This window comes from Ovis aries, chromosome 1, assembly GCF_016772045.2.
Source record: "Ovis aries strain OAR_USU_Benz2616 breed Rambouillet chromosome 1, ARS-UI_Ramb_v3.0, whole genome shotgun sequence".
Taxonomy (NCBI): domain Eukaryota; kingdom Metazoa; phylum Chordata; class Mammalia; order Artiodactyla; family Bovidae; genus Ovis; species Ovis aries.
This window is the reverse complement of record NC_056054.1, coordinates 179,723,478-179,841,375: the sequence shown is the minus strand read 5'-3', so window position 1 is coordinate 179,841,375 and position 117,898 is coordinate 179,723,478. Positions and strand designations below refer to the sequence as shown.

General features: G+C 43.0%; 1 protein-coding gene and 1 non-coding gene across 2 annotated transcripts; both read left to right on the top strand.

The window, feature by feature from the left end:
- Window positions 1–21,550: 21,550 nt before the first annotated feature.
- On the top strand, window positions 21,551–117,691 carry DRD3 (dopamine receptor D3). The gene is made up of 8 exons (XM_004002934.6): window positions 21,551–54,432; window positions 65,809–66,113; window positions 77,265–77,377; window positions 90,781–90,923; window positions 102,054–102,250; window positions 103,315–103,392; window positions 109,311–109,656; window positions 111,478–117,691. The coding sequence occupies exons 2-8, from the start codon at window positions 65,844–65,846 to the stop codon at window positions 111,672–111,674; spliced, it is 1,344 nt and encodes a 447-aa protein (XP_004002983.2). The 5' UTR covers window positions 21,551–54,432; window positions 65,809–65,843; the 3' UTR covers window positions 111,675–117,691.
- On the top strand, window positions 40,844–40,945 carry LOC114111144 (U6 spliceosomal RNA). The gene has a single exon (XR_003587248.1). It is a non-coding gene; the product is annotated as a U6 spliceosomal RNA (small nuclear RNA).
- Window positions 117,692–117,898: the final 207 nt, after the last annotated feature.

The following is a 117,898-nucleotide window of genomic DNA, read 5'->3' as shown; positions in this document are numbered from 1 at the left end:
TTTAATTGGCAACTTCAGGCAACAGTATAGAGCAGACAAGAAAACAAGAAACTAGGACATGGCAACCCACTCCAGTATTCTTGCCAGGAGAATCCCATGGACAGAGAAGCCTGGTGGGCTTTGGTCCATGGGGCCGCAGAGCTGGACATGACTGAAGCGACTAAGCATATCAACAACATGAGCAAAGGCTAGCATAGCCCAAGATGGGAAGGCACTATTTAGGGATCCTCTACTAGACTTTAGCATGGATTGTATTCAGGGTCCCTCCTTCCTCACCTTAGCTCACGTGCTGTGGTTGGGAGTGGCTTGTTGGGAAAAATGGGAATGGAAGAAGTTAGTTAAGGAGTTCTTAGGGATAGCATGATCATCCATCCAAAGGCTTAGAGACTGCCAAGACTGGACCAGACTTTTTGGCAAAGGATTTTGAGAGTTTTGGCATGGGAAACCATGAGATATATTGAGTTAAAAGGGAATGTGGTGGTCCATCTGGAGTTACAAACGTAATTATGATTCTATTAATTCACGAATTCTGCTTCTGACATTTTCAATATTCCCTTTCTAGTATGGGTATGTGTGTGTGAGTGTGTGTGAGTGTGTGTGTGTGTGTGTGTGTGTGTGTGTGAGTTGCTCAGTCGTGTCCGACTCTTTGTGACCCCTTGAGCTATAACCCACCAGACTCCTCTGTCCATAGGATTCTCAGGCAAGAATACTGGAGTAGGTTGCCATTCCCTTCTCCAGAGGATCTTCCCGATCCAGGGATTGAACCTGAATCTCCCACATTGACCCATGTCCTACAGTCTCAGTGAAAACCAACTGAGGTAGCCTAAATGTGGTGAGGGAAAAAATTCACAGATCAGAATAATCTGATATAATCCACTCTTTCTGTGAAGAAACCAATAAATCTGGGTCTCACCACATGAGTTGTCAAACCCTCCTAGACCTAGAAGCAATGAAGCTTTCCCTGTTTCCAATTTCTGAATCTTTTTAGTGTGATGTGATAGAGTGAGACTTTGACATCTTATAACAACCTCTGAAGGATTTGCTGTTTGTGTGGTAATGGGAAATATGCCAATAAACAAATATTTATTTCATTACTTACTTATTTATTTATTTATATGAAAAACTGAGGAGTCAAGCACCCTGTCGGCAAATGACAGACAAGTAGAACAGATAAGAAGCACAAGGGAAACCTCCCGTCAGAAAGAATATCTTCTGAGGGAAACAGAAACTCATCATTCCCTACAGCAACCACCATGGGGAAGAGCTTCCAAATCTACTGGGCGTCCAAGAGGCAGGTGTGGCGCTCCTGAAGCAGCCCCAGTTGCCCAGAGGCAACTCCCACGTGCAGAAAAAGGAAGAGGAGCCGGTCCCACGCTGTGGCAGGAGGAACGCTTTGCTTCTGCCTGGGAAGTGGACCGGCTCCCTTGCGACGCAGAAAGAGAGAAGTTGGCTCCCCAAACAGATAACCAACGGATACGCTTTACTGACTTTGACATTTCAGGGGTTTTGTTGATTGTTTGTTAGGCTTTATATTGTTTAAGGGCTTCCCTGCTGGCTTAGGTGGTAAAGAATCCACCTGCAATGAGGGAGACATGGGTTCGCTCCCTGGGTTGGGATGATCTCCTAGAGAAGGGAACGGCTACCCACTCCAAGATTCTGGCCTGGAGAATTCCATGGACAGAGGAGCCTGGTGGGGGCTACAGTCCACAGGGTTGCAAAGAGTCAGACATGACAACAACAACAATAAAAGGAATTAACTTGGACAGGATACGTATTTGCTCATGGTCCCCATGCAAGGCAGTGTTTCTTACTCCAGGAGACATAAAGGTGACTTTACAGGAATCCTGCTCCTGTGAACTGTGGGGAAAGTGAGGATGTGCACACAATCAGCCTCATTGCCAGGCAGACAAGAAGAGTAATGATGTGAGATTAAGGACAAAGGACTAGGGAAACACAAAGAGAGTTTATTCCTAGCCTGGAGAATCAAGGAGAATCCGCATTTTGGGGGTAAAAGGACACTGTCATTGGGCCTGGGACATTTAGAGAGGGAATGAAAACATTCCAGGTTGGGGCAAGGCACAGACAAGGAGGTGAAGGCAGGCGCTCGTGAGTCTAGAAAGGATGAGCGCTTCAAGAGGCCTGATTCACAGGAGGAAAGAGCTAACTGAGTTAATCACTTTCTAGAATCTGGCAGACCACCAAAAGTGCCTAAGGAGATTTACTTGTTTCTTTGTTTCCTTTTGCTTTAAATACTGTCCTAAGCTTGGGCTTCCTTTCTCCATAAACTGGGATCAGGGAAAGAAGCAATCAAAAGACCATCAGCGCTTGAAGCTGTTTTATCTCACCTCTAAAAATACTACTGAGTGAAATGTCAGAAAGAGAAAAGCAAATACCATATATTACACATATATATGTAATTGGGGGGGCTTCCCCAGTGGCTCAACGGTAAGGTATCCACCTGCAATGCAGGAGCCACAGGAGATGCGGGTTCGATCCCTGGCTCGAGAGGATCCCCTGGAGGAGGGCATGGCAACCCACTCCAGTAATCTTGCCTGGAGGATCCCATTCACAGAGGAGCCTGGTGGGCTGCTGTCCACAGGTTCGCAAAGAGTCGGACAAGAATGAAGCTACTTAGCAAACGTGCATGTGGAATCTAGAAAAAAATGGTACAGATGAACTTCTTTGCAAAGCAGAAATAGCAACAGAAACATAGAGAACAAACCTATGAATACCCAGGAGGGAAAGTGTGGGTAGGATGAGTTGGGAGATTAGATTTGACATAAACACACTACCATATATAAAATAGCTAGCTAGTGGGAACCTACTGTTTAGCACAGGGAGTTCAGTTTGGTGCTCTGTGATGACCTTCTAGGAGGGTGGGATTGGAGGAGAGGTGGTAGGAGGAAAGTTCAAGAGGGAGGGGATATATGTATATGCATATGTGATAAAACACAGCTGATTCACACTGGTGCACAGCAGAAACTAACACAACACTGTAAAACAATTACGCTCCAGTTTAAAAAAATAAGAGAGAGAACTAACGAGAACCCACTGTATAGCATAGGGTGTGTGCTTGCATGCTCAGGCATGTACAGCTCTGTTTGACCCCATGGAGTGCAGCCCGTCAGGCTCCTCTGTCCATGGAATTTTCCAGGCAAGAACACTGGAGTGAGTTGCAATTTCCTACTCCAGAGGATCTTCCAGACCCAGGGATCAAAGCTGAGGCAGCTGGATTCTTTACCTGCACCACCTGAGAAGGCCCATAGCACAGGGACCTAAATGGAAAGGACCTAAATGGAAAGGAAATCCAAAAAAGAGGGGATATATGAATATGTATAGCTAATTCACTTTGCTGTACAGCAGAAACTGACACAACATTGTAAGCAACTCCAATACTCCAAGAAAAAACAATTTTTAATAGCCAAAAAAATTTCAAGACATTTCCTTTTCATTAGACTTTCTTTTCTTTTTTTTTCTCTTTCTTCTAAAGGCAGAAAATGTGTCAGAATAAAAATATATCACTCATGTCACTCTCTTCAAAAGTTACTATTTTGATTTTCATTTTCCTGCCTAACAGTCAGGGGACCCTGTTGCTAAGAGCCCAGGGCCCATCCGCATTCTTGTTTCTCTTCCACAGTCTCCTTACTGAAGCTTTTCAAGGGCCAGCTTCGCAGATCTGCTCTGCTGGAAGGAGTGGGAGTTGGCTGCTTTCAGGATACCTGTTGGATGTGGCTGAGGGCAGGAGCCCCACAGGCCAAAGGAGAGTATCTCCACAGGTCTGGGTACCACCTAGTCCTCTTCCATTTCCCAGACCTGCCCTTGACCCCTCTACTCGCCTCCTCTTTCCCAGCAGCCAGCAAAGGGAAAGGAGGGCTCAGTTCCACAGTTCAGCCCTGGATGTGCTCACACTGTTACGTTCCTATTCCTCCCCGTCTCTGTGCTTTAAAATGCCAAGTCTGGGAGACATGGCTTCCCTGATAGCTCAGTTGGTAAAGAATCTGCCTGCAATGCAGGAGACCCCGGTTCGATTTCTGGCTCAGGAAGATCTGCTGGAGAAAGGAGAGGCTACCATTCCAGTATTCTTGAGCTTCCCCTGTGGCTCAGCTGGTAAAGAATTCGCCTGCAACCCGGGAGACCTGAGTTCGGTCCCAGAGTTGGGAAGATCCCCGGGAGAAGGGAAAGGCTACATATTCCAGTATCCTGGCCTGAAGAATGGGATCTCTAAGAGTCAGACACGACTGAGCGACTTTCACTTTGATAGACATACCTGACACAGTGAGAGAGGAGCTCTCTGGCTGGGAATGTTTGAAGAGGAGAAATTGGCGGAGACCCCAGGCCTGTCAGTGCAGATAGACCCAAGAAGGACCTAGCGCCAGGTGGGAAAGAAGTCCAAGGGCCATGCTCAGGGACGTCCCAGGTGGAAAAGACCTGCTCCAGGTCTTCTCAGTGCCAGAACTGGGATCTTTACTGCTAGAGCTGGACTTGGGGTCCAGAAGAAGTGATGATGGAAGTTTTCTGTTTCTTCTAACTGGCAACTGAGCAGATCTGGAAAATAAAGAGCATACTTTTCTAGAATACAGGGAACACAGGGTTCACCAGTGGGACACTAACCATATTGAAACACCTCCTTAAAGAACTGGAGACCATGGAAAAGTAGAGGCAACAGAGCAGCTGCCGTTCAAGAAGCTAAATTCCTTTCTTATCCTGGAGCTCGTAGGCAGAAATATCCTCTCTTCTCTCTGGGCTTCTGGAAAAAGATCCCCACAAGGTTGGTGGAAATCCAGCCTGAATTACTCTGTGGATATCCTATAAAAGATATTGCTTAAAACTGAATAGCCTAACCTTCAGAAAAGTTAAAAATAAAAAGGGTTATATATGAATATCAGTATTATATAAAGTTTATGAATACATACATGCTTTCATATATATACTTAAATACAAATGTAGCAAAAGGATAAAAAAAAAACTCAAGAAATGACAACAAATGATAAATATCAAATTCACCTCTAGCAAACAAGCTAGTTACTTCTAGAGGTGGTACGAGGTTAATTGAATCAGTCTGTAGGATTTTCTTTATTAAGCTGTGTGGTAAGTAAATGAGTGGTCATTATATTATTATCTCTATGCCTGAAATGAAATATTCTTTGAACATTTGAATATGGTTCTCATGTAAAAACAAAAATCTTATTGAGAACTAGGGTTCACATACATAAAATTTACCCAAAGTACACAATTCAATGGTTTTTAGTATATTCAGAGTTGTCCAAACTATCACAATATAACTTTAGAACATATTTCTCACCCTTCCCCCAGAAAACCCCATACCCCTTCGCAATCAATCCTCATCCCTTCCTCCCACCCCCACTCTAGTTTGTTTCTATAAATTTACCTATTCCAGACAACTCATATAGATAGAATCATATAGTATGTGTTCTTCTGTGGGTTGATTCTTTCACATAGAATAATGTTTTTAAAATTTAGTGATATTGTAGCATCTACCAGTACTTCACTCTTCGTGGCTGAGTAATATTCCAGCATTCACATAAATCACCTTTTGCTTATCCACTCATCCATTGATTGACATTTGGATTGTTTCCACTTTTTTGCTTATATATCATGCTTCTATTAACATTTATATATAGATTTTTGTGTAAACACATTTTTTTTTCATTTCTCTTAGGTATTTCTCTAGGAATATAATTTTGGGGTCCTGTTGTAGCTTTATTTTTGTGGAACTACAGGCTGCTTTCCAAAATGGCTGCACCATTTTACATTCCCACCAGTGACGTATAAGGTTTCCAATTTCTGCTTATTTCATCAAAACTCATTCCTGTGTTCTCAATTTTAGTCATCCTGGTAGGTGTGAAGTGGTTTTCTCATTGTGGGTGTGATTTTCACTTCCCTGACGCCTAAAGATGCTAGTGCATCTTCTCATGTGCTATTTGCTGTTTGCTTATCCTTTATGGAGAAGGAGCTCTTCTAATCCTTTGCTCATTTTAATTAAGCTTTTGTCTCTTGATTAATTTAGTTGTAAGAGTTATTTATATATTTTGGATACAAACCCCTCATCAAAAAAGCAATTAGCAAATATTTTCTCCTAATCTGTGGACTGTCTTTTTACTTTATCCGTGGTGTCCTTTGAAGCAGAAATGTTTTTAATTTTGATGAAGCCAAACTCAATTGTCCTTTTGTTGCTCATGTTTGCTGTGCCATGTCTAAGAAACCATTACCTAATCCAAGATCACAGAAATTCACTCCTATGTTTTCTTCTAAGAGTTTTATAGTTTTAGTTCTTATATCTGACAATAATGGGTCATGTCACTGCGTGTCAAAACCTTCAAATTTGCATCTCCTTCTCTAGTTCCAAGAAGAACCAGCTCCAGCATGAGCAGGGGAGGGCAGTGGGTCAAGGTGAAACTGCTCAAAATGCTGTCACCATCCTCCACATGACAGACAGTCTCCCCTCCTCACCAGTTCTAGAAGGACTTGGCACTGATGGGATCTTAGGTTTTTTTGAAGATTCTGCAACATAATTTGGGTCCCCACCACAGTAGCAGCAGCAGCAGCTGCTGCTGCTGCTGCTGCTGCTGCTGCTGCTGCTAATTCGCTTCAGTCGTGTCTGACTCTGTGCGACCCCATAGACAGCAGCCCAACAGGCTCTGCTGTCCCTGGGATTCTCCAGGCAAGAGCACTGGAGTGGGTTGCCATTTCCTTCTCCAATGCATGAAAGTGAAAATGAAAGTGAAGTTGCTCAGTCGTGTCTGACTCTCAGCAACCATGGACTGCAGCCCACCAAGCTCCTCTGTCCATGGGATTTTCCAGGCAAGAGCACTGGAGTGGGGTTGCCATCACCTCCGCCACAGTAGCAGACTAGCTGCTAAATATATTCCATTCCTGAGAGAAGTCCTCTATCCATCCCCTTTCCTGGACTCTCTCCAGGTGCCTGCTACAGTGAACCTTCTGATACATGTCTCCTGGAACCTGTGTGGGAAAGCTTTTCTTTGAAAAGGGCTTTAGGAGATGAGGCCAAAACTTTTCAGTGTGGTTTGACTCATGACAGAAGCATCAGCAATGTAGAAGAGGTCCTGAGTGTTCAGCCTTTTCCAACTATGTAGTTGATTTGAACTGAATTTAACACCCATCCCCTGAATATGATGTGTGTCAGCAGATAAACTAAAGCAGTAAGCAGGGTTCTTTCTTTCCCTACGCCCTGCTGGACCAAATTCGTTGCATGCATGTTTGGAGTTTCTCCCTGCCGCAACTGGCAGGGATGAACTTCCAACCATACTTGTGAACTTCCTTCCAGAGTAACTGAAAATTCAATTCCCAGAGAAGCCTCTGGGACTTGTAGCCCCACGGCCTACCGTGCTGAGCACATGGCTCCCTGGTATCCGTAGTTGGATGTGTGCTCTGCACAGAGAGAAGCCCTACCTGGGAAAAGCCCCACAAGTGCTGCAGCTGTGGAAAGACCTTCACCTACTACTTTTTTTTTTTCCCACATGGCATGACCCAAATTACACCGTGAGGGTAGAGACTGTGGAAACGGTTTTGACTACAGCTGTTCTCTCATCCACACTATAGGAGTTACAGCGGAGAGAAGCCCTATGAGCACAGGAAATGGGGAAAGGCCTTTGCCCGACACTCCGCGTTTGTCAGGTGTAATAAAAAGACCCATACTAGAGAAGAAACGGAGAAGGCGATGGCACCCCACTCCAGTACTCTTGCCTGGAAAATCCCATGGATGGAGGAGCCTGGTGGGCTGCAGTCCATGGTTGCTGAGAGTCAGACACGACTGAGCGACTTCACTTTCATTTTCACTTTCATGCATTGGAGAAGGAAATGGCAACCCACTCCAGAATTCTTGCCTGGAGAATCCCAGGGACGGGGGAGCCTGTTGGGCTGCCGTCTATGGGGTCGCACAGAGTCGGACATGACTGAAGCGACTTAGCAGCAGCAGCAGAGAAGAAAACCTCTGAGTGCAAGTAATGTGGGAGGGAAACCTTTCGTGACAGCTTTTCTCTCCCTTGGCATTTGCATGAGTACCCAGTCACTTCATTCATGTGTAACTCGTAGCCCTCCAGGCTCCTCTGTCCATGGGATTCTCGGGCAACAGTACTGGAGTGGGTTGCCATGCCTTTCTCCAGGGGATCTTCCCGACCCAGGGATTGAACCTGTGTCTTTTAAGTTTCTTTACCACTAGTGCCGCCTGGGAAGCCCAGCTACGTCTTGAGCTACTGTTACATCCTGTCAACGAGGAACCAAGAGTTTTGGTTCCAGGAGCTGAAATACGTATATATATGTATTCATATCTGTCTAGTGACAGGAGAGTTGGGCAGTTGAAGGCAGCTGCATAAAAATGTATTGAAAGCACTTTTGGTCCTAAAACAGTATCTCTAGTCTTGAGGAGCACAGGTCTTTGTGAGAAATAGAGCTTAAGTCACGACATCCTTGAAACTTTGAAGTATAGAATTCCCACGTTTATTAGTAAGAAATTAGAATATTAAAATACTGCCACATTTAATTATTTTACGTTTAAGAAGATAAGTATCCGCATATGAATGGGCACATTTTACTGCATCATTCAAGACTACTGACATCCTTAAAGGATTTTTTTAAATTTCTTTCTTCTTGTGGTTTTGAACACCTAGCACTTTCATTTTTCTTTTGATTCCGTATACTTGATGTGCTTTCTCAGGGATGTGGGGCTGCTCGTGGAGCTGTGTGTCTTTCCCAGGTGAGCCCTAACTCTTTCCTCCGTAGTTTCCCAGCTTCTTCAGTCCTCTGCAAAGGGGTTTCTCCAAACCATGTCAGCAGTTTTCTAGAGGTTAACCTAAAACCACAACAAACTTAATAAAATCCAGCTAACTTTTAAGTAACAGGAAATTCAGAAAAAAAATTTTAATTTTCAAAAATGCATACAATGCATTAAGATGTAAAACATGTAGACCCTTTGACATTTAATCCAATTTCTAGAAACCTAGCCTAGAGGACTATTCTCACAAATGTGCAGATATGTGTGCAAAAATATAACTACTGTGACCGTGATTTTATATATGAAACACATTTTATATGGTTTTATTTTGAATATATTGAAAAAGTTTTATATTGAGAAAAATATAAATGTCCATCAATAGGGTAATTATGGTACATCCAGTCTATGAAATAGTAAAGTGTCTCTGTATGTAGTGATGTTTAAACATCTCCCAGATCCAGAGTTAGAAGAGCAAGTTGCAGGAAAGTTAGATCTGGAAGGATGAGCATAACATTGGTAACAGTGACTGTCTGTTGGGAATGAGATGAACCAGGCTTGTAGGGAGCTTTCAGTTTTTACTTTATATACTTCAGTATTGTTTTAATCTTTAAAAATAAAGAACAAATATTTTTCAATAAATATTTTAAGTATTTTAATAAAAATGATACCTTAGAATAAAAGTGACTCCTATTATTTCTTATAAAACATAAATTTTATTACAGAATTTTTGTAAGTCCCTGTGTTATTTCCTTAAAAGAATAAAAACAGCTTAGATCAAGGATTCAGAGCAGCTTGGCCACACTTAATAAATAAAGTAGTCTAAAAATAGAGTCAACATACAACAATACATGTAAAAAATGAGGGTTCAGCTTAGGAACTCTTCAAGGAACATTTATTTCCTTTAAAATCTTGGAGGTTATAAATGCCTTTTAGCAAGTGGTTAGGTTTAAGGTATCAGGTTTTTATCTCCTTGGAACTGATCACAAGGAAAGTACTTTGCTTGGTGTTACTGTATGTTGCGTACAGACACACATACACGAACACGATTGCTGGTATGGACTGATTTCTAAATGTTTCTTGCTGAATGAATGTGGTTTGGTGATACTGGATTTACTTTCAGACTTTGGATGTCTGTTAGTGTTCTGAATGAAGAGAAGGCTAGCTGCTTTTTTCCAACATAATGCAAAGTAATCAGATATATTTTGAATGTACATCTCTTATTTTCATTGATGCTGTTGAGAAGTCAGCTATCAGCTTATCATCATTCCTTTATAGGTTATTTTTCTTTTCCTGCTTCTTCCAAGGCCTATTTATCTTTGATATTCTATAATAGGATTAAATAAGATTAAAGTACCTAGGTGTGGGTTTCTAATTTATCAGGCTTGGTATTCATAAGGATTTCTGAATCTGAGGATTCCCGTATTTCACCAGTTCTGGAAACTTTTCCTTCGTTATAACCTGGGATATGCCTTTCTGACATTATCTCTATTATTATTCCCATAATTCCAATTAGACATATATTCTACCTTCTCACATATCTTCTCTTTCTCTTTAAGTTACCTCCCATATTTTCAGTCTCTTTGTTCCTCCCTGCTTTCAAAGTAATCTGAAAATATCTATTCTCACATCCATTATCTCTCTTTTCACATGTATAACAGAAACTTCTAAATGCCAGTGGTTGCATTTTTCATTTATCAAGTTCTAATTGATTCTTTTCAATAAATATTCTTGATAATTTCTTGTCTTTTCAAGACTTCTATTTACACATTATATTTATTTCTAATACCTGAAGTTTTCAAAGCTCTGATTCTGCTTCTTGATGTTTCTTTTGGTTTCTTCTCCTGACATCTTATTTCCTCATTTATTTTGTGATTTGTAAATTTTGAGCCAATGTTAATCAGAATCATAACTTTCAGGCCTGAAATCAAACTGCATGCCTTCAGAGAACATTTGTGTTTGTTCCCATCTGGCACCTACAGGCACTACCCAACTCAGATTATTTTGAATTCTCAGTTTGGAAGTCTTCAGCTCATATTAATGATGAGATTTTTAGACTTATATCCAATGAGAGTGACTCATGGTTACTAAGTTCTCAGGAGAAATTTACCCTTTCTCAAATCCCAAGGGTGAGTCAGGCAGTTGTATTTACTGGGCCTCCTTTGAGGGGGACTTCTTTTTTTCTAGTTTGTCTTTCCACCAAGGATGTCATCTTTGGGGAACACTAGCTTTAGGCAACAGTATTTGATCCTATTTTCCACCTCACTAACACCTTGAGATTTATTTCTTCTCTCCCAAATGTAGTTTTCTCCGATTTCTGCTTTCTTGTCATTTTTGGCCTCTAGGAATTTTCCTTTCTTGCCAATACAACTATGCATTTTTTAAAATATATAATTTTTCCAATTTTACATTCTTTTTTAGGTACTCTGCACCAGAAGGATTTTTTTAATATCTAGTATTCCATATTGCCAGAAACAGAACTTCTATTTTTCATTTAGTTAGCTATATCAGGTTTCCTCAGCCTTTTGAATTTACCAAACAGTAAATTTTAACAAAAAAAGAATTGACAGACATAGACTGGCCAACTTTTTATTTTGTAAAGTAACACTTTAAAACAAACAAACAAACAAAAACCTAACTACCTCCTACTAACACGATCATTTCATAGTGGAAATTTGGGCAGACAGATTATGAAAGAGACAGCATTTAACTTAACTTTATTTTGCATTTTGCTAAGATTGATGACAACTCTGCCATACACCATCATTGGCCCATGGACTAGCATTTGGGAACCACTAAGCTATGTCACATTCCTTAAAGATGAATATCTGAAAGTATAAAATTTATCAACCAGAAGCTCCAACCACCAACATCAAGTCAATGGCCAACTGAACTAATGCCACTAAATGTATTTGCAATTGAGCAAGTAATTCCCAATTTATAAAAGAAAGAAATAAAGCAAAGGATGTGAAGTTTAAATCTTGAGTCCCACCTAAACTGGAAAACCACTTAACCTCTTAGCATCAGGTTCTTTATCTGTGACAATAATTCATTATGCATTTGTATATTCTGATGACTAATAGGAGAAGGGGTTATTGACTTTTCTGTTATTCCCCTCTCTTAGAAAATACAAATGAATTCCCCCAAGAGGAGGAACTCCAAATTCCACTCAACACAACTCTCTTTTCAATATGGATCTAGAATAGGCAATGTTTTCCATGGGTTCCTTTTATTCCTATCATGGAGGAACAAGTCTGGGCCAGCTAAAGACTTTCAGGAGAATAAAATATGTTAATAAGAGAGAACCCAACCAAAATGTAAGCTCCACAGAAGCTGGGCCTTTGTTTATGGCTATTTTTCCAGTACCTATAACAATGCCTGGCATGTTGCAATTGTTCACTAAATGAATGGGGAATAAGAAAACAAACCAGAGCCCTATTTTAAAAAAAAATGAGCCATAATAAAATTACTGCTAAGATGGGCCAACAGAAGCAGAAGACCTATATTCCACTTCATAGTCTTGCCTTCCTTCAACTCTCTTGCCCCTTCTCTGCCCTATCCTCCCCAGCAGGCAGTGCTTCTCCAAAGAGTTCTGCACAGGATCAGAGGCAGAACCTGACTTGAGAGAAAACAGGCAGAATTAGATTCAATATGTTGAACCACCTTTTCAGAGTCCTTGCAATCTGTGCATAAGTCTGTCATACAATAACTGTTGGTACCATGCTCAGCGCTGGCTCTGAAGGCCTGCAAGAGCATCCATCAACCGCATTATGGATGGTCAGCTAAAAGCTATGAATAATAATACTAGTTAACATTCACTGAGCAATTTCATTATGCCAGGCTCCATACTAATAGCCGTATATGCATTATCTCATTTAATTCTCAGAGCAACCCATCAAGTTAGGCACTATTTTTTCCCTGTTTTATAGATGATGAATCTAAAGCTTAGAAAGGTGCAATAGCTCACCTGGGGTCACATAGCTAATATTCTGTCTGTGAAATCCATGCTCTTCACTATGGCCCTAAAAAAATACAGATTTTTATACCACTTCTGAGTCTTCATTATGGGTCCCATGTAAGCATATCCATATTGTGATATAACTTTTATTAAACAAATCTATTTCATTTGCTTTTTCCTACACTAGGATATAAGATAAAAGAAATATGAAAACAAAACCAAGTCAAAAGTGAAAACAGAGTTTGAAGTGACTAGAGAGAAAGAACAAAACTGCTTTTCTTTCTTATACTTTCATCTTCCTCCTCTAAATAGTTCTGCCTCATCTCTTTCTCTCCTCTTCTTTATCACTATTACCCTCTTATTTATTATCAATTTTTAAAAACCTTGACTGGATAACTTCTTAGCCCTGCCAGTTTTATTTATTTATTTGGCTGTGTCAAGTCCTAGTTGAAGAACGCAGGATCTGTCACTGTGTCACGTGGGCCCTCTAGTTGTGGCAGTGCAGGCTTATTTGCCCCAGGGGAAGTGGGACCTTAGTTCCAAGGCCAGGGAGCAGACTTGTGTTCCCTACAATGCAAGGCAGATTTTTAATCACTGACCCACCACAGAAGTCCCTATTATTATTTTTAAACTTCACTATCACTGCAAAGTCTTCCTACCTGCTTTTGTCCCTTCCCATTCAATCGAGAAAGAAAGAAAACATGAGATTGTTTTTTTAAAAAAAAAAAAAGCACAATCTGATTGTGTCCATCCTCCCACCTTAAACCCTTTTCGTGGCTTCCTTCCTTTCGCCCTTAGGAGAAGGTAAAACTCCCTAATGGGGCCAGGAAGACCCTACCATCCCTCATGCTACCTCTCATTATTCCCACGTCCATCACTTCTCCACCTAGGGGCCTCTGACTCATCTTCCAGGCTTCTTGCCAGTATATCACCATGCAGAGCACACACACGCCTACTGCACGACAGGGTCTGAACAGATGTGGTTGAGTGAGAGAATAAAGGAATGGCTCTAGGATGGTTCACATCCCAGGTCTGTTGGCACCAAGTTTTCATTTCGAATCCTCCTGAATGATGAGTCTGGAGCTCTTTCAGCTTCTGTCTCTACCATGATTGTCTCAGGATCCAGGTCAGACTGAGCCTCCAGGTGGGGGCTCATGACCCAATCTCACCAGGGAAGATAAACGCAAGGCCTATCTCAGCAGGCAAGCTGCTCAGTGAGGTAATCAAAGTGAGTGATCTGTCTCTCGGGAAATCTCGAGGCTAAAATCAACCAACGAGCAGTCAGGAAGCTGGGAAGACACTGGCATGTGCTTAGTTCAGCAATGGCTCAACATCACGACTTCTAGCAGGTCAGTGAGAATAACCAGTTGGCCATTCCTGGCTTCCTGCTCTTGAAATCTCAACAGCTTTGTCTTCTGCTGAGACTCTGCGCCCTCTCTGAATTCTGTATACTTGTTACCCATTTCACATCTCCCTAATACCCTGTTGGCTGTACCTGGCCCTTCCCAGCACATCCTCATCAACTCCAGCTCCCTCAGCCTCCTAAGTTCCCCCACATCCTTGACCCTTCAGGGCCAGAAGGATCCAATGTCCCATCCCCAAGTCCCTCATCTTATTAATTAACACAGTGAGAGCTGGATATGTTCTTTGGGCTTTCTGTCTCCTCATAGCACCTGGTTAGCCCTAGGAGAGATATTTTCCTGCAGCAGATACTAGAATTAGCTTGCTCCAGATTTATTCTAAGCTCCTCTGAGTGTGCTGAAGAATCCAGAAAGCCAAAAACTACATTTCCAGATTCTCTTGCAACTAGGATTCTGGGGAGACTCAAGTCTCACTGAAGAAATTTGAAAGGAGGGAGACAGAGCATCCATTCATTTGCTGGCATGAAATAAGACAGGGGTAGCATATTCTAGAATCAGCAGCTTCCTAATTAAGCAGTCTCCTGCAACAGAAATGCAACTATTATGATTATAATGAAGGTTTATATGACTTCCAGGACTGGAATTACTTTTGAGTCTCACCTTCGAACCCCAGTTCCTATTAGCCTCTAAATGCAACTGGATTATAATGATTTATTTTTTGTTCAGTTGCTAAGTCATGTCTGACTCTTTGCAACACTGCATGTGTGGACTGCAGCATGCTACGCTTCTCTTCACTATCTCCCAGAATTTGCTCAAACTCATGTCCATTGACTCAGTGATGCCATCCAACCGTCGCATCCTCTGTCACCTCCTTCTCCTCCTGCCTTCAATCATTCCCAGCATAAGGGTCTTTTCCAGTGAGTCTGCTCTTCAAATCAGGTGGCCAAAATATTGGAGCTTCAGCTTCATCATCAGTCCTTCCAAGGAATATTTAGGGTTGATTTCCTTTAGGATTGACTGGTTTGATTTCCTTGCATATTAGTATCTGATAATATTTCTGCTTAAATTAATAAATTTAATAGAATGGTTTTTGTTCTACGAAAATGAAATCACCGATACAATGCTTTAAGAATGAATTGTAGGGACTTAAATGGTGGTCCACTGGTGGGGAGGCCACCTGTCAATGCGGGGAATGCAGGTTTGATCCATGCTCTGGGAACTAGGATCCCACATTCACAAGGAGGCTGGGGCCATGTGCCACAACTATTGAATCTGCACACTCCGACTAGAGAGTAACGCTCATGCAACTAGAGAAAGCTCACATACAGTAACAAAGACTCAGCACAGACAAAAAATATATATTTTAATAAAAAGGAAACAAACAAAAAAAAAGAACAAATTGTAAGCCTCTGGGGAACTAGGCAGAGACATGTTCTATCAATCTGGAGGCTTTGTTCCAGGCTCAGGCCATTTCACATCTGTGACCATTAGTCCCTGGGCAGCATCCTTGAGACACGACGTAACACATTACCCTGTGCCCAGCTTTTAGAAACTGAAGGATCATTCCCAGGAATGCTCACCCACAGGCAGTTCTTACACTGTTGCTTCTAACTGCCTTTTTGCAATCCCTTGACAACAGCTTTGCACTTCCTCCCTTGTCTGCCCTATGAGTCAGCTCAAGTACTCTCCCAAAGAATTACTCATTTCCCCTACTTCTGAGCCCTGAAATAGTCTTAGCCACTTTTACCCATCACTTCTAATGTAAACAGAGACCCCTCTTCTGTGCCCCACAGCACTCTGCACACACTCTAACACAGACTTTGCCACATTGGCTTATATTACCTGCTGACTTTTCTATAACTCCCACCACACTGGACCTGCACGGGAGAGAGGTCGGCGCCTGTTCCGCACAGTACTGACTCCCGGTGCTGAGCACTTGCTTTCCATCCAATAGGGGCTCAGCAAGGGCTTCCCAGGTGGCTCAGTGGTGAAGAACCCACCTGCCAACACATGAGATGTGGGTTTGATCCCTGGGTTTGGAAGATCCCCTGGAGAAGGAAATGGCAATCTGCTTTAGTATTCTTGTCTGGAGAATCCCATGGACAGAGATGCCTGGCAGGCTACAGTCCATGGAGTGGCAAAAGAGTTGGACACGACTTAGCAGCTAAACAACAACAACAAAAACAGAGGTGCTCAACAAACAGTTCTATAATTTGTTAACAAATGCATAAATGTCTGGTTTAATGTGATTGTTTCTTGCTAAATCCCAGGGTCTTTCCCTGACTCCTCTGACTAAATCCTCAGCTGGACAACAAAGCACTGCTACAGGGAGAGAAAAAAACTGCCAAAAGTTCACTGTTTAGGCAAATAGACTATTCTGAAATTGATCAATCATATAAAAAGTGCATAATTTCCCTTTTCCTCGGGGGAATATCAAAATTCTTTAAACGTAAGTTATCTGTAATGCTTGCAAAGCCTTTTCCCCAAGTTATGATTTTCTTGAGCTTGGAATTGAATATATCTCAATGTTGTCTATTCAGGTATAATTATAGTGAGATTTCTGAAATGCAAAATAAAATTCTTTGACCACATCAAAATCCTCCCTGGCAGCTCCTTGTCTTGAAGATTGGCATTCACAGATCTCCAGTTGCGCCCATGTTCCTGCTCATAGCAAGAAACACACAAACGAATAGCAAATGGTGTCAGAAAAACAATCCTGAACACCTGTGTGTGTTTGTTTGCTTTTGGCATTTCATTCAACTGCTAGCTATAAATTAATTATCCCAGTCAAAATTAATTTCTCCCTCTTCTGTTGCCCAATAGTACTTTCTTTATGCTGCAGTTATAGCACCTAGCAAATTTCTCCATGTCTTACAGAACCGAGTTTCTCAGTATACCTATTAGGGAACTACTACACCATTTATTCAAAGACTGGAAGAGAAAAACCAACATCTGGAAGAGAACAACAAACCATCATCGAGACGAGGGTCCTAGATGGTTAGTTTCACTCACTAGTTAATGATTAGTTCTCACGTACCAGGCTCAAAACACTTGAATTCAAATTTATACTATAGCAATATTATAAATGATATTTATTATCCCGATGGCTCAGCAGGTAAAGAATCTGCCTGCAGTGCAGGAGATAGAGGAGGACATGGGTTTGATCCCTGGGTCAGGCAGATCCCCAGAGAAGGAAAATGGCAGCTCACACTGGTATTCTTACCTGAAAAATCCCATAGTAAGAAGAGCCTGGGGGCTACAGTCCAAAGGGTCACAAAGAGTCGAACATGACTGAGCAATTAAGCACAGCACATTCATATAAGCTGTAACTTTACCACACTGTTACCCAAAGAGTGTGTCTCTAACCACTTGAGTCAGAATCAAGTGGGGTTAAAATTAATTAACATATGCAGATTCCCAGGCTCCGTGGTCAAGGTACCTAATCAGAAGTCCCACTGGGGAGAGAGGACAGGATATCCTAAGATACATGCTGGGTCCCATCTATCTGACAGGCCACTATTTTTTCAGTCCTAGGCCTGTGCCTCATAGTTGTTCCGTAGATTGTTTCTGCAGCTCCTTCTTTTAAATCCTTTTGCCCACTGATATTTGAAGACTGCTGATTAACTATATAACACACCACAATAAAATAAATAAGTGTAGGTAATAAAATCATATAATAAATAAGTAAACAAAATATTAATAAAGCTAAAAAAGAAAATAAGAGAGATAAGTATGAACGAAGTGTTAGGGAACACCAAAGTGGAGACAATCAATTCTGCATAGAAGGCTCTAGAAAGGCATCATAAAGCAGATTATAGCTGAATTGGTTGCACCAGAAGTAGTCAATCAGAGAAGCAACACAAAAACCCTGTGGGTGGAAGCGCATGAGCTGGCTTTGAGAGGGAAATGTGTCTTGGGTGTCAGAGAGCAGCTGGTCTCGTGATAGCTTGGAAGGCAGAGGGGCGGAGTGCTATGGAGGGAAATTGGTAGGAGGTGAGGCTGTCATAACTGGGTCCACACCACGAGGCATCTGGGCCATGTGTGCCTTCCTCCGTGTTCTCAGAGCTGTAAGGGATCTCAAGAGGCAAACTGGCACAGCTACAGTCTAATCCAGCGAGAGGCAGAACTGCCCTCAGACCCAGAGCTGCCACATGCGAGTTAGCTCCTCAATGTGTAGTTGTCCCTGGACAGCATCCAGGTGACCATTTTCAGTGATTTGGAGGCCTTTACGTTACATTAACCAGTCAAAGCATGGACTTATGCTTGTCTGGCTTATGACTTATCTGAAAAGGAATCCCAAATGGGGCCACGAATTGCTTTCAGTGTCCACAGCTTTAGAACCCAATGGGAAATTCTGAGAAGCCAATTTCCACCATGGGCAGAATTCAGCTCCCGGTATCTGATCATTTGTTCAAGCTTCAGAATGAAGAAAGTTGAGGGAAGACTGGCCACATTTGCTAAACAGATTGCAGATCTTAGGGAAAGGGTAGACTGTCTTTGTCCCTCCTTCCCAGAGTAGGGTAAGGGCCCCTCCTCTTCAGAAACATTTAGACTTCATTTGCAAAAAGTTTGGCAGGAGTGAAGCCTGCAAGAGGAAGGAAAAACCTTACTGGACCACAAGAAATGTGGGAAAGAACCCACAGGAAAGGGTTCCTCTGGACCTTTTCCCTGTGGCTTTACTGAGTGAGGAAAGCACGATGATCAAGATCCCACCACTACATTCATCTTCTCAACAGCAAGTTTCTGCCTCCAGTTGGGTCCTATCCTTCCAATATCAAATAAAACAGCAAACCATAGCCTTTGCTCAACATCATCCCTGAGCTTGATATTTCTTGTAGAGAGGTCCACACTCAAACAGTCCAAACCAACACTTGCCCAATCCTGACCACACTCTTTACACAAAGGGTCTCACTTAATCCTCCCAACAGTCTCATAGGGTTCACACTCTTGTTATCTTCACATTACAAATTAGGAAGCTATGTCCCAGAGAGGTGATGTCATCCACCATGGTTATCATACATGGCAGAGCAGCAGAGCTGGGGTGTGAAGCCAGGTAATCTGACTCCAGACTTGTATGCTTAGCCTCTACAACAAGCAGGTAGAAATGAAGCTTGATCATGAAAGCAACACAGGGTCACTATAGGAAATTTGGAAAAACAGAAAAATCACAAAAAGGGAAGAAAAATCACCTACTATCCTAAAATTTCTGCCTTTGAGGAAAAGGGATAAAGTAAAAACCAAAAATCTCCTTCTTATTTCTGACTTCAGCTCTGAAAGCTATCCACTGTCCTTCTAGACTTTTTTCTTTAACATTTACAGAAATATGTATAGGCATAAACATCCACGTACAGTGGTTTTTTAAATATAAGACTGTGTTTGCATGTGGTACATGATTATTTTGCATATTGCTTTTTTTTACTAAATATAAAATCTATTCAAACCTTTTAAAATAATTGCATGTTTATCTACTGTCTGCTGAACCATAATTTATTCAACCAACACTGTAATAAATATCTCTGTCCATATAGCTTTATGGGTCTGGGCTAGTATTCCATAAGACCCATTGCAACAAGTGGCTCAGAGAGTGTGCGTATTTTTCAACACTAATTGTCAAATTACCCAGTGGATCTTTAGGATGACAAAAAAAAAAAAAAGGGGGTTGTTGATAATAAATCTACATTATGTAATGAAAAGTACATGTGGCTTATTTAAGCATAATTGTATACAACACTGAATGAGTGACTTAAAGGGGTTTACACATTTCAAAGTCTTCCCCACTAAGAAACTGAAGAAATACCTTTGCTTGTTGTGGGTAAGAAAATGTGGCCCTTTTCGGGTTCTCCGGAATTCTCCTCTCGGTTGGGCATTGCCTTTGTCCCACCTGAGTGCATGCTGGGGTGTATCTTTCTTGTGTATGTGCCGTGTTCACTGTTTCCCAAAAATGTACATTCTTGAATCCCTCACATGTTCAACGTGTACTCCAAACACCAAGTCTTTACCGACAACTCTCCTCAAACAGCTGTTCCCTCCAACACCCTTGCAAGATGCCGGTTGCTGGTTCTCTTGTTTGCCTGGCCTGCCCCTCTGCTCCAGAGTTGGCCAGGCTGATGGCTTCATGCATTCTGGTCATCACAAGAAGGGTAACGTTACTGTTCTGTTTTGTTTTTCGTTTCAGAAAGAGTAACTTCCCGATTGAGTTGGATCTGGTCCAACTCTTCAGCTTCCCTCGGACTACTGCCCACGGTCCCACTTAGCCAAGTCTGCCCTTCACTTGACCTGTGCCTCCTGATATTAAATATTCCTCCTGCCTGAGAAGCAGTGTCACCAAATGCAGAGCATGTGAGGCTTTGGAAGCAGAAATATGGGGATTTGGATCCTGACTCTTAACCCTGTTGGCTCTGTGAACCTCAGCAAAGCATTCAAGCTCTCTGGACTTCAATCCTCAATCATAAAGTAAGTAGTAATGAACTCACAGGACTGTTGAAAGCACTTGGTCTGGCACACACATGCACACAGACTGGTGATGATTGCAGCTATTCTTAATAACAGCCAACCTTCTCGAATGAGAGTGCTCAAGCACTCAGTTGGTCTGTCGTGTCCGACTCTGTGCGACCCTATGGACTGTACCCCTCCAGGCTCCTCTGTCCATGGGATTCTCCAGGCAAGAATACTGGAGTGGGTTGCCATGCCCTCCTCCAAGGGATCTTCCTGACCCAGGGATCAAACCTGTGTCTCCTGCCTCTCCTGCATTGACAGGTGGATTCTTTACCACTGAGCCACCGGGGAAGCCCCCAAATGAGAGCAACATCATATAAAATGTTAGAAGGGTTTCAAATCTGGGGATTTTACCGAGTGCCTTTCATACATCAGAGGCTCCAGCCTTGGAGTCCGTCCTCCCTCTGCTGGTGGCATGTGACCTAGTGGGACACTTAAGCATGGCTGGAGGTAACGTGACTCACACAGCCTGTTCAGGGTCACACCCCCAGGGAGGAGACAGTCAGCATTTGCATTCTTTAAATACTTGATCAACCAAGAGAACTCATGTTGCCAGCCACCACCGTTTGAGAACCAGGAACAGGAAGGGGCCCCACTGAGGTCAGGCGGCTGGTGTGCAGGTTGATTTGCAGGGAGGACATTCTAAGCATGTTGCTGCTCATACTGGGGATCCAAGCCTGGGGAGGTTAAGATGTGTGGGGGGTTTTCAGTCACTCCAGCACCTGTGATGTGAGAGGCTCTCCTGACAGTAGTGGGTAGATCCACAGGCACCATATATCCTGCATTGCTTGGATTGTGCCACCCAGAGAAGACTACCCTTCCCAAAATGCCAATAATACTTCTTTTGAGAACCATCTGTAGACTTTAGACATCAAAAAGCCTTTACTATTGTTTCCCAACCTGGTAAAGTAGGCTTTGTCCTTTCGCCTGGAGGCTGGGTTGCAGTGACAGGCATTGGTCCCTGTGCCTCCTTGCCTGGGCACCACATCACCCTTACTTGGCCGCCAGTGTAGAGGGGGCAGGAGGCTCGTGCATGCTCTCTGATCAATAAAGCACTGACTTCAGACCGCTATGTGGTACCCTTGCTGTTAACTGGCATTTGGCATCTTGCCTACAGGTCGATGCCCCAAAAAAGCCTGCTCAAGTAAAAACTCCTTGGGCTTTCCAAGGGGAATACAACCCACTATCTTTGAGGCCCAATAACGCCATTGTCCCTCTCCCAACTCTTTCCACATCCCCAGCGCTTGGAGAATGCCAAGTACGAAAGGCCCCTAAGTCTTGTCAGAAAAACAAAAGAAAATAAAATTAATGAGTCAACACTATCTGTGTTCTTGCTATGGGCTAGGCTCTGTGCTAAGCTTTGTATATACCTTATCTCACTTCATGCCAAGTGACATAAAATAAAGGTCACCTTAGAAAAAGGCATTGCCAGTCATGCCAATCACACCCCTCAGTCTTTGTGGGTGAGTCTCTGTTAGACTGAAGCTGCACTTGGGCCACCTGAGTCCCCAGAATCCCTCAGGTCTCAGCAGCTGGGGAGGCAATGTGGCTAAATTCACATTTATTCCAGGGCCCACACAGGGATGACTTCTCTCTCACGTGTCTTCTGCCATTAACAGAGATAAATCCAGGGATTGTCATTACAGTAATGGCCTCTGTGTCTAAGAGGAGTTAAATAGAAAGTCAGCGAATGTCAAATATCTTGAAAAATCTATTCACCATGAAGTCACCTTCTAATGTGTTCCAAGGAAACAATAACATCCATTTTCACTCCAGACACTACTCTCCATGGTAAATAATATCACGAGGTGACTCTATCCTATAAGTCCCCAGAAATTGTTTCTAATTATTGTCAGAGGCACATCAATTACCAGTAGAGCCTCCAGGCAGCCCTCGTCATGGCTCTGATTAGAAACATGCTTTACTTCCATTTTTCCTGTCAAGCCTCTCAGCCCTCTACATATTTAATTGCTCCATCTTGGCAGTGGGCCTGCTTTCTTCACTCTCCAGAGCTTCACTCTGAAGCTCTCATGGCGAAGTCGGCGTCTCGTCCAGTCCCAGCCTGCACCTCACCCTCCTTGAGAAGTGCCTCAGCACCTGCCAAGGGCTTGCTCAGTCCTTTTAAAAACACTGGGCTCTAGTGACCCAGATAACTGATAAAACTGCTTCAATCATTAAAAACATACCACTCTGGGCCATGTACTGTGTCTTAAGCACATTTCATACATATTATCTCACTGAATCTTCAGAATGACCCTGTGAAAGAGATATGATGATTTGCTCCATTTTCCATTTGGGAAAACTGAGACACAAAGAGGTTAAATAATTCTCCCAGAGTCACTTAACACACAAACAATGGAGGACCTGCAGCCACCATGATGGAGGCTATCTGTCTGTCTGCTTCTGTTCTTCCAGAGGCCCTGTGTTGGGGGTGAGTTGGGCCTCCTCCCTACGTCCCCTCCTGATTGCTAACCTCTGCATCCCTCCCACTTACTACCTGAAGATTTTAATTAGTCAGACTCTTTCCAAAGCTATTTCTTCTATCATAATTCTTGGTGCCTTCCACATCCAACTAGACTTCAGGGAGTTGGGCTCCAGAAGACACCACCTATGTAAACCACAACAGGAAGTGGAGGTACCCAAGGGTAGCTGTCTGGTAGGGAGATGCTCCTCCCAAGGGCTGCCCCCCACCACGTTATTTCGGCTCCTCTCCTCCAGTGACTTTGCTGTTACCATCTTGGCCAGCCAGCCCATGTTTAGGCCCCTACCTGGACATTACCAGCTGCAATGCAATCCACTCTCTATTCTAGCATCTCCCTCTGAGACCATTGCCTCCTCTCTTTTCAGCTTATCTTTTCTAGACTCCCAGCTCCAACAGTTCTTGTACCACACCAGGACCAATGAACCATTGTTCTTGGCATCTTATTATTTCCCCTCACCCTTTCCCTACCTTCTGCCCTCTTACCCAACTTAGATTCCATCACTGGGTAGCTCTGTGTAGCTCAACAGCCTCAACCTGCTCCTTCTTTGTTGTACCAGTTTAAGACAACTGTCCCTTTACTCCATACCTGCATCTGAGCAGTTGAGCATGACTGAAGGGAGCAGCCTTGCTGACTGATCTCACTTTGGTCTTATCACAAGCCTCAAGGGGGGCCCCAGTGCTGCCTGGCAACCTGCTGTATTTCCCTCATCCACTGACTTTCCCAGAATCATTTCACCTGTTTGTCTTTCTCTTCAAACCTCCAGCACCCTCTCTTCCTCCTCAAGAATGCTCAGCTGATAACTTCACTTCCCGTTTCACTCAGAGAAAATCTGAGCAACCAGAAGAATCTGCACAAGCTTCTACTGTCACTTCTACATCTTTCCACACTTATGTCCATGTATTACCCTTAACCTTCCCATCTGCTGCTATGAACTGTCCGTCTTCCTCCTAACGCCAGTCTCTCCTCTTTGCACTATATCCCCTCTCCTCATGCCTGCTCAATGGCATCGCTTTTGTACCAGTTTTCTTCTCCACTGAATCCGTGTACCAACATGACGCAATTTCTCCAACCAGAAACACAAACAGCTCCCTTTGATCCCACATCTAAATCAAACTAAAGCTCTATTTCTGTTCCCCTTCACAGCAAAACTCCTTAAAGTCTCTTGACTCACTCTCTCCCATTCTTCTTTTCTGTCTTTTCTTGAACACATCACAAGTAGAGGTTTTTCCCTCCGTGCAACTAAAACAGCTCTCACCAAGGTCACCCATGACCACTCAATCTTAAATGCAGTGGCAAATTCTAACTTGACCTTCCAGCAGCAGATGACTCAGATGCTCACCCCTTCCTTCTTAAATGCTTGGTCCCCTTCCCTTCCAGAGCTCCACCCTCTCACCTGCTGGTCATCTCAGTCTCCTTGACTGGTTCCTCCTCATCTCCCTCATCATTTAGATGTTGGAATCTCTTAGGGTTTTAGTCTTCAGGTTTTTTCCCTTCTCTGGCTACAGCCACACCTTGGGTGACAGCTCCAGCCTCTACCTCCCCTTTGACATCCAGACTCTTGTGGTCAATCAGCTTCCTCTCCATTCCTGGAACATGCTGAGCATACCTGCCCCCTGGGTCCGTGCCTGCTGCCCTCTCCTCTGAGATTCTCTCCCCTAGATGATTTGTTCCTTTCAGTCTCTACTAAAGACTCACTTCAGAAGTAAGCCCCTCACACCTAGCTGAGCTAACATGAAACTATCATCACCCTCCACTCCCATCCTCCCTGCCCACCACCCAAATGTATTTTTCTCTGTAGCATCAATCTCTACCTGGAATATTACAGGCTCAGTTGCTTATTTAGATGTGTCTCCCTTCCCTGGAAACTAAATTCCACAAGAACGCTTTCCTATAGTGTTTGATTCATACCAGGCACTCCTTTAAAATGCCCTTCTAAAAAAAAATATTTATTGGACTGCTCCAGGTCTTAGATGTGGCATGCAGGGTCTTACTCAATTATGCCATGTAGGATCTAGTTCCCTGACCAGGGATCAAACCTGGGCCCCTTGCACTGGAAGTGTGGAGTCTTGGCCACTAGACCACCAGTGTTAGTCTCTCAGCTATATCCGACTCTTTGCTACTCCATGTAGCCCACTAGGCTCCTCTGTCCACGGAATTCTCCAGGCAAATAACACTGGAGTAGGTAGCCATTCCCTTCTCCAGGGGATCTTCCTAACCCAAGGAGCAAACCTGGGTTTCCCGCATTGCAGGCAGATCACTTTACTGAGTGAGCCACCAGGGAAGCCCCTTAAATGTACTTTGACTGAATGAATGAATTTGGCATTTGAACCCGTATCATCTGAATGTGGTGGCATTAGTCAGAACAGCAGAAGAGGGACATCCTTGTCATGGAGGACTCCAAAAACTATTTGAGAATTTGAAAGCTAGGAAGTCTCATCTTGTAAGGACAGAGCCAGAAAAGCAAAAGCTGTTTATTATAACTTTATTTTTGCTGCCTCTCTGGTGGGCTGAGAAGTCCGAGTTACACATCTGTGTCACTACAAGAGATGCAAAACACCCCTGAATCCCGAGAACGTGTAATATCATGTGACAAACTGCACCCAGAGATCATATGGGCTTCTTACGAATCTTTTTTTGTAAACTCACCAATTTCAACTGACATATGCTCACCCTACCTCCTACTCCTGCCCTGAAGTATTTTCCCCATCTGAACACACCTGTGCCCATCCATGAGCAAATCTGGGCCCATACAGACAATACCATCTTGCCCTGCTTAGCTGGGAAATGTGTCCATAACACTATAATCACAACTGCCATCTGAGCAGAGCTAGATGGAATCAGTGCACTCATTGGTCTATTAAAGTAAGGATGGGTTTTTCAGCCCTGCTGCTCTCAAAAAAAAAAAAAAAAAAAAAAGAGCTAATCCTTTTTTTTTTTCCCCACTTTGCTTTGCATTCACCTAGATATTCGTGCCAGGACTTGCATGAGAAAAACACTTCTTTCTGACCCCTGTAGTGATCAACTGATGCCTTGAAGCAGGAAATTTGATTGCCCCCATCTCAGGCTGAGTCTCTGTTTTACCAATCACAGAATGACTCAACCCCTTTTTAAAAGCCAGCTGTGACCATTGACTCAGTGACCTCCTGTGGTGGTGAATTCCGTTTAAAAAATAATAATGAAGAAATCAGCAAGGTTATCAAAGCCATTAGGCTTCAATTCTCAATCCTTTGGGGGCTGGAGGAAATAAAGCAAGTTGGCCAGACCTGAGGAGTTGATGACAAACATCTCCCTCCTCCAGAAGCATCTTGTAACTCGTCCTACCCCCAGCAGTGACTTCCCAGGGCGGCTCTTCTCCCCGCTGCTCCCCATCAGCAAGAACGTGCTGACACACAGGCTGATGAGCGGCACCAAAGCTCAGCCAGTGTGCTCTTCCAGGCTCGAACCCCACAGCTTGTCATCTCCTGCGGTCACATGGCTCCTGAACATTCACTCACTGCTCACACGAATCGAAAAGATAATCAAAGGAAAAACTCCGCTGACTCACCCCTGCCTAGACCAGCACGGGGAGTGGTCAAGTGTGCGTGTGAAATATTAGCAGATTCTAATCTATTCTTTGCACCCAGCTCGCGCACTCGTGCTCTCACCCTCTCTCTCTTTTCCTCTCTTTCATTTTTCAAAATAAATAAATAGGTAAATGAATTTGGGGTTGGCTGAAGATTTCAGCTCAGTGACTGCTGTGCAGATGGATCCTGCTGAAGCTGGTGCTGGCTCTCTGGGGAGTAGCATGAAATGCTGGTTTTCAAAACCTGAGCAGCGTGTAAATGGCAGCTAAAAAGGAAATGCAGATTGGTGCTGAGTGTTAATTGTCTCTTCCTCTCTCCTTCACACACTTCAGAGGCTGTGTGCTGGCAGAAGACAGGAAAGCAGGCCTGCCCCCTCGTGGGGTGGTTTTTTTTTTTTTTCTTTCAAGCTGGACTGAGAGAATAACACCTAGAATCCAAGTCAAAACATGGAACGGGTTTTTTTGTTTTGTTTTGTTTTTTCTTTTTTTTTTTTTTCAAGTTCTCATCTGATGAAAGTCAGAGAGGTGGCACCAAGCTCGTCATGAAAGTAAGATTCTGCTGGGAAGGAACTGATGAGATGTGACATAGAACGGGGAAGCAGAATGTCTTTGTTTTGAAATGACAGGCGATAAGCTACGGGGGTGCCTGGTGAGATTTTAGTCCATAACTAGGTAGCAACCTGTCAAATGCAGGCCCCTTAAATGCATCACAAGAATTCTCACTTGAGATGATTTCAATTCCAGCTCTGCGTGTGTGAGTGTGTGAGCACATGCACGCACACACAGCAAACATAATTGAATGCCCAAGCCCCAGGTACGTCTGTAAAGGGTGCAACGGTAATCACACTGGGGCCAGAGTTCTCATTCCTTCCCTCAGCTTCCTCGCTTAGGCATTGACAGGTCAGCTTCAGGACCACAGCCCAGGCTCAGCACCATTTATTTTCATCCCTGAAGATTTCTATAAGCTTTCTCCCAAGATTTTCACCAGGCAGAACCTCGATGATCTATCTTTTCTAGATGAAGTGGGGTTATTTAAAGCTATGCAGCTCCAAAAAACATGAGGGCAAGGGCTTCCCTGGTGGCACAGCTGGTAAAGAATCCACCTGCAATGGAGACCTGGGTTCAATCCCTGGGTTGAGAAGGGAACGGCTACCCACGCCAGTATTCTGGCCTGGAGAATTTCATGGTCTCTATAATCCATGGAGTCACAAAGAGTCGGACACGACTGAGTGACTTTCACTTTCACTTCCCTTTTCAACAGAGAAGCAATGGGGAAAATCAGTTAGCAAAGAGAAAAGAAGAATCTGGAACCTTCTCTTAAAAATCATAAAATCCCCAGGCCCCACCTGAGCCATGGTCCCTGTGTCTCCATGCATTAATGAAAAGGCTGTTTCTCCCTGCTGCTGTTGCCAGAGTGCCAACCCCACTCTGGCTTGCCAGTTGGAGGCAAAGATAAGCAATCATGAGTGAAAACAAGTTATTATCTGTATCCATTGTCCCCTGCATGACCAGGGATGTGCAGGTGAACTGCTCCCCACCCATGCTCTTCACTGGCAGGACCAAGAAGAGCATGTAACAGGCAGTTTCCAAAGACAAGGGTCCCTCCCGTTGCTGCCTTCAGCTTGGCTGAGCGGTGTGCTCCACACTCCAGCCTCTCCTAGCACCTTTCCTAACCAGGCAGAGAATGGTCTCTGCCGAGAATGGGAAAACGAAGAGACGGATCTTGCTCCAAGTACAAAGTGACCTCACTCAAGCTGTGTGTGTGAAGGAAGCAGATAAAGAATGTACTTTCAAGGAATTGGCAAGGACAGTTCTTATACTGCTGCTGCTAAGTCGCTTCAGTCATGTCCGACTCTATGAGACCCCGTAGACGGCAGCCCACCAGGCTCCCCCGTCCCTGGGATTCTCCAGGCAAGAACACTGGAGTGGGGTGCCATTCCTTCTCCAGGTTCTTATTCTAGCACCCCAGAAAGAGCTTCCCAGGCTAGAAATGGAGCTCAGGTATGGGACATGGGACTAGACCACTGGTCATCTCTCCTTAGAAGCACCTCTTAAATCCGAGTCCAATCAGTTACCTGCCATCTTCTGGATAAAGTCCAATTTCCCAAACCTATTTCCCTCCCTCAAAGGGAATGGCCACCATATACAGGTCACCTGGACAGAATGACCACAGTCACCACAATAAATGGGAGGCGTGATGGGTCGGAGAAGGCAATGGCACCTCACTCCAGTACTCTTGCCTGGAAAACCCCACTGATGGAGGAGCCTGGTAGGCTGCAGTCCATGGGGTCACTAAGAGTCGGACACGACTGAGCGACTTAGCAGCAGCAGCAGCAGCAGTGATGGCTGCCACTGTAGACCACGATGTTAGCTAAAGGGTTGTCGGGCAGGACTCAGTCTCCCTGGGAGACTCTGTCCCTGGAGGGGGAGCCCCAGCATAGATGTCTATGAGCTTATAACTCACTGTCCCCGGAGTAGGGGAATAGAATGGGGTGGATGTTTTATTTTGTCTCAACATTTTCTTGATTACAGTGGTTTGTTAAGAGCCTCAAGCAAGGTCGGGAAGCTGCTTGAATGCCCCTCACTGCCTAGTGAGTGCAGAAGTGAGCTGCTGTCACAGAGACACTGCTTCTGGTTAGTGACACGAGCTGGCGGCTCCATGTGTGTAGCCTGGTGCCCGGATGACCGCAACAACCAAAAGAAGAGACATGGTCCCTGCTGCCAATCCAGCCCCTCCCTTAGGTGACCAAAACAGAACCATTGTAAAGCCGTTTTCTGAAGCTAGGGGACAAAAATCAAAACTGAGTATTTTGGGCAGGAAGACCTGCTTTTTGGGGGTGGGTGTTGATTGAAACAGGACATGGAGTGATGGAGATGCTCTCCATCTTGATCCTACGTGGGTTACATGAGTGTCTGTATTTGTCGAAAGTGATCAAACTGGGATTTCCTTGGTGCTCCAGTGGTTAAGACTTTGCCTTCCAGTGCAGGGGGTGCAGGTTTGATCCCTGATCAGGTAACTAAGATCCCACATGCCTCAAGGCCAAAAGCCCAAAACATAAAGCAGAAGCAATACTGTAACAGATTCAATAAAGTCTTTAAAAATGGTCCACATCAAAAAAACAAAAAAATCTTTAAGAAAAAGGTGATCCAACTGTATATTCTGTTTGTTTCACTATAAAGTGAAGTGCAGTGTTAGTTGCAAAGTCATGTCCAACTCTTTGTGACCCCATGGACTGTAGCCCACCAAGCTCCTCTGTCTATGGAAGTCTCCAGGCAAGAATACTGGAGTAGGCTGCCATTCCCTTCCCAAGGGGATCTTCTCAATCCAAGGATCAAATCCGGGTTTCCTGCATTGCAGGGAGATTCTTTACAGTCTGAGCCTCTGAACATAAATTATAATTTTATTATAAAAAAGCTATTCTACTCCTAGAGGAGGCCACATGTGGGATAATTTTGATAGTCCTCAGCTTCAACCTACCTTTCTGGTACCAACTGGAAAAGGGCAGCCCAGAGGTTCCATTCCCGGCTCCCTGTGCCTTGCTCTGTGCAGTAGGTCACATCTAGGACTTGGAATCCAAAGCCTGCATCTGAAGCCCTGCATCACCCTCATCATGCCTGTGACTTCTGGATTGTCCCTCCATCTCTCTGAGGCTATATCTCGTCATCTTTCTAATGGAAGGGAATGATTCCTGCCTATAATATTATTGGAGGAAACAAAAAATAGTGTTTCATAAACTGGGAAGAGCTATAGGAATACAGATTGTACTCCACCTCAAAAAGATCATCACTATTTAGACACTTGCCTAAAATGGACAAGCTCCTTGGTATAGTGTTAAAAACTCCCACTGGACAGTCTGCTGTGAAAACCTCTACAAACAAGATATAACTAAATAATCAGAAGCAGTATGGGAGTATAAATGGTGTATCTGCCTTGGAGAAAAGTTCGTTCCTCAAAAAGTTAAACACTGAATTATCATATGACCCAGCAATGCTACCACCGGGCATACACAAAAATAATTGAAATGAGAACTAAGACAAATACCAGTATGTGAATGTTCATAACAGCATTGTTCGCAATAGGCAGAAACAACCTAAGCGTCCATCAACAGATGAATGGGTAAGCAAATTGTGATACACAGTATACATATAATGGAATATTACTCAGCCCCAGAAAAGAATGGTGTTCTGAAACATACTACAACGTGGATGAACCTTGAACTTTAGGTGAAATGAGCTAGACATAAATTTTTTTAAAAATTGTATAATGTCACTTACATGAAATATCTAGCATGGGTAAATTCATGGAGACAGAAAGTCATTAGAGGTTGCCAGTGACTAGGGGAAGGGAGGAATGACCAGTTGTTCCTTAATGGGTACAGAGTTTCTGAGATGATGAAAAGGTTTTAGAAATACATAGAAGAGCTGATTGAATAACACTGCAAATGTAAATAATGTCATTAAATCACACATTTTTTAATTATTAAAATGGAAAATTTTTTATGTTATGCATATTTTACCACAACTTTTAAAATAATGACTGTCTTATAGTATGGTAGATACTCAATAAATTGTAATAGTAAATAACCATCAGCAGAGACTCACGTAGAAAATAACTTAAATGCCTTGGCCTATAGCCCTTTGGATCTGGGATGTGAAAAAGGTTATGGAGAGGGTGAGGCAGGTCAAATTTGCTTTTATCTACAGCTGCTTTCAAGACCGCCATTTCTGAGGTGCTACATTATCCAAAAACTCATAGCACTACAATCAGAGAAAGAATGTAGGAAGACATTAATCTTTTCCTTATGATAGTTTGGGGGACAGACATAAGCTCAGGGTCTCAGGCAAAACTTATGCAAAAGTACAATTTGCCTTTATTAGATCATCTTCTTTCATTTTAGTTCCCTTCAGGATGTGAAGTGTTCCCAAATCCCTCAGGTGTCTTTTGCTAATGGCTACTTTCCCAAGACAATCGAGACCAGCGGTTAAGGGCTCAGGGCTTGAACCCAAGCCCTCTGGGATTTGAACCCCAGCCCTGCCATTCCTTCAGTAAGTGACCGTGAGCTGGTTACTCAACCTCTCTAATGCTTCGACTTCTTCCTCTGTAAAAAGAGGAGAACAACGCCCAGCTCATAAGGTAGTGTAAGCTATAAACCCAAGAATGCACATAAAGGATTTAGGAAGGAGCCTGGCAAATATAAAAGAGTGCAATAAATGGCAGCTAATGTTATTTTAGAGCACTATTACTCTCCTACCAAGGCTTATAAACACCTGTCTGTGTAACTTTAAATGAGGGAAGAATGATTTAACTTTAGTTTCCAGGTATCTGATGAACAAAATAGGCCATTTATTTCTCCATTCAAACATTTAATGGACACTTGCTATGTGAATGCTGTTCTATTGTATGACTATACAATCTTGCTTTATTCAGCTGTTGAAGTAGGGTAGAGAAAGGAGGTGTGAACTGGATAATAGTCAGGGCTACCATCACTGTAAGAATTAGATGAAGTTCCTCAAGCAATTAAAATCTTCCTGGTAGCTTCTAGTATCCAGGTCACCTTATGTCACAAACGTTTTTGAAAAGTCAATATGACTGTGCCAAAATCTTTAAATAGAGCATAATGAAATGCTTCCTGGGTGTGAGTAATTATGAAGACCAAGTCTGTTCTAACCTTCTTGGTAGGAAATAAGACTTATTTTGGTACTGTTCATGATGATTATTCAACAGCTGGACCAGAAGGCAAAGTAACCGCTGTGTGAGTGTTCAAATTCTGTAACAGTCCAACAGACAGCTTTTCCTTCAAGAATAGAAAGAAATAGCAAGAAAGGGCAACTACAGATCTTTCTCAACTTGTGATGGGGTTATATCTCAATAAACTCATCATAAGTTGGAAAGTATCCCAAGTCAAAAATGCCTTTAACTACACCTAACCTACCAGTCAGAGCTTCACAGGTGGCTCAGTGGTAAAGAATCTGTCTGCCAATGCAGGAGATGTAGGTTCGACCCCTGGGTCGGGAAGATCCCCTTAGAGAAGGAAATGGGAATCCATTCCAGTATTCTTTCCTGGGAAACCCCATGGACAGAGGAGCCTGGCAGGCTACAGTCCATGGGGTCTCATAAGAGTTGGACGTGACTTAGTAACTAAACAACAACAACAGCCTACCAAACATCACAGCTGAGCCTAGCCTGCCTGAAACCCACTCAAAACACGTTAGCCTACAGTTGGGCAAAATCATCTAACCCATAGCCTACTTTATAATAAAATGTTTAATATCTCATATAATTTATTGACTACGGTACTGAAAGCTCCCCCTTGCCCAAGTTCAGGGCTGGCGGCCGAGAGGAGCAACCCCATGTCCAAGGAGCAGCAGCTGTGCAGGCGCAGAAGGGCTGAGAGGAGCTACTCCACGTTCAAGGTCAGGAGGGGTGGCCATGAGGAGATACCCCTCATCCAAGGTAAGGAGCAGCGGCTGCTCTTTGCTGGAGCGGCGGTGAAGAGATAGCCCATGTCCAAGGTGAGAGAAACCCAAGTAAGACAGTAGGTGTTGCAAGAGGGCATCAGAGGGCAGACACACTGAAACCATAATCACAGAAAACTAGTCAATCTGATCACACGGACCACAGCCTTATCTAACTCAATGAAACTAAGCCATGCCATGTGGAGCCACCCAGGATGGGCAGGTCATGGTGGAGAGGTCTGACAGAATGTGGTCCACTGGAGAAGGGAATGGCAAGCCACTTCAGTATTCTTGCCTTGAGAACCCCATGAACAGTATGGAAAGGCAAAAGGTTAGGATACTGAAAGAGGAACTCCCCAGGTCAGTAGGTGCCCAATATGCTACTGGAGATCAGTGGAGAAATAACTCCAGAAAGAATGAAGGGATGGAGCCAAAGCAAAAACAATACCCAGTTGTGGATGGGACTGGTGATAGAAGCAAGGTCCGATGCTATAAAGAGTAATATTGCATAGGAACCTGGAATGTTAGGTCCATGAATCAAGGCAAATAGGAATTGGTCAAACAGGAGATGGCAAGAGTGAATGTCGACATTCTAGGAATCAGCGAACTAAATTGGACTGGAATGGGTGAATTTAACTCAGATGACCATTATATCTACTACTGTGGGCAGGAATCCCTTAGAAGAAATGGAGTAGCCATCATGGTCAACAAAAGAGTCCAAAAGGCAGGGAAACTGAAAGTGAAGTCGCTCAGTCGTGTCCAACTCCAGAATACTGGAGTGGGCTACCATTTCCTTCTCCAGGGTTTCTTCCCAACCCAGGGATTGAACCCATCTCTCTTGCATTGCAGACAGATGCTTTACCCTCTGAGCCACCAGGGAAGACATGCAGTACTTGAATGCAATCTCAAAAATGACAGAATGATCTCTGTTAGTTTCCAAGGCAAACCATTCAATATCATGGTAATCCAAGCCTATGCCCCAACCAGTAACACTGAAGAGGCTGAAGCTGAATGGTTCTATGAAGACCTACAAGACCTTTTAGAACTAACACCCAAAAAAGATGTTCTTTTCATTATAGGGGACTGGAAAGCAAAAGTAGGAAGTCAAGAAACACCTGGAGTAACAGGCAGATTTGGCCTTGGAATGCGGAATGAAGCAGGGCAAAGGCTAATAGAGTTTTGCCAAGAGAACACACTGGTCATAGCAACCACTGTCTTCCAACAACACAAGAGAAGACTCTACACATGAACATCACCAGATGGTCAACACTGAAATCAGATTGATTATATTCTTTGCAGCCAAAGATGGAGAAGCTCTATACAGTCAGCAAAAAACAAGACTTGGAGCTAACTGTGGTTCAGATCATGAACTCTTTACTGCCAAATTCAGACTTAAATTGAAGAAAGTAGGGAAAACCACTAGACCATTCAAGTACGACATAAATCAAATCCCTTATGATTATACAGTGGAAGTTAGAAATAGATTTAAGGGACTAGATCTGACAGACAGAGTGCCTGATGAACTATGGACAGAGGTTGATGACAGTGTACATGAGACAGGGATCAAGACCATCCCCATGGAAAAGAAATGCAAAAAAGCGAAATGGCTGTCTGAGGAGGCCTTACAAATAGCTGTGAAAAGAAGAGAAGCAAAAAGCAAAGGAGAAAAGGAAAGATATACTCATTTGAATGCAGAGTTCCAAAGAATAGTAAGGAGAGATAAGAAAGCCTTCATCAGGGATTAGTGCAAAGAAATAGAGGAAAACAACAGAATGGGAAAGACTAGAGATCTCTTCAAGAAAATTAGAGATACCATTGGAATATTTCATGCAAAGATGGGCTCGATGAAGAACAGAAATGGTATGGACCTAACAGAAGCAGAAGATATTCAGAAGAGGTGGCAAGAATACACAGAAGAACTGTACAAAAAAGATCTTCATGACCCAGATAATCATGATGGTGTGATCACTCACCTAGAGCCAGACATCCTGGAATCTGAAGTCGAGCGGGCCTTAAAAAGCATCACTACGAACAAAGCTAGTGGAGGTGATGGCATTCCAGTGGAGCTATTTCAAACCTGAAAGATGATGCTGTGAAAGTGCTGTACTCAATATGCCAGCAAATTTGGAAAACGCAGCAGTGGCCACAGGACTGGAAAAGGTCAGTTTTCATTCCAATCCCAAAGAAAGGCAATGCCAAAGAAGGCTCAAACTACCACACAATTGCACTCATCTCACACGCTAGTAAAGTACTGCTCAAAATTCTCCAAGCCAGGCTTCAGCAATACCTGAACCATGAACTTCCAGATGTTCAAGCTGGTTTTAGAAAAGGCAGAGGAACCAGAGATCAAATTGCCCACATCCGCTGGATCATGGCAAAAGCAAGAGAGTTCCAGAAAAACATCTATTTCTGCTTTATTGACTATTCCTAAGCCTTTGACTGTGTGGATGACAATACACTGTGGAAAATTCTGAAAGAGATGGTAATACCAGACCACCTGACCTGCCTCTTGAGAAACCTGTATGCAGGTCAGGAAGCAACAGATAGAACTGGATATGGAACAACAGACTGGTTCCAAATAGGAAAAGGAGTACATCAAGGCTGTACATTGTCACCCTGCTTATTTATCTTATATGCAGAGTACATCATGAGAAACGCTGGGCTGGAAGAAGCACAAGCTGGAATTAAGATTGTTGGGAGAAATATCAATAACCTCAGATATGCAGATGACACCACCCTTATGGCAGAAAGTGAAGAGGAGCTAAAGAGCCTCTTGAAGAAAGTGAAAGAGGAGAGTGAAAAAGTTGGCTTATAGCTCAACAATCAGGAAACTAAGATCATGGCATCTGGTCCCATCACTTCATGGGAAGTAGATGGGGAGACAGTGGAAACAGTGTCAGACTTTATTTTTTTGGGCTCCAAAATCACCGCAGATGGTGACTGCAGCCATGAAATTAAAAGATGCTTACTCCTTGGAAGAAAAGTTATGAGCAACCTAGATAGCATATTCAAAAGCAGAGACATTACTTTGCCAACAAAGATCCATCTAGTCAAGGCTATGATTTTTCCTGTGGTCATGTATGGATATGAGAGTTGGACTGTGAAGAAAGCTGAGCACCAAAGAATTGATGCTTTTGAACTGTGGTGTTGGAGAAGACTCTTGAGAGTCCCTTGGTCTGCAAGGAGATCCAACCAGTCCATTCTAAAGGAGATCAGTCCTGGGTGTTCTTTGGAAGGACTGATGCTAAAGCTGAAACTCCAGTACTATGGCCACCTCATGTGAAGAGTTGACTCATTGGAAAAGACCCTGATGCTGGGAGAGACTGAGGGCAGGAGGAGAAGAGGACGACAGAGGATGAGATGGCTGGATGGCATCACCGACTCGATGGACATGAGTTTGAGTGAAGTCTGGGAGCTGGTGATGGACAGGGAGGCCTGGCATGCTGCGATTCATGGGGTCGCAAAGAGTCGGACACGACTGAGCGACTGAACTGAACTGAACTGAAGGTTAAGCAGCAAGAACAAAACTATTTTTTTATTTAAAAGAAAGAACAAAGATTGAAACTTTGGAGGAAATTAATAGGGACAGGATGCTCTGAAAGGAAGAAAAATTAGTTTCAAGAGAGGAAAACTAAATCCGTCCCAGAAACAAAATTAAATCTAGTAATTAGGAAAGCTCAAAGAAACAACACAGGAATGCAAAACATTTTCACTTCATTTTCCTGAACTGTCTAATATTTTGCCTCATTATTTCAGAAAATGCTGCCTTTTCATTTCCATCTATTGTTCTAATCATGCAATGTCATTTACTTCATGTTTATAACATGACTTTATTATATGCGCTTAGTTTTCTCTGAATTTCTAATTGCATTTCTCTGTAGTTGCTGCTCTTACTATTTTTCATTCATAGAGATTTTTCTCCTTCATCTTATCAATGGCATACTTTCCACTTTCAGGTTCTTAACAATCAATTCATAATATATAGGACTCTCTTTATAGACATTTTTCATGGATCTTCTGATATTATAATTTAGACTTTAATTTTAGGCCTGCTAGTCAGATGTTAAATCAGAAGTTTTAAAAATCTTATTCAGGAGTTATTTCCAATAGCTATTAACATTTCATAATTACAGGGAAAAAAATCAATCAAAGTGACCTAGACTAATACAGATATTAAATATGGCAGATGAGTGCATTAAAACCATTATTACAACTGTATTCTTTATATTCAAAAGAGTAAGTAGAGATATGCAAAAGTAAAGCAGGTAAATTGAATTTCTAGTAATGAAAACTACAATATGGGAGATGAAAACTTTATTGAATGAGGTTAATGGCAGGTTAGACATCACAGAAGAAAATATTAGTGAACTTGAAATAAAAACAAACTATCAAAAATGAAACCCAAGAAGAATTTTTAAATATACGTATATTTATAGAAAGACAGACAGAGAGCCAGAAGGAGAGACACAGAGACAGAGAGGCAAAGGGGAAGAGGGAAATAAAATTTAGCCAGATTGGAAAGAAATAAAACTGTTATTATTTTCAAATGACATAATTATCTGTGTATAAAATCCAAAGAATCTACCAAAAAAAAAAAAAAATACCCCAAAACAAAGAAAAAATACTAGAACACCACCATTTGACACCACCAAATTTCAAGATTTCAGTTCAGTTCAGTTCAGTCACTCAGTCGTGTCCGACTCTTTGCGACCCCATGAATCGCAGAATGCCAGGCCTCCCTGTCCGTAACCAACTCCCAGAGTTCACTCAGACTCACGTCCATCGAGTCAGTGATGCATCCAGCCATCTCATCCCCTGTCGTCCCCTTCTCCTCCTGCCTTCAATCTTTCCCAGCATCAGGGTCTTTTCAAATGAGTCTGCTCTTCGTATCAAGTGACCAAAGTATTGGAGTTTCAGCTTCAAGATCAGTCCTTCCAATGAACACCCAGGACTGATCTCATTTAGGATGGACTGGTTTCAAGATTTAGCTAGAGTAATCAAAAGTGTGTAGTTTTGGCAGAGAGAAGTAAGTCAGAAAGAGAAACACCAATACAGTATATTAATGCATATATACAGAATTTAGAAAGACGGTAACAATGATCCTATATGCAAGGCAGCAAAAGAGACACAGATGTAAAGAACAGACTTTTGGACTCTGTGGGAGAAGGCGAGGGTGGGATGATTTGAGAGAATAGCATTGAAACATGTATATTACCATATGCAAAATAGATGACCAGTGCAAGTTCATGCATTGAACTTGGGGAGGGAAGAGGGAGGTGTTCATTATGGGGGGAACACATATACACCCATGGTTGATTCATGTCTATGTATGGCAAAAATCCCCACAATATTGTAAAGTAATTATCCTCCAATTAAAATAAACTTTAGAAAAAGACTGTGTAGTATCGGTATCATGAAAGCTTTAATTGATAACAGATCAATGGAAAGCTAGAGGGAAGCCAGAAATATACCTACACATACATGAACACTCATTTTTGACAAAGGAGCAAAGGCAATTCAGTGTTGAAAGATTAGACTCCTCAACAGACAAAGGTATGGAAAAAGTAGACATTTTGTGCCCAGGTGCTCAGTCATGTTGGACTCTCAACTTCATGGACTGTAGCCCACCAGGCTCTTCTGTCTGTGGAATTTTCCAGGCAAGAATATTGGAGTGTGTTGCCATCTCCTTCTCCAGGGAATCTTCCCAACCCAGGGACTGAACCCGCGCCTCTTGGGTATCCTGCATTGACAGATTCTCTACCACTGAGCCATGTGGGAAGCCCTTATGTAAAAATATGAACTTCAATCCATGCCTTGTGCCATAGACAAAAACTAACCCCAAATATAATATAGACCTAAATGTAAACTAAATACTATGAAACCTCTAGGGGAAAATAAAGAATATCTCTGTGACCTTGGGTTAGGCAAAATTTCTTATGTAAGAAACCAAAACACACTCCATTAAGAAGTGTTGACAAATTGGACTTCATCAGAATATTAAACCTTTAAATATTAAAACTAACCCTTCAAAAGACACTATTAAAAGAATGAAAAGACAGACATAGACTGGAAAGAATATATTTGCAAAGTTTATATCAGATAAAGAGCTTGTATCCAGAATGTATAATGAACTCTCACAACTAAACAATAAGAAAATAAATGTCCAATACAAAATGGAAAAAAGATTTGAATAGACACTTCACCAACACAAAAATATAGAGGTGGTAAATAAGCGCATTAAAAAATATGCTCAACACCATTGTTCATCAGGGAAACACAACTTAAAACCTCAATGAGCTATTGCTTCATATCTATCAGTATGACTTAAAAATTTAAAAGGCTGCACATACATTGTCAATAAGGATGAGCAGGAACTGGAACTTTCATACAGCTTTGGTGGGAACGTAAAATAACAGCCACTTGCGTGGTACTGCTTTACACCTATCACATGATCCAACCAGTCCACCCCTAGGAATGTATCCAAAGGAAAAGCACACATCTATACAAAGACATGTACACATATGTTCATAGCTGCCTTATTTCTAATATCCAAAAACCAGATATGGATAAACAGCAGAATAAGACTCAGCATTGAAAAGCAGTCAATTATTGCTACAAACAACACCATGAACAGATAGAAAATAACTATGCCAAGTGATAGGCAAAAAAGAATGCATACTGTATGATTCTATTTAAGTAAAAACCCTTCACAATGTAAGCTAGTTTATACAGACAGAAAGAAGAGCAGTGGTCGCCTAGGGAAGGAGGTTGGAAGCAGAGAAGACAGTTGGGCAGGATTACAGACAGGCCCAAGGAGACTTTGGGGGTGATGAACACGCTGACTATCTCGATCACAGTCAAGGGTGTAAACTTACATTAAAATGTATCACATTGCATACCAGTTTAAAAGACAAAACTCTAGGGGTGATCACGAAGCATAGTTAGCATGAGAGAGAGAGAGTTAGCATTAGTTCATAGATACAACGTGGCCATCCTGCTCAAATTATGCTCCTGTCCCACAGCAACACTGCAAAGGTTACAGGGACTGTCTGGGGGACAAAGGGAATATTCCCTCCCTGGTTTTGAGGACTTTTGTTTAGACTGCCTAAGGTTGCACAGTTTTGAAGTTTTGTGAACATTTCCTTTACTTTAATCAGACTGCTAAATCTTTTTAAACTTATAATCCAATAATTTCCCCCAAAGACCATGAAGTGTGAAGGTAGTGTTAGTCACTCAGTCATGTCCAACTCTTTGTGACCATAAGTTTTGTCAAGTCAGATCTCCCCATCCTTTGCTTTTAGATCAATTGATATTTTACATGTGACAAGCATGTTTCATAATTTTAAACTGTTTCCTAGTATTATAAATAGAAATGCTTTCTATTTCAACCTTTTGAATCCTAGTTGAACTATCCAGCATTGCAATATACTAGCTATCCCTCCTCACTTTGAATTAACTTCAAACTTGAAAGTTAAACTTTCTAGATTTTCCAGCCACAAAATCAATAACTGTTAAAAGTCGCTTGAAGTCTTAAATCATATCAATGCTTTCTTAGGTCAGTCTACCAAGGCAATAGAAACAAAAGTGAAAATAGACAAATGGAATCTAATCAAGCTTATAAACTTTTGCACAGCAAAGGGAAGCATAAACAAAACGAAAAGACGACCTACAGACTAGAAGGAAATATTTGCAAATGATGTAAACAACAAGGGCTTAATTTCAAAAATATACAAACAGCTCATAGAACTCAATAACAACAACAACAGAAAAAACCAATGCTTGCTTCAGTGGCACATATAATAAATTGGAATGATACAGGGAAGATCAGCAGGGCCCTTGCACAAGGATGACATGCAAATTTGTGAAGCATTCCATATTTTTATTCATGTTGAGGTTTGACAGAAAACAACAAAATTCTGTAAAGCAATTATCCATTAATAAAAAAAAAATTTTAAAAATCAATCAAAAAAAGGGCAGAAGGCCTAAATAAATATTTCTCCAAAGAAGACATATAGATGGCTAATAGGCACAAGAAAAGATGTTTAGTATCACTAATTATTAGAGAAAAACAAATAAAAATCACAACTGTGAGGTACACTTGTCAGAATGGCCATCAATTAAAGTCTACAAATAATGTATGCTGGAGAGGGTGTGGACAAGAGGGAGCCCTCCTACATTCGGGAATGTAAACTGATGCAGCCACCATGGAGAACAGTATGGAGTTTCTTTAAAAAAAAACTAAAAATAGAGTTTCCATACAATCAACAATCCCACTCCTAGGTATATATCTGGAGGAAAAAAAAAAAAAAACTGTAACTCAAAAGCATACATGCATCACAACGTTCATAGAAGTACTATTTACAATAGCCAAGACACAGAAGCATCCTAAATGTCCACTGACAGAAGAATGGATAAAGAAGATGGAAATACCTATACACAGTGGGATATTACTCAGCCAGAAAAAAGAATGAAATCGTCATTTGCAGCTATATGTATGGACCTAAATGTTATCATACTAAGTGCAGTAAATCAGAAAGAAAGCTATAAATACCATGTCACTTATAGTGAAATCTAAAATATGACACAAATGAATTTATCTATGAAGCAGAAACAGACTCTCAGGTATAGAAAACAGACTTGTGGTTGCCAAGGGATGCAAGGGGTGGGGGAAATGACAGGATGGCAGGGGAGAGAGGGATTGGGAGTTTGGGACTAGAAGATGCAAAGTGCTGTATATAGAATGGATAAACCATAAGGTTCTACTGTATAGCACAGGGAACAATATTCAGTATCCTGTGATAAGCCATAATGGAGAAGAAAATAAAGCCACTTGACGTCTTACTGTGTCTTGCTGCCAGTCTTGGTTATTACACAAGTAATGAAGATGGTTATGGAACTCACTTTGCTTAGTGAACGTATAATTGAGGTATTTTCATAATGCTACACATTTTATTGACTATGTGATCACAGATATTTAAGCTCACCTCATTTCAATGTTCTGGAGAAGGCAAAGGCACCCCACTCCAGTACTCTTGCCTGGAAAACCCCATGGACGGAGGAGCCTGGTAGGCTGCAATCCATGGGGCTGCGAAGAGTTGGACACGACTAAATGACTTCGCTTTCACTTTTCACTTTCATGCGTTGGAGAAGGAAATGTCAACCCACTCCAGTGTTCTTGCCTGGAAAATCCCAGGGACGGGGCAGCCTGGTGGGCTGCCGTCTATGGGGTCACACAGAGTCGGGCACAACTGAAGCGACTTTGCAGCAGCAGCAGCAGCAGCATTTCGATGTTCACACTTTTGCTAGGGTTTGTCATCATCCTTGGATGTGTCTGGTGACCCAGTACAATGTCATCTGACACCCTTTAACTAGCCTAGGACATACTGCTAACTAGGCCAGGTCATACTGGCCTTTATTTTACAGAGAATTCTGAAAGTATCTCCCAGTTACCGCAAATAATGACAAAAGCAAAACAAAAGGGACTATGCGCAATAACATTCTCCCCCTAGTATTCAGGGAGTCATCCTCCAGAAGAGGTTTCCTGTTATTTAGCAGCAGATTCATAAGCTCCCTTATTGCCCCCCTTCCTCACCCACACTTCTTCCCTTCCTCCCTGCCCCCCCCCATAAGGACTAAGGCACTTGACAAGCCTCTGGCTCAGCCTCAAGTGGTTTCTTTTGAAAGAAAATCACTGATGAGTAGATTACAGCTGATTGGAGATACCTGCCTGAGGGAATTTCCTAAGAACTGAGCGCAGACAAGCCTCCCCCAAGTCTTAGGAAAGTTGCTACTTCTTCATTGTGGATGACTACATGAAGCAGATTTTGCTCTGAACATTAGTGATAAATGACTTGGAAGCAAGAGGAGACTTTCTTTTACTTGCATGATTTCAAAAGGAAAAAAAAAAAATTCTTTACAATACACTCCAAGACTAAGTCTGTCTTTCCAGTGGAAGGAGGAAACGTAGGAAGTGACTTTTCTGAAACAAGACAGCATGCCTCCCTTCAAAGGAACAGAGAAATCCGGGTAGTAAGTCCAAGTTCACGGAAAACTGATGACATGGTTTTATAAGATCAGAAATTTTGGCATTCTCAACACGTCTGTAGAGATGTGAAGGGCAGAAAGAATAATGAATTCAGGATTCAGAGGGGACCTGGCAGGGAGTGTTATCTGAAACACAACTAGGTGTAAAACTACCAGTTAGATGGAAACAAAAAGAGGAAACCGAGCCTAACACACTGACTTGGAGATGGAGAAAAGTCACATTGGCTGTGTCATTTGGGGATACCATTTAGGATATACTATCTCAGTCACTCGGATGAACAGGGACAGCAGCTTCTTGTTCCTCCTCACCCCCTCCACATTGCACCAAGCCATATAGGTCCTTACATGCAGTAGGGATGCTCTGCGTCAGCAGGGCTGGAGAAAGAGAAGTCCGGTGTAGGCCCAGTTAACTCGGGAACCCCTCTGAGAGGTAGGCAGCAGGAGCCTTCCAGGTGGAGAAGCAGCCCTTCTTCAGTGAGGGCTGCCACTGCCTCTGATGGCACATGTAAGCATCAACTGTCTGCTACCCTCTTCATTTCCCTTCTCAATCCAAGCATTCTAGTGCTGGCTGCTGCAAGAAATCCAGCGCCGTGCTTCTCCAATTCTATGTTAAGAAAGTTCGGGGTTTTTCAGGGTTTCTTTTAAATTTCCAACCCATACCTTGAACTGGTGAAATGAAAAAAAAAAAAAAAAAGTCTAAAATTTAAGTATTAAGTTTAACAAAGATAAAATTATTTTGTCAAATTGTTACAAAGGTTTCTGAATGCTTACTCTCAATTTCTGTATCTATCTTGTCTCAAACCGGTAACAAAGTTCACCAAGTGGCCCCACTTGGTAAACCACGCCTTGAGCCCTAGAGCATGTTCTTTTGACAATTAGAATAGACGGACATAAAAATGTCATTAGACAGCCCTAGGTTAGAACTGGAACATCAGCTAATATCTGTCATAAAATAGTCACCCAGGAGAGGTGAGAGCCATATGAGACACTGAAGGAAAGCTTAATCTCTAGAAGAAAACTGATGTTGAAACAGAGAAAGAAACGATGAACAGGTGAAATAGATATGCAGGAGCGTGGACAAAGAAATATATAGACATTTATGCCTGCTTCAAAAATAAAAATAAGTTTAACCAAGATACTGAAAGACTGAATATACAATCAGACTGTGGCCAGACCATATATAAAAATAGAACCTTTTTTATATATGGAACTTGCCCACAAGTTCCATATATAAAAAACAGGCAGCAACCTGCCCACAAAGTCAACCAATTATTTACAATAAATAACCCCAGAAGACAGTTGGCTCTAAGTTAGACTTGTAGGAAGCCAGACTGCCATCTCTGGAGATAATCAAAGCTAAACAATAACTTAAATAACGTTCACTCAGAAACAGACAGGACTTGATTAATAACTGACAGATTCCCTAATTTTTGTCCCTTCTTCATCTCAGAATCAACCAGAAGTCAGACATGCATCTCTAAATGATCACACAGGAGGCCCTGCTTCCCAGTAGCCCACTTATTGCTTCCCCAGGACAACAGCCACCAATCAGGGCATTCCAGAAGCCTTCCCTTTGTTCACTATAAAGCTGCCTGCCTCTGGGTCTCAGCCTAACTTAAGAGTCTCTACCAAAATGCAAATGTCCGTGGCTGACTCCCTTGCCATAGCACGCTCTGAACAGTCTTTGGTTTTCTCATTTAGTTGGCCTTCATTTATTTCCACAAAATGCTTATTTTTGTTTGGAGACCTCAGGGCTGTTCATAATGGATAAGCATTTCATAGAAATCTGCACATTCTTAATAACGAAGTCCTATCAGGAAGTCCTGTCAAGCCTGATTCTAAAATGTAACCCAAATGGATTCACTACTCCCCTATCCCCAGTCCCACCGCTGGAGTCCAAGAGACCAGCCATGTGCTTTGGATCGCCACAATGACCTCTTCACTGCTCACCGCTTCCTCTCTTGCTCATAAAGCAGCCAGAGAGATCTGCAAATCCAGTACATCATTTCTCCTCCGCTTAAGCCTTCAAATGGCTTCTATCCCACTCAGAAAAAAATTCAAACTCCGATAACATATGGCATACTCCCTCTCCGGCCTCACCTTGTTCCACCCCTCCTGTCATCCACAGCACTCCAGTTACACTGGCCTCCTCAAATGTGCCAAACGTGTACCCATCTCAGGGCCTCTGTGCCAGCTGTTCCCTCTGCAAGGAATACTCTTCCCCTTGACCTCAGCATGGCTGGCTGCTTTCTGTTTAGATCTGAGCTTAGCAATCACCTTTGCAGGGAAGCAAAGAAAACAGCTGCTCTACCGTAGTCACCCAGCCACTGTCACGTCACCTGATTCTACCTCTCTGGATAATGCTCACCACTACCTGAGACTGTGAATTGTTAGTCCGTTTGATTCTCTGTTTCCCTCTACCAGAGCAGGAATCTATCTGTCATGATTATCCACTGTATCCCCAAGCCCAAAAAAGGCCTAGAAGCAAACTGATGCTCAATAAGTATTTGTTGAACAAATAAATGAAGGAATTAAAAATTGAACTGCCTGAGACTTTGGACTCTGGTAGGTGAAACAAATTCTCCTTCATCACATCCCAGCTCAAATCTAACTCCCATTAACTGAAGCACCCAAATCAATTTCCAGCTTCTCTGGAAAGTCTTCCAGTTCCACTCAAAGGCTGTGCTTTTTTGCTTCCTCACATATAGCTCTGTTTGAAAGATTCGTTTGAATTTGGTCACATCCACCTTGAAGCCTGCTGCCTAGTCCTGTTAAACTCTTCCCTTGCTTCTTTTTTCAAAATTACTTGTTTATTTATTTGTTATTTTGGCTGCACTGGGTCTTTGTTGCTGGGTGCAGTTTTCTCTGGTTTCAGAGAGTCGGGGTTACTGTCTAGTTGTAATGTGCAGGCTTCTCTTGTTGCAGAGCATGGGCTTTAGGTACATGGACTTCCGTAGTTGTGGCGCACAGGTAGAGTTGCCCTGTGGCATGTGGGATCTTCCTGAACCAGGGATCGAACCCTGTTCATTGGTAGGTGGATTCTTAACCACTGGACAGTACACGCACAAGTCCTACTCAGCAAACACACACTGCATTCCATAAAACAGTGCAGTGAGCATAGTGAGAACTCAGTGACCAGATGTTGGATAGATTTTCTCAGATGCATATCAGGTAAAACTACGATAACATAAGGCTAAGTTGTAAAGGACAGAGCTGGTGATGAATGAGGCCAAAGCAGAGATCTCAGAGCACTTCCTCAAATCCACATGGATTCCTTCTTGGGGTGATGGCCTGTGTTACCCATTGCCTGTTCACTGGTTTGTTCTGTGCAAAGTTATCTCATCTCTTTTCCTAAGATGCATTCTGTGCTCCAAAGGCAATGCCATGCATGGCTTAGGATAACATTATTAAGGACAGGCTTATATGCCCAGTGGGCAGCCAGCCAGAAATTGCAGCTTGAATGACATTTTTTTTTGTTTGTTTGGCAAAAAAAAAGCATTGCTTCACCACCCTGGAGCTCAAACACCAGTTCACCCAGTTGGTGAAAGCTTTTTGCTATTTTATTGAAATTATATTCCTGAAAACTCATATAGTGGTTGCTCCCATAGAGTCTGGTTTGTAATACCACTCTTTCTGAAGTATGTAAAAGAGCTAAAATAATGTTTTTAGGAGCGAATTTTCAAAAAAGATCAGCAATTCCACAGGTTACTCCGGCTTTTTTTCCCATCTGCTGTGACAGCAGGTGTGATTTCACAAGCCCACTCCCATCAATCATCCTCCCCAACCTGTCTCTGGTGCCTGACAAGGTGTTTATGTGCATAACATGGAAACCATCACTAGATCCTGCAAACGAGCAAGGCTGCCTTTCACAATCCTCTAAAGGAAGACTTCCATGGAAACCTCAGTGCTGGGCTCAGGTGGGTGATTTACTGAATCTCCACAGTGTCACCTGCTTCCAGGAGTTGCAAACTCAAAACCCTTCAGGGGCAAGTGGGTACTATGAAATTCGGAAGCATCCTAGTATAAGACAACAGAGTGGAGAAAAAAGTGGCCAAAATGCATAGTGCATGCTCCATCTTAAAAAAAAAAAATGCATTCACTTTACAGAAAAATGTGCTGGCTAAACCCAAGTTTAATATGGCCAGGCATCACCAGTTTTCAATCTCTATGCTTCTATTCAGTCAGTATCCTAGCCTGAGGCCCAAGCACAGATGCTTTCCACAGAATTTGAGAATTTATAAAATTATGGACAATGGAAACTGGAAATGATCTTAGAATTTACTTATTTCAACTTCATCTTTTCAAGTAAGGGAACTGAAACCCAAAGGTTGATAAACCAATCAAAGTGTGCATAGCAAGCATGTAGCAGTGTCAAGATAAAACTCTAGTCTCCAACTCCAAGTCTGATGATTTTTCAGCTACTTGCCATCACTTTTCCTATGTGTTAGTAACAACCTTAGGCTTCACGTTAGCATGCTTAAAGTGAATATTACTTTAAAGCTATTACAACATTAATAACAGTAAAAGATATCACTTTAAAGCTATAACAACAGTAATATTAATAACAGTGATAGTAACATCTGAATAGTAAAAGTTCAGATGACAGAGACTGGATTAAAATGTTATCGCATCCCTAGTGGCTCAGATGGTAAAATATCTGACTACAAGGTGGGACACCTGGGTTCTATCCCTGGGTTGGGAAGATCTTCTGGAGAAGGGAATGGCAACCCACTCCAGTATTCTTGCCTGGAGAATCCCATGGACAGAGAAGCCTGGTGGGATACAGTCCATGGGGGTCACAAAGTGTCAGATACAACTGAGCACTAACACTTTCAGTAATTTTGTCATTTAAGATAACAATAATGTTTAAGATGTGTTTCACAGTTATTTTACATGATAAACAATGACTATGAAATTAAAATTTCAACTATGCAAGAGTATGTGTGCACGTGGACAAAGACAAGAATGAAATTTGCAAAATGAAGTTAGAGTAGCATGATGATACTGTCATTCTTTTAAAAAAACATTTTAATGTGTAGTAATATTCCCCATGGCATTTTAGATTATTCTCTTTAACATGAGAATTCATTTTAATCTCAAGGGTAGTCATTTACCACTTCCTGTCTTTTTCCTTATTAGCAAAACCTCATATTTGGTTCAGCTATCTAGGAAAGGCCCAAGGAGAATGTCCTAATAGATCTGTCAAAAGCAATGTTTCCATTCCCTTTGCTACTGATTGGCTGAAGCATGGACATATGATAGAAATCTGGAAAGTGAAACACAAAAAGAATTTGTGTAGAACTACTTGGAATAGGTTTCCTAATCTTAGTAACAGGCCTCTTTCTCCACTTCTGGATGTTGTTTGAGAATACGAACACCTCTAGCTGCTGCAGCCATTTTGTGACCACGAGGCAAGCCAAACTAAGATCAAGACCTATAAACTGAGGCTGGCAGAGCAGAAAGATAGAAATGACCCCTAAAGAGTTAGTGTAAAGTCACCTACCTCTTGTACATATTTTCTTGTAGTAATCAACTCCTTATCATTTAACTCAGTTGAAAAGGAAGTTTCCTGTTGTCTTCCAAAGCCCCAGCCAAAATAATAAGCTTAATTCCCTCCTCTGTATTTTGGGGAGTGTAGCGGGATGCCTTTGTGGAGAGTAGAGCATACCTTATGTTTTCTTCTCCTTTCCTCTTGCTAAGGCATAGGCAGCATGACTACATTCAAATTCTCTGGTGCCTCATTTCAGGGGTGTGATCAAGAAGGATATAAGCACAATTCTCATGCCTGAGCTATCAGTTATGGTTCTACTAAGCCCCCCAATATGACCAGAACCTGATGACCATCAGCACTTTAATCTGACATCTTTAAACCATAAGAGAGTTGAAACCAATGTGAGAGAGAAATCCTCTCTTAAGAGAAAATAAGATAGAAAAGAGGAGGAAATGAGCATTTCTAGGATAGGCATGCCACCCAATAAATCTGAAATTTTAAAAACTCCCCCAAGAGCTCTAGTGATACCAAATATCCTTGTTTGGATGCTTGTATTTGTCCTATTTCAAACCAGCTAGTTTGTAATAATCCGTCATTTTTCTTTACTCTGAGAGTGACTGTATTTCAATCACAGTACTGCAGTAGGCTATCTGGACATCAATGACAAGTTTGCAAAGGGGCTGTGGAGGGGACAAAAGCTACCACTGAATGCAAGATTATTGTTATTAACATACAAAGTTCTACAAGTCTTGTCTGCTAGGGAGAACTGAACTTTGGAGGATTAGAAAATGTAACCCACAGAGAACAAACTGCAGATACATTTTATACATGCTGAGAATCTTGAAAAATCAGATATGAAGATAAAGGAGCTCCTTTGTGCTCGAGGGCAGGGATCAAACTATTATAAAGGCACTTACCCAAGAAAGGCATGGTGTGTGAACACTCAAACCTCAATTTATGACAATAATAATAGTTTATTTCTAATGGGAGAGAACATTTCCTCCTGGGAAATCCTAAAGGGTTTAAAAGAATTTTTACAAAATAAACATATATTTTTCATAGGCATTTGCAAAAAAAAAATAAAAAGCACAACCTATCCTATAACAGAATGTTATCAACTATGAAAAAGTTAAGGAACATCTATTAATCCTCCATCTTATTCCCCGCAATGCCCTTCACCTCTTAATGTAAAACAGTTCAAACATGCCACACCCAGTGTAGGGCTTCCAGGCCCCTTCTGCTTTCTTAGGTATCTCTCCTTCTGTCATAACATTTCTCCTCCATCTCCCGCATCTCTACCCCCTACATACAGCCTCCTAATTTCCAGGAGAGTGGTAAAAACAAATGGAAAATAAATAACAAACTCTTCCTGTTGCATCTGTAACTTTTAGCAGGCTTGTTCTTTACACCAGTGCTTCTCAAACTTTAATGAATAACCTAAGAATCTTGTTAAGACAGTGTTTCTAGATTCAGCAAGTCTGGGGTGGTACCCAAGATTCTCCATTTCTAACAACTTCCAAAGTAGAGTTACCATTGCTTCTCCTGGTCCATGGCCCAATACTTTGAGTAACACTGTTTTATAACATCAGTTACATAAACAGCAGCTGAGACTCAAAAAAAAAACCCATTCTAAGTAATTAAATGGCAATTGCTTCAGAATGTGATGGGATTTGATAGAATTTGAAATGTGCTGTTCTGAACACTAAATATGACAAGTGCTATAAAGACTGAACTCAATATATTACCTATTGCCATATAGTAAAATTATTGGCTTAAACCAGTATCAGACATTTATCCATATAGTAAAATTATTGGCTTAAACCAGTATCAGACATTTATAATGCTCATGAATCTGAAATTTGGGCAGAGCTTTGCAGAGATAGCTTGTCTCTGTTGTACATGGCGTCTACTGGACAGCTCAACTGGAGATTAGAATAGCCACTTACAAAATGACTTACTCTTAAGGTTGACAAGTTGATGCTAGGTTCCAGCTGGAAGCTCAACCAGGGTTGTGGGGCAACTGTCTTTGGGTTGCCATTTCCTTCTCCAGATCTTCCTGACCCAGGGATCAAACTCACATCTTCTGCACTGGCAAGTGGACTCTTTACCACTGAGCCACCAGGGAAGCCCTCTTTGGAAGATACAACCTGCCATACTCATCAACCCAAATTCCTTTTTAAATAAATGATGAGTTAAATTTTTCTAATTCCATTCCACCCCATTCCCATTTGTATGTAATTCGGGGAAGAAGAAAAGAAATCAAATATTGGGAAAAGTGAGAAAAAGGTTAAAGAATGAAAGATTATCTGATGGAGATAGGAAAAAAAAAAACAGGAAGAAAACAGGTAGAAAAGTGAAGACAGAAATATAAAAAGGGAGTAAGATGCAAGCAGACAAACTTGTGCTTGCGTGCAAAAACAAAGGAAAATATCACTTATTTACTTCCTACTCTTACTCTCCTTCCTGAAAAACAGTGGAATGGGTACTAATCTGATTGGCTGGGAAGCTTATATTGTAACTTGCTGCCATTTTCTGATAGAAAGGAAGAAAGACTGGAGCACCGTTCTAAACAATAATAAATTAATTGAACTATTTTTCTCTTTAGCACATTTATTACAGTAGCAGAGTGAATTCAAACATAAAATCCAGGGCTTTCTCATTTATGGCAAGACCACTACATCACCGGTGAGGCATGGGGGCAAGGATTGGGACGATGCGACCATACTATCTGAACCACTTACTACGTTTGCCAGAGTACCTTTGCACTCTGCAACTGGAAGTCTGATTCCGGTGAAAGACATGCCAAAGGGCTATTCACTGATGGTATTTATGCAATTTAAGATCATCGTGACAGTCAAATCTACCAGTTCACACTGAAAAATCCTAGTCACCTTGACCTTGACACCGAGAAACAAAATGTTCCTCTGTTTATACAGAGCCCTGAAAATTGACTCCCCACATTGCCTCATTTGGTCTCCACAGTGTCATGCTGAGTGTGAGCTCTGTGGCAGCTTAAAGTGATGTCAGAAAGTCATGTTGCACTCAGTGGTTGGTGCTGAAGGCAAGATTCCTGTAGAGAAACCGAAGAGTTGCCGCCCTGGAGCCAAATTTCAAAGACTTCAAAGAAGCATTTCTACCACAAAATTCACACCAATTCCCTTTCAGACAAAACTCCTGAACACGCCTATGTATCAGAAACCTACCACCTTTTTAACTGTCGCTCTAAATCTCCCAGTTCAGCTTCAAAAGATGAAGACTTTCTTGATGAAGCACTGATGACTGGTACATGAGCTGTTCCAGTTATGCTATTGAGATGGGTTCCTGGAAAGAAAATGAAAATGATCTATATTTTTCTTGATTTCTGCCCAAGCATGTCTGTTTTGTAGGCGTCCTGGAGTCCTTCCCAGAAGGCAAATCTCAAAATCTTCAATGCCAATCATGAATAAGAGTTTCACTCACTTAAAAGAATGAAACTTGTTCAGTGTTGTATGAATGGAAAGTGCCAGATAAAAGGAGCAATTGCTGACTGTCACCTACACTGAAATCCTGAGAAAAAGGACCCCTCATTCATCCTCCCCTGCCCATTCTCTAGGGCACTGAGTTGACTGCTTAGATGTGTGACTTTGGGCATGTCAGTTAATTTCTCTATCTGCTGCATTATCAGGCAGGTTCTTACCATGGAGCTCTTACCATGGAGTTCTTACCATGGAGTCCTTGGATGGCTTCAATAGCATAGGTTAATTTTCCCATAATTCTGGAGGCTAGAAATCCAAGATCAGCTTGTTGGCAGGTCTGGTTTCTCCTAAAGACTCTTCTTGGCTTGCAGACGGCTACCTTCCTGCTGTATCTTCATGTGGCCTTTTCTCTGTGTCTCCCTGGCGTCTCTCCCTCTTCTTATAAGAACACCCATCAGATTGGATTAGACACCCCATAATGGCCTCATTTTTACCTCATCACCTCCTTAAAGATCTTATTTTCAAATAGAGTCACATTACGAGATTATAACTTGAAAAGGATACAATTCAATCCACAACAGTCTCTGTAAAAATGGGCATCATGAGGATTTATGTAAGATATAGATGGGAACATGAATTAGAGGATGCACTATAAATGATAAGTCACCATAATATTTTATCATTGAATATCATCATTTTTGTCATCATAATTATTATTCTATATGACATATTGGGGGAAGATCCCCTGGAAGAGGGCATGGCACCCTACTCCATTCTCACTTGGAGAATCCCACGGATAGAGGAGCCTGGTGGGCTATAGCACATAGCATCACAGACTTGAACACGACTGAAGCGAATTAGTATGCGTGCACACATGACATACGTCAGACTCCTGAGAAATCTAAATATTCCACTTTTGAGACAACTGTAGCATAGCAGTTAAGAGAACGTGCTCCAGAAATAGTTGATGGCAAGATCCAGATCCTGGCTCTACTACACGTTAGCTGTGTGATCTTCAGAAATTCTCTAAGTCTCAATTTCCTTATTTATAAATTAGGGATGTAAAAACATTACCTACCTTTTAGAGTTGTTGAAGGGATTAAAAGAGAGATAGCATTAAAATGACTGGCTACTAGTACATGCTCAATAAATGATGGCTGCTGTTAATAGCCATACTTAGACCTTGCTGCTGCGGCCTTTCTCAGCCAGCAGAGATCTCTATCATAGTCAAACGAGGACTAGCTTCCCCATGACAGTCCACACTGCAGCTGCCAAACATAACCACTGCCAGTGGAGAGGGTAGTGAAACAGTTCCCACCCTTTCTGAAGGAAGGAAAAGAAGTCAAAAACAAGAAAGTAGGGGATAGTTAGGATTCCATGGTTAAACATTATATGAACAGGTGACCATGAATTAAGATTGTCTAAATTTTAGCACTGCTTCAGAAACTGACTTTCACTGACTGTCCTTCATTGAGTCTCCCTTTAATCAATTCTAAATTTTTTTTTAATTACTCACATATACCTCAGAGGAGCCATAAGAATGAATTGGCAAATGTTATTGTAAAGTTCTCTGAAAACAAGTAGTGCCGCTAAGTAAACATTTTCAATTTCTCATAGTATTAAGCTTATTTCATCTTTATCACCAGTTACATGCCTTGATTTTGCTTCCTCTGTAATATATTTCCTTTAACCTTCTTTTCCAAGACAGGCTTACACCTCCAAGTTCAATTATTCTGTCAGTTGTGTTTTAAATTGTACTGATTTCTATTAACCACTTGTGGTATCAATTTGTTGATCTGCTCATTCTTCTGAACCAATCATCTTTACACCCACCAAAAGCTGGAAAGACAATTAAACTGAGAAAGGTGAGAATTATTCAAAAGAAATTAAAGCCATAGAAGTAAAGACAGTGGGAAACTGAGATTCAAAAGAGCATTGAGGGGAAAATACACATGTACTAAAAAGCATAGCACAAAGCACGTAGAGTCACAGAGGGAAAAGAGAAAAGCAAGGTAGAAAACGGATTCTGCTTCTGCCTGCTACACTTCTCTTTCAGCACCAAGGACAGAGCTTCTAAAGGGCTGACCCAAGCGACACTCAGTTCAGGGTCCCTCCCAAATCCTCTAGAGAAAATGATGCATTTGAAAGCAGTCATGAAACATGCAGTAAGATCTAATAGGGAAGCTGGAAAAGCAGCACACAAATGATTTCACCTTAGAGGCAAAAATGGGTGATTTTATTTCTGTTCATTTCCACAGTTTCTGTGTCCTGAGAATGGCAAAGTTTGCTTTGCTTGGGCAAGTCTGCTGTTCGTAAATGGTTATAGGAGCTGAAGTGCTAAACCCCACCACCTCCAGAAATCAGAAGAAATTTTCAGGGTAAGTAATTTTATTTCATTTCTAATTTAATACACAGTGTTTTCCTAAGAGGTTATTTAAGCAGCTTGGGGTTCTGTGGTTCTCTGAGACTATACATTACAACTCTGTACCCTCTCTCAAAGACCTGAACCCCTGAGGAAACTGTTTTCATTTTCTCCTCATTTTTTGGACAGTAGAAATGTATTTTCTTTCTCGTTTTTCCCCCAAAATTAGATCTTCATGGGCTCTAGAAACTATATCAAGGCAGAATTTTAAAATGAAAAATAAAAAGCTGTTACTATTCCTGCGATTTGTATGGAAGTTGATTATTTTCCTCTCAAGGGTTTTACTTAATTGAAAGGGTCTGTTATTTTAAACTCCCCAATTCAGCACCCTGGTAATCCAGAGCTGAGGGTTTGGAGAGGCACTGTTTTCAATGGTTTATTTTAAGTTAGGCTGCTTCCAAGTCAGAATCCAATTATTCCCAACAGAGATATGCAGTACTTGAGATGATGATTGTGTATATTTTCTTTAATGATGGCAGATGATTTTGAGGATATTGTTGTTTAATTGTGGGACTTTCATTACTTACAGTAGCTTATTGGGTCAATGGAAGTTGTTGCAATTAGGCATTTGTTCCAGTTCATGCCTTCAGTTTAATCAAATACTATCAAAATGAATGCACAAATAATAAGGCAGCAATAGCAAGTGAAACTTGGAATCTAGACACATTCTGCATCCTGCTTGAAATTTATAGGTGAAGCCGTTTGCTTACTGACACCGAAAGGTCAGTAAAATGCCTGTCCTTAGGTAAGAGTGAAGAATTGATGCTTGATACAGCATTGGATTTCTTGTAACCAAAGAGAAGCAGATACAATATGAGAAAGATTCTTACTCAGACACTGTTTATTTATAGTTGAACATTTTCAAGGGTCTGCTTGGCCAGCAGTGTGCAGAGGTGTTGAACAGAGTAAATACTGACAGCATCAAAAGGCATACCTGATATTAATGAATCTATACAGAAGGCTGCTTATTATGGAATGTGAATTAAAACAAATGCCAAGTAGACTTTACCCAATACTAAACTCAGTTTCTAATACATTGCAGTTGTCATCAATCAATATTTGCTTATTGATTGACTAATCCATTGAGTTCCCCATTTTACCTCTGACTAAAATAGTAGGATATTCAGATATCAGAATTTGTGATGGAAAGTGGGGATGCTCTGCTTTAATGGGCAAGTTTAATGAAGAAAAAACGATATTACCTTAGCTACTGGATCTCAATAACCAAGCATGATTTTTCTCTGTATATTTGCCAACAATGTAAATGTGCCCAAATATATAAATAAGCTATGAATTTCAATTCACTTATGAATCTTCAGAAGGAAAATAAATTAGACACAATTTTGAAGAATAAAGTGCCATAGAAATGCTAAAGACTATCTCTAATAATAATGACAATGTAACTCCCACGGTTCCTACGTGCAGTGTGCACCTGCGTTGTCTTCCCTGAGCTTGGTCAGGTCACGTGCACAAGATACTCTGAAAAAGTGAGGTTTTAAAATTAGCCCCCATTTCTGGCTTGTCTCTCTCACCTGAATAATGGGGAAGTTAAGAACATGGGGCTCTGGAAACAGACAGCTCTTGGGTTGAATCAGCTACATAATTACTGGTGTATGACCTCAGTGACATCCTTAACCTTTCTGTTACTTACTTTCTTCATCTGCAAAAATGGCGATAATAATAGCACCTATTTCTTTCATCAAGTTGTTATGAGGTTTAAATAAAATAATGCTTATAAATGAATAAATTAGTTATGATTATTAATTTTTTCAGGCAATATAGCAAGTCTGAATTGAATTCCCAAGCCAGAAAAGCCTTGGAAACTAGAGATCAGGATGTAACTGAGTGAAAGTTCAGAGATGGCAAAAGACAGGGATCTGTGACACAAGTAACTGGTCTTGCAACCCTGTTGTCACCTGGAAATGATTGCCCATAGCTACGGCCACCCCCAGAATGAAAGAAAGTGAAAGTGAAGTCACTCAGTCGTGTCTGACTCTTTGCGACCTCATGGATGGTAGCCTACCAGGCTCCTTCATCCATGGGATTTTCAATGGCAACCCATTTCCAATACTGGAGTGGGTTGCCATTGCCTTCTCCAGGAGATCTTCCCAATCCAGGGATTGAACCCAAGTCTCCCACATTATAGGGAGATGCTTTACCATCTAAGCCACCAGGGGAACCAGCATAGATACATTAAATAAGTCACAAATTTTGGATTTAGGAAGACACAAGATTAAAGTTGGGCTCAACTCAGACCCCTATATTGTGCAATCCTGGGAAAGTTACTGAAATTCTGTCTCAGTTTCTTATTCTGTAAAAAGAAGATATCAGTATCCACCTTCAGGGTTATTATAAATATTAAAATGAGGTGATATCTGCAAAGTACTAGTGCCTAGTACAGAGGAGCAGCCAGAAGTGGTAGTGACTCTTATCTTCAGAAGGAGGTTAAGAACTCAAGGTGTTTTTGTTTTTGTTGTGTTTTGCTTACTCCATGTCCTCAAAGAAAGAAAACAAATAATTAAAACCGTATAAATCTTAATGAGTAACTTCCTAACAAACTCAAATGGGAGTCTGGTATGGAACCAGGAGCCCAAACAGGCAACGGACAGATATTCCAGGCAGACTGTGGTTCCACACTGAGGGACAGAATATCATCAAAGCAGAATGCATGTCATAGCTCATGGGGGCCTGACCACACAATGTCCCTCTGATTTTTAAAGCAGATTAGACACTCACTCAAAGAGATGCTGTATAATCATAAGGGATTTGATTTAGGTCATACCTGAATGGTCTAGCAGTTTTCCCTACTTTCTTCAATTTCAGTCTGAATTTCTCAATAAGGAGTTCATGATCTGAGCCACAGTCAGCTCCCAGTCTTGTTTTTGCTGACTGTATAGAGCTTCTCCATCTTTGGCTGCAAAGAATATAGTCAATATGATTTCAGTGTCGACCATCTGATGATGTCCATGTGTAGAGTCTTCCCTTGTGTTGTTGGAAGAGGGTGTTTGCTATGACCAGTGCGTTCTCTCGGCAAAACTCTATTAGCCTTTGCCCTGCTTCATTCTGTACTCCGAGGCCAAATTTGCCTATTACTCCAGGTGTTTCTTGACTTCCTACTTTTGCATTCCAGTCCCCTATAATGAAAAGGACATCTTTTTTGGGTGTAAGTTCTAAAAGATCTTGTAGGTCTTCATAGACCCATTCAACTTCAGCTTCTTCAGTGTTACTGGTTGGGGCATAGACTTGGATTATCGTGATATTGAATGGTTTGCCTTGGAAATGAACAGAGATCATTCTGTCATTTTTGAGATTGCATCCAAGTACTGCATTTCAGACTCTTTCGTTGACCATTATGGCTACTCTTTTCTTCTAAGAGATTCCTGCCTGCAGTAGTGGATATAATGGTCATCTGAGTTAAATTCACCCATTCCAGTCCATTTTAGTTTGCTGATTTCTAGAATGTCGACGTTCACTCTTGCCATCTCCTGTTTGACCACTTCCAATTTGCCTTGATTCATGGACCTAACATTCCAGGTTCCTATGCAATATTGCTCTTTATAGCATCAGACCACTGGTCATTCAGGTATGACCCAAATCAAATCCCTTATGACTGTACAGTGGAAGTGAGAAATAGATTTAAGGGACTAGATCTGATAGACAGAGTGACTGATGAACCATGGACAGAGGTTCATGACATTGCACAGGGGACAGGGATCAAGAACATCCCCATGGAAAAGAAATGGAAAAAGCAAAATGGCTGTCTGAGAGGCTTTACAAATAGCTACGAAAAGAAGACAAGCAAAAAGCAAAGGAGAAAAGGAAAGATATAAGCATCTGAATGCAAAGTTCCAAAGAAAAGCAAGAAGAGATAAGAAAGCCTTCCAGAGCAATCAATGCAAAGAAATAGAGGAAAACAACAGAATGGGAAAGACTAGAGATCTCTTCAAGAAAATTAGAGATACCATTGGAATATTTCATGCAAAGATGGGCTCTATAAAGGACAGAAAATGTAGGGACCTAACAGAAGCAGAAGATATTAAGAAGAGATGGCAAGAATACACAGAAGAACTATATAAAAAAGATCTTTGTGACCAAGATAATCATGATGGTGTAATCACTCACCTAGAGCCAGACATCCTGGAATGTGAAGTCAAGTGGGCCTTAGAAAGCATCACTACGAACAAAGCTAATGGAGGTGATGGAATTCCAGTGGAGCTATTTCAAACCTGAAAGATGATGCTGTGAAAGTGCTGTACTCAATATACCAGCAAATTTGGAAAATTCAGCAGTGGCCACAGGACTGGAAAAGTTCAGTTTTCATTCCAATCCCAAAGAAAGGCAATGCCAAAGAAGGCTCAAACTATCACACAATTGCACTCATTTCACACGCTAGTAAAGTACTGCTCAAAATTCTCCAAGCCAGGCTTCAGCAATACGTGAACCGTGAACTTCCAGATGTTCAAGCTGGCTTTTAGAAAAGGCAGAGGAAACAGAGATCAAATTGCCAACATCCGCTGGATCATCGAAAAAGCAAGAGAGTTCCAGAAAAATATCTATTTCTTCTTTATTGACTATGCCAAAGCTTTTGACTGTGTGGATCACAATAAACTGTGGAAAATTCTTCAAGAGATGGGAATACCAGACCACCTGACCTGCCTGTTGAGAAATCTATATGGAGGTCAGGAAGCAACAGTTAGAACTGGACATGGAACAACAGACTGGTTCCAAATAGGAAAAGGCATATGTCAAGGCTGTATATTGTCACCCTGCTTATTTAACTTATATGCAGAGTACATCATGAGAAACACTGGGCTGGAAGAAGCACAAGCTGGAGTCAAGATTGCCGGGAGAAATATCAGTAACCTCAGATATGCAGATGACACCACCCTTATGGCAGAAAGTGAAGAGGAACTAAAAGGCCTCTTGATGAAAGTGAAATAGGAGAGTGAAAAAGTTGGCTTAAAGCTCAACATTCAGAAAATGAAGATCATGGCATCTGGTCTCATTACTTAATGGGAAATAGATGAGGAAACAGTGGAAACACAGTCAGACTTTATTTTGGAGGGCTCCAAAATCACTGCAGATGGTGATTGCAGCCATGAAATTAAAAGACGCTTACTCCTTGGAAGAAAAGTTATGACCAACCTAGACAGCACATTGAAAAGCAGAGACATTACTTTGTCAATAAAGGTCTGTCTAGTCAAGGCTATGGTTTTTCCAGTAGTCATGTATGGATGTGAGAGTTGGACTATGAAGAAAGCTGAGCGCTGAAGAAGTGATGATTTTGAAGTGTGGTGTTGGAGAAGACTCTTGAGAGTCTCTTGGACTGCAAGGAGATCCAACCAGTCCATTCTAAAGGAGATCAGTCCTGGGTATTCTTTGGAAGGAATGACGCTAAAGCTGAAACTCCAATACTTTGGCCACCTCATGCGAAGAGTTGACTCATTGGAAAAGACTCTAATGCTGGGAGGGATTGGGGGCAGGAGGAGAAGGGGACAACAGAGGATGAGATGGCTGGATGGCATCACCGACTCAATGAACGTGAGTTTGAGTGAACTCCGGGAGTTGGTAATAGACAGCGAGGCCTGTTGTGCCTCAGTTCATGGGATTGCAAAGAGTTGGAGACGACTGAGCGACTGAACTGAACTGAACAAAGAGATGCTGCAATAAACTCTAAATACTGTGTAAGAAATTAAAAGGCTCATTAAAATTTGTAAGTAGTGTGATATATAATGATTCTTGAAAGACTAAGACCAGCAATAATCTTCTAGTCCTTGCCTTCTCCACTTTCTCACTTCCATCCACTCTTAACTAACACCCTTCACTGAGGTCATCAGTAATCTCCTAATTTCCAAGTCCATTAGACACTCTGCAATTGTAGTTTATTTGACTCCTTCACCTATTCCCACTTGCCCTTAAACAATAAAAGCTACAATATTTTAAGTGAATTGTGCCAGACATGATGTTAGAGCCATGATTCTCAATGGGGAGAGCAATTTTGCCCCCTCAAGGGACAGTGACAACGTCAGAGACTTGTTTCACTGTCACCTCTGGAGGGAGGGCCATGTTACTGGCATCTAGTGCGTAGATGTCAGGGATGTTGCTAAAAATCCTACAGTATAGAAAACAGTACCACCTCACCCCAACAAAGAATTTTCCAGCCCCAGTTGTCAATAGTGCCAAGACTTTGCATGTATAATTTTATTTGATCATTATAATAACCCTATAGAGTGGGTATGATTGTCCTCATTTTGCTGATGAGGAAATCAGGCTATTGTTATGAATTACTTAGACAGTCAAAGAATTGATGCTTTTGAACTATGGTGTTGGAGAAGACTCTTGAGAGTCCCTTGGACAGCAAGGAGATCCAACCAGTCCATCCTAAAGGAAATCAGTCCTGAATATTCACTGGAAAGACTGATGCTGAAACTGAAACTTTGGCCACCTGATGCGAAGAACTGACTCATTTGAAAAGACCCTGATGCTGGGAAAGATTGAAGGCAGGAGAAGAAGGGGACAACGGAGGAAGAGATGGTTGGATGGTATCACCGACTCAATGAACATGAGTTTGAGTAAACTCTGGGAGTTGGCCATGGACAGGGAGGCCTGGCTTGCTGCAGTCCATGGGGGTTGCAAAGAGTCAGACACAACTGAGTGACGGAACTGACTGACTTAGAGAGTGACTTTTTTTTTCCCAGCTGGGCTGGGTCTTCATTGCTGTGTGTGGGTTTTCTCTAGGGGCAGCAAGAGGGAGCTACTGTCTAGTTGCGGTGCATGGACCTCTCATTGCAGTGACTTCTCTTGTTGCAGAGCATGGGCTCTAGCCTGTGCAGGCTTCAGCAGTTGCAGCATGTAGCTTCTGGAGTACGGGCTCAGTAGCTGTGGCACTCAGGCTTAGTTGCCCCATAGTATGTGGAATCTTCCCTGATCAGGGATTCAATCCTTGTTCCCTACATTGACAAGCAGATTCCTAACCAGTGGACCACCAGGGAAGTCCACTTAGAGAGTGAATATTAAGTTCAGAAATTCTCTAGACTCTTTACTTCTCCTACCGGAGAACAGTTTACTTGATGGCATATCTATCAAAAGAAGAAAGAAAAAAGAAAATCCAGCCCTGTTCTGTGTTATATAAGCAGTGCTGCTTAAAAAAAAAAAAAAAAAAAAAAAACTAAATAAAATCTAAGGAGGGAGGAAGTTGAAACAATTAGCTGAGAAATAGGAAGTAACCTAGCATCTCAGTCATTTTCTGCTTTCATCTCCCATACCCACAACCCATCAGGAACTGCCCGGGCAACCAAGGCTTATCCCACAGCTATGCTAAAGAATCTAAGACTAGAGATAGTGTAACGCAAAAAGTAAGTAAATCAGAAATTGTAATGGTGATTCCAACATCAGGCTCAGAATTGATTTTCAGAGTCAAGGGTTTCCCTTCATATAATTAGTCACTGACACTCAGCTGTGCTATTTTTAAGCAGCTGCCAAACCTCAGCAGAGTAAAATGTCCAGCACAATGGTAACAAATATCCCAAGGTTTTATGCTTCCCTCCTATCCAAAAGATGAGATAAGGCCAAGACATCACTACCCAACTGCAGACCCCAGGAAAATGTGATTCCTGGCCACTGATTTCCAACATGGCCTAGTTGCAGAAGCAAAAACGTTCCAGGCCTGAGCCTGTCTCAAAGGTGAAAATATCCTTGAACAATCAGAAAGCTTTGTATTTTTCCAAAAGCTCTTGGCAGTAACAGTGCTATCTCCGGGGTAGCGGCTGCCCTTCTCCGAATAATGAGAAAATTATAATTATTATCAAAAATTATTATTATGCTTTAAAATATATTTAGTGCAAACAGTGTGCCAAGATAAAGAACATTTTTTTTTTTTAAACAATCCTCTGAATCCATTCCAAACTGCTCGCCCCTTACAATTAATTATTTGTTCACTTTAACACTTTCACATTCCAGGCTAAAACATTCAAAATGAGATACAAAATGACAGCCAGGGATAAGCCAATCTCCAAATCAAAGGAGAGCTGCAGTTAGCAGAATTGAGAGCAAATGCTGGCCACCCAGCCGGGTCCTGGAGCAAGAATTCCCATGGAGGCCCATATACTACATGTCTACATAGTTCAGTTATGACTAACAAACAGTATTGAAGGAGATGCTTACTCCTCCTGCCTTAATAAAGGTACCTTTCCAAAAACCTGGAAGGCCAGGTTTGAATTTAGGATCCAGGCAAAATGTGAGAAGGCAGGAGAAACTACCCCACTCCTCATCCTGTCCCAGGTGCTCTGTCTTCTCTCCCCATCTCAGGCTACCTCCAAGCTATTCATCCAAACTCCCCTAAACAGCTACCCCGGGGGCCCATGGGTCACAAACATATGCCGCAGTCTTCCTTCAGGGTAACAAATCCAGAATGAGCTGGTGCTGCCCTAGAAATAGGGTCCAAGCAGTCTGGGCAGAGAATCCTGTGATCTTGATACCAAGAGTATGGTCTAGAGGGCCTCCCTGGCGGTCCAGCGGTAAAGCATCCTCCTGCCAGTGCAGGAGACACGGGTTCAATCTCTGGTCTGGGAAGATCCCACATACCACGAGGCAATAAAGCCCGTGCACCGAAACTATCAGGCCTGCGTTCTAGAGCTCGGGAGATGCAGCTACTGAAGCCCACTTACCCTGCAGCCTATTCTCTACAATGAGAGAAGTCACTGCAACGAGAAGCCCGCACACCACACTACAGAGTAGTCCTTGCTCGCCACAACTAGAAAAAAGCTTGCACAGCAATGAAAACCCAGCATGGCTATACATTAATAAATTAACTGAATTACATATTACACATGCATATATATACACATATACACATAGATAGATAGATAAAGAGCATAGCCTAGAAAGGGAGTGTGGGCTCTGGGTGGTTCTGCTCCTTAGTGCCGCAGGAAGGCACAACTTCATCCTCTGGGGAGGTTATGACCAAATGAGGTCCAGAGTGAAGGCCTCAGAAGCACAGAGCCCCCAGGAAGCACTCTGCCCAGGTCTCAGGGTCATGCTATAGGCTACAAGCTTTGTGCTTTCCCAGCATGTGGCATGTGGGATCTTCCCGGACCAAAGGCACTGCTACCCTTGGCACAAAGGCATTTCCCTCTTGTCCCCCATGGACACACACAGCTGGCTTTAAGGGCCCAGAGTCCCTTCTGGCCGCAACAGGTTGGTGTCGTTGGCCAACTGATGGGCTCTGTTGCCTTTGCCACTCTATGTCAAATGTCCCCACAGTTGGAAGGTTGGCTTTTCCTAGTGGGTAGTAATATGACTGCTACTATGGCTTTCAGATGCCAAAGAGCACTGGAAGGCCTGCATGCTGGTTCCCTAAGAAGCTGTATGATTTAGGATATGTTACTAATCTCTCTATGTCTCAACTTTCCTGTTTGAAAAGTGAAAGCATTGAACTAGATCAGGGATCAAAAACTGGTGACATATGGCTCACTGACCCATGGATGCGGGATTTTTTGAAGGAGGATGGGAGACTTCATAAGGCTTAAATATTTTTTAAATTAGTAATGAGTCTTTAAAAATTAGGCAGCTTCAGGAATTCCCTGGTCATCTAGTGGTTAGGGGGCTTCCCCAGTGGCTCAATGGTAAAGAACCGGCCTGCAATGCTAGAGCTGCAGGAGACGCAGGTTCAGCCCCTGCATTGGGAAGATCCCCTGGAGGAGGGCATGGCAACCCACTTCAGTATTCTTGCCTGGAGAATCCCATGGACCTGGTGGGCTGCAGTCCATATGGTCACAGAGTCTGACAGAAAGCAACTTAGCATGCACGTACTAGTGGTTAGGACTGGAATTTTCACTGCCGTGGTGTGGGTTCACTTCCTGGTCTGGGAACTAAGATCCCAGAAGCTGCGCAGCACAGCCAAAAATATAAAATGAAATAATTAGGAGGTTTCAAATAAAATTCCACACGTGGGTTTTTCCTAAATATAAAAACCGCTATACTGCCTCTAAACCCAGTTACTCTTCAGACTTTCGCCCATAACCCAGTCTCCAAAACCACCATGCCTACTACCTAAGACGCAAGAGAAAGAATGGCAGACTGAAGGAAGTGAAGAGAGACAGAGGGAGGCAGGGGAGAAGGCCAGTGCAGGCAATGGGAGTGGGGTGGAGCGGGGAGGGGTGGGGGGATAAGGAAAGGGGGGTGGGAAGCTACGAGAAAAGGACCAATCCGAGAAAAAGAGCTAACACGTCACTTTCTAGCTGTTGGGCATGGCTATCAATGTCTTACATATATTATAACTCATTTAATCTTCACAAAATCCCTATTTGGACAAGTTCCATTACTTCCCCATTTCACAGAGGAGGGAAATGAAGCTCAGCAAGGTGAAGTGATGTGCCCAAGTCCCCAGAGTTAGGAAGTGGTAGACTTGGGGTTGTAATCCTGCAGCGGCTATACCCAGCTCACTCAGAGCCCAAGTGAGGTTCTTTCAAGGGCCCTGCATGACCTCTCAACCACACCCCTCCACTCTGCCCCTGCCTCACCTGGCTCCAGGCACTCTGGTCTCCCTGCAGCCCCTTCCCCCCCCAGCCGCTGCCTTCTGTACCTGCTGTTCCCCCTGCTCGGCTCTGTGCAGTCGGCTTCCTCGGGTCCTCCAAGTCATGACTCAGTGGTTATCTCCCTGAGGGCTTCCTGATTACTCAAGTTAAAATCTGCACTCAGAACCCTTACTGGGTGTCTAGTGTGGGAAAGTCACAATGTCCATCTAGATATTGGTATAGGAGAGAGACACTGTGACTTCCCCACACTAGCAGAGAATTGCACACACACACAATCCTCATCCTATCCTCACCTCCTTCCCTAATTTATTGTTCTTCAAAATACATATCATCATCGAACACACTGTTGTCGTTTTTTTTAGTCTCTAAGTTGTGTCCGACTCTTTTGTGACCCCATGAACTGTAGCCTATCAGGCTCCTCTGTGGAATTCTCCAGGCAAGAACACTGGAGTGGGCTGCCATTTCCTTCTCCAGGGGATCTTCCCCACTCAGAGATGGAATCTGCATCCCCTGCAATGGCAAGAGCCACGACTGAGCCCCCTGTGAAAATCTTCATCAGACAAACTACACGTTTGATGTACCTTACTGCTGTCTTCTCCTCTGGAATGGAGGTTTCACAAAGGCAGGAATTTTTATCCCTTTCCTCACTGCTGTATATCCAGGGCTTGGAATAGTGGCTGGCATATAGAAAGTGCTCAATAAAATATCTGTTGAAGAAATAAATCAAAAAATGTACCCAGGCAAGTCAAACTCCAAAGAGTCTAATTTGACTGACATTGTTTTCTATCTCCTCCCAGGAAACGTGGGGGGGTTACCCCGCTCCCTCCAGACGATGGCACCTCTCAACCAGCTGGGGGGCCACATCAACGTGACCTGTGCAGCAGAGAACTCCACAGGGGCCGGCCGGGCCCGCCCGCACGCCTACTACGCCCTCTCCTACTGCGCACTCATCCTGGCCATCGTCTTCGGCAATGGTCTGGTGTGTGTGGCTGTGCTGAAGGAACGGGCCCTGCAGACCACCACCAACTATCTGGTGGTGAGCCTGGCCGTGGCGGACCTGCTGGTGGCCACCCTGGTAATGCCCTGGGTGGTATACCTGGAGGTGAGTAGGTCACACGTGCAAGCTGCCCATGTGACCGTGCTTGTCTTTGTCTTCTTCCCTGAGCATCTGGCGCCTGGGCTCAGAATGCTCCCTGCCATGATGCAGGGTCTGGGGAAGGAAGGAGAGTTCCTGTTACTCTCCCTTTCACGAGGGAACTGAAGGTCCTGAGAGCGGCATTTATTCAGCATTACTTGCCCACGCCAGAAACAGGGAGCCGGGAATGATTCTTCCCGGGGCCTCCAGCATCCAGGTGACTGGACCTGAGTAATGGGATTCATCCTACAAAATGCACCAGGTTTACTCCCCGTGTCAGTCACGCTGCAAAGGCATGGAGGGTTGGGGGAGGCAGTCCAGTGGCCATCCTCATCAGTGTTTCAATATACAAATACCTAGGGGTGAGGATGTGCAGCAAGGGCAGAGGAATTCTTTTTTAATGAAATCTTTTTTACTGAATGAGAGGAAACAGGAAAGGGGGATGGGAAGGTAAGAGAAACAGAGCAGAGAAAATTAGGAAAAAAGAGAGAAAGAACAGTCTGCGAACAGATCAGACTTCTGATGGCTCAGTGGCCCTTGGACTCAGCACTTTCCTCCTGGGTACCAGCTCTCCACAGGAAAAGACCAAATTTTCATTTTCAATGCCTCCATTAATAGTACAGAGCCCTCACCAGTTAGATAATGCAGCAGACCCTGGAGAATTCTTCCAGAGAGAAACATTTCTTAAATTTGAAAGTATTTTCATTGGAAAGTGCAAAACAGAGTCAGGAGGTGATCAAGACAAAACATCCATTTGCTAACAAGGAGATTAGGGTGCCCACACCTGTTCAAGAAACAGACATTCCTACCAGGAAAACATGCAATTACTAAGGAGTCTTTTAAAAAACACCTTAATACACTATTAATATTTCTCCTCTGCACTGTGTATCATCATTCTAAAGAGGTAGCCAATGAAGGCTCAAAATGATGCCATGATTAAGAGAAATTAAAATTCATCAAATTAATATCTCAGTTAATATTAATAGTGAAGATGACAGTTAATTAAGTATGACATATCACAGGAGAGCAAAAACCTCGAACACAGACTGCTTACCCGAGTAACCATATTAAAGAATGACTGGGAACTAAAATTAGACTTATGATCTCAACGGGGAGAGATAAAGGAACAAAATCAAGAAGACAGAAAAGGAAATTCAAGAATAAAAGCAACTAGGCTGACTAGGATAGATTTCAAGGCTAAGGGAATACTCAGAGTGAAAACTACGCATTTATTTTTCCATTAGGATGTTCCTGATGGTAAAGGGTCTTGTAATTATCTTGACTTTTCCATCAACTCAATTGCTGTGCTTAGTCACTCAGTCATGTCCAACTCTTTGTGACCCCATGGTCTGTAGCCACCAGGCTTCTTTGTGCATGGGGATTCTCCAGGCAAGAATACTGGAATGGGTTGCCATGCCCTGCTAACCCAATTAGAAACATTCTTGAAGTCAGAAGCCATGTCTTTGTGCTTTTTTTCCCCATAGTCCAAATATACTACTTGGCACATAATATGTGCTAAATAAATATTTGATGTATGAATGGTTAAATGAATCTGCTCTGAACAATATGCATTAAATAGACCATTTCTGCTTACACCATCGGCAGCTACATCTATTGTTACAATAAACTATTTACTTTAACTTTTTAATAATGATGCTGAAAAGGAGTTAGAAGCATATATTTCTGTTTAAGAGAAAGGAAGACTTTAGCAGCCATAACCCAGTATGGATGGATCAGGCAATACTTCAGAACAACCCTACACCCCACTCAAAAGTGTTTCTGTCTATCCTATACACTATAAGGATTTCTTCAGTCTTTCAGAAGGACGAATGTCAGGAAAAATTACAGGAACAGAACCTTCCCTCTGATAAGCATCTTTATTGCATCTGAAATAAAACCAGACTTTTGGTGTCTGTGCACTTAGGCCCTCTTTGGCTGTCCATCTGTGATTGTTTCCAGGACTCTGGATGGATCACGGTTGGAGAATCTCTGTAGATACTGGTATAGGAGATGGACAGTATGACTTTCCCACACGAGACACCCACTGTATCCCCTTCTGGCCCCAACTGCCAATATGGCTGGTGCCCCCACTCTACTGCTGAGCATAGAGGAGCACCTGAGTCTGCAGAAGGCCAGCATGAATTCTCTCCAAAGGCCTTAGTGGACTCCCTGCAGGTTTTATCTGTGGCTTTTCTCCACTGGAAAAGCTCTTGTTTCTCCTTATCAAAACCAATACACCCTCTGTCCAACAGGTTATTTGCAACAAGCAGGCATTCAGCGGTCAAGAGGATGGTCATATAAGTCTGAAATCAAACCAGAAAGATTTGGAGGCTCAAAGCCATCTCTCCACTGGGAAATATAGGCTTTGTGACCTCTTTTTGGTCCTACCCATTCGCTTCAAGGCTCCAGTAAATGCAACTCAATAACTCTGCATCACTTTTTCCAACAGTCAACTAAGTGCCTGTCTCAACAAAAGACAAAATATGGCATTAAGTAACTATCATTAACAGACAACCAATTAAGACAACAGAAGATTCTATTCCAGAGGATCAGGTCTCCCTACCCCACCCCAATCTGTATACTTTCCTTAGTCTTAAATGCCAGCTTCCTGTGGACTTCAGAAGCAGACTGGGTGGTTAAAGAGAAATAAGAGCACTTTGAGCTCTTAAAGGAATCATGAATATATAAATCCATGTGTCTCAGGGTAGAACAAACTGTTACTCCCACTAGCTTGTCTTAATGACAGTACAGTTTGGGTAGCTGGTCTAGAAATTACAAGGTCATACCAAAGAGGAGAGAAGAAGGAAGGATACGGTGTTGACCAGAGAGACTACTGTGGACCTGGGGGTCCTCAGGGGGACAGGACGAACATGAGAAGACACCATGAGTGCGCAAAATTAACTGTCAAATTCCCAGCTTCCTGTACTTTGACTTGAATGCATCCATACTGTTTGAAGGGAATATTGGCTCACATTGGCCAGAACTCCTCCTTCAAAGGAAAATTGGCTCATCATGCCAGACACCAGTTTGTTTGAGTTACGAATGTTTTGGCTGTAAATATTGGAAAATCTGACTCACTGTGGCTTGAACAAATAGGAGTTACTTTTTTTACATAAGCAGAATTCTGGAGGAAGGGGTTGTGTGGGTATTAGGTCAGCTGCCTCAGGTGTCATCAAGGACCAGACTCTCCCAATCTTTCTGTTCACCATCCTTGGTAAACTGACTCACTTCCTCATGCTGCTCACAAGAGGGCTACTATTGCCCTCAGCATCATGGCCATATTCAAAAATAGGATGGGTGGGGACAGCAGGGAAAGAAAAAAAAAAATCCTTTCCTGGAGTAGCTTGAAGATCTCTCTAAGGGACTTCATTGAAGTCTAATTGGCCAGAACCGGAACATAAGGCCAATTTTAGCCACAAGGGAGTATAGAAAAGAAAAAGTGAAAATGTGGGTTTTATTAAAACAAGATGTGGGGGAGAGATAGGCAATAAAATGTCATATAACTTTGGCTTCTGCTGGAATTCACTGGGATGAATGTTATTTTGATACAGTCATGCTACGAGAATGACTCAGAATTGGGAGTCAGAAGGCATGGAGTTACATGAATAAAATGAAAATGACAACTACACTTTCCCTAACTCAAAGGGTTGATTTAGGCTCAACTGTCATCACCTGAAAAAGTGCTCTGATAACTAAAGTGTGATCTATAAGTATCTTAGTTAATACACTTTAATTTGTAAGTCAAAGAAACAACTCCAGTTGACTTAAACAATGAACATTGTTTGTCTTCAATGCATTGGCTCTCCTATCCTGCGGCAGGGTGGACTGCAGGCACAGTTTGAACAGGGTGCCAGTTCCATCTCTGTACAATTCTCTCAGCTCTGTCTTCTTCCATATTCTAGCCTTATCCTTTGGCAAAGGACCTCACATTGCACACCATGCCATTCACAGCAAGAGAGAAAAATCTATATCCCAGAATTTCTATTAGAAGTATCCAGATGTACTTGGATTGGATTGGTTTATGGCACACAATTTTCTGAATTAATCACTGAAGAGAATAATCAGTTTGGCACAGGTTATGTGTACCTTCCGTAGAACACATCAACTGCTCAGGGATTCCAAGTGGAATCCAAGGACAATTGGAAAGAAGGAACACTGTCAGCAGGAATGTACCACAGGGGCTTTAATGGGTAGCGTTTTCATCGTGAAGGCACACAAGAAGGCTGGGCTTGGACAATATATTAAAAGGGACTAGAGGGGGCCAGTCACTATCCTTCTTCAGATTTCTCTGTCCTCAGGGCTGGCAGAGAAGTTGAGGATAAAAACCATGCAGGTGACCTCAGAGTACATTATATTCCAGAGGGCCCTGGCCATCTCTTTAATTCATTTTGCAGCATTTTTGTGAAAACTCTTTTCTGGGTTATACCAAATAGTTCTATCTCAGATTCCCTCTCAAGTTTTTAATTTCCTGCTTTAGAAGCTGCAATCTGTTTAGAGCTCCTTCTCCAAGCACAAACATCCCATCTTGTTCCACTTGGTTAAGCACCTTTTGTGATGTTTAATGCACTTGTATCAGGGCAGAAAGGCAGCATAAGCAGCCAGGGGAACATCGAGAATACTAACCGAAGAGTATTTGGGTCCCAATGTGGACTGAAGGAAAGATTCGAGGGTTAGGTAATATAAACAAGCAAAAAAGTGTCAAGTGGGTTTAGGCAGGGGCACTCATCACAGAGAGCATGGTCCAGGTCAGAAAATGGTGACAGAAAAGAACAGCACTATTTTGGGGAGAGAGATGCCTTTGGACCTTGTAATGATCCTGATTATTAAAAGTAAAGACTTTTTAAAGGAAAATTTCACCATTGTCAAAAAACCCCAAATGACAGCAATTTAAGCTCTAGAAACAAAAACACCAGGAGTATTTTCACCAAACTCTAGATTTTGATGGAAGTCATAGACTATGAAAGCTGGAGGGGCTTGCAGAGTGTTTCTACTGTCATTTCTCTTTTTCTTTAAATATATATTTATTTATTTGGCTGTGCTAGGTCTTAGCTGTGGCATGTGGGATCTAGTTCCACCACCAGGGATCAAACTCAGGCCCCCTGCATTGGGAATGAGGCGTCTTAGCCACTGGATCACCAGGGACATCCCTCTCCTGTCATTTCTAAAGTGTCATCCAACCTCAAGAAGTTTCTGGCAATATCCTAGTGACCAGCATTCTCTGTGGGAATGGGCCTCAGGGTTGAGCTAAACCTTCATTACAGGAAGCTGCTTGTTCAAAATACAGACTGATGGGTCCATCCTAAATGTACCAAACTGGACTGTGGCAAGCAAAACTAGAGTGAAGAGGCTAATCAGAGAAGTAATTCCATATCTACCCCTTGGATATCACCCCAAAACAACTAAAATTCCACCCCTTAGAGCAGAAATTCTTAATCTGGGGAGTTCATCAACTTGGATAGAAATAAAATTACTTCTTTATTTTCACTAAACCAAAATTAAGCATTTCCTTCAATTATGAATGTCAGCATCAAGCCACAGGAGAAGAAATCCTTTGTGTCACCAGTAGAAGTCACAGCTGTTTATATTTTCAAATCGCATTTCAGTTTTTACAGACACCAAAATAGCATTTACACTCATCAGTACTCTGAAACTATAGGAATTTGAAACCTAGGTCTTGTCATTTAATGCATTATTAAAGAATCACATATATTTTTAAAAAACTTGTAACTACAGTTTGATATAATTGGTATCCTTTGTGATTCATTGTATTTTATTTTATGCATTTAAAACACTCTTCTGAGAAAGAGCTATAAGGTCAAAGGCACCCAAGGGATAAAGGATGCTTCAGGAGCCCTAGGACAACCATTTCTTTTTCTTTTAATATTTTTTTATTTTATTAAAATACAGTTGATTTACAATGTTGTATTAATCTTTGCCGTATAGGAAATTGACTTCATTATACACACAAATATATTCATATATTATACATATATTCTTTAGGGACATATATACACATATATTCTTTAGGGATAACCATTTTGGAAGACAAAGTCATGCCCCGCCCTCCCACAACATCCTGTGGACCAGTATTTCCCAAACTTCCCAGGCAGCATGAATCACTGGAGGTATTTATTACCCTGAATTGGGCCTAAAAATCATTTTAACAAGAGCCTCAGGTGATTTAGAAAATGCTGCCTTATCAGTGAATTTGGGAAATGCTGCCCTGGCTGTGCCTGTTGAAAATCAACAGCCAACTTCAGTGCCTAAGACACTCTCCTGCTCCACCCCCTTCTGTATTGCCAAAGGGAGTCAGTCATAGTCATTAGCAAGTGAGAGTACCACCACCTGGTTGCTGTTTAATTCTGAAGTGAGTTATCCATTAAAATTTAGGGGAAAGGTAGAATCACATCTCTTAAAAAGCCTTAAGTCAATCAGATTTCTTTTTTCTGCTTTTCTCCTGCTTTAATTTCAAAAATCACTTTACCTTCCATTTTCTCCCAACACTGTACTCATCTGTCAGCACTTATCATAGATATTTTCTTAGTGTGTCTCTCCCGGGCCTTCAGTTCACCCCTTTCCATTCACACATGACTTCCCGCGCCCCCGCCACCCCCTGCCATCCCCCTCCACACACGCACTGTATTCTGGCCTCACAATACAGTTTAATTCATCTCACAAGTTTAATTCATTTCAGTACACCCACCCCAGCAAAGCGTCAGCCCCATAATGGGCCCTCAATAAACACCGGACACGTGGGTGGATGGATGATGGACCAAGGCCAAGTCTTCCCCCTCCTGTGATATGAGAATGGAGTTAAATTGTACACGTCTCAGAGGCAGCGTGTCAAGGTGCTGACCTCTGAGAGGCTAAACAGAGTAACGGTTAACATTAAGGTTTGAAATTCCAGCTGCTTTTACTAGCTATGTGTCCTTAGGCAAATTATTCAACCCCTCTCAGACTCCCATTTCTTTTCTATAAATTGGGAAGAATATTTACCTCATTGGGTTGCTGTGAGAGTTACTTAGCATGTTCTTGGCTGCTACTGATTGTTCACTATTATTTACTTGGTGCAGAGGACTCGTTTTTTTTTTTAAAAAAAAAAGATATTTTCATTATACATACCACCAATTAGAGACACATCTTGACGAGCAAGCTCCAGAGAAGGCCAAGTGATGGCACCTTAGCGGGAATTACTTAAATAGCTAATCAGGTTGTTTTCTTCTTGACACTGAGCTGAGATCAAGGGGAGAGTGAGTATTTTGCTGGCAGAGTTGGAGACGGGAGGAGAGGAGAGCCAGAATGGGGTAGCACAGAGGGGGCCTGGAAGACAGAGGACAGCTTGAGGGCTTTGGCCCTGGGGAGCTCAAGAAACCAGGGACCTGCCCGGTATGTACTTTCACCAGCTCCAAAGTCAGCGGGCCCCCACTGTTTTGCGCTGTTTTTCTGGAATCCTGGGATGCAAGCAATCAGAAGGTCTCCCATTCCCTGGAAGGGGGGTGATGTGGTCCGTCCCACAAAATTCCCTGATGAGCACATGGTTTTCTCTTCCTCCTTGTGTCCACCCACTTCCATCCCTTTCCAACAGCTGCCCCCTCCTCACCCGATACCCCCATACAGCGATGTGTAACAATCTACATTCCAGGGCCCCGTCTGTCTCTAGATCCATGCCTTCCTGGGCCAAGGTGCTGCACTTCATCAAATGTTAGTCTCTTTCTCAGCAATGAAGATAACAACAGTCCTCTCTCACAGGACAATAACCAGCCCCAGAGGCCATGTATATAATTGTTAGTATTAACACAGATTATGTCAGAGACCCTTCATCCTGTCAGAATATATTTGCAGGCTGTGATTCCTCTAGGAGAGGGATGCAGCAGCAAACAAGAAAAACTCCTTGCTCCTATCAGATTGATTAAGTAGCAGTCATTTAATCTCCTATCAAATAAGTGTATAATTTGTCCTCAAAAAGTGTTGAGAGCACATACAGTTAAAAAAAAAAAAAAACTCAGGGATCAAGTTCCAAAGTTACAGAAATTTCTGCAATGGGTCATGTGGATTGAAGACCCACATAGACTGAGTTCTCAATAAATGTTAGCTTCTATTAATGATATTAACATCTCATGATGATCTCTATTTTATTTAGAATGCCTTGCTTCTTCAGTACTCTACAAGGACGGGGCCTGAAGAACTCTTTTTAAAAAACACATACCCTCCTCTAATGAACTAATAGGAGTTTTGCAGGTACTTGTGTTATGGATGAATGAATGAATGAACAGGACGTCCAGCAAGCCTGGAGTTTGCTACTGTTCTAATGATCCTCTCTCACTTACACAGTCCCCCAACACACAGGAACAAACAGGCACTCACAATTTCACCCAAAAAAAAAGGTTTCCCCCAATTTAAGTTATATAAAGAGATTAGCATACAAAGAGATGTTAAAAGAGATTTAGCATACAAATTCCCCTGGTGGCTCAGACAGTAAAGAATCTGCCTGCAATGCAGATTCTGCCTGCGGGTTAGATCCTGGAATTGGGAAAATACCCCAGAAGAGGGAATGGCAACCCACTCCGGAATTCTTGCCTGGGGAATGCTATGGACAGACGAGCCTGGTGGGCTACAATCCACAGAGTCACAAAGAGTCAGACACAACCGAGTGACTAACACACTACTACATACAAATTTCACCTTTTGCAAGAAGCTTTTATAGCAAAGAACTGTCCTATGGACTGAGCAAAACCCTCTTCTGTTCTCCTGGCTGCCTTAAACAGATGTCCCTTTAAAAATTTTTTCATTTTCAGAATTCCTCTGTATTCATTATTAGGCTTTTATTTACATAGCACCAAATGACTGGACTAAAAGAGAGAAAGTAAATCCACAACTAAATGAACAAAAATGATGACCTCAAAAATGATGACTAGTTTGAACTTCTCATTGTTGCTCTTAAAATACTTTTGGTAAGAGTTTCTCACACTAGAGGCTGGAGATGACTGAATATAGGGAGAAGATCAAATGCTGAAAAGGAAATAATTCTATGGGGAAAAGTTATTAGTGGAGGGGAAACAGAGAGAGCCTTCCAGGAACGTGCATTAATGCCATAAAACAAGGATACCCAGTGAAGTGGTCTGGTGATAATAACAAGACTCTTGGATGAGAAAAATTAGAGGAACAACAGGATTTTCATGCACTGTTGTTGGCAGTTTTTTCCTTGAGAAGCTACTTCAGAGGCTACTGAACCTATGTTTCACTCCCCTTTCTCTTAAATAGCCATTTGGCCTGCCAGCAGAGCTATCAAGAACACTCAGCTAAGCCTAGGGCGCCAGCCTCACAGGTTTCCCCTTAAGACCCATGGTGCCCAAGAATGGCAGCCCCAGGGGCTGGAAGCTGGCAAAAGCACAAAAGCCTCCGGGCCCCAAGAGCAGCATTGTGCATGAAAGTGATAGTCTCCCTGACATCTCTCTCTGGCTCAATTATGTTATGCAAAAAATTTTTTAAAAATTAATAAAATAGAAAGGAGCTAGAATATAACTTAAATTATCTAAATCCCTGACTTATTTATATATGTTACTCGGAAGAGTTATGGAGCTCGGAACACATGTGTACATGCATGAAGTCAGAACCATCTTCTCTGATTCTGTGAGTAGTAAAGAGGATCTGGGCCCCTTTCCAATGCCCTGGGCGCACCTTTCCCCCCACATCTTGGTGAGCAGGACCACGGTGATGAAGGTGGGGGCACTGGCACAGACTGAGTTTACATAGGCTCTTACAGATGCTGCTAAAGCTTCCAAGCTTTAAAACCAGAAGCCAGATAGACTTTTATTGTGGAGGGAAGGTTTACGAAAAATGTGTTCTCAGCTTATTTCCTGAACAGGGTGAGCTCTGCACTGGGTGGAGGGCTTCGAAGAGGTAGTCTTGGCACAGCGCACACATCTGGCAGTCACCCAAGCTCTTTTACCACGAGCTGTGCATCTACGGACACATCACTTAACCACGATGAGCTCAACCTCAGTCGTGTCCGACTCTTTGTGACCCCATGGACTGCAGCATACCAGGCCTCCCTGTCCATCACCAACTCCCGGAGTTTACTCAAACTCATGTCCATCGACTTGGTGATGCCATCCAACCATCTTAACATCTGTTGTCCCCTTCTCCTCCCACCTTAAATCTTTCCCAATGAGTCAGTTCTTCACATCAGGTGGCCAAAGTATTGGAGTTTCAGCTTCAGCCTCAGTCCTTCCAATGAATATTCAGCACTGATCTCCTTCAGAATGGACTGGCTGGATCTCCTTACAGTCCAAGGGACTCTCAAGAGTCTTCTCCAACACCACAGTTCAAAAGTATCGAATCTTCGGCACTCAGCCTTCTTTATAGTCCAACTCTCACATCCGTACATGACTGCTGGAAAAATCATAGCCTTGATTAGAAGGACCTTTGTTGGCAAAGTAATGTCTCTGCTTTTTAATATGCTCTTCAGGTTGTTCATAGCTTTCCTTCCAAGGAGTAAGCGTCTTTTAATTTCATGGCTGCAGTCACCATCTGCAGTGATTTTGGAGCCCAGAAAAATAAATCAGCCACTGCTTCCACTGTTTCCCCATCTATTTGCCATGAAGTGATGGGACCAGTTGCCATGATCTTTGTCTTTTGAATGTTGAGTTTTAAGCCAACTTTTTCACTCTCCTCTTTCACTTTCATCAAGAGACTCTAGTTGAAACAGATCAGTGATTCACAAACCTTGGTGTGATGGGTGGGGAGTGTTCATTTTAAAAAGATGATTCATGGGCCCCAGATCCAGACACTGTGACTCAGTTGGTCCAGGAAATGGTTCAGAAATCTATGTCTTTAATGAGCACCCCACTGAGGACTGCACTTTGAGAAATGCTGGAATATTTGATTCAGAAGATCCATTTCAGTACTGACATTCCGCCAGTTTGACCTTTCTCAGGCAAGCAATCTTGGGCACCCTGACATTCGCTCAAGGTCTGCCTACCCTTGGTGATGAGGTTGTACCCACAGAGATGGCATGTCTACACCTGTGCGGGACAGCCCAGGGAAGGCAGTATAGTTGATTGGGTTGCTGTCCCTTTGTTGGGAGGAAACACTAACGTCCTTGTCTCTGATGCCCAGGTGACAGGTGGGGTCTGGAATTTCAGCCGAGTTTGCTGCGACGTTTTCGTCACTCTGGATGTCATGATGTGCACAGCCAGCATCCTGAACCTCTGTGCCATCAGCATCGACAGGTAAGGCTGGGCTTTCCTTCCAGGCTTAGGAGAGAGGTGACTAGGTCAGCTGGTGAGGGACCCCTCCTAGGGAAGCTGCCCTTGCTGTGTTGAAGGCGCGGGGTGGGCATCTAGGGCACGGGGCTCATTGTGAAGTGCAACTTAACACTGGGACATTTTCTTTTCTCTCTTTTTCTTTTAAACGGTGGTTTGTAGATGAGATGAAACTCCTGTGATAGGAGAGAAATAACTATTCTGGAAGTGTTCCTTTCCCGCAGATCCCTAAGGAGGATTCTGGTTTCACTTTTCCACCATCCTTGAGGCTTTCAGGACTCTTAACTTTGTAGCGAGAAAGCAGAGAGACAGGGTGGTGAGATTAGGAGAAAACGTTCCCGCTGCTATTTTGTTTGGTTTTGGTAAAGGGAGGGAGACAAAGGGGCCAGGGGCAAAAGACAGAGAGGAGAGAGAAAAGTTTGGGAGTATCTGTGAGGACAGAGAGAGGAGTGGATGAGGGAGAAAGGGAATTACAGAAAACGTGGCCATGACCTGTTTGTTAAATATTTATTTCCCTCATAGAGTTTAAGAAAAACAAGGACGATGTTTTGTAGAATTGCTTTTCGGTTGCTGGAGTGACTTCTATGATTTTGACTCGAGCCTGTGTGTATTCCATCAGAACAGCATCACTTTCCAGCCCTAAGCGAGCCCTGCCCCAGCTCTGGGTGCTCCGCTCCTCTCTTCCCTCCTCTTTATGTTTCCTCTCCTCTGTCCCTCCCTCCATCCTGAGTCAGATTTGTCATGGTTCCCATGGACACCTCCATACCCGAGGAGCACCCTGGGAAAAGGAGGTCGCTGTCCAGCCTGTGGCCTCTGTGGCCGGTCAAGAGCCTCCATCTCCCCTTTTCCTACTCGCCATCTACCTCTTGTCTTCCTACACTCTTTCTCCCAGAACTTTATCCATCCACTCCATAGCTTCAACAGGTGACCCCAGATAAAATCTGCCATCTACTGAGAATTTACCACATTGTGCGAAGGCATGTCAAAACCTTAACCCATTTCCTTTTCACAACAACCCTTCAGCCAGTCGGTTCAGCCACTCAGTCGTGTCCAACTTGTTGCAACCCCATAGACTGCAGCATGCCAGGCTTCCCTGTCCATCACCAACTCCCGGAGCTTACTCAAACTCATGTCCATTGCGGTGGTGATACAATAACCCTTAGGTAGTATTATTAGCTTCATTTCCAGCTTCTTGGAATAATGGAGTTTTCCCAAGTCACACAGCTAGTATGAAGCAGTGCCAGGATTTGAATTCATGTCTATCTGATTCCCAAGGTAATAATCACAGGCTTTGTGCTAAGCCTCCTCGAATCTCCAGCCTCACCTCTAATCTGATATCCAGACCACATTACTACCTGGATATACCACTGGCTCCTATGAGGCGAAATGTTAAAAACCAAACCATCAAAGCACCAAACCTTCTTGACTTGATGATCTCTCACTGGCAACATCATTCTTCTCGAATCTTGGATTTTGTTCAGCTCCCTTCTCTTCCTCATCTCCTTGTTTAGATACACTGATGTAGCTAAACAATCAGGGCTTATAGACTCTGTCTCTGAAATGTTTTCTGAATATGTCCCGTCTTTCCTTTCTTACCTCACCTGCTTCTTTTAGACTCCTATGACCTCCCACAGCTTCCTAAATGGCCCTTCAACCACGCTCAGAATTACTCCCCCAGAATTGGAGCCTGAATGTCCACTGCCCTACTCAAAACCCTTCAGTCACCTTGGCCTGAGGAATAGAACTGGAAGTTACCTTCACAGCCTAAGATTCAAAGGTTTCCACAATATGGCCTCACTCTATTTTGCAGTCTCATCTCTTTCTGGGTTGCCCTCTGGCTCTCTTATGCTCCAAGGCTGATCACACCAGTCCCCTTTTCTGCGAAGCCCTTCCAAATCGTCTACAGTTTAATTCAGTCACCCCTGGCCTCCCATGGTGCTTCTCCTGTAAACAAGTTGAGGCATCGCCAGGCTCCTTTCGCAGGAATCCTGAGGCAGGCCCTCCTCACGGCCCCACATGTGACATTCACATGACCCACAGTTCTGCCCCAAACTTCCCTGCATGTGTGACCAGTGACCGGACATGAAAACCTAACCCTCTGGGGATACTGCAAACCAACCAGCCAACTCAATGGTCTTGACTTTTATCATTTGATTGGCTATCACTTGACTTTTATTACTTGACTAGCTATGCTGAGAAGGAAAATCAAAGAATGTGTCTATAACGCTAAAACTAATACCATCAAAGAATGTGTTAAAAATAAAGGGGAACAGTTGCATAACTCTGTAAACATACCAAAAAACCCGCATTAATTTTATACTTAGATGAACTGTGTGAATTATATCTTGATAAAAGCTGTTAAAAAGTAAAAGGATTGTTAGAGATTTTATAATATTTTTAGCTCTCTGAGAACAGAATTCCTCCCATAGCATCTATGCCTTTTGTGTGATTGCTGGACATTTAGTACATGTTTTCAGAAATGTATGATTTACAGAAATAATGGACTGTGTTTGGTTTGCTACATGACCACCTCCACCACCCAACACACCATCCTAGCTCATCGCCCATGAATGTCCCTGCTGTACCTATTTCAGAGCCTTGAACAAGGAATATTAACCTGGATCCAGGGACCCCTGCCTGAGGATAGCCAATGTGTACACCACAAATATGCACCTTCAGAGAGGACATGAGAATGGAATCAGACCAGCCTTGGAGGAGTTAGGGAAGAGCTGCGTAAAGAGAGCTCCTAGGATAGGCTCTGGGCCTCTAGCCTTCTAGTTCCGACCCTACCCTCTCCCATCTTTGAGGGTGTGCCTATACACTCCTGGAATGCAGAGTCAAGTGGGCATTAGGAAGCATCACTATGAACAAAGCTAGCGGAGGTGATGGAATTCCAGTTGAGCTAGTTCAAATCCTAAAAGATGATGTTGTGAAAGTGTTGCACTCAATATGCCGGCAAATTTGGAAAACTCAGCAGTGACTGACTGGAAAAAGTCAGTTTTCATTCCAATCCCAAAGAAAGGCAATGCCAAAGAATGTTCAGACTACCACACAATTGCACTCATCTCACATGCTAGCAAAGTAATGCTCAAAATTCTCCAAGCCAGGCTTCAACAGTACATGAACCTTGAACTTCCAGACGTTCAAGCTGGATTTAGAAAAGGCAGAGAAATCAGAGATCAAATTGCCAACATCCATTGGATCACTGAAAAAGCAAGAGAGTTCTAGAAAAACATCTACTTCTGCTTTATTGACTACACCAAAGCCTTCGACTGTGTGGATCACAACAAACTATGGAAAATTCTGAAAGAGATGGGAATACCAGAACACCTGACCTGCCTCCTGAGAAATCTGTATGCAGGTCAAGAAACAACAGATAGAACTGGACATGGAACAACAGACTGGTTCCAAATCAGGAAAGGAGTACATCAAGGCTGTATCTTGTTGTCATGCTTATTTAACTTATATGCAGAGTACATCATGAGAAATGCTAGACTGGATGAAGCACAAGCTGGAATTAAGATTGCTGGGAGAAATATCAATAACCTCAGATATGCAGATGACACCACCCTTATGGCAGAAAGTGAAGAAGAACTAAAGAGCCTCTTGATGAAAGTGAAAGGGGAGAGTGAAAAAGTTGGCTTAAAACGCAACATTCAGAAAACTAAGATCATGACATCCATTCCCATCATTTCATGGCAAATAGATGGGGAAACAGTGGAAACAGTGCTGACTTTATTTGTGGGGGCTCCAAAATCACTGCAGATGGTGACTGCAGCCATGAAATCAAAAGACGCTTGCTCCTTGGAAGGAAAGCTATGACCAACCTGAAGAGCATATTAAAAAGCAGAGAGATTACTTTGCCAACAAAAGTCCATCTAGTCAAGGCTATGGTTTTTCCAGTAGTCATGTATGATGTGAGAGTTGGACTATAAAGAAAGCTGAGCACCAAAGAATTGATGTTTTTGAACTGTGATGTTGGAGAAGACTCTTGAGAGTCCCTTGGACAGCAAGGAGATCCAACCAGTCCATCCTAAAGGAAATCAGTCCTGAATATTCACAGGAAGGACTGATGCTGAAGCTGAAACCCCAATATTTTGGCCACCTGATGGGAAGAACTGACTTATTTGAAAAGACCCTGATGGTGGGAAAGATTGAAGGCGGGAGCAGAAGGGGACGACAGAGGATGAGATGGTTGGATGGCATCACCGACTCGATCGACATGAGTTTGAGTGACCTCTGGGAGTTATTAATGGACAGGGAAGCCTGGCGTGCTGCAGTCCATGGAGTCACAAAGAGTCGGACACGACTGAGCGACTAAACTGAACTGAACTGGACTACACACTCCACCCACACACACTTTCACGCATGGGCTAGTAGGGGAGGTTGTGCCGGTTGTGGCTAGAGTGTGGGAACTGAATTCAGCCAGGGCTTCATGCCCAAGCCTGGAGTAGACCAAGAGAGGGTACTTTTTTACAACTCACCAGCCAGGAGAGGGTATCTTTTTGTAAGTTGCACAAAAGCACCATTTTGCTGGCAGCAGCCGTGCTTAACGCACACTTCTACTTGCACCACTTAGGACACAACCAACAAGAGCAAACTTTGCATTAGCTTCTGTCTCATACAGGAAGAATTTCCAGAGTACACAGCACTCACCTACCTGCAACCTGAGGGACAAGTTCCCATCTTAGACCCCAATGGACAAGGATGCTCCCCTCTTGGCTTGTAGGTCTAAAGGAACCAACCCTCACCAACCTTAAAATGTAGACTCCTCCCTCTTCTAGGACTGAAAATAGGCCTTGGAAAAGCTGTCTCTATTATCCTTCACAGCAGTTTGCAGTACACAGCATTAAATTCTGTTCATGGGATGCCAAATAGCCGGTCAATTCATTAAAAATGCAATCATTCATGCAGACCTTTGGTCTTCACACAATGCTAGTCACCCATCTGACAAACTTGACCAAATGGATTCAGCATTTTTTGGTCATGAAGCCCTGATCTGTAATAATAGGGTAGTAGGAGATAGAAAAGAAAAGGAAATGATAAAAGGGTTTTTGAAAGCAAGTAATACCATTGTCATTAGATTCTCAGGCATAGCTCTGGATGCTGGCATTAATGCTGCCTTTTCTTTTCTAAAAAGCAGAGTGGGTGAACACCACCCCCAGAGCCCCCCTCCCTTGGCTCCTTGCCTCCCAGTGGGCCAACCCCTCCCGCCGCACCCTGGGTCAGAGCTAACTCGGGGAGAGGGCTGAGAAAGTGTCAAAGGAGGAGGACAAGATCCGCGCGAGCGGTGAGAATACGGGTCCTCCGCAAGGATCCCGGGAATAATGCAACCAAATTCATTCACCAGGGAGTTCTTTAAGTGGCTCTCAAATGGCACCCATCACACAGGCAAGCCTCCGCGTCTTTGCAGCAAGCACAATAGGTACCGGATGAGTCACAGGCACCTTGGATTTTTTAGTTTGCATCTAAATAAGCACTTTCTGTTTGCAATGGGCTTTCCAGTCATTTGCAAAAAGCTTTCTCCTTCAACAATTCCACGAGGGGAGTCCACAGAACTAAAGATTTATTGAGCCCCCTGTCTGACCAAATAAAAGGTGGTGAAAAGCAGCGCTCACAGAGCTGGGGGCTCATTAAACCCAGGCGGGGAGTCAGACTCAGGCCCTCCCTCCCGGCCTAGCCTCCTGCCGTCCCGCAGCAGCGTTCTCAGGACGCACTCTCCTCAGTTCCCACACACACACCTCCCACCAGTCAATAGGGCTCCAGGCCTAGGTCGAATTCTGTGAGGACCTGAGACCTTCAGTAAAGTGGCAACCCCACGAACCACAGTCACAGAATTGGAAGTCAGAGGGGCAGTAAGAGCTTAACTTGTTGGTGCAGGAATGAGTTAAATTAAATGCTCACCAGGGTCCCACAGCCTCTTAGTTCTGAGCCTAGAACCTGAATCTTCTGACTCACACACCACCCCTCTGTCTGTGCCAACAAGTGGCCCCTTCGTTGCTGGAGGCGAGGACGGGGCTTGGAGAGAGGGGCCTCTGGCCAGGCTGGCACCCAGCTATCTAGGTGCCATTTCCTGGGAGTAAGCCAGGACATCTCCTTTGTCTTCAGTGACCTGGCTACCACTCTGCTGATCCTAACATGAGTGAATCTAAAAGCAATAGCAGTAGAAATACTGCATTGGCCAAAAAGTGCGTTCAGATTTTTCCATACCATCTTAAGGAAAAAAATCACATGAACTTTTTGGCCAACCCAATAGCTACCGTTTCTTTAGCATGTATTACAGGCCAGGCACCAAGAGCTTGTCGTTTATGCTGACCCTCACAGCACCCCAGCAAGGCAGGTGTATTACCTGCATTCTGCAAGTAAAGAGTCTTAAGGCTAGACTGTGCAGGTAAGCTTGCCCAGCTCTCACAGCTGGTAGGTAAAGGAGGAAAGACCCAGGCAGCCTCTTTCTCTTCCAGCTCACTGCCTTTCTCAGAGGCTTAGCCACACTCTGGGCCCCCTAGCTCTGAGTCATGCTGCCTGGCTGGAAATCCTGGCTCTACCACTCCATAAGCTTCCCTGCCTACAGTGCAGGAGACCAGGGTTTGATGCCTTGGTTGGGAAGATCCTCTGGAGGAGGGCATGGCAACCCACTCCAGTATTCTTGCCAGGAGAATCCCATGGACAGAGGAGCCTGGTGGGCTATGGTCACAAAGAGTCCAACATGACTGAGCAACTAACACTTTCACTTTTTTTTACCAGTTCATAGCAATGTGACCTTGAATAAGTCAGTTAACCTCTCTGGGCCTCAGCGCCCTTCCATTTAGTGGGGTTCATAGCAAAAGTGTTGTTACGAAGTACAAATGAGTTAATATTTCTAGAGCGCTTCAAACCGTTGTTTGACTCGAAGAAAGTGCTGTATACTTATTTGTTTGAGAAATAAATAAACTTAATGTTCCCTGATAATCAGGAATAAGGTGCAGACACCCGCCTCCCCAAAACTGATTGATATGAACAGTTACAGATGCCCTGGCTAGCACAATAATAATGACAACAATAATAATACTGTTTTTCAAATGCTTAATAGGTACTGGGCACTGCTAAAAAACTTCACAGAGATCATCTCATTCAATACCCAAAACAGCCCTATCGGGCGGAAACATCCCCACTGTGCAGATGAGGAAATTGGGTCTCAACGAAGTCATATCTCTGGTCCATGGCCCCACAGTTCAGCGGCAGACCAAGTGGGATTCAGTCACTAATCAGCCTGTTTTCCATCGCCCATCTGCTTACCACTGAGCACACCGCCAGTGTTCCCCACCACGCCAGCAAGGACCCAGAAAGCTCAGAGCTCAAAGGGAGGGGGCCTGGCCAGGCGCGCTGCAATCGGGACAGCGCACGCAGCGCATTGGCGCTTGGCTGAGGACCTGGAAGCGCCGAGGGAAGGCACGGGCCCACGCCCAGCCTGCCTTGGCCTAAGGTCGGTCATCTGCCATCGATTCGGGGGCAGACCAGAGGCTAAGCAGTCTGCTTGAGTGGGAATTCGGGGTCCCTGCAGGGCTGCAGGAACCAGGGGGGTCTCCCGAGCTTTCCCTCCCCACCTCCCCACGGTGCCTGGAGAGCCCCCAGGTGAGCCGTGAACTTCTCACCCCGCCGCGCTGGCGGAGCTCTTGCTGCATTCTGGCGCCCTCCGGTGGCCAATGCCGGAACAGCCTCTGGGTCTCAGCCCATTGTGGCAAGCTTCCTGGAGAAAAAGCCCTGGAAGCAAATTGGGGTGAGGGGGGTGCAAAGGGGTGTCACTTATTCTAAAAGTTTAATCATGTTTTAAAATTAAGAAAAAATTTTAATTTAACAATGGCAAGATGTAGTCTCATCTCTCACTTCTAACCCAAGTTCACAGGAGTTTTTGACACAGCAATGTTCCCCAATGCAGACTTTCTCCAGCTTGTCTAATTAAAAGAAACACTTGCTTGTTAAAAATACACACTTCTGGAGTGAAACAAATATCCAAGGGTGTGGTCTCGAAATATGCATTTTAACAGGACCTGCAGGAAATTAATAGAATCAAGCTACTTGGGGAACCTCAGTTCCAGGCAGCTGGTTGCTCTCAAAGTACAAAGCACCCTTCAATACCATGTTTCCTGAAGAAGCCCTTGTCCCCACAAGGCCTCGTGCGTGCCTGCTCAGTCACTAAGATGTGTCCAACTTTTTGCAACCCCATGGACTGAAGCTGCTAGCTAGGCTCCACTGTCCATGGGATTTCCGGGCAAGAATACTGGAGTGGATTGCCATTTCCTTCTCCAGGGGACCTTTCTGACACAGGGACTGAACCCACATCTCCTGCTTGGCAGGCAGATTCTTTACCACTGCACCACCTGTGAAGTCCCCACAAGGCCTCAGAGACTTGCAGTGCCCTGGAGACGCAGCGGGGCAGCCAGAAGAGGCCTGGCCTCTGCCACCACTAGCTATGGGAAGTTGTTTCCATCATGTAATCATTCAGTGACAGTGCTCCCTATGTTTACTGACTCATTGAACACATTGGAACCTCCAAGAAGTTGCTGAACATTAAAGCCTATTTGGGAAAGTGAGCAACTATCAGTGGTGGGCTTGGAGTCAGCTTGTAATGGCCAGTGAGAGCTGATGGCAAAACTTTAGGAGCTTTTTGAGGCAGTTACTAAACCACTGGCGTAACTTGAAATGGACAATGGTGGGAGTATTTGTACCACATAAGTTGACAAATGGCATAAATTAAGGTTCTTTTTCGCCTGCAGAGCCGGTTATTAAGCATTTAGCAGCATATCACTGAATGAATGGGATGGTCAGGTTCTTCTACATCAAAAGTAATTATGTAAATGAAGGCCTGGGTCCAGCTGCAGGTCTGAAGGGCAGGAAGTGCATCTTACCTTTCCTTTCTGACCCTCAGCAGGTGTTTGGCCAGGGCAGCTACAGGACTCAAGGCTCAGCCTCTCCTCCGAGGTGCCTCAAGGGATCACTGCTAAGGGCCAGGCCCCGGTAGATGTATTTGACTTGAAGCCCCAGCAGAGCCTGAAGTCCTGAGCAGAGTGAGAGCCCGGAGGAGTGCCAGGCAGTATTTGCCCGCCCCTTCATCTCCAAGTTAGGGATTCAAGGGAGGATTTGTAATGTGCATCAGGAGAAGGAAACTGGGCCATCATGGGCCGTCCTTGGAGTTGCTGGTGGGATCTAAGTTTGACCTTACTAAATAAGGGCTCTGTTTCTCCTTCTTGAGAAAGAATCACCTCTGTCACATGCCAGGGTGCCAAGGCCAAGTTCTATCAAGTCTGCATCCATCCTTGCCCTTGGAGATGACTTGCAAGGCTCTTTGGGGAAACAAATGTTAACACATGAACTCTAAGGCCAGATTCACAAGAGGCAGATGAGTCAGAGAGCTGGAGCATTGGGGAGCACTGCCCCACCACCTCCAGCTCAGGGTCTGTCCTTCCTCAGCCCCAAGCCTTGGGGTGCACAAGAGGAGCTAAGGGGGTTCCTGCTCTGCATCTGACCTCCAAGTTCCCTGGATACCGAGAGGACCATGAAAATCTGAGCATATGTGCTATTTACAATAGCCAAGATAAGTGTCCATCAACAGATGAATGGATAAAGAAGCTGTGGTACATATCCATAGTGGAATACTACTCAGCCATGAAAAGGAATGAAACAATGCTATTCACAGCAACATAGATGCACCTAGAGATTATCATACTAAGTCAGAGAAAGACGACTATCACGATACCACTTATATGTGGAATCCAAAAAATGGTACAAATGGACCTATTTATAAAACAGAAACAGACTCACAGACATAGAACACAAACAAGATTACCAGAGGGGAAAGGTGGGCGGGAAAGATAAATTAGGAATTTGGGAGTAGCAAATACACACTACTATATATAAAATAGATGAACAACAAGGACCTACCATGTAGCACAGGGACCTATACTCAATGTTTTATAATAACCTATATGGGAAAAGAGTCTGAAAAAGTGTGTGTGTGCGTGCATGCTAAGTCGCTTCAGTGGTGTCCAACTCTTTGCAACCCTATGGACTGTAGCCAGCCAGGCTCCTCTGTCCATGGAATTCTCCAGGCAACTGTACTGGAGTGGGTTGCCATGCCCTCCTCCAGGAGATTTTCCCAAGCCAGGGATCAAATATGCATCTCTTAAGTCTCCTTCATTGGCAGGTGGGTTCTTTACCACTAGCGCCTCCTGGGAAGCCCCCCCCACACACACACACACACAGAGTCACACACACACACAAATATATATATATATATATTTTAAATCACTTTACTATATACCTGAAATTAACACATCATTGTAAATCAATCATACTTCAATAGTAAATAAATGTTCAGCATTTGTAGACTCAGCTGTATATATTAGATCCCTTGAGCTGGGATAGAGTTAGAATTGTCCTCTTTTGGGGTAGGACACCTACAGGATCCATGAGGCAATCAGCCTATAGCTTCTTACTACTTGCCTTGTGCAAGGACCTGTATGGAATACCAAGGCTCTAAGATGAGTTGAGCCATTAAGCAGCTTAAATCATACGGAGTCTATCTCTCTCCAGCCATGAGGTAAGTTCACTAGTGAGGCAAGACGCTGCATGCAGAAGAGCAATGTGACTGATAGTCGGAAGAGTACTATGCATTTAGAGTTAGAGGGCTTCATAAGATGGAAGGACTGGGATGGTTACTGAGAGCTGATCTGAGATTAAAGGGTAGAAAATATGAGCTACCTGGAGAAGGAAAAGGGACAATGGATTGAACAAAGACTATTGAAGATTACCCATCAGTAACATGGTTTACATGGCTAACATGGCCAGAGTTATAAGTTAGTGTCAGGGACCAATGGGAAGTCAAATTGGCAAGACGAGTTGGGGTCGTGTTGGGGAAGGCTTAGTATTGACACTGTATTTGTTTTCTGTTGCTATGTAACAAATTATCACAAATGTAGTGACTTAAACTATATCCATTTTTTATCTCACGGGTCAAAAGTCTGTGCACAGTGTAGGCAGGTTCTCTGCTCAGGATCTCACGAGGCTGAAAATGGGTATAGGCTGACTTGTGTTTTCCTCTTTCAAATGTATTCATGTAGTCAGTAGAATTCAGTTGCTTGCAATGATAAGATGGAGGTTCCCACTTTCTTAGTGGTTGTCAGCCAGGGGCTGTTCTCAGCTCCTGTAGGCCTTATGCTGTTCCCTGCCAAATGATCTTTTCCCAAATGTGCCAAGTTGCCTCTTCAAGGCCAGGGGGAGAATTTCTCATGCTTTGACTCTCTCTTATTCAGGAAGTACTGAGTTCCTTTTACGGGCTCGCCTGACTAGGCCCAGCCACCGAGAATCATCTCCCTTTCGGTAATGCAATTTGTTGATCTGTAGTCTAATCCCAGGAGTTCTGCTCATTCTACAGTGCATGAACCTTGGGCCCCATCTTAGAATTCTGCCCATCTTAGACAGTTGTCAGCCGAGCGACCGTGGGGTGGGGAAGACACAACGAAATCTATTTTGGAACCTGGCACAGGAAACCAGCCAGGAGGCTGTGGCCATCCCAGATAGAAGGTGGTAGAAGTGCATGGACAAATAGGGAAGTTACTATAACGCATAAATTTACAGGACCTGCTGTCCTTCTGCCTAAATGCTCTTCTCCTAACTTCCCTCATGGCTGGCTCCCTCTCACCCCACTCATTTCCTCCCATCTGGTGTCAGTTCGCCCCTTCTTTATATCCTCCTCTACCCTTAAACTGGAGAAGGCAATGGCACCCCACTCCAGTACTCTTGCCTGGAAAATCCCATGGATAGAGGAGCCTGGTAGGCTGCAGTCCATGGGGTTGCGAAGAGTTGGACACAACTGAGCAAATTCACTTTCACTTTTCACTTTCATGCATTGGAGAAGGAAATGGCAACCCACTCCAGTGTTCTTGCCTGGAGAATCCCAGGGACGGCGGAGCCTGGGGGACTGCCATCTGTAGGGTAGCACAGAGTCGGACACAACTGAAGTGACTTAGCAGCAGCAGCTACCCTTAAACATGTCACTCAACTTAATTCTTTCATGATAGTTTTCATTTTATATTAACATTTTTTTCATCCATCCACTCTACTTACCTTCAAGCTCAATAAAGAAAGAGACCATTGTCCCATTTGCACATCTTGGTATTTCCAGAATAAGGCCTGGATAATAGTAAGTGAAGTGAAGTCGCTCAGTCGTGTCCGACTCTTTGCAACCCCATGGACTGTAGCCTACCAGGCTCCATCCATGAGATTTCCCAGGCAAGAATACTGGAGTGAGTTGCCATTTCCTTCTCCAGAGGATTTTCCCGACCCAGGGATCGAACCTGGGTCTCCCACATTGCAGGCAGATGCTTTACCGTCTGAGCCACCAGGGAAGCTAATGCTGGATGAATGAAATGTTAAATGAATGGGTGAGCAAATGATATGGAAAGGCCAAAGAAATTGTCAAAAAGCCTGAGTGTTGGGTGTGGATGTCTTGAAGAAAAGCAGGAATTGGAGCCAGATTAAGAGATGTAGGGAAATAGATCTACTTCAGATAGCTTGAGTTTGGGACAACCATGGAACAATTGTACAGGTAAGTCCAATAAGCAGCTGGAAATGTATGTGTGGATATACTACAGAAAAGACAATATCCAACAGGAATAAAAAACAGCTTTGACCATCTAAAAGCGTGTTCTGCAGACTGAATGTTTACATCCCCCACCCCCAAACTCATATATTAAAATCCTAACAACCACTGTGATGGCACTAGGAAGTGGAACCTTTGAGTAGGAATCCACCCTCATTAATGGGATTTTCCCTTATAAAAGAGACTCCAGAGAGCTTGCCTCACCCCTCCCACCATAAGAGAACACAGCAAGATGGCTGTCCACCAACCAAGTAGTGGGTTTAACACCAGATACCAAATCTACAAGTACATTAACTCTGGACTTCCCAATCTCCTGAACTGTGAAAAATAAATATTTAGTGTTCAAGTCAAACAATGGTATTGAGAGTCCTTGGTCTGCAAGGAGATCCAGCCAGTCCATTCTGAAGGAGATCAGCCCTGGGATTTCTTTTGGAAGGAATGATGCTAAAGCTGAAACTCCAGTACTTTGGCCACCTCGTGCGAAGAGTTGACTCATTGGCAAAGACTCTGATGCTGGGAGGGATTGGGGACAGGAGGAGAAGGGGACGACCGAGGATGAGATGACTGGATGGCATCACTGACTCGATGGACGTGAGTCTGAGTGAACTCCGGGAGCTGGTGATGGACAGGGAGGCCTGGCGTGCTGCGATTCATGGGGTCGCAAAGAGTTGGACACGGCTGAGCGACTGAACTGAACTGATCACATCTATTCTCTATCCCCTTCCTTTCACAGGTACACTGCTGTGGTCATGCCAGTTCACTACCAGCAAGGCACAGGACAGAGCTCCTGTCGACGTGTGGCCCTCATGATCACCGCTGTCTGGGTGCTGTCCTTTGCTGTGTCTTGCCCTCTCCTCCTTGGCTTCAACACCACAGGTAACAATGACAGTGTCACTCCAACAGCCAAGTGATTCATAGCGCATCTGAATGGCTGTGAGTGGTGTTCATCCCTGAAATGCCTGACCTCAAAGGCAGTGTACTTTGTAATCAAATGAGGATTCTATAGACTGCAAAGCACTGGCCTCTATTGATTATAAATAAAATAGAAAGCAAAATCTCTTCAATTAATGGTGCAGGAGCCACCTTCTGCCCCAATTAATGAAGTTTGGCTTACTCCTATTTTGAAAGAAATACTATTGTATTCATTTGAAGAAATATGCCAGTTAAAAAAAAACTATGCTATATGAATAATTCAGGTGAGATTTGTTAATGAAAAGATGATAATTTGTAATGAATTTACAACGCAAAGTAGCATATCATAAAAGCCCTTGAGCAGGGTAAAAATTTCTAGCTTTTTACTCAGTAAGAATCATTTCTAGCATTTGAGAACTAGGATAGCATTTGGGAACTAGGAGGATGTATTTTATATTTTTAATATACAGAAATTTTTGACCGTGGTGCTTGGCACATGGTACATCTTCTATCAGAAGGATGGATGGTTGGCAGGATGGATGGATGGACAAATGGATAAAAAACGTGTTTATCTGACATGTCCAGGACTTTTAAATACAATACTGATCCAAATCTACACCTCATGTGCTTCAGAACCTTCCATGTCTATTCTATGACCATCTTTCAGCCTCAGGAATTTCATGTGTTGAAAGAAAATTGTTAGCACATATAGTGAAGTTATAGGCATTGAGAGTAAACACTGAGTATTCACCAAGAGATAACTAATTAACTCCTGTTCTAGTGTTCATCTGGATTTCTTACTTTGTCCATTTGAATTGGTTCATTCAATTCCTGCTATGTTCCATTTTTATGAATTTCTGGCATACAGGTACAAGTCACGTAGCTATGTACTTATATGTACAGATTTATGTAACATATTACACATAAATTCAGGTAAATCTTAACTTATAAATAGTCTTCAAAGAGTCATTCGCTGGTCAATTATTTAGAAGTCAGAATACATTTAAGAAGGCAGAGGCCCTGGAGTCAGAAAAACCTAGATTCAAACTTCAGTTCTACTACTTAACAGCTGTGTCTGTTTGAACAAGTTACTTAACTTTTCTAAGTTAAGCTTCCTTATCAACAAATTTGGAGTAATAATATAGTAGAGCATAAACGAACAAAATCAAATATTTGGACTCAGTTCAGTTCAGTTCTGCTTAGTCACTCAGTCGGGTCCGACTCTTTGCAACCCCATGAATTGCAGCACGCCAGGCCTCCTTGTCCATCACCAACTCCCGGAGTTCATTCAAACTCATGTCCATTGAGTCAGTGATGCCATCCAGCCATCTCATCCTCTGTCGTCCCCTTCTCCTCCTGCCCCCAATCCCTCCCAGCATCAGAGTCTTTGCCAATGAGTCAACTCTTCACATGAGGTGGCCAAAGTACTGGAGTTTCAGCTTTAGCATCATTCCTTCCAAAGAAATCCCAGGGCTGATCTCCTTCAGAGTGGACTGGTTGGATCTCCTTGCAGTCCAAGGGACTCTCAAGAGTCTTCTCCAACATCACAGTTCAAAAGCATCAATTCTTCGGTGCTCAGATTTCTTCACAGTCCAGCTCTCACATCCATACATGACCACAGGAAAAACCATAGCCTTGACTAGACGGACCTTTGTTGGCAAAGTAATGTCTCTGCTCTTCAATATGCTGTCTAGGTTGGTCATAACTTTTCTTCCAAGGAGGAAGTGTCTTGGTCTATGTTTTTAGTTAGGAAGTTTTCAGCATTTCTTTTTATATATGGCCTCCTGCAAATAAGTGCAGCAACTTCATCTCTAAAATTACATGCTATGTTGAACTCTTTATAAAAGATGACATATTACTGCATGTGTCATATGTCTTTACTTATTACTGTCCAGGGTTGTAATCAAATCATATATATTTTTATATGTGATTCAGGGTGAACTTTGACTCTCTATAATTTTCATTGACTCTAGAATCTAAGCCTACATATGCTATAACTTCACTCCACCTCCTTCATGGAGCTTTTTTTTTTTTTTTTACAATTAAGTGAAGATTAAATTGGGAAAATATACATAGACATGCTAAGCACATATCCCCTGCTCCAGGTGAGGCTTGTTTCTCTGCCATATTAGAGGTTAAATTGAGAAGTTATCCAATGAAGATGTGCCTGGTCAATTCAGGGTGCTCCTAAAATATGATGTTGTTGTCATCCTTGCATTACTTTTTACCGTTTCCCATTTCCAGTTACCAATGACACATTATATACACAAACACACACGTGCACACACATACGCCAAGGCAACATTCTCTAACATAACAATAGAGGTTGACGCTGGCACTCAAATACCATTTTGATGAGTCTAAATGTGCTTTGGGCATTAGTCTGATAACTAAGCCACCCTTTATATCCACGTTTCTATAAGAAAATGCATTCTGGACTTCCCTGGTGGTCCAATGGCTAAGACTGTGCTCCAATGCAGGAGCCTGGGTTCGATCCCTGGTCAGGGAACTAGATCCTACATGCCATAACTAGGAATTCTCATGCCACAACTAAGGCCCAACACAGCCAAATAAATAAATAAACACTTTTTCAAACAGAGAAAATACCTTCTAAGTTGGAATCTGCAGTATGGAGCACTCACTACCACTGCTAGACCAAAGTGGTCCTTACCTGGCCAGCAGCAAACCTCCAGCAATGTTTGCTGGGCAAAGTTATTCCTCTTACTCATTCTTGGAGGCTGGCAGGGGCAGTCTTACTCATGCTCACACACACACACACACACACACACACACAGGTAACAGTCTCAAAATCTGACATGAGACAGAGTTCCCAGTTAATGTCAACATGTAAAGTGAAGAAGAATGATGAGCTAATTGCAGTCTTGTTGCCACCAGTGAGATCATAATTGTTCCTGAAATAAAACTTTCCAAAAGAATTTTCAAATATAGAATTGAAAAGGCAAAAAAGACTTGTGACTTAGCACGTATAGGCTCGCTTCTCTCTCATCTCTTTCTCTTTTACTTTTAAATGTATTCATTAGACTATACCCACTCCAGTGTTCTTGCCTGGAGAATCCCAGGGACGGGGGAGCCTGGTGGGCTGCCGTCTATGGGGTCACACAGAGTCGGACACGATTGAAGTGACTTAGCAGCAGCAGCAGCATTAGACTATAGTAAGTGAAAGTGGAATTCTCCAGGCCAGAATACTGGAGTGAGTAGCCGTTCCCTTCTCCAGGGGATCTTCCCAACCCAGGGATGGAACCCAGGTCTCCCATGTTGCAGGCAGATTCTTTACCAGCTGAGCCACCAGGGAAGCCCTTGAATACATCAGGGGCTTCATAAACTTGTGCTGAATGAATCAGTGGGTGAGTCCTCACCATCATTCTTTGCCCCTTAGCTGTTGAAATCAGTTGGCTTAGTAACCTCCTGGCCTTCCCTATTAGGCTTCAGTGCATGACTGCTGATGTTCTTAGGGAAAATGCTCCTCTGTACACGTTGCTCGTGGATTCATCATTCAGTAACTCGTGCTGACAGCACAGTACTGTTTCAGCTAAATAATCAAGACAAGGCACCTCGTTTCCTGGGGAAGCCTCGCTCTTGATGGCGGGGGGGGGGGGGCTCCCTGCTCTCACTACCTCCTCGGGATCGAGCAGAGAGAAGCTTTCAGAACTGCACCACTGTGTGTGGTGCTTCACTCTTCCCTGCCCACAGGATGCACTCCCAGGCCTTGCCTGGAGGAGGCTGAGGCAGGGCCCAGCTCACTGCCCATCCTCCTCCAATGTCACTCTGCCTGCTGACAGGCCTCACCAGCCACATAGTGTGGAGAAATTGTGGGAGAGGCTTCAAAACTCCGTCTAAGCTCAGGCAGCAGGTTCTTAGGGAAGGAAGGACAGGATAACAAGGCAGGCTCAGGGGGTGTCTTCATTGCTCAGTGACCCCAAAATAACTATGGCTTTCTCTGCTCTCTCTTCACTCTGTTTCTCATACATATGCTCTCAATATTTCTGATGGAAAATGCTTGCACATGGCAAAACATAAAGGGTAGTGATATATATATATATACACACACACGTATACTTACATGTAAAAGCAGGTACATCTTCCTCTACCCTTGACTGCCAGCGCCCATCCCCTCCCTAGAAGCAAACACCAATCTTCTTAAAAGATAAGACTTGAAACAAGTGCATACACACACGCACCCATGCATGCATACATGAGTGTGTGTGTGTGTGTGTGTGTGTGTCCATTTTTACAGAAACGGAAGCATGCTATACCCACTTTTGCTCCTGGCTTTTTAAATGTTGTAGTTAATGTATAAAGTATAGAGGTCAGCCTCCCAGAACCCAGAGAAGGATAAAGAAGTGGAGAAGGTCTAGCTGGGGAGACTCATGGAGACCCAGCACACCAAGGATGGCAACCAGATGAACAGGAGGAAAGTGACTCTACCACCCCTCTGACTCCCTCTCACTACAGACGTGGGGAGGTGCCTCCTCATTAGCGGAGACATGTCAGTCTCTGACAACAAGGGCGCTGATGGCAGGGGCGGGCTGGTCACTGCAGCATGGCTCCTTATAGACTCAGAAAGACCACCAGGCGCCACCCTCTCCCCACCCCCAACCCCATTTCCCCAGATGACCAGAAATGCCAATATGGTGATCACTGTTCAGAGTCTTAAGAGCCATTTCCTAAAGGATGAAGATACAGGCTTTGGTGAGAGGATATTAATTTTCCTTGAATTTCACCCCCTCCTCAGAGAATCAGAGAATTTGGAGTGGCTCATAAAGGTTCTGGTGGCAGTGTTGTCATTAAAATGCCTCACTGAGCACTAAACACATTCAGTTTGGTTTGTTTTCATTCTTACCTGTTGGTCCCTTCTCTCCTCTACAAATACTGTTCTATACAAGTCTGTCTCCAAATTTTCATTCCAAGTGAGACCTTCCCTTTCAAGTTCAAAAAGCTCAGTTCAGTTCAGTCACTCAGTCGTGTCCAACTCTTTGCAACCCCATGAATTGCAGCACGCCAGGCCTCCCTGTCCATCACCATCTCCAGGAGTTCACTCAGACTCACATCCATCGAGTCAGTGATGCCATCCAGCCATCTCATCCTCTGTCGTCCCCTCCTCCTGCCCCCAATCCCTCCCAGCATCAGAGTCTTTGCCAATGAGTCAGCTCTTTGCATGAGGTGGCCAAAGTACTGGAGTTTCAGCTTTAGCAACATTCCTTCCAAAGAAATCCCAGGGCTGATCTCCTTCAGAATGGACTGGTTGGATCTCCTTGCAGTCCAAGGGACTCTCAAGAGTCTTCTCCAACACCACAGTTCAAAAGCATCAATTCTTCGACACTCAGCCGTCTTCACAGTCCAACTCTCACATCCATACATGACCACAGGAAAAACCATAGCCTTGACTAGATGGACCTTAGTCGGCAAAGTAATGTCTCTGCTTTTGAATATACTATCTAGGTTGCTCATAACTTTTCTTCCAAGGAGTAAGTCTTTTAATTTCATGGCTGCAGTCACCATCTACGGTGATTTTGGAGCTCCCAAAAATAAAGTCTGACACTGTTTTCACTGTTTCCCCATCTATTTCCCATGAAGTGATGGGACCGGATGCCATAATCTTAGTTTTCTGAATGTTGAGCTTTAAGCCAACTTTTTCACTCTCCTCTTTCACTTTCATCAAGAGGCTTTTAGTTCCTCTTCACTTTCTGCCATAAGGGTGATGTCATCTGCATATCTGAGGTTATTGATATTTCAGAAAGTGAAGTCGCTCAGTCATGTCCAACTCTTTGCGAGTCCAAGGACTGTAGCCTACCAGGCTCCTCTGTCCATGAGATTTTCCAGGCAAGAGTACTAGAGTGGGTTGCCATTTCCTCCTCCAGGGGATCTTCCTGACCCAGGGATCGAACCCAGGTCTCCCGCATTGCAGGCAGACGCTTTACCGTCTGAGCCACCAGGTGTTTTGATATTTCAGAGGAGGTATATAATAAATAATCGTAAATGATATTAATAATAATAATAGCTGGCATTTAGTCTCACAACCTCTACATGAGACAGGATTTTTGTCTTTCACAGATAATGAAACTGAGGGTTTGGCATGAAAGTGAAAGTGACCTCATAGACTGTACAGTCCATAGAATTCTCCAGGCCAGAATACTGGAGTGGGTAGCCTTTCCCTTCTCCAGGGAATCTTCCCAACCCAGGGATCAAACCCAGATCTCCTTCATTGCAGGCAGATTCTTTACCAGCTGAGTCACAAGGGAAGCCTGAGGTTTGGCATAGTTAAGTAATAAACCCAAGGTCAGATAGTTAGTAAGTGGAGACCTGGGTCTCCCGCCTCAGGCTGCCTGGGCTCTGCCTACATCCAAAGACCAGGAAGCAGAATGAGGGGTCCAAGGCCCTCTCCTCTCTCATCAGTTCACGCCCAAGGCTACATCTTCTGAGGCCAGATTGTGGATTGGACAATCCCCACCCCTTCATCAAGATTGAGTGGATGTGCCAACACCTGTTGATGATGGGACAAAGTGCAAGTTTGTTGTGTCCCAGTGGTAGAGGGAAGCAGAGAGTTAAAATCCTAGAAAGAACATTGGCTTTGGGATCAAAACGACTGGAGGAACCCATCTGGGCTCCACCCCTTTCAGACTCCGTGATGTTGGGCCACTTACTGAATCTCTCTGAGCCTTTGTCAGCTCATCTGAGAATAGAGACAGTAATGGCACCTGCTTACAATGATTAGGTAAGACAATGTGTATAAAGCCCTCGGAATCACCCAGAAGATATCAGTTTTCTTCCCTTTTCTTTTCCAAGGCGGCACAAGTATCAGGTCTCACTCTGGCTGTTGGAGGAATCTCAACATCTGCTAATGAAGACAAAGTTGCAGGGCCCTCCTAGAGAGGAGGCCCAGGAGCATTTCAGGACATAAAGCAAGGACAAGGATGTGCCTCAATTCACATCGTCCATGATGGCAACATGTTTACTGGCTCTTTTCCCATCGCACCCTTGAGCAGAACAGGGATTCCCTGAAAAATAAACTTGCCTGCCTGTATTCAGCCACCACCTGCCCCACACTTCATTCAAACTTGGAGACCTGGCATTCTCAGCACGGAAGCCTTCCTCCTTTCTCTCATTGCATTCACTGCTCCTTTGATGGCCTCCACACCAGCAGGCCCTTTTCCAGGGGCTGCATCCCTCCTGGGAGCCTCTGCTCTGTTACTCTGTGAAAGTCCACCCAGCCTCCCAGGCCGCGTCCCTCTGTGACACTTAGCACAGCATACAGAGAGGATTGTCTGTCTGTCTAGACCGTGAGCTCCTTCAAGGGTAGACACCAAGTCTTACTCATCTTTGTAGCCCCGGTGTAGAGTGGTGTCTGGCATGTAATCATCAGTAAATTTTCTTTTTAAGTGAACTGTGAGCAGCACAAAGATGAATTAGATTTGCATTTCTCTAATATTTAGTGATGTTGAACATCTTTCCATGTATTTATTGGCCATCTGTGTAAATTGATACAGCCACGGTGGAGAACAGTATGGAGATTCCTTAAAAAACTAGGAATAAAACTACCATGAAAATGAAACATTAATCACTCATTTGTGCCTGACTCTTTGCGATCTCATGGACTGTAAACTGCCAGGCTCCTCTGTTCATGGAATTATTCAGGGAAGAATACTGGAGTGGGTAACTGTTCCCTTCTCCAGGAGATCTTCCCAACCCAGGAATTAAACCTGGGTCTCCTGAACTGCAGGCAGATTCTTTACCACCTAAGCCACAGGGAAGTGAACTACCCCAACAATCCCACTACTGGGCATATACCCTGAGAAAATCATAATTGAAAAAGACACATGTACCCCAGTGTTCATAGCACCACTATTTACAATAGCCAGCACATGGAAGCAACCTAGATGACCATCAGCAGACGAACAGATAAAGACGATGAGGTACATACACACAATGGAATATCACTCTGCCATGAAAAAGAACAAATTTGAGTCAGTTCTATGAGGTGGATGAACCTAGAACCTGTTACACAGAGTGAAGTCTATCAGAAAGAGAAGACATTATATTGTATATTAACACATTCAATATCACGGTAATCCAAGTCTATGCCCCAACCAGTAATGCTGAAGAAGCTGAAGTTGAATGGTTCTATAAAGACCTACAAGACTTTCTAGAGCTAACACCCAAAAAAAGATGTCCTTTTCATTATAGGGGACTGGAATGCAAAAGTAGGAAGTCAAGAAACACCTGGAGTAACAGGCAAATTTGGCCTTGGAGTGAAGAATGAAGCAGGGCAAAGGCTAATAGAGTTCTGCCAAGAGAACGCACTGGTCATAGCAAACACCCTCTTCCAACAACATAAGAGGAGACTCTACACATGAACATCACCAGATGGTTGACACCGAAATCAGACTGATTATATTCTTTGCAGCCAAAGATGGAGAAGCTCTATACAGTCAGCAAAAACAAGACCGGGAGCTGACTGTGGCTCAGATCATGAACTCCTTATTGCCAAATCCAGACTGAAATTGAAGAAAGTGGAGAAAACCACTAGACCATTCAGGTATGACCTAAATCAAATCCCTTATGACTATACAGTGGAAGTGAGAAATAGATTTAAGGGACTAGGTCTGACAGACAGAGTGCCTGATGAACTATGGACAGAGGTTCGTGACATTGTGCAGGAGACAGGAATCAAGACCATCCCCAAGAAAAAGAAATGCAAAAAAGCAAAATGGCTATCTGAGGAGGCCTTACAAATACCTGTGAAAAGAAGGGAAACGAAAAGCAAAGGAGAAAAGGAAAGATACACCCATTTGAATGCAGAGTTCCAAAGAATAGCAAGGAGAGATAAGAAAGCCATCCTCAGCGATCAATGCAAAGAAATAGGGAAAACAATAGAATGGGAAAGACTAGAGATCTCTTCAAGATATTTAGAGATACCAAGGGAACATGTCATGCAAAGATGGGCTCAGTAAAGGACAGAAATGGTAGGGACCTAACAGAAGCAGAAGATATTAAGAAGAGGTGGCAAGAATACAGAGAGGAACTGTACAAAAAAGATCTTCACGACCCAGATAACCTTGATGAGTGTGATCACTCACCTAGAGCCAGACATCCTGGAATGTGAAGTCAAGTGGGCCTTAGAAAGCATCACTACAAACAAAGCTAATGGAGGTGATAGAATTCCAGTTGAGCTATTTCAAGTCCTGAAAGATGATGCTGTGAAAGTGCTGTACTCAATATGCCAGCAAATTTGGAAAACTCAGCAGTGGCCACAGGACTGGAAAAGGTCAGTTTTCATTCCAATCACAAAGAAAGGCAATGCCAAAGAAGGCTCAGACTACCGCACAATTGCACTCATTTCACATGCTAGTAAAGTAATGCTCAAAATTCTCCAAGCCAGGCTTCTGAACCGTGAACTTCCAGATGTTCAAGCTGGTTTTAGAAAAGGCAGAGGAACCAGAGATCAAAATGCCAACATCTGCTGGATCATCAAAAAAGCAAGAGAGTTCCAGAAAAACATCTATTTCTGCTTTATTGACTATGCCAAAGCCTTTGACTGTGGATCACAATAAACTGTGGAAAATTCTGAAAGAGATGGGAATACCAGACCACATGACCTGCCTCTTGAGAAATCTGAATGCAGGTCAGGAAGCAACAGTTAGAACTGGACATGGAACAACAGACTGGTTCCAAATAGAAAAAGGAGTATGTCAAGGCTGTATATTGTCACCCTGCTTATTGAACTTATATGCAGAGTACATCATGAGAAACGCTGGACTGGATGAAACACAAGCTGGAATCAAGATTGCCGGGAGAAATATCAATAACCTCAGATATACAGATGACACCACCCTTATGGCAGAAAGTGAAGAAGAACTAAAGAGCCTCTTGATGAAAGTGAAAGAGGAGAGTGAAAAAGTTGGCTTAAAACTCAACATTCAGAAAACTAAGATCATGGCATCTGGTCCCATCACTTTATGGCAAATAGATGGGGAAATAGTGGCTGACTTTATTTTTCTGGTCTCCAAAATCATTGCATATGGTGATTGCAGCCATGAAAGTTATGACCAACCTAGACAGCATATTAAAAAGCAGAGACATTACTTTGTCAATAAAGGTCTGTCTAGTCAAGGCTATGGTTTTTCCAGCAGTCATGTAAGGATGTGAGAGTTGGACTATAAAGAAAGCTGAGTGCTGAAGAATTGATGGTTTTGAAGTGTGGTGTTGGAGAAGACTCTTGAGACTTGGACTGCAAGACTTGGATGGCATCACTGACTTGATGGACATGAGTTTGGGTGGACTCCAGGAGTTTGTGATGGTCAGGGAGGCCTGGCGTTCTGCGGCTCATGGGGTTGCAAAGAGTCGGACATGACTAAACAACTGAACTGAACTGAACTCAACACATGTCTATGGAATCTAGAAAAATGATATTGGTGGACATATTTGCAGGGAAGGAATGGAGACACAGATATATAGAACAGACTTGTGGACACAGTTGGGGAAGGAAAGAGTAGGATGAACAGGGAAAGTAGCATCAACATATATACACTACCAACTGTAAAACAGATAGCTGGTGAGAAGTTGCTATATAATACAGGGAGCAGAGGGGTGTGATGGGGGGATGGTGTTAATATAATCATGGCTGATTTGTGTTGTACAGCAGAAACCAACACAACATTGTTAAGCAATTTCCCTCTAATTAAGAAATAAATATATTTTTAAAAGATGAATTAGACCTCCTACAGAGGACAAGTGGACAATGTGGGTGTCTGAGATGGGATAGCTTCCCCCACAGCTTAACAATCAGGCCATGAGTGCTAATTACACAAAAGTGGTGACAGTAGAAAATGTGGGGCACAAAGGAAGTAGGAGTTGCTTCTGACTGAGAAACTCGGGGCAGGTAGCCTTCTCAGAGGAGGCAGCATGTAAACTGGGACGTGCGGAGGAGGAGACAAGACCGGCTCCCAGCACTTCTCAGACTTCCACTGCGGACGTGATGGTGGAGATGCCACATGTGGTGTGCAGCCTATTCTGTGCTCGCCTCTGAATCCCATACTTGGCCCACGACTTTGCTTTCTCCACTTCTCTCATGCACAGGAGACCCCAGCATCTGCTCCATCTCCAACCCTGACTTTGTCCTCTACTCTTCAGTGGTGTCCTTCTACCTGCCCTTCGGAGTGACTGTCCTCGTCTATGCCAGGATCTACGTGGTGTTGAGACAGAGGAGACGGAAGCGGATCCTCACTCGACAGAACAGTCAGTGCCTCAGTGTCAGACCCGGCTTCCCCCAACAGGTGAGCATCCTGGAGCGGCAGAAGGAAGACACGGCCTCCCAGCCTTGTGTCCAGCAGTGCATGCTTTTGCCTGTTCTGCCCATCGGGGACACACATCTGCCACCTTTTAACCTGCAGATATTGGCTAGGCCTTGGAGGAAATCCAATCTCAACAGTGCACTGACAGTCTTCCCTAGAGCACCCTTTCTGGGCTTGTTCTGCTTCCTTTCAAAGTCTCTCATTGCCCTCAATGAGAGGGCTGTTCAGATATCACACAGGTATGAAATTTCAGTGTAGCAGCTTTACCATTCACTGCTGCTGGGTTTCCAGGAATGACGTTTTGGCCAGACCATTCACATCAAGAATCACTAGGGGTCTGTTGAAATTTCTTTTCCTTTCTAGATCTGCCTCTGTGTCATGGCGCTAACCAGCTGGTGGAATGGGATGCTGATGGCACATTTTGTTAGGTCTTTTGAGGCTCTGAAAAGGAAGTTCATTGAAATATTCCAATTGCTTGGGCTGTAAATTCTGCTTATTCCAGTGCCTAGTACATGGTTCAAGTGTATTCATTTGAAGCATGAATGGATACATACCTATCACTAGCAACTGCTAAGCAAGAGACAGCAGGGATATTATACAGCCTCTACCTTCATGGAGTTTAAAACCTTAGATAAGCAAATAAAACACACCTACACCCAAAATTAATGAGCAGCCCCAAACTGAATGGAATGTTTGCCATAGTGAGATGAAGACAACTAAGCACATAAATATTAAATGCTGGAGAGGTTATGAGAAAATAAAGTCAATATGCTCAGAAAAGGGCTTCATAGAGTAAGAACTGAGTGTGATCTTGAAGGTAGGTCCAAACTGGACATGTAGATCAACCTGTAATGACTTGAGTGAGAATCATAATCTCAAACTGAACGTCCCAAAGCTTGGGTGGAACAGGAATATTAGCCCCCATGAAATAGGAGGTCAGGACCCAAGACTGAGGATATGAACACATTGTATTCATATAGCGTCATCTATATGACCCAACTATATAGAGCTTAACACACAACTGTTTCTCCTTCAACCCACCCTAGTCTTCGTGTCTACGGTTGCACCCCATTCGGCAGTTTTCAATAAGGGCCAGATTTCCATCAGATGCCACAGGGAAAATGGTAAGTAAGCCATGCCTTTGGTTGTAGTAAAAGAATAAGAGACCCCTTCTCAAGACAATGGCTTGACTCGATTCTACTTCCACCCCAAAATGAATTTGGCCCCAGTTTCCTACTTGGATTTATGATAAATAACAAACCTGAGAATCTGTCAAATTTAAGCTTCAGAATAGGCATTATCAAGTGATATTCCAGAAGCATGTGACTCTTGGGGTAGAGCCCAATGACTGGAGCCAGTGACTCTTAGATGTGTTGTGGAGTTTACTATCCAGAACCACCTGCATTAGAGGGAAAGGATATCACTGAAACAGACATAGGCAGAGCCAAGAAAAGTAGAAAAAGGAGACTAATGGGAGAATTTCGTGTGCCCAATTGCCATCAAATATGGGGAAAACCAAGACATTTTCATAGCTGCCCTAATTCTTATCCTTCCCATTCAAACCAGCCCTGACTCCCTAAGCAAGCCAAGTGCCAAATGAAGCCTAGAAGTGTTAGATAAAAGACCAGTATCCCTCTCCCTGAACTCCACAGCTAAGTAAATATTAGGAATAAAGCTTCAAAAACCCATAATGATGAATGACAGAGCCTTGTTTAATTTCTGTATAGTTCAGTCTCTCAGTCGTGTCCAACTCTTTGCAACCCCATTAACCACAGCACGCCAGGCTTCCCTGTCCATCACCAACTCCCGGAGTTTACTCAAACTCATGTCCATTGAGTTGGTGATGCCATCCAACCATCTCATCCTCTGTTGTCCCCTTATCCTCCTGCCTTCAATCTTTCTCAGCATCAGGGTCTTTTCAAATGAGTCAGTTCTTTGCATCAGGTGGCCAAAGCATTGGAGTTTCAGTTTCAATATCCATCCTTCCAATGAATATTCAGGACTGATTTCCTTTAAGATGGACTGGTTGGATCTCCTTGCAGTTCAAGAAGTCTCAAGAGTCTTCTGCAACACCACAGTTCAAAAACATCAATTCTTCAGCACTTAGCTTTCTTTATAGTCATGTATAGTCACATCCATACATGACTGCTGGAAAAACCGTAGTGTTGAGTAGATGGATGTTTGTTGGCAAAGTAATGTCTCTGCTTTTTAATGTGCTATCTAGGTTGGTCATAACTTTTCTTCCAAGGAGCAAGCGTCTTCTAATTTCATGGCTGCAGTCACCATCTGCAGTGATTTTGGAGCCCAAAAATATAAAGTCTCTCATCGTTTCCGCTGTTTCCCCATCTATTTGCCATGAAGTGATGGGACCAGATGCCATGATCTTAGTTTTCTGAATGTTGAGTTTTAAGCCAACTTTTTCACTCTCCTCTTTCACTTTCATCAAGAGGCTCTTTAGTTCTTCTTCACTTTCTGCCATAAGGGTGGTGTCATCTGTATATCTGAGGTTATTGATATTTCTCCCAGAAATCTTGATTCCAGCTTGTGTTTCATCCAGTCCAGCATTTCTCATGATGTACTCTGCATATTAGTTAAATAAGCACAGTGAGCATATACAGCCTTGACATACTCCTTTTCCTATTGGAATCAGTCTGTTGTTCCATGTCCAGCTCTAATTGTTGCTCCCTGACCTGCATACAGATTTCTCAGGAGGCATGTCAGGTGGTCTGGTATTCCCATCTCTTTCAGGATTTTCCATAGTTTGTTGTGATCCACATAGTCAAAGGCTTTGGTGTAGTCAATAAAGCATAAGTAGATGTTTTCTGGAACTCTCTTGCTTTTTTGATGATCCAGTGGATGTTGGCAATTTGATCTCTGGTTCCTCTGCCTTTTCTAAATCCAGCTTGAATGTCTGGAAGTTCTGGGTTCATGTACTGTTGAAGCCTGGCTTGGAGAATTTTGACTACTACTTTGCTAGCATGTGAGATGAGTGCAATTGTGTGGTAGTTTGAACATTCTTTGGCATTGCCTTTCTTTGTGATTGGAATGAAAAGTGACCTTTTCCAGTCCTGTGGCCACTGCTGCATTTACCAAATTTGCTGGCATATTGAGTGCAGCACTTTCACAGCATCATCTTTTAGGATTTGAAATAACTCAACTGGAATTCCATCACTTCCACTAGCTTTGTTCATAGTGATGCTTCCTACGACCCACCTGACTTCACATTCCCACCAGAATTTGTCTGGCTCTAGGTGAGTGATCATACTATCATGATTATCTGGGTAATGAAGCTCTTTTTTGTACAGTTCTTCTGTGTATTCTTGCCACTTTTCTTAATATCTATATAGTTTACTAACAATTTTTAAACAGGCCTCATATAGCAGTTACATACTCTTGCTGCAAATGATTTTTTTTTAGTAGATAGGAGGTTTAAAGTTACCTACAACAAATCCAAGGTCTGAGAAGGCTCCAAGGGCAAATGAAGGAAACGTAGTGACTACGTAGGAGAGATTGGAGAATCAAGAAGCTGGCATTGTCTGGAGTGTGGAGAATTAGACTCTGTCCTGCCATCTGGGAATGGAGGGCTCTGCCAGCCAGATCCCAAGGAGTCCAGTGTTTCTTCATGTCAGCCAGAGAGGTAGTGATAAAAGTTTGCAGAGAGAGCTGAAAAATATGCTCAGTAATGTGAGAACAGGAAGAATCACTTTCCTTCTGTGGGACTGAATTTCCAAATCTGTGAAAGGGAGACAGGCTGCATTAGATCAGTGTTCTCCAATGTGAGATTTCATAAGCACTCTCAGAAATTTGTCCCTGGCCCTTTCGTTTCAGAAATAATGCACCTTTTAGAAGATCACTAGATGTCAGCTCAGTCATAAATATAATCTTATAAATGGTAGGCTGGATACATCACAATGTACTTATATTAATTATTAGAAAATTCTATCAAAATGAAAACCAAATTTTAAAAAAACATATTATGATAGAATCCCTACAAACACATCTGTGAGCAGTTTATAAAACACGAAATTATCTTGAAGGCCACTTGCATTCATTCATTCATTTATTCAGCAATGTTTCTGAGTGTGTGTAGTACACTGCCCCTGAGTATTTGGAAGACTATGATTCCTTGAACTAAGGAGAGACCAGTGAAAGTTCTTGGTTGTTGACACTGACTAACATGTAAAAAAGGAATTTACTGGAAGGATATCAAGGAGCTCAAGCTTAACAAGAAGGCTAAAGAACAGCTTCCGAAGATGCTGTTCATGCCTAAGGAACAGTCTGGGTAGAATAGTGAGGACACTGGATACTGACTGTCACCACTGCTAGATGAATTCTGAAGTCTTGCTTCATGAGCAAGTTCAAGGTTGTAGGTGCAAGTCTCCAACTGGCTGGGCTTGGTTCATGTGTTCATGAGCCAGAGTTCTAGCTGCCCTGTGGGGAGGTCAGGGAGAGTGAATATCTGATTTTCAGTACAGGTATTGGGGAATCTTTCTTCTACTCAAGATTTACACAGTATCTGAGTTTTCAAACGTGGGAAGAAGTGCTGTTGTTGAGCACACACACATCCTCAAAATACCCAAAACATCTGCATATCATCAATTTTCTACTCTGAGTCTGCTCACCCCAAACCTATTTCTTTTTATTTTTTTTCTGTTTTATAAGTGAGGCTCAGAGACATTTAATTAACTTGCCCAAGGATGCATCTAAGTAGTAGGAAGCTGAGATGAAAATCCTGAGTTTTTAACCTTTCTGTTATTAAAAATTTCAAAAGTAAAAAAGTAGAAAGACAAATATAACTAAGCCTTCAGTAGCCATCAGCCAAGCTCAGCAATTATCAGCTCATGGCCCTGTCTTCTTTCAACTACATGCCTACCTACATTCATACACCCCACTGGATTGTTGTGAAGCAGATCGCAAACATAATAACATTTTAACCAAAAATATGCTATAAGACTCTATACGCCAACAAATTTGGAAAACTCAGCAGTGGCCACAGGACTGGAAAAGGTCAGTTTTCATTTCAATTCCAAATAAAGGCAACGCCAAAGAATGCTCAAACTGCTGCACAATAGCACTCATCTCACATGCTAGTAAAGTAATGCTCAAAATTCTCCAAGCCAGGCTTCAGCAATACGTGAACCATGAACTCCCTGATGTTCAAGCTGGTTTTAGAAAACGCAGAGGAATCAGAGATCAAATTGCCAACATCTGCTGGATCATGTAAAAAGCAAGAGAGTTCCAGAAAAACATCTATTTCTGCCTTATTGACTATGCCGAAGCCTTTGACTATGTGGATCACAAAAAACTGTGGAAAATTCTGAAAGAGATGGGAATACAGACCACCTGACCTGCCTCTTGAGAAATCTGTATGCAGGTCAGGAAGCAACAGTTAGAACTGGACATGGAACAACAGACTGGTTCCAAATAGGAAAAGGAGTACGTCAAGGCTGGATATTGTCACCCTGCTTATTTAACTTATATGCAGAGTACATCATGAGAAACGCTGGACTGGAAGAAACACAAGCTGGAATCAAGATTTCTGGGAGAAATATCAATAACCTCAGATATACAGATGATACCACCCTTATGGCAGAAAGTGAAGAGGAGCTAAAAAGCCTCTTGATGAAAGTGAAAGAGGAGAGTGAAAAAGTTGGCTTAAAACTCAACATTCAGAAAACTAAGATCATGGCATCTGGTCCCATCACTTCATGGGAAATAGATGGGGAAACAGTGGAAACAGTGTCAGACTTTATTTTGGGGGGCTCCAAAATCACTGCAGATGGTGACTGCAGCCATGAAATTAAAAGACGCTTACTCCTTGGAAGAAAAGTTATGACCAACCTAGACAGCATATTCAAAAGCAGGGACATTACTTTGCCGACTAAGGTCCATCTAGTCAAGGCTATGGTTTTTCCTGTGGTCATGTATTGATGTGAGAGTTGGACTGTGAAGAAGGCTGAGCGCCAAAGAATTGATGCTTTTGAACTGTGGTGTTGGAGAAGACTCTTGAGAGTCCCTTGGACTGCAAGGAGATCCAACCAACCCATTCTGAAAGAGATCAGCCCTTGGATTTCTTTGAGAGGAATGATGCTAAAGCTGAAACTCCAGTACTTTGGCCACCTCATGAGAAGAGTTGACTCATTGGCAAAGACTCTGATGCTGGGAGGGATTGGGAGCAGTAGGAGAAAGGGATGACCGAGGATGAGATGGCTGGATGGCATCATGGACTCAATGGACGTGAGTCTGAGTGAACTCCAGGAGATGGTGATGAACAGGGAGGGCTGGCGTGCTGTGATTCATGGGGTCGCAAAGAGTCGGACAGGACTGAGCGTCTGAACTGAACTGAAAGGATATGGGCTGTTTTATAAAACATATAACCACAATACCACATCACACTAACAAATTTAATAATAATTCCTCCCTGGTGGCTCATATGGTTAAGAATCTTCCTGCAGTGTAGGAGACCTGGGTTCAATCCCTAGGTCTGGAAGATCCCCTGGAGAAGGGAATGGCTACCCACTCCAGTATGAGGAATCTGGTGGGCTACAGTACAAGGGGTCACAAAGAGTCAGACAGGACTGAGCAACTAACACACACACAATGTTAAATGTTCATTCAAATTTCCTCAAATGTCAGGTGAATTTTTATAGATGGTTTATTTGCATCAAAATTCAAGTAAGACCCATACTTTGCAACTAGTAGGTGGTGTTGTTGTCATTGCAATTTATTTGTTGAAGAAATTGAGTCATTGGTCTGTACTTTCCCATATTCCAGATTTTTCTCCTTACCTCCTAATGGTGTCATTTAACATATCCAGGTCACTCTACCTCAGAAAGTCCAGGCTATAATTCTATGCTCCCCTCCTCAAGGGATTATTGTAATTCTCAGATGTTCTATGTGTGGTAGGTGTTTTTGGTTGTAAAGGCACAAGCACATTTTGTTTACCATAACTTCCCATGAGCCCACCACTCTCAGAAGCACCCTCTGTAGGTTTCACAGAATGATGGTTTCTTTTTCCTTCATTGCACTATTTCCCTTTCAGGAACATTCAGAAGATAAACAATATCCCCAGAAACGTCAGGACCCACTCCTGTTACATCTACAGCCCCTCTCCCCTGGCCAGACACACATGGAGCTGAAACGCTACTACAGCATCTGCCAAGACACTGCCTTGGGAACACCAGGCTTCCAAGAAGGAGAGGGAGACTTGCAAAGGGAAGCGAAGACTCGGAACTCCCTCAGCCCTACCATGGCATCTAAACTCAGCCTAGAGGTTCGAAAACTCAGCAATGGCAGGTTATCCACATCCCTGAGGCTGGGGCCCCTGCAACCTCGGGCAGTGCCACTGCGGGAGAAGAAGGCAACCCAGATGCTGGTCATTGTGCTTGGTGAGTTTGAGTCATGTTAAGCTGGGATAGGTTGGATTACGTTGGGTTAGGCTGAATTCAGTGGAGCTGGTAGAGGATACTTGGGTAACCATATTTAACAGAAATTAGAAATCTGACAACTTTAATACTTGTAAATGTTAATATTTATAAATGTTTAGAATGTAAAGAGTTTGTGAATACATCTTAATGCTGATGGAAATTCAAAACACTTAGACCGAAATTTATAAAACCAAACAAGTCACTTAACTGAGCTGTGTTTTGCGTCTAACACTGGAATTATAATGGATAAACCAAATAATAAATAAGACAACAATTCAATAAAGCCATCTGGCACATATTGGATATTTACTAAATGCTTACCTATTTTAAAATATTGAGGGGGGAAATGAGGATACAAAAAGACTACTGTCATGATATTATAACATCTAGATTAAATATAAAGAAAAAAAGACTGAAAATTAATTCACGCAGATGTCAAAAGTGATTGACTGTATGCTGCTGCTGCTAAGTCATGTCAGTCGTGTCCGACTCTGTGCGACCCCATAGATGGCAGCCCACCAGGCTCCCCCGTCCCTAGGATTCTCCAGGCAAAAGAACACTGGAGTGGGTTGCCATTTCCTTCTCCAATGAATGAAAGTGAAGAGTGAAAGTGAAGTCGCTCACGTGTCCGACTCTTAGCGATCCCATGGAGTGCAGCCTACCAAGCTCCTCCGTCCATGGGAGTTTCCAGGCAACAGTACTGGAGTGGGTCGCCAGTGCCTTCTCCAATAGTGGTTGATTATTTTACTTTTTTTACTTTTCCATATTTACCAAGTTTTCCATAATGTATAAAACCGGAACTAGTTTTTATAGTAGAAAAATACAAACTTTATTTAAATAAAGAAATTAAAAATTGATAAGTTGCAGATAACATATAGAGTTAGTTAAGGTAACCATAGTCTGTTCCAATGAGTCAGTTCTTTGCATCAGATGGCCAAAGTATTGAAGTTTCGGGTAACCATATTTAATAAAAATTGGAAATCCAACAACTTTAATACTTGTAAATGTTAATATTTATGAATGTTTAGAATGTAAAGAGTTTGTAAATATATCTTAATGCTGGTGGAAATTCAGAATTGACTCATTGGGAAAGACCTTGATGCTGGGAAAGCTTGAAGGTGGGAGGAGAAGGGGATGACAGAGTATGAGATGTTTGGATGGCATCATCAACTCGATGGACATGAGTTTCAGTAAGCTTCGGGAATTGATGATGGACAGGGAAACCTGATGTGCTGCAGTCCTTGGGGTTGCAAAGAGTCGCACATGACTGAGTGACTGAACTGAACTGTATCCTGTTCACTGGCAGAGACAAGCCCCCAACTTGTCATATCTTAGGGACTTCTCATATCCAGGGAATCCCTATGTTAATCTCCTTAACAGCCTTAATTATGTCAATTGCATCTTCAAGGTCTTCCCCTATCAATGCCAAGAATCATATCTTTCATGGATAGACATAAAATCAACATTTGAATTGAACTGAGAAGTAGACAAGTCTAATGAAGAATTATCTAAAGATCAAACTAGAAAACTGACTTGGGAGAAAGGTCTAGGATGAATCAAAGATGTAAGGATCTAGTTTTCTCATCTCAAAAAAAAAGAAAGAAAGAAAGTGACTAATCATACCTGTTTCATAGGTTTGGTGTAAAAATTAGAAGTTTAAAATTAAAATTAAACTTGCAGCACACTGGCTGCCATTAAGTAGACAAGTGGGACTCATTTTCATGCTGCAACAAAGGAAGTAAACAAATCCCTGACCCAGTTTTTTTTCCCTTTGCAACCTAGGGACCTTCATTGTCTGCTGGCTGCCCTTCTTCTTGACCCATGTTCTCAATACCCACTGCAGAGCATGCCACGTGTCCCCACAGCTCTACAGTGCCACCACGTGGCTGGGCTATGTGAATAGTGCCCTCAACCCCGTGATCTATACCACCTTCAACATCGAGTTCCGGAAAGCCTTCCTCAAGATATTGTCCTGCTGAAGGAGGATAGGAGAGAAGACTCCCTGTGCCCACCTTTAGCTGCCAGGCCACAGTGCTGCTGGCCAAGACCTGCTCAGAATGATGGTGCAATGTTTTCTGAATGGGGAAGGAAGGAGATCCCTGGAGCAAGGATGTCCCTGTGTGGCAGGTGTCACCAACTACTTCTTCCAGAACAGCATGTTCTACCTCCCCAGCTAAAATCTGACTTCAGTCTGGCAATCTTGAAGTGGTTTAGGGCCCCTGAATGATAAGCAATAAGTCAGAGAGAAGCTGATAGAACACGATTCTACACACAAACATAATTGTCATCAGAGGCAAGATTCATTACAGTGAAGGAAAAAATGAACAGAGCTCATAATTTTCAGCTTGCCAGGGGTCCTTGAAATCTCAGCCAGTAAACCATCTAGCAGACAGCCAGTCTCTCTTCCTTCAAATTTCTAATTAACTGTCAGGCTAACCTTGTACTTTCATGGGCCCACTCTCTCTGGTCATTCCTTTCATTCACTGCATCCTAAAATATAACAGTGCTTCCACCTCTCCATAGACTCTGACTGGCTACATTTAGTTTGGGAAATTCCTCATCCTGAGAGACATGGTCCCACACTGGGACCTGGGATTCATTTTAAACCCTGCTACCCCTGTATTTTGGGCTTCCTTGGTGGCTCAGTGGTAAAGAATCCACCTGCCAAGCAGGAGACATGGGTTCAATCCCTGGGTCAGGAAGATCCCCTGAAGAAGGAAATGGCTACCCACTCCATTATTCTTGCCTGGGAAATCCCATGGGCAGAGAAGCCTGGTGTGCTATGGTCCACGGGGTCACAAAAGAGTCAGATATGACTGAGTGACTAACAACAACAATCTCTGTATTTTAGCTCTAGCTAAGAAGCCCCTTTGACTCCATTCCCTTACTTTCAGAGTGTCAGCTTCAGAGTAATTCAAGGTGCGAGTGGAGTGAAAAAGGAAGGACAATTCTCTCTATAGTATCACTATTGAAACGTATGGTTCAGAACAAGCTTTGGATGTGCTTTTCATAATCTCATGTGAGGTTTTCCTACGCAGACATCTCCATCTCCTGCTTAACAGAGATCCAATACTTTCAGACCCGGAAACCCATTGAGTAATAAGTGTCCACAAGGTGCCATTCATCTCCCAGATTCTGAATATATGACAATGAATAATATAGCTCCTGCCCTCAAGGCGCCCACCACCTGCTCCAGTGTTTGACTGTTCACTTGTCTCAGGGTGGTAGGGACTCACCTAAGCTACCAGAGGACCCCAGAACTGAGACCAAGTAGCTGTCCAAAGTCATCATAAGGACAGTCTTTGAAAAGTCCTAATGCAGATGCTAAACATTATCCTCCGACAATTTAGATTAAAGGTATAATAGAAACAATGTGTAAATGTCATTCAAAATTGCATTTAGAAGAAACTTGAATATTCTCACATTTACCTTTTTACCTACAGAAGCTCTTTCTTATTGATTACAGGATCAATAAAATCTGTGGATAATTTATGAAACATTATCATCCTGAGTTTCAATAAATTTATTGTTAAGACCTGTTAGTGCATAGGCATGACAGATATTTGCTGCAATGCTGTTAAAACCTTAAAATGCACAGGAACTCTATATGGAATCCAAGGCTTCCTTTGCCCCTTCTTATTCCTTTAACCCGTAAGTGTATATAAGGAGGCAATATACACCCCCGCCCTGGGGCCACCCCAGTGAATCAGCTACTATTACTCCTCAATGCTTTAATTGCCAATATTTTAAAATATTATTGTCCATAACAATGCTGTCTGCCCACTAGTTCTTGTACCTGACGCCATCTGGCACAATAGGTTTATGGAACAAGTAGAACTAGGGACTGAGACAATTAAATATCAGAAGAAGTCAAAGTATGTAACTCCTAAGTTTTTCTATGCAAAACAAACAGCAACATAGGTGGGACAATGGGGTGAAAGATCATAGAATTTCATATCAAAATCAGAGTCCTAAAAGGGGAAATATAAATAGCATCAGTACTCAAAATATATGTGAAGAACAGTGATAGCAAATATTTTGTACCATTTATTTATATCAGGTCATCCAACCATTATGATAACTTCAGAAAGATAAATATTTTGTACATAAGGAAACTGGGGCAGAGGGAGGTTAACAGGTTTGCCTTAGTCACACAGTCAGTAAGTGGCAGAGCCAGGATAAAAAGTTCGTCTGCCTGATTCCTAAACTCATGCAATTAACTAATGAGAGTGGTAAAGGGGTGGGGAGAAAAAGATGGAACAAAGATCCCCAGAAGAGTCTTAGCCTGCCCCACTCACCTCCACTTAGACTCTCTTGAAAGTCCAAGGCATTACTCTCACCCTCCTTTCATGTTCAACCTCTGAACCAGTCACATGGGACATTCATAATCTGTTTTTGCAGAATCATGGAACAGACCTGAGGAAATATTGGTTCTATCCTCTCCTTCATTCACAGAAAAGGAAACTGAGGCCCAGAATTGTTGTCCCACCACTGGTTGACAGACAAGTACTCGAATCTGCTAAATCCTAGTTCAGTACTCTTTCTACTTTACCACACTGCCTGCAAGCCCCATAAAGATCATAAACTCCATACAGATACAAGGACAAAGTCCTACTGTCATCTCCATCACTAAACTGAGGCACTCTTCCCCTCCATAGTATCTATTGGGAAACAACATCTCCTTTCCAGAATTTCCTTCTGAGCCAGGAAGAGCCCCTTAAGGGAATCCCAAACACACCTTCCAAGCACTCATTTCAGCCTCTTCATCCTGAGGTTCTGCATTCTGCCTCCTCCACCTCTCCATTCCCGGCACGAATCAGCACACTCAACCTCAGAGCTCGCTACTTCCAGAACCAGCATGATCAAGTATCCCAGGAGAGATACTGGCCTGAATAAAGTAGGGCAGAGTTCTTGGGGCAAACCAGGTCTGGAATCCAAAGACACCTAAGAGCAGTCCATACTGTTTGGGTGAAATGTAAACAGTGTGGATATCCAAACAGATGACAACCAACATTCAACTTTAGGTCTGAAGTAAATATTTTCTTCTTCTACAACACCATCCTAAAAAAAATTCCATTCATTACTCATTTACTAAATTAACCCCTTATTCAATAAATATTGATTGGTTACTTTCTTTGTGCTAAGCATGGCGCTTGATGCTGGGAAATAGGAGCAAGGAAGCTAGAGTCCTTGTTTTCAGCAGCTTGTGGTCCAGTGGGGAGATAAAATGCCTGTGCACAGTGATGACCTGCTTGTCACCTATTTTAAAGGGAATTCATGGTGTCTGGAAATCCCATATTCAACCTTGAGAGGGCTTTGCAGACATGCCATAGTTGAGACATAATTAAAAAGTAGAAAGAGTGTTCCAGACAGAGAAAACCTCTGAAAGAATAAGAGAACAAACAAGGAACATGCAAGGTACCTCAAATAATTCCATCTGGCTATAGAGAAGAGACCCTAGAGATAAGACAGGAAAGGGCTTCATTGCTGGCAACACCCTCCAGCTCTGCAAAAATGGCTGCTGAGCTGGTGGTGACATCTCTCACAGAAACTCTCAAGATTTTGCCTCTGCTTTCCTCCACGTGGGCAACACACATCACAGCACATTTACTGCCGACTAATCTAACTACTTCTCTCTGAATTATGATGAATTTCGGTAGAAGCAGAATTCAATTTGAATTTCTGCTCTTTTGTCTACAAGAAGAGGTATGACTTGTTTGGTGGCTGTGCAGTCAAAGATGGCTAAAATTAAGAGAGTTTAGTTCAGAAATCAAGGGAGTTTAGATCAGAAATCAAGGGAGGTCAGACAAAGAGATTTGTTTTCCTGAATGCTCAGGTCAGAATTAAAGAGGGAGAAAGGTTAAGGCATTTGCTAAGAATGGGCTCTCTCTTGGAGATCCTGACTCCCAGGCCTGTGCTCTGATTGTCTGGTATCTGCTGACATCAGAAAACTGAAAAAGCTTAATTTGAATCAACACACAGAGAGCAGCAAGGGGATGACAGGCAATTAATTTGATTCCTCCTTTCTACCTAATTCTCTCCTCATCAGCTCAGAAAGGGAGTGAGTTTCCATGACTACCTTCTGACACACGGAGGCTCAGTTGAGGGTGATGCCAGTGTCAGCTCTGCTTTGTAACACACACTGGTGAGGACAAACCCGAAGTCTATGCCAAGCACAAGACCTGGAACCTCTTGCTCCACCTGCCCTCACTTCAATTAATCACCCAGCCTCTACCATTGTGCATCAAGTCCCTGCTTTGTGCAGTCTGCTGGATACCAGGAGGAGAGGATATGTGGCCGTGGGCCACCAAGGATGGATATGTGCCAGAGAGGGAGCTGGGCTGAACCCAAGGTGCCTCTGACCAGCTTCTGGGAAAAACAATGGACAGAAATGAGAGAAAGACTGGAGGACTAGCAGGGACAAGTGACCTTGGGCAGCTGTTTCGCCTCTATGAGCACCAACTTCTTCATAGTAAAATGGTGACCTGAAGACCGAGCCTTCCTCACAGGCCATTTAAAGATCAAATAGCTAATATTAGAAGTGCTTGGTCAACTACAAAGCTCTAACGAATGTAAGAGATTATTATTATTATTGATATTGTTGTTACTAATATTATCACTTCCCCCCCGAGGCAGCTATTTCTACCCTATCTGGTTCACAGTGCACCTTTCTCTCTCCTTGCTGGTTCTCTAATTGTCTCAAGTTATTAAGCACAGTCTGTTCAGCCTCCCACATGAAACTGATATTTTTCTTGTCTTTTATTCCCCAAATGTGCCCAGGATCCTTGGCTGAATCTGTAGTCAGATTGTTAGGCAATTGGATAGTTCCCTTTCACTGTTCACACAGCCAAGTGCTCAAGTGTAGCATGATCTAACACCAGACTGACAGCAGATGCTTGCTTGCTAAAGTGACCTTGGGGCCTCTGTCCCTCTCCCGGCCAAGAAAACAGAGCCGCACACATCTATTTCTCAGGACTTTCCAGCTTTGTTCTTCATGATGTCTGAGGCTAACACACTTTCCTCTTCCTCTGTCTATTTCTTCCTGACCAAGACGAGTGCTTTGGTTTCCTGGAGCTACTAATTACCACAAACTGAATGGCTTGAAACAACAGAAGTTTCTTCTTTCATGATTCTGGGAACTGGAGTCCAAAGTCAAAGTGTTGGCAGGACCATGCTCTCTCTGAAGGCTGTAAGGGAAGAGCCTTCGTTGCCTCTTCTAGTTTCTGGTGGCTGCCAGCAATCCTTGGTATTCGTGGCAGCACAACTCCAGGCTCTGCTTCCATCTCCGTATGGCATTCTCTTCCGTGTGTCCGTGTCCAAGCCTCACTCTTTTTAGAAGTCTTTGAATTAGGTCCCACCCTAATCTGATATAACCCCATTTTAACTCGATTACATCTACAAAGACCCTATTTCCAAATCAGATCACATTTACAGATTCTGGGGAATTAGGACATATCTTTTTGTGGGAACACAACTAAATCCATAAAATATGGTGAGGGTGATCTGAAAGGAGGGAGGACTTAGAACCCGGAAGACTTGGGGAAGTGTATAAATGCTCTGTTATTCAGTATTACCTGCTGCTGCTCAGTCATGTTTGACTCTTTTGTGACACTTTGGACTAGCCCTCCAGGCTCCTCTGTCCATAGGATTTTCCCAGCAAGAATATTGGAATGGGTTGCCATTTGCTCCTCCAGGGGATCCTCCCAACCTGGGGATCGAACCCACATCTTCTGTGTCTCCTGAATTGCAGGTGTATTCTTTACCCATCATTCAGTATAAGAGGCCTGATTTCAGCCTTGGCATATGGTCCTTTTAGTGACCCAAGTTGAGTCTGCAGACTTCCTGGAGCTCAACTTTATTATCAGTGAAAGTGATAAGTCTGAATTCTTAACCTATGATGAGACAACTTAAAAAATTCTAGAGGGATATAAATTATCTTCTGAGTCCTAAAAGCCTATGCATATGCTTATTAATAAAAGTCAAAACTGTTCAAAAACAATTCTAAGCTGCTTCTCTGTGTCTTAAGGGGGAAAAAAGGAGTGCAACAGCAAACTCACTGGGGCTGAGGAGGAAAGCTGATGGAATATCACATAAATTTCCTATTCCATGTAGCACCACTTCAGATTGACTAAGGTGGAAGAGGGTACTTTTCCCTTTAAGAAAAACTGACATAATTGAGTCTTGTATTATGGTTTGAGCAGAC

What these genes read in the sequence shown, in the direction of transcription:
- DRD3 (XM_004002934.6), top strand. Translation starts at nt 65,844, where the DNA reads ATGGCACCTCTCAACCAGCTGGGGGGCCACATCAACGTGACCTGTGCA. An exon ending in CCTTGGCTTCAACACCACAG is followed by an intron (nt 90,924 to 102,053) that starts GTAACAATGACA and finishes TCTCATGCACAG; the next exon opens with GAGACCCCAGCATCTGCTCC. An exon ending in GATGCTGGTCATTGTGCTTG is followed by an intron (nt 109,657 to 111,477) that starts GTGAGTTTGAGT and finishes TTTGCAACCTAG; the next exon opens with GGACCTTCATTGTCTGCTGG.